General features: G+C 40.4%; 3 protein-coding genes across 5 annotated transcripts; 1 reads left to right on the top strand and 2 right to left on the bottom strand.

Moving 5' to 3' along the window:
- The first annotated feature begins 1,364 nt into the window (after nt 1-1,364).
- zar1l (zygote arrest 1-like) lies at nt 1,365-3,793 on the top strand. The gene is made up of 4 exons (XM_054626448.1): nt 1,365-2,117; nt 2,893-2,985; nt 3,101-3,175; nt 3,304-3,793. The coding sequence occupies exons 1-4, from the start codon at nt 1,494-1,496 to the stop codon at nt 3,445-3,447; spliced, it is 936 nt and encodes a 311-aa protein (XP_054482423.1). The 5' UTR covers nt 1,365-1,493; the 3' UTR covers nt 3,448-3,793.
- Nucleotides 3,794-3,944: 151 nt separating this feature from the next.
- Nucleotides 3,945-61,980, bottom strand: fryb (furry homolog b (Drosophila)). 3 transcript variants are annotated; one of them, XM_054625185.1, is made up of 65 exons: nt 53,615-53,688; nt 41,385-41,578; nt 40,492-40,545; nt 40,156-40,295; nt 39,483-39,573; nt 38,626-38,705; nt 38,312-38,392; nt 36,393-36,561; nt 35,721-35,813; nt 35,283-35,381; nt 33,148-33,249; nt 32,011-32,114; nt 31,519-31,627; nt 30,973-31,059; nt 29,758-29,929; nt 29,539-29,671; nt 29,226-29,333; nt 28,867-28,993; nt 28,488-28,601; nt 28,011-28,175; nt 27,646-27,732; nt 27,270-27,529; nt 26,913-27,102; nt 26,102-26,226; nt 25,359-25,416; nt 24,902-24,993; nt 24,651-24,823; nt 24,326-24,486; nt 24,119-24,229; nt 23,729-23,883; nt 23,501-23,600; nt 23,201-23,372; nt 22,737-22,987; nt 22,499-22,645; nt 22,071-22,239; nt 21,855-21,945; nt 21,639-21,712; nt 20,175-20,325; nt 19,017-19,120; nt 17,980-18,071; nt 17,744-17,837; nt 17,319-17,538; nt 16,990-17,111; nt 16,541-16,728; nt 16,334-16,428; nt 15,991-16,189; nt 15,660-15,881; nt 15,076-15,274; nt 14,872-14,969; nt 14,527-14,697; nt 14,064-14,204; nt 13,752-13,937; nt 13,476-13,640; nt 12,948-13,022; nt 12,470-12,640; nt 11,635-11,829; nt 11,361-11,498; nt 11,035-11,249; nt 10,046-10,250; nt 9,731-9,880; nt 9,482-9,580; nt 9,285-9,368; nt 8,601-8,711; nt 7,496-7,731; nt 3,945-6,760 (listed from the first exon to the last, which is right to left on the bottom strand). In XM_054625185.1, exons 1-65 carry the CDS (start codon nt 53,670-53,672, stop codon nt 6,502-6,504), a joined length of 9,081 nt encoding a protein of 3,026 aa, XP_054481160.1. In that variant the 5' UTR covers nt 53,673-53,688; the 3' UTR covers nt 3,945-6,501. The 3 variants fall into 3 exon arrangements, with proteins under 3 accessions (XP_054481160.1, XP_054481159.1, XP_054481158.1); XM_054625184.1 differs by lacking the exons at nt 3,945-6,760; nt 7,496-7,731; nt 8,601-8,711; ... (6 more) ...; nt 11,635-11,829; nt 53,615-53,688 and adding an exon at nt 61,879-61,980 and having other exon boundaries at nt 12,390-12,640; nt 16,990-17,141; XM_054625183.1 differs by lacking the exons at nt 3,945-6,760; nt 7,496-7,731; nt 8,601-8,711; ... (5 more) ...; nt 11,361-11,498; nt 11,635-11,829 and having other exon boundaries at nt 12,390-12,640; nt 16,990-17,141; nt 53,615-53,861.
- Nucleotides 61,981-65,181: 3,201 nt separating this feature from the next.
- Nucleotides 65,182-106,041, bottom strand: rxfp2a (relaxin family peptide receptor 2a). The gene is given in 21 exon segments (XM_054626180.1): nt 65,182-65,447; nt 65,613-65,831; nt 67,200-67,368; nt 68,514-68,609; nt 70,203-70,348; nt 72,640-72,869; nt 73,050-73,121; nt 73,323-73,394; nt 74,926-75,000; nt 75,754-75,825; nt 76,145-76,216; nt 76,394-76,468; nt 79,509-79,580; nt 81,260-81,331; nt 82,238-82,309; nt 84,182-84,253; nt 89,060-89,165; nt 89,493-89,576; nt 99,739-99,844; nt 99,846-99,883; nt 105,957-106,041. Coding segments are annotated over 21 exon segments (2,271 nt in total).
- Between the last annotated feature and the right edge of the window lie 22,165 nt (nt 106,042-128,206).

The raw sequence follows: 128,206 nt of genomic DNA on the forward strand, positions 1-128,206 counted from the left end.
TTAAAATCAGCATTAAAAGCTACACACTAAAAACTTAAAACACACAGCATTAGTCAGACATTAAAAGCAGTTTTGAAGAGGTGAGTTTTGATTTCTGATTTGAACATTGATTTTACAATGCAGTCAAATCGTTAAGGCTGCAAAATAAGGAGCATTCGCTCTAAATTGAAACATGTAGGCCCTTCCAGCAGCACTTGAATGCGGCAACAGGCTGTTTCAAATTAGCATTTCTTTTTTTTACGGTAATGATCTCATAAATGAGACACGCTCACAATAAACATAACGCCCTCATTAGGGTAATATTCATGTTTCTTCCGAATAGACTTTTGTTAACTGCTTTTCAGTGGTGCTATTCATATCACAAAGGCTTCCATGTCTATTAAAGGATATTTTAACAAATCAGTGTGCGTCTATTTATGCAGCCTTTTCTCAGTTATTGCTAGGGAGCCTTTCATTTCCCCCTTTCCATTCACTGCTAACCTATTCATTAATATGCCACGTTTCCATGTAAGAACATCTGTTCCTCTTGTTACCTATGTGCATATACTTTGATTACACTTGTCATTGCTAAATATCCTGCGAAATCCACATTTTAAGTCACTAAAAATGCCTTTTCAAACTGGTTTACAGAAAATACAACTAAAAGGAATAGATGTCTAAAAGATCAGCAGCGTGCCTCATATTTCTCTGGGTCTCTGGCCCATATAGATAGATAGATATTCCTTTATTGATCCCCATGGGGGGAATTCGGGTGTTGCAGCAGCTCAAGTACAGAGTAAACAGATTAAGATAATAAATAAAAGATATTATACAATAAAATAAAATAAAAATAAACAATATGAACTATAGGGGGAGCTCCAATATATAATCTTTCAGATTTGCACCCCTAAAAATCCAAGCCACTATACTGCAGGTGCAGAACATGATAGATACATTCAGAGTTAACCAGAGAGTGATATGGGTGAAAGGAAAGCTTGAAAGCATGTTGTCACATTCTGTTAGAAGTAGGCCACTAAAGATTAGTGAGCACATGGCCTGTGGACTTTTAAGATAAAATAAGATAATCCTTTATTTTGCTGTCGAATGAGATTTTAACTAAATTACAGTGGATCATTTTAGGATGACCAAACATACATTGCGATTAAATAACACAGACCATAACTGTGAACATGTGAAGACAATAATTTGAATTAAATCCAAGTGCAATTACAATTAAAAACACGATTGTATCTTAACATTTAGGACATTACATTAATGAACATTAATTATTTAAGATGAACAACAGATTGTTTTTGCAGTTTATGGTTGATCATGTTCTTCCAGAATATAGGCATATACCATTTTTAAAACCCATCTGATTATTTCTGTATATGGCGGCTCAATTGGAGGACGCACAGCCCTTGTTCTCAATCAACCAATTAGTTGACTACCGCAAGAAGGCAACTGCTTAAATCCGAGCAGGAACAACTCAGAACCGGTTTCATGGCTCCAGGATGGAGGGGTTCCTGTCCACGTTTCCACCGTACAATGTGTGCGCTGGCCCGGCTCAGGACGGCGGCTGGGGGAAGAGAGAGGGCCGCTTCCTGATGCCCCAGGGCCTGAACTACCTGGAGCTCTGCAAGGCCATCCTGTCCCAGGTCAACCCCAGTTTACCCACTCTACTCAGGAGGGCCAACACCAAAGAGTGTGGCGTTCAAGTTAACGCCAAAGTGGATAAAGTCGTGCAGTGCTCGCTGGGTCCCAAGACGCTGTTCTGCCTGGAGGGGGACCGGGACCGGGACCGGGACCGGGACCACCACGGGTCCGGTAAGTCGCCCTCGAAGAGCCCGCAGCTCAGCAAACCGGACGGGAAGGCGCTCTACAGCACGCCGCCGCCGCCGCTCAGCACACTGCGCTTCCTGAGGCCCGTGTCCATCTACTCTCCGGTGTTTGACCGCAGGATCTTCGGGAAGAAAGTCGAGGATGAGGAGGAGGGAAGCAAAGGAGAAGGTGAAGCTGAAGCAGCCGGAAAAACTGAGTCTGACAAGGAGGAAGACACGGGTCACGGTGGAGAGGAGCCGGGGCAGGACTTCAAGACAACGCAACACAGGTCTTCTTTGAAGGGGTCAAACTTTCAGGTGGGTTTCTCTGATAGGAAACCCTAATGAGTTACACATTTATATAAAACATACATATGTTACACACACATTATAATTTCACATCACACACATGGGCACACACTCCTTTACACACACACACACACACACACACACACACTTCCACTTTGATGACTACTCATTTTCAGCTAGGAACATTGTTAAGACCATTAATAAGATAAATTCTTCATCAAACTTTCTGTATGTCGTTTACAGTCATTTTAAACATAGGCCAAGAAAGTGTGTGGTGTGTGTGTATATATTAACATGGAAATTAACAGCATAGAAGCACAAAACTGAAATGATTTGGAGGCTAGGCTTGATAGAAGGACCCTCTAAAGGACATATAGTGCACAAGATCGGGTAATAAAGACTCCCCTTAAGTACCTATCATGTTGGTTCATTCTGTGCTTTAGAAAATACAAGGTAAGGCTTCTTTTTATAGCACCTTTCAGCAAGGCAATTCAAAGTGTTTTTAAATGAGACCCAAAAAAGATTAAGTAAAGATGTAAAAGAAATGGGTCAATACAAAATTGTGAATGTGGTAAAATAGATCAAAATAATCAAAAATTGAAAAACATACTGAATCATACTTGTGGAAGTGCAAGTAATGCATGGATAGATTTCCTAAAAAGGCAAAGTCACACAGCAGTTAATACACGATGTGCCCTCTTTTCCCAGTTTGTGATTGAGTATTGGTTCTGATTCTATAAGTTTGGGACTTTAATTCATAATATTAATTTGTCTTTATTTTTAGTTCCTGGAGCAGAGGTATGGCTTTTTCCACTGCAAAAAGTGCAACATCCGGTGGGAGAGTGCTTATGTGTGGTGCATCTCTGGAACCAGTAAGGTAAGTGAATTTGTTGATCACTGCAATCTACGGTTTAGCATGCACACATTAAGGTTTGGCAAAATCTGCATTTATAATAGTAATTAAGATGAATTCCTTTTTTTCTTTTGGTCAGGTGTACTACAAGCAGCTCTGCCGGAAGTGTCAGGTAGGGTTTAACCCCTACAGAGTGGAATCCATCCTGTGTAAGGTACAGTAATACATTTTTTATTTTTATTTTTTATAAACAGTTTCTAAAAACTTGATCATCACTCCTCTGACTGCTCGCTCTTCCCTTTCTCCTTCCAGTCACTAACACTCTCCTCCCCTCTGCATCAGGGCTGCTCTCAGACTTGCTGCAGCTGTGAGAAGAAGCAGAGGCACATTAACATGAAGAGGCCTCACCGCCAGGACCTCTGTTGTCGCTGCAAGGGCATGAGGCTGTCCTGTGACGCCACCTACAGCTTCAAATACATTGTCTGAGCTGCCTTGCATCTAGTACCTGTACGTGTCACTAAAAAAAAAAAAAAAGTTGCCTCCAGTAACAGACAGAGGAGATTCATATATTCTCCTGCCAGCGAGTAGATGAATCTCTGTCTTGGTTGTTAATTTGATGCAACTTCTCTCTTTGTTTCCCTTCATCAGTCCTAGAGCTTAACTTAAACATGAAAACTATTTTTGTAAAGAGAAATGAAATTTATGAAATAAAAGAATTCTAGATATTGAATTTGCACCCATTCATTTAAAACCTTTATCTTTATACCCTGGCACAATCTTATTATATCTCTAAAAGCTCAGTTTGGTTTGACTCATGAAGCTTGAATGCACGCAACTTTAAGTATAATACCCTGAACAAAAAAAATACTGAGTGTTGAGCCCAAAGATTTTCAGTACTGTAGTGTCAAGAGACTATGTTAAAATGCATATGCAATCTTAAAAAAAGTTAAAAGTGAAATGCAGAAGAGATTACTTTGATATGTCTTTACTTTGACACAGACTTGTACAGAGCATCAACTCAAGAACAACTTCACAAAGGCTGTAAAAGTATTTACAAGGTGGAAAAAAACCCAACTACAGTCTTCATCTAAAAAGCTTTAAAAATGTGCAATTTCTTGTTCGGCATGCACACACACACACACGTTCTCCACACACAGGAAAGAAAAAACCCAAAACATACCCGCATGAGCTTAAAGCTCCCTTTTGTACCTCATACAAACATATCTTTCAGATAAAATATGATTTTTGTTAATAAATATTTTCAAACACTCCATACAGTACACAGAAGAGTCATGCATGGCAGTTTGATTTGAGAGAACAAACATCAATAAAAAAAACCTAAGTCAAATGAGTGTTGCTGATCAGATATAAATAGGAAAAAGATATTTGTACAGCAAATAGAGAGGAGGAGGGGGGGGGGGGGACAAGGAGTCACGAAAAGGGGTGACGACAGGAAGTGTTGGACTTCAGTAGTAGCACAGGGTTTTGTTTTGAACGCCAGCGATGAGTGCTGAATGTCAGCATTTCCCTTACGTGTAAGGTAACTACAAACCACACACAAACATATGCTACAATGGTTGTGCGCCCATAACTATTAATATTATACAGAGACAAAATATGTGAGTGTGTACATGCACCGTCCTCCGAGCATGTGAACACAAAAGGTCAACAGTGTAGGACAGTGAGAGAAATATACAGTGTGTACACTCTAATGATGCTACAACTTGCCACAGAGGAGTGCACAGATAATGGCATGATTAGTGTACCAATGTTTACAACAGTAGTCAGGAGACAAGCTGGTTCACCGATAAAGAATATAAACAGAGCAACGGCAGCACGAGGAGAAAGGCGTGAATATTCTGCTTCTGCTCTTTTGTTGATCAGTCTTTCAGTCAGTCTGGAGAGGTCAGACTTTTAGGGAGCAAAAGGGGACACTAGTTCGGTGGAAAGCTTTCATCTGGGCCATGCATTGCACAATTTCTCAAAACAGTAGACACAAGAGAAAAAAGCTATTCCAGTTTTCTGCTTCTTCTTCTTCTCCTCCTTAGTGAAAGTGACAGCCTTTTTCCTCTCACAGTAACAAAGAAATCCCCAGAAACATAACCTCCTTTCTGTAACATTTCAAAAACTAATACCAAAATTCCATTTAGTGCAATAGCGAAAACTCTACCAGCAATGTGCCACGGGAAGTTTCCTCACTCTCTCTGGCAATACTAACACCGAACAACATCCTTTCAGACGGAGGCAGTCAATCAAGTTCAATCAGGTCCGTCAAGTTCCTCTGGGAACAAAGTAAGAACTCAAAGGTCCGCAGGTACAGAATAGATTTAGTGCTGAAAGATGACCCTAAAGCAGGACTCAAACTGGGAGCACGTCAATCAATCTTACAACATGTAGCCGTAAAGCCAAGTTAGCGCTCGGATAGAATCACATCAGGTCGTCTTCATCAGCAGGCAGCAGTCTTTAGTATCTAGTCAGTTCAGTGATCCCATTATGTCTGGGACATGATTCAATGTTCTTAAAGTGTATAATCTGAAAGTATCTCTGAGATTTCATCGTTGCTTCAGGGATTGTTGGTTTCAGTCAGGATTCATAGAAGAGTCTGAGCTCTTTAGGTCCTCTTTCGTGGTACGTTTACGTCTTATGTCTGGACGTCTGACGGTTCAGCATTCAGGAGCCCCCCTACTTTCAATAGGGGCAGGGCGGCGTGCCCCACCTTCCCAAGGTAGCGAGATAAAGGCGTGGCAGCTCCACCGAGGGAACAACAGCAACCCCATGCGGCAGCCTCTCCTGGGTCGGTGGGGCAGGGAGGAGGGGGAGGAGGGAGAAGGGATGAAGATGGAGCAGGGCCGTGGGTTAACACTGTGTCATGGCCCGGGTGTACAACTGGGGATGGACTTAAGTGTTTGTATGGAGAGCGGGGGAAATGGGGGAGATGTGAACCCCGAGGGGGATCAGGAAGTGGGTTTGTGTCCGAGCGTGTGAGCAAGGTGGGTTCTGAGGCTACGGTCGGGAGCACGCTGGATGTACGAGATGATATCAGCCGTTTGCTTCTGTGTGTATGTAACAGTGGCGAACTGTGTGACGAATGTCCTCTGAAAGGATAATAAAGGTTAGTGTTCTCATCGAGGTAACTCCTCCTTGGCTCTTGTGTGTGCGGCATTGTAGAATGTGGTTGGCCTGGTGTGTTTGAGCAGCTGTGCGGTGAGAACAGGTCTGGGGGTTTAGGAAAATCACATAATGAGGTATCAGAGGCAGCAGTGGACGCGCATGAGGAGAGCAGAGAAATGTTTGGGTGGTGATCTAAATATGGTTCTGGCGCTGTGCAGGACGGTAGGCAGGTATCTGTCTGTTGCTGTGCAGGCGGGGCAGCAGATACACGGGAGGAGGGAGGGGCCATGTATGTGGGTGCTGGGCCTCCTCCGCAAGAGAAGGCTGAGACGAGAAGGGATGTGGAGATGGTTTCGGAAGCGTCAATGGTTGCAGCGACGGGGAAGGTAAGGGCGGGGAAGGAGGGGGTGGGGGGCTCCTGAGCTCCTGTCAGAGGCTGGTCCCGGAAGCGCTGGAGTCGGGGAGGTAGGTTGTGACCACCCGGTAACCCTGGGCGCGGCGGATCATCTCGCGGATCTCCCCGTTGAGCTCCAGCAGCTTGGAGCAGATCAGGCTGAGGTCCTGGCGGGAACCGACCAGGGCGATGGTGCCCGTCTGGCCCAGCGTCTGGTGGCGAAAGTAGACGTTGAGCAGTGTCTGGACCCCGCTCTCTGAGCCGCCGCCGAACACGCCGCAGGGCCACTTCCTCCTGCAAAACGAGATTAAAAAAAAGAAGGCGTTATAGGTGGATTTTAAGTGAGCAGAGTGCTATGTGTGCAAGTAAAGAAAATACTATATTTTGTGTATGCACATATGACAGCATGTTCGGGTCATTTTCTTGATGACGGCTTCTGCCTTTTGTAGTGGAGAGCAAAAAGAGGTGGTGAGGTCATGTTGATGTACAGTACCAGTCAAAAGTTTGGACAAACCTTCTCATTCAATGGTTTTTCTTTATTTTTTATTTTTTTCTACATTGTAAATTAATATTGAAGACATCCAAACTATGAAGGAACACATATGGAATTATGTGGTAAACAAACAAATGCTCAACAAACCAGAATTATGTATTTTAGAATCTTCAAAGTAGTTGAATGAGAAGGTGTGTCCAAACTTTTGACTGGTACTGTATGTTGGGCATGTTGGGTTTTTGATTCGTTTTCCATTACAGCAGTCAGTGTTGCAGCTTTATAAAGCAACACTTAAACACATAATGTATCCAATAATTTATCATACTACTGAATACATGAGATGGACTTGCCCTCAGATGCCCTGCTACTACTGCAAACACTTCAAAAGCATTAGTTTCAAAACAGTTCATCACTACACTTCGGTATACTTCTAAATTATGTTTCAGGATATATCTATTTTAACACAAACTCCTGGTCGTTGATGTCATCTGGCTGCAGTCATCTAGTGTAAGAGCTTTGACAGAATTGCCACTCACCTGCACTCCTGGATGTAGCGCACAGCTTTGGTGAACTCATGGTTCTTAAGGCACTCCAGTATGGCCTGCACGGCCTCCTCCGAGGTGGGGAAGCTGGGCACAACCATGGCTGCCACCTGGGTGGCGTGCGCATGAGTGTGGGCCAAGTGTTTGTGTTCCAGGTCGCTGGCTACAGCCGCCTCAGCCACCTGCAGGCTGGTCTTCAGATCAGTGAGCTCTCGAGACATGTTCAGGAGCTAGGACGTGGGAAGGAAACAGATCGGGGTTGAGTGTGAGAGCTTTTAAGTCATCTCAGAAGGAATGTTTATATCATTTGAATCGCTCAAGATTCACTTTAGGAGCCAGCAAAAAAGGGTTTTCTTCAGGTCAACAGCATTTAAAAACCTGAAGTAAAAAAATGATTTAAAATACATTTTGGAAGATCTAACTATCTTGTAATGTAGCCATGTCACGGTGAACTGACGGTGGGATCAGTTGATCTGGCCGGACCTGATATAATTCATTTCACTGACAGTGAGTTTGGCAATAAGGGACACCTGTTGGCCGCTGGTTTTATTTTGAGCTTCGTCTCCTCTGTGAAGGCTGGCACACACTGTGTAATAAACTGAACACTGCGCTAATGTGAGTAAATTGAGTTCAGCTGTATGCAGGTCCATGCCGTCATCTGTATTGGCAATAAGAGCAGAATTGCTCTTACGATGCTCCTTCTTTGTTGGATCTTTCTTATGATTATTATGTTTACTTTGATGTAGCAATGGGTGCCAATAGACCGTCTATTCGACAATTGAGTGGATACTTTATGTGTCTTGTATTCTGTTAATCTAACGTTGCACATCTGTCTGTGTGTTTTAGAGCTCTTTGAGCCTTTTTGTACGATGGTAGTGGGGGAAATCCGGCCGGGATTCTGCTGTTTATTTAAGCATAATTTTCTTATTTGTTTGTTTGTTTTCTGAGGAATAGTTGTGTGGGGTTAATCATGTTTTAGTTTTGTTTACAGCAGGTGAGCCACTGCCTTGGTGTCTTTTTATTTTCTTTGTTGCTAACCCTAACCCTGAACAGTGTATAGACTATAAATTCTGTCTTTATGAGCTAGGATTTGGCTCACCTCAGGCACAGAGCTGATAGCATGAACTTGACCAATGAGCGAGCAGTAGGACTGGAACAGTAGAAGAAGCTGGAAATGCAGCTTGTAGAGCCTCTGACAAAGCTCCAATTGCTAGAAGACATTAGAGAAGAACCAGGTCAGTTTCATCAGTAGCAAAGATCACGCAGACACAATATCACCACATATACATCCATATGCAAAGGAATACAAACACATAACAACATGACTAGCAGATTGTCTGATTGGCAAAGAATGTAAAGCAGTTTATCAAGAGGTAGTGAAGTGAAGAAACTTGTAAGAGAACTTACTGCAAGAGACTCCATTTGCTATACAGCGAGAGAGCATGTTAGGGCATCAGAGTGAGGTGAGAGGAAGACAAAGCATCAATCAAACACATGCACAGCGAAGTATAAACCATGACTATTCAGTTAGCTACCAAGAATTAGTAAAGAATACATAAAACCCAGCAGCTTTACATTTTATGTGACTGCTTGGTGGCTGGGGGAAAAAAAGACAAGAAACTACTGTAGCTAACACACTGCAAACATGCAAAGAGAGCAGAAATCTCAGTGTGACAAAGAGGCAAAGAGAATTAGAATTACAGAACACAGATGCTGAAGTTACCCGTATGTTGAGCGTGTTTGCCTGTAAAACCTAGATAACATGTAAACAAGTTGCCTGTACCTTCTCCTCTGAGTCTCCAGGCTGGCATGTAACCACGCTGTCACCGGGGCACCTGGGAAATGTGTCCTTACAGTTCCTCAGCCACTGAAGTAAAAAAAAATAAATGATGAGAGATGGTGAATATTTTGTTTAGTTCGTCATACATGAAAAAAAACAAAAAAACCAGATTTAAAAATAACGTGTAGATGTTAGGTTACCGATAGAGCAGCGTCCTCTTTGGTGTTGTAGGTGTCCAGGTACTCCTGAAGCTCCAGTGCACTGAACTTCATTTTCTCGAGGAGACCGTATGACATGATCTGGAAAGACCAAACAAATGAGTTCAGAGCATTAGACTGGCATGCCAAATTCAACACAAATCCCATTTCCTACTGTTTACACACCACCATATGCTGATCCAATCAACACGCTGTTATCAACGGCTAGTCAATTATGTCTGCAATACTCACCGTGTCGGCGTCAATGTAGATTGTGGGACAATCTGAGCATGTGGTCAGCATCTGAGACGACCTGAGGAACTTTGATCCAATGCCCCTCAAACCCTCTCCAAGGTAAGTTGCAACATCAGTGGTCAGGAGGCAGAATTTTCCCTGGATATTCTGGGAAAGAAAAGAAAGTTCGATGTTGTACAGCTTCACATACATGCATGTAAATTCTACTGGATGTGAGAGTTAGCTTGAAGAGAAAAAAGAGAATCATAGTTACTAACAGGGACAAAAATATGCATGAACGAATAATTCCAACTAATCCTTCCTGGGATTTACCGTAAAGAGAGATGAGAAGACTTGAAAAGTGTGAACGGCACAGGATCCATCTGAGTCGGTCACCAGCTGGTTGATGTGAAAACGCCACGCCTCCTCGGCGTCGTCACACACTGTGGGTTGGAAGGCTGCCAAGATGGCGGAGAAAAATGGAGAGGGGGGAGGAGGAAAACCGAGGTCTTCCAAGTCATCTACATCATCGCGTAAGCTGTCGCCATGGAAATGGGAAAGATAGGGGGGTACAAAGAAAAAAAGGTTTTGATACCTTCCCCCCATAAAAGGTTTTCTATCAAAGTCAAGTGCCCAACTAGCTCATGGAATTATATGAGTTGGATAATGCGATTGCCTCTGTTCAAGTAGCATTTTCTCTAAAAATGATTAGTGTTTTTCAAAGCTAGCCTAATGTACAGGTAAAAGGGGCATAGAAAGGGCCAGGATTAATAGAAATCAACAGAAGGAATTATATAAAAGGAATTATTAAATATTAGAGAAAATACCTGGAAAATCAGTATAATAAATGCCAAACACAAACTGCGGCAACAAAGAAAAAACAATGATCATATACTGAATCTTACTAAAAGGGATATAACATGTACAGCTTGTAGGGGTTGAGACATACTACCCACATATATCGCAGTGTTTTCATTCAGTGATTTAGTTACTTACACAAGGTTTAAAGTCTATTTTTAATGAAGTGTTTTTATTTTTACTGGAGGGTTGCGTATATGAAAATGCAAATAAAAATATGTTCTCTGAGAAAAGTATTTACATCTCACTTCATTGTGAATGACAGCATGTAATAAATGACCTGATCTGTCCCAACGCTATGTGCTCAAGCATTCTTGTTTGTGACAGATTAAAATCAGTGCTTAGACTGCAGCTTAACCGAGGTTTAGTCCCAATGTCAGTCAATCTGCCAGTTGATAAAAAGTTCCAGTGAAACAATATTCCATATTGTTTCCTGTTCTTTTACTCCTGTCTGTCACATTCACCTGGGCAGACAGTTGGGGTCTAGAAAGTCCAGCGGTGGTTGGCAGTAGTCTGCGTTGAGGGTGTGGTCCAGACTGGGCAGAGGATCCATAGGTTGCCCCGGCAACTCCAGGGTGAGACTCTCGCCGCAGTCTGAGCCGTGAGGGAGCTCGTTGGTGCTCAGCGATAGTTCGTCGTCCTGGGCCTGAGTGTCTTCATCCTCCCCACACACCCTCCCCTGAGGAGAAAAAACATATACATTTTTTCAGGAGATAACAAATGCATCTGTATTTATACACAAGTGCATATGTTTATGTGTATGTGTATGTTTATGTATATTAGTCCTCACATGTAGAACCCCGTGATAATCATGGAGTGCTCCCTGTCCAGGTGTGGTAGCATTGAGGGATAGTGGGTCGACAGATGTGTCGTAAGAAGTAGACAGAGAATCAGAGTGATTGGTTTCCTCCGATGGAGAAGGGTTCGTCTGGAACAGGAAGGCAAACAAGGGATATCTATCATTTTTATTGACTTATTCTGTCAAATCCAGTCATTGCAATAACAGACAATAAAGTTTCAGTGGATTTAGATGTGGCATTGTTTCAAAAGTTAAAGCTACACACAAGCTGAGAGTGAGAGAGGCTCTGGCTGGTTGAAGACTCCTCTTCCTCTGAGGACTCGTCTGAGTCGTGGGGGTCCTCGTGACCCAGACTGGGGGTGCTGCCTGAGTGCTGGCTCTCCTCCAACATGTCACCCAGCTCTGTGCTGTCCAGAGAACGCCGGCGCACGCCCCAATTAAAGTTGTCGACGGTCTCGCCCTGGATTAAACACACACACACATACACATTGGAAGACAAGGGCAGAGGCGATGGTAGCAGTGAATTTCACTGCTGTGAGGAGAACATTTTGATGAAAACATGAATAGTTGCTGTCTAAGAGCGTCTGATGAAAAGCAAAAGCTGCAAAAATGTTATTCATGGCATGAAAATATGCTGGAAAGGCTGTCCGCAATCAATATAGCCACAATATAATTAATCTCCGTTATGGCCAATAGCAATAAGGTCAGAAATGTAGTCCTGCAACCAAGCTGTGAGAGCAAAATGAAGCAGAAGCATCCTTTGTTTTTTCAGTGGGAAACAACAGAGCCAGCAACACCACAGCACTGATTAAAGCTAATGTAAGTGCTCAGTGTGAGAGACCTTACCTGGAGCTCCTAGGCAGCGAGGGGAAGAGAGAGAGACACAGAGTTAGACAGAGAGAGAGACAAGGAGGAGGGACAGAGAAATACATTTCAAATGTAAAAGAAAGACAGACAGATAAAATGAAACACGTATCAAAAGGTAAAAGGGAAGGAAAGAGACAGATACTTTACTATCTACAGTTATAATCAAATGACATGTCTAGCACTCATAGGGACTCAAAGTGTGTCTGTAAAATACAGTAAAATATAAATTTCACCTCTCCGTCCTCCAGCTCCACATCCAGGAAGTCAAAGTCTCGGAAGACCCTGAACTGCTGCTCGCTGGCGGTGTCGTCTAGAGTGTCATCTCTGGTTCCGCCCTCCTCTGATGACACGCCACTCTCCCGTACCTCCATCATGTCCAAGTCGCCACACGATGAGAAGATGACCTGGCAAGAAGGAACAAAAAGGTATTAACACTCGTCAAAGACTTCTGGTGAAGCTTACATATATACAACAACTTTCTTATAAAATACATTCATATATGGAAAGATATATTCATTTATTTTATAAGAAAGGAATAATTATTTACCTTTGCTAAGATAAATAATTCAAAAGACTGACTTTTAAAACAGAATACAGAGAACACAATTTGCCTAAAACAAAAGTAACTTCCGCCCATTTTAGTTTTTTTTTTTACAGTGTTAACAAGTCAACAGTACAGGTTTTGTAAACAAGACATGGGAGGCAGCTTACAGATGGGTTCTTGGTGAGTCCAACTTCTTGTCCACATAGAGACAAAACATTCACCAGCTTCTCTCTGGTTCTTTTCTGTATGAAGGAGACAGACAGAAATAAAGGGTAATAATCAAAGAGGGAATAGGCATAAACTCTTCTCTTTCTTGGGTTGTTCATTGTTGAATGCCTCAGATGTTTAAAAATCAATAAATCAGTTGAGCCCAATGTTTTCCATGACTTTAGCATTTACATTTATACAAAGTCTAGTATGGTTTGCTTGTGCTATTAAACTAAGGCAAGCATAAACAGAGAAAGAAAACAAATGGTGTGAGCCAACATGTCATTGGATAAACAGTAACAAGTAGTGGCAATTCTTTTTTTGCAGTTGTATATTACAATTGACTGTTTCTAAACAAGTGTTAAAATATTAAGCAGCATTGAGGTGCCAAATCCAAACAGTTAGAGTTACGCAAAGAAATGGACATAAACAAGACCGATCTGAAAATGTTGATGTGGTGATACCATAATGTAGGTGTCTAACTCTACCTGAGAGGACTGCGGTCGCCTCCAGCTGACGGGCACCAGGATAGTGTTGGAGTTGGATCCAGAGGAGGTGGAGGAAGTACTCCGGGTCACAGCCATGGCTCTGGCCTTCCCCTCTCTACCCCCTGAACCCTGAAGCTCATCGAACCGACGCCCAATCACTGGAGTCTGTAAAGAAAACAGTAAAGTGGGCTCTCGTGAAAATGCTTGAGGGGTTTGAATCTCACAAACACACATCTAGTCCTCTTTTTTTCTCTGACACTTTTGTAGTTTCTTCACCTCAGAGATGTCAAAGGTGAAGTCCAGTGTTTTCCCAGGCAGAGCCTTGGCTGATCCGTCCCACACCCTGCTGACCTCCAGGTTGGACAGGTCACCCTGCGAGTGACCGTACACCGGATGAACTAGGCTGGCAGAGCGTGACACCACCAACTTCAAGATGTTTAAGGCATCCTTCCAGTGCACGGTCTATGGAAACACAAACACAGTATAGAGTATTAAAGAGACAGCAGTGCACACTTTCTATTACGCAAGAAAACACAGAGAAGTAGTGGAAAACGGATTTGTTTAACACAAAGTACTGTAAGGAGTTACCTGCACAAACTTCTCAATGGTCTTGGTGACATCAGCGTTAAACTGTTTCACATGTACAGCAGTCAGGTCCATGTGGCTGAGCAGGCAGTAAATGATCTGGAGGAGAGACTGTTGCATGCTGGGAAGGCCCTTATCTAGCAGCTGAGAGATGAAGAGAGACATTTAGTGATTAACAAAGCATGCAACCACTCAATTCATCTCGCTTAGCGGCAAAGACTAAAGGCATCTGGTCAATGCAGATAACTGAAAAGTTTAAACTTTCAGTAAACTATCAACGTGACTCCATTCTGCACCACACTCAAGAAACAGATCACTTGGTAGCTGTCCTAACTTCACAAACACTGACAACTTTCGATCCTAAAATGCAATGAGTTAAATACATGTAGTGTACCCTTGCAGCCACACTAGGAGAAATCTAACCGTGTAAAAATAAGGTATGCAATGCATGTTTATTAGCAGTTACCTCAGCCATATAGGTGACCATGTTGAGCGTGATTTCGGAGAAAGCCTCGTGGAGGTAGCGGCAAACCACGCTGACCCAGGAGAAAGGGTCCCGTGTGTAAGAACGCGTCTTATAGAGAGTCATCACATGGGCCAAATGAGACAGCTTTGTGTTCTTTTCCACCAAACACACCTGGGAGGGCGGAGAGGGAGAGTTTCTTTTTTAGCTTCTGTGCATGTTTATTCCTCTGGTCTTTTTTTAGACAATCTTGCTTTAACACTTTAAAAAAGCCTAATTTAAGCTAAAGGAAACGGAAGTAAAACCAATGAAATTTAAGTAAGGCTCAAGTAAAGAATTGCATCATACCTGTGCGATCCTCTCAGCACTCTCCTTACAAAACTGAGTTGGATGGCCAAAGTGCAGCACCAGGTGAGGCAGCAGACAAAGCACATTCAGAGGGAAACCTGCACAGGGAGAAGAGGTTAAACATCAGACACCATCCATTATAAATTTAAACTATAGACATGTTTGTTTTTAGCTAATAAAATATCACAGCATGAGTATACATACCTATAGACTGAGAGCTGTCAACAACAGGCACGCGGGAGACTGGCGTGAGCTGGCAGAAGAGCTGTAAGGTGAGGTCAGAGGTGGCCTGGGACGTAAAACCTTTCAACAGAAGCTGCTGAATCCCAGAGAACCCGCTCCACCTCAGCTGAGCCTGCAGCTTCTCGAGGCGTTCGCGGTTTTCCGCTCTGTCTAAGGGCACCTGGGGAAAAAAGTTTTTCGGTTTAACTGAAACTGGAAGTTGATTGTATTATCTAGTTTCCTCCATAAATGCATTCTGACAACCTGATGCGTTTGTATTTTTTCTTAGCGAGTTGCTTTTCCTTCTGCACAGAACTGATAGCTAGGAAACACTTTATATTTATGAGAGAAAAATATCCCCCATAAATATAATAAACAGTGCAATTTTAAGCCATACTAGCAAGCACATGAGGTTCTTAGGATGGCTGGTCCACTTGGTAGTAAGGAGCAGCACAGCCTTCAGCCATTGCTTGCACTCTTCTGCTTCTAGTCTTACCTCCGTCCGAACTTATGCTACTACAATTAAATATTTCCCGCTTAAGAGCAGTAAATTTCATCTCATCTACCTTTGACAGCAACTTGTGAACGAGGCGTAGTGACATCTGATATTCAAACTCAAAGTCTGACTCCATGAGGGACACCGCCACCCAGAAGACTGTGGCAAGTATTGTTGAAGGATGGGAAACATGGGCAGGATCCGACAGAACGCTGGGATCGATGCGATTGGTTGATGATGTGCAGGACCCGGGGGTTCTTCCTGTTCGGGCGAGGCCATGACTGTTGCAGGCCTGTAGATTGGAAATTATATATAACACTGATATTAGTAAAATGCACTGTGTTCAACAGGTCTACTCCAGCATAAAGGTGTCACAGTAAACAACAGTCTTCCTCTCTTGCCTGTATGCGATCCAGAGTTGCACTGCGGGGAGGATCGCTCAACTGGTGGCCGCACTCGCCAAACTTCTTGGGGACGGAGTAGGAGCGCTGGTGGCGTTGGGACGACAGACCGACAAAACCCGGGCCGGGGAAGTTCAGCTGACCTGTGCTCTTTCTGTTCATCAGTTTTTCACTAGTCACGAAGTCTGGTGAGGACGTCCTGTAAATCAAAAAATGAATATATCTGAATATGATTTCAGATGTTGAGTAGTGTGTCCTTGTGTCAAATCACAAGGAAATGAGTTATTGCAACATAAAGGCTGGCTGAACTTGTATTTTTCACTCATAAAGAGCAGAGGCCTACCTGGTTAGAGCTGCCATAAGGTCGCTGTTTTTCAGACACTCTGCTAGATTCACCACCACTGACTCCAGCGTCAGCAGCACCTCCATCACATAGCCCTGAAAAAACACCAGCATGCATTCTCATTTACAGAGTAAAGATGGTGTGAAGTGCTGCGGTAGTTCTCTCATATACTGTCATTAAACCCGACAGTCTCTCGCTGTAGCTCACCTGCACCTCGTCCCCGTGTTCTCCCACCACCTCAACGAGGCGCGAGACCAAATCAGAGACGGCGTGGTTGTTGATTGGCTGTTTGAGGGCTCTGAAGATTTGGAAAGAGCGCCCAGCGTAGTGACGCGAGGAGCTGCACAGAGCCGTCTGTAGAGCGACATCGCTCAGCTCATGCTCCAGGTGGAAGTCTGTAGAAATGGATTGGTACAAAGACACATTTAGATACACCCATGCAGGTTTGTTTCGAGATAAGAGCTAAGATCAGGAGACTCTATTTGCTTCTGGACTTTAACATTAATTTTGTGCCAATGTGATTTTGCATTAAGTGAGAAGGCTTTAAATAAATCATCTTGTAATGGAATATGGATTTTCAGAAATGCTACATGTGGGCCCTGATATTTCTGTTATTTAGTGAAAGACATTTGACATTATTGTGAGCAGTTCCTCACCTGACTTTGACTCCTTAAAGACAGAGACGACGTGGCGTAGGAAGTTGGAGAGCTGCTCCGTGCTCTTGGAGTTGGGGTTCTTTGGCGTGATGTCCTCATGCACCCACAGCGGCCCAAACGCTCTGAGCAACAACAACACAGTACTCCAGGCACTGTATACCCACCACCAGTAGCACCACATACACGTTACACAAGCACTTAAGTGTGTGCGTAGGGCACACAGAGTGCATTACAATGAGACACAGATGCACTTTGCTACCACACCTGCTCGAACGTTTGTTTACCAAACGGTCTAGAATTTCACAAACCGTGACTGTAGGTGTGTGTACCTGGTGGAGAGGAACTCGATGAGTTTGTTCGTCTTCTCTTCAGTTTCGTTGGTCGCATCCTCGAGGTCCTCCAGGTCATCGGGTGTTACGAGGGGCAAATTTCCTACACTGCCCGCAGTGCTGCCTCCACCAAGACTGGCAGAGGAAGAGTTGGAGGTGGAGCTGAGGCCGGAGTCCGCCACTGGAGACGCCTGCCACTCTCGCAGGAAGTCAGGTGTATCTAAGTGAACACGATGATAGAGTACACAGAGTACACCATTAATATATTGCCCTGCAGCTTTATAATATTGTTATGCACTGCACTGTTTCAACACATTTTATTGATTCTCTCAAGTGAAAACTAATCAAACCATCATTTCTATACATCTGTAAATGTCACAGGATTACTAAATGTGTGTATGCATGTGGAATATTTTTCTACTTACGAGTCTGCTGGTACTCTGTGTGGTAGCTGGACTTAATGGTGAGGGTCTTGTTGTCACTTATCTCCCTCGTCAGCATCAGAACTGAGGCTATTACCTGGAAACACAAAAAGAGGAAGACTCTTCAGTGGCTGTTAAAATTCATTTTTGACCAAAGACATTTTTCATTGCCACTTTATGCAATGCTAGTTCAGGCTAAAATAGCATCATAACAACAGGTAGGAGGATCCCACTCTGACCTGGAAGTTGTTGTTGCAGGAGAGAGCAATAAGGAGGTGGAGAAGGAGACGTTTACTGTGTTCATAGACCTCCGGTCTGTAGTGGTCCAGACCTGCCAATAAAAAACACATCCAGTCAGACAACCATGATTAAGATTACTATAATATACTATACTATATTATACTATAACAGACAGGTTTAGGTATGTACAAAGAAAGAGAAATCCACAGCAAAATAACTAAATGCCTGTTTTATTCATTAACTTGTATATTGCTAGATACTGTTACTCTGTCCAGATGTGTTGGTGTACAATTTCTTAAAAGGGCCACTTGTATAAGGGCTTTATTGGTTACCATGACAACATTTCTCCCAATACACTGCCAGTATTAACATATGAAACATTACAAGATGATTTCTTAGACAACGTCAAGAACACAGTGGCACAGATCGGATGATAACTTGAGTGTTAGAATGCTGAATATGCGTAATAATACATTTCTGCACAGCTGACAGGGGAGGTATGCACATGTCTTGGTGAGAAATGCCGGCCCAGGGGAACGCGTCTGTGTCTTTGATGACGCAGGAGAACGGTCTGTCCTGAAATGCATGTTTGTGACGGATGGAGATAAACCCTCACACTATCACATGGTGATCTTAGTGGACGTCACAGAAAATGCCTACACACCTCAAAGTTATTTTTGTGTGTCTTTGTTCGTGTGTAGACCTTTTGGGCAGGCCAGTAAATGATGACTTTCAATAATCTCTTGTTAGTTCAAGTTCCTCCTTAAGTCCACCTCATGTCCCCTCATTGGGAGGTAAGAGTGAGAACGGCTGGAGAACTTCATATAGTTGGCCAGCCAGCTAGTCCAGTTTTACACACAGGAAAATGACACTCTCCAAAATTGATGTGGTCAGAATATGCATGACACTTAGGCTGTTTTCTTATACTTTCTTCTTTTTCTTCTTTTTTTAAGATGAATCACCTAAAGGCTAGCCTAGTTCCAAGAGAAAGATAAATCATATCTGAGTTATATATGTCTGTGTTGTGTACGCCTACCCAAGAAGAGGGCATGTAGTAGCAGGGGCAGGTGTAAAGCCCAGTCTTCTCTCACGCTGTGGTCCACCACCATTTCCGTCATGAAGATCACTGCGATGTTACACCTGAGAACCAACACACACAGATCCAGTGAGTGCATAAAATATCAACAATGCTTGTTCCCATGGACTGTGGGGTGGTGTACTGAGGAATGTGATTATTGAAGGCTTGAGTTCAAGCACATGTGACATCAGTTAGTACAAAAGTCTTCTTCTGTGACAAGTATCCTAAAGATTTAGCCCCGACAACAGAATAAAGAGTCAATAGGTAATGATTTGTCCTTCAATCAAATTAAGGCTGCAACTAATTCATAATCAATTAATCGTTTTGGTCTATAAAGTCTTTGTCAATAAAGGTTGTGTCTTCAGGTTGGTTGTTGAGCAGTCTGAACCAGTGATCTTTCTTTAATAAAAGGTGACTTAAATCAAAACATAGTCATATCAATAAAGAAAAAAGCTCAAGACAACTACAATCAATAGAAAACTAGTATTGGTTTTTCCTCTTAAATGTACTTCGGTCATAAAGTGGATCTCTGTTAGTAAGTTAAGGAATGTGCTTTTGGCATCTTGACTCGGATTGTGCAAATAAGTGATTTCCACGTTTTTTTAGGCAGGTGTATCTCACTATATCCCTCAGTGCATATCATAATGCAAGTCTTATTCCAGAAACTGCTTTTGTGTGTATATTGCTGCTGGAATTGACGCTTCTCTCTAACGATAATTAATATGACAAACTGCACATACAGAAACTGTATAATGCCTGATTTATTATTAATGTAATAAATCTAGCGTGAAAGTCATCATCACTAATGACTTTTGAGGTGTTGAGAGAGATGGAGAAGATAGATTAGTAAATCCCTTCTTATATTCATTCTCTGCATAGCAGAGACAGAGCAGTCTGGCTGGCTTTCGTTCTGTGCTGGGATTTATCAGACCATCTGTGAGAGGAGGTGTAACTAGTCTGTGTGAGAAAATACCTTTCTTCGCAGAGTCTGCTGACACGTTGTTGCAAGGAACATTGCTGTTCAAACATAAATTTAAGTTTTCTGCATGGAATTTTTTCAGGTTGTTTCAGAGCGGATTGTCTGTTTAGTGTGCGTTTATGTTTGTTTGTGCATACCTATGCAGTGGTCCTCTGGGTGTGATGGTTTCTGGGAGGTAGTCAACCAGAGGAGCCCAGCAGCCTCCGTTAATAGGCATGGGTAACGGCTGAGGATGGTTGGTTTCCAGGACACCCAGTATCCAACCAGCATATGGTGGGATTGGGTCGGCTACAAAAACAGACCAATCACAATATGTAGTTCATTTATCTCACATCTCATATACACAAGGCTCTCTCTCTCTTAACTTTAATGACCTTCAAGAACAAAAAAGTTCTCACATGTAAATATCACAGCAGTGACAAACAGCTAATGTGACATTTGCGGTTTGCCTAAAGCAGCTCATTCAAAACGTGTGGAATTCCAAACATGAGCTAAATTGCAGTCCAGGTATTTCAACAACAAAGTGGTACTTCAGCATGTTTGCAGGTTTTGGTACTTAAAGTTATAATTACCCTATTTAGCCTATTTTTTAGGCTAAACATATTCTGTTTTAAAAAGTACATATATAGAATTTAAACTATTTAAAAGGTACATGATTGAAATGAGATATGAAAGTACTTGTGGTTCAATGAAAGTCTCTGTTATGTACCTATATACATTTTATGATTATTATTTAGCTTTAATGATTTTTAAGCACATTTTTTTTGATACCAACCTTCAATGAATGTGAAACTACAGGCGCATAATTAAACTTACCAGCTGCAAGAAAATCTCACCAGCACCCCTTAAGCTCACCATCTCATTTAATTTATCTGTACAAAACTAAAAATGACAATTTGCCATTTTACGGAAGTTGCTTGGCAGCCAGCAGAGACTACATGAACATATGGTCCCAGTCAAGAAATAGACTGACACATCACCTAAGGGACATCAGTTCATTTTCAGCAAGAAATCAGAATGTATTTCCAAAAAGCTGAACCTTTTTAAAAAGTAAAACATATGTTCTGAGGAAGATTTTTTCCTCTTTAACTGCTTGGCAACCTGTACTTGACCTGTTACAGCTCTGCTTGGTCACATGAGTACTACCAGCAGCAGAGTCATGCCTCGAAGCCTCACAACACAGACGCTTGCTAAAGATAGACTGGGCACCATCAGTGTAGTTGAGGTTAAATCTGTGTATCTGTGTCAAAGTGGACAGTGTTGGGCTTTGGCTTGTGTCCAAACAACATGTTTTATATATAACTACAACATAAACAACAAAGATTTAATGCAGAGAATAAGACACACAGGTTTTAGCTTGGCCACACCAGAATAGCTGTGTTTATTCCGTCTGTATGGAGGGAATTAGTGACAATTAGAACAAAAGTCTTATGTTAAAGTGGTGAACATAATGGACTTACACGAAGACTCCATGTCCCTAAGCGTTTTCCAAATAACAGACAGCTGTGAGTCCCCTTGGGCTGTGTGTGTCGGTGTGAGTACACATTATTAAAATAAAGCAAGTTTGTGCATTCATTCTCATGAGAACCAAAACAACTTACTCTTTTCATCCTCGTAGGAGCCCCCGGAGCTGTTGCTGTAGCGAGACTCCAGTCTGTTGTGAGCCCTGGCCATGCTGAGATAAGTGCATGAAATTAAAAGTTTAAAATACAGAATTTGATAAATGTACGTCCAGTTTTGTGATGCTGCCATGTTTGGCATATTTTATATACTTGCACAAGCCTCTTGAGAAACTATTGCATGTAGTTAATACTTACCGCTCTTCACTCTCTCTGACCAGCTTATTCTCATCTATGTCGGTCAGGTTCTCCTGACCAGCCACCACAGTGTTACTGCTGGACGTGGTGCCTGAACATAACACATTTCAGAGAAAATATTCAGTCAATCATCCATCACATAAAAAGTAGTCAAGTTCAAACTGAAAGCAATGTGGAGATAAATATAGAGAACATGATAGGACCGTCTCCTCTTACCCGTCTGTGAGGTGGAGCCTTTGTTGCTGGCAGCGAAGCGATAGAACGGAGGGTTGTCACAGTGCAAGACCACAGGGTTGACTGGGTCGGTCTGTTGCAGCTCAAACAGGAGCTCCTCCATAGTCTGGATGGTGTTGTTGCGACACAGGTAGATCACCACCTTCTTTATCTAAAACAGATACAGATATACAGTATTAATTGCTTTTTCTCACATTATCTCCCATTTTGTTACAGTATTTGTTATAATCAATCAAATGTAATACACAACCTAGTACCAGTTATTTGTGGCAATAATTTACATTTCCTTATATTTTACATCATTTTTACAAATAAATCACTTTAAAACTGGGAGTTTTAACAGGGGCCACTCCAGTTTTTTATATGGGGCTTTCTTTAGCAGGGTGTCGGTGTTTACAGACTGCACTTACAAAAGGCAACAGCGTGGTATCACTGCTGACTCCACACAGGCTGATGAGGAACTGCAGGGTGATCCGCAGGTTGTTGCTCCACCTCTCGTTGGACACCAGAGCGTTCCAGGCATTCTCGATCTCTGGGCCAGGAACCTCGTCTCCGTACTGATTATGTGTGAAGAGAAAAAAATTCCAGTTGAGAGGCATGAGATTTCACTGGAAAATGCAGAGTTATTTCACAAACATAGCTTCTTACCTTAGCAGTCATGAACATGAGGTTATTGAGCACCAGCGACGTCGCCTGCAAGGAGCCCCAGCCGTTGCCTCGTAGACTGGGGGACATGCCCTGCCCCTGACCGCGTGGTTCTTCCTCCGGTGTGCAGGGGCTTGAAGCCGGGGGGAGGAGCCCCGTGTCCACTAGCTCAATGTTACTGAGCCAGGGTAGCAGGTAGGATAACATTATCTGTCTGCCGTTGGGGTGGGTGGTTGAGAAACGCTGGCTCACCTCTGGACGGGCAAAAACACGTCAGATGAATAAATGTTAGACGTGCCTAAGGGAAGCTGAGCATTCTTTAAATGTGTTCAATAACAGCAGAGGGACACTCTCCGGTTCAAAGGTATTGTGCTGTTTTGGAGGTATTCCTACCTGCTTCTGGATTTAATGGTTACACTACATGCAAACATTCAGCATATCCCACTGTAATGTACACATTCACATACCTGAGAAAAGAGGCAGCGTGAGCTCTGGGTACATGCTGGCTAGCTGGATGGAGAGTTGCGACAGGTTGACGCTGTACAGCGGAGGCAGAGGACCGTGTGTTCCATACAAAATATTCCCAGGCTTCTGCTCCACCATTCGCTTGGAGTACGCACACAGCTTAGACTCCAGCACCTGCAGACATATTATTTATCTTTTACATTCATAATGAATTGCAGGTTATGGCTTTATGCTTGATGCTGGAATTGAAAAATAAACACGAGAGCTGTGTTTATGTACCCTTTATGTATGTGTGTATGTACCTGCATCAGCTGCATTGAGATCTCGTAGATTTCCCTGCTGGTGTCTGAGGCCTTGAACAACACCAGATTGAGCAAGGTCACAAGATCACATGGGTAATTCCTGGCAAAGTAAGGAGGAAGAGTCATTAGTTGCTGGTTACTTACTTAATGGATATAGACTACCTACCCTCCTACATGGGGGCGTAACAGGCAGATTCTAACGATTGTAACAAATGCATAATTTCCCACCTGTTGCCACAGACAGTGGCGATGGCCTTGAAGCAACCAGATGCTAGCTGGTAAGACCCAGTGAAGCAGCGGTCCACGGCCCAGTTGAACAGATTGATCTGGTCTGGGTTTAGTTCTAAGAGCAGGATGACCACCTCACACCCCAGACGGTGCACCTAGGAATCACAGATGTTATTATGGAGAGGTACTAAACCACAGGTATAGGAAATGACACTATAAGGAACAGACTTGAGGAAAACTTTGACTTGAATAATAACAAGTTTGGTTAAGCGATAATAGCTTCAACTTTTGTATGATCATGATAATCATACTCTTTAAGGTGTAATGAAAATAATTCAACAACACATAGAAAACTCCTGTGCAAACAGTTCAAGGCAACAGTTGACCTACCCGTAGGTCATGGCAGGCCAAGATGTTGTCAAGCCATTTGTAGAGATAGCCGTCAGTAGAGAGACCCACATTGTCAAACACTGGACCGCAACACAGAACTGCTGACATGGCCTAAGAGACAAAAGTTAAATTGAGTGAACACTGAAGTTTCTGTAAGAAAATGACGGAATAACTCCTGCTGGGTTTGGGATGTTGGGGAATCCTTACCTTGAGAGCACAGTACTGGTAGCGAGTGATCTGGTGGTTGCGGTCACTGTAACGATCGAGGGGAGTGAACATGACACTGAAGGGTCCAGCCCATTGGCTGAAGAGAATGAAGAGATGGTGTCTCAGAGACTGTTGAGGGAAAAGAAAGCGCCTGTGGTGGACTGCACAGATGTGAGGGTGAGAGAAAGAGAGGGACAAGGAGGGTCAATAAAGAAGACGGATGAAAATGCTGATAGATAAAAACACTGCAAGAGCCAAGGCTACAACATCTACTACTACTGAAAGATCAATGTATGGTGACATAAAAAGTAATGCAGTGATTTACCAGGAACACACTGGATGAGATTAGCCACCATCCCGCTGAAATGAGCTCTGATATCTTTAAGCACGTCCAGCTCCTTCTCATTCTCAGCCTCCAGAAGCATCCGGGTTAGATCCACATACTCAAGGAACAAGGCACCCAGAGCCAGGGAATCACGCTCCAGTGCTCCATTAGTGCTGAAGGGGAGGAGAATCTAATTTTACTTGTGCAACAGCAGGCAAGAAATCACACTCTAGATTAAATGTGTGTGCTACCTGTCACTGATAACTCCTGCGTTAGCCAGCAGTTCAAAGATCCTCAGCAACTGCAGCCTGAGAAGATCCCTCCTCTCTCTGCGCCTCTTGTTCTGAAAGCACAGACAGGTTCTCCAATTACTGCTAAATGTATGTTTATATACGTATGTTGTTTTGTGTATACCGGATTCTTGAAAGTAAAAAAACCCCACTGAATTTTACATTAGCGTCCATTTTCATAAATAATACATTAGTGACCTATGGAGAACATCTCTAACAGATATGAGCGTTCACTCTGTGAACAACGTAGAAGATAACTTGGACACTCTTGTTAACTGTGGTCTATAAAAAAAAGTATAACCCTGGTTTAACATTACATTTCATGAAGAGTAGGATTTCACAATTTTCTGTCTGGAATCAATAAAGTTAATCTGATCCTCTCTCAGCGTGTTTCTCTCTCACTGTGTTTGTGTGTTACCTCAGGCCTACGTTCCAGTGCTTCCTTCATCAGTGGATGGAGTTCTTCGACTAGCTCCCTATAAACAGGATCAGAGAGGGCAAAAATCAATTGATTGCCTCATTGCTAAATGCGAGTGATCAAATCTCCCTTCCTTGGAGATGGAGGACGGCCTGATTTGAGGAAACAGACTGGTTTGTAACAGATATCTATCTTGTGCAACCCAAATGTTGCATGCCCTAAAAACCACTAATCCCCAGCAGTCATGTTAGACAAATTTGTCTCGGGAGACATTAATCCCTAGACAACAATGAACGCCCTTTTGGCAAATATTTTAGATTAAAAATAGATCTCTTTAAAACTGAAATACCTCCCTTTCACAGTGGAACCTTTGTCCTTTGAAAAAATTTAATAAATCTTTGTCCCTCTAAAGATTCTCTTCTACATCAGTGACACTTTAGTTTTTTTCTTCTGAATGTCAGAGAGGCATGCAGATCAGTTATGAAGAGAATGTAAGGGCAGATGGCATTCAGTTACAGAAGAAGGCAGTGTGCAAAGATTTATGTAATAGAAAAGGGTTAAATCTGGCACGTCATCCATTTTAAACAGTTTATCATTGTTGAACATTTGAGCATTAAATCAGAAATGTGTTTTACAAATTATTTGACATCTTAGAAGGTAAAACACTATCTAGCACTGATCAGAATGATGCAAGCTTTGTGTGTATTGTCGGTGCACATTTTTCAATAATCCTGTTCCAGTACCTGAAGACCAGAGCGTTTGTGCATCCGAACCCCAGCACCAGAGACTCTGTGATCTCCAAACTCTCTGCTCTCATCAGCGGAACAAGCTGTTTCAAAAGCCAGGCTACTGAGGGAGTGCCTATCACCTGAGCAATAAAAAGAAATACACAAACATTGATCAGGCAACATTGACAACCTAAAACGCATCAAAATGTATAAAAAATAAACCTCGTCAAATACAGACGCTTGGTCAGAGGCTCAAAGCTTCAAACTATGACGCTTTAGGTTCCCCTAGAGTCATTTTTCTATGTGTCAGGGACACTGTGTGAGTTTCTACTCATTACATGTATCGTGTCTTCGCAAAAATGAACCTTTCCCACTAAAACAAAACCTTACTTTACAAAACCTTACTAAAAGAGCATATTTGACGTTAACTTTTCTGTCACGTGACTAACAAGTGACTTGAGTCACGTGACCAACAATGCTAACTACTGACATGAAGAACGACTTCTTGTAGTTTTGTTTGGGACACGAACAGCAGTCTCCTGAACCAAATTCCTATGTTTGTTGTTGCTTTTCTTTGGTATATATCATTATAATTTAATGTATTTGGATTTTGGTCTGCAAAACAAGACATCTGTGTTCCGGGAAACTGTGATGGACATATTTTCAGTGTTTTTGGACATTTTAGAATAATAACTGGCAGAATGATTTATAACAATAATAAAAGTTAATTGCAGGCCTCTTTTCCCTGACTATGAGAGAAATTCCAAAGCTTTTCACGACATGGAAATAAACAAATAATCCGTACATTTCCAGCACAAACACCCACCTTGTTGTCGTAAGTGACACTGCCGTCTGGCGTGGTGGCCGTGATCTCTGGTGTGGAGGCTCTGAGGTGACCCGGGGACATGATGCTGGGCTTAGCCACACCGAGACACAGGATCAGGTAGTTACGCCACAGAGAGATGTAGCTGTCACTGGAGCCTGCCGTGCTGGTCTTCTTGGCATTCACTGGACTGCTGCAGAAAGACAGAAGGAGAACAGGCAGGTGGTCATGTATTTTAATCTCCCATACATATGGATCATTCGTCGAATGAGATGTGTGATCATTCTATGGTCACAGACTGTTGTTAAAGTAACAGTTAAATGTCTAAAAAGTATAATATAATAATGTGTGTTCTCGTACTTGGGGTCAACCAGTGGCAGTAGCAGCTGTAGCCGTGTGAAAGCGTAGGGCCAGGCGTATCCCAGGGCGATGGGGCAGTGTTTGGGCAGGTGCTCCTGCCTCAAGAAGATGTGCAGACAGAGCACCCATGGGTCCTTCACACACTGGGCAAAGATCCAGACGTGGCTGGGGCTCTTCACGTCGTAGGAACTGCTCACCAGTCGAGCCGTCCACTCCACCAGCCACTGGAGGTCCACATGGTGGTTGAGAGGCAAGGTAGACTGAGGGAGGGGAGGGGAGGCATTTTAAAGAATGATACATAGTGATATGAATAACTTATTTGATGTACTAATGTCTACTAATGTCACTGATACATGCTTGACATAAACATACTTACAGAGTCAGAGACAGCCACATGAACAAAGCTGTCCATTACAGCGGGGCTCAGCTGGTCCATGACCTCTATCATGGGTTTGTCGTCGTCCTGCAGGGAGAGACATTTATAGAATCAGCTATTTTTAAAACAGTGTCACACAATGTGTAAGAATACATGTGACGCGTACGCTGCATATCTAATTACAGCTACGGCTCTCCTTCCATCATTTTCTCCCTCTTTGGTAGAAACTTGCCACCATCTGCGTGATACATGTTGGTAATATCTGTCTTTGTAATGTATATTTCTCATTTTAAATCTATAGAGACGTTTCAAATGTCCGAGAAGCTTCTGAATTGTTCTCCACTATGTGAGCTTCCTGTACTCACATCAGCATGTCCCAGAGCTGTGAAGAGGCAGCGTATTTCTCTTAACACACCGACAGCCAGCTTCCTCGTGCTGATCTGACACGAGCAGAGGAGCAGCAGGGCCAGGCCCTCCACTGCATGGAGCACCGAGCAGTGAGGGCTCCGCTCCGGCAGTCTGGGGCTGGACTGATGGAGAAAGAAGACAAAGAGGGAGAGTAAGTAAACAGTACAAATATTACTGTAAATCACCTTTTTGGACCAGTTATTAAACCCATAGTTAAGGCAGTTGACACTTTACATGGGTCAAATTGACATACTTAAGAACTGCAACCTGCTTTCAGCTCATCAATGTCATTTAGTCAAGAGCTACATCATTGGACCAATATATTTCAAAACAAGGAAAATACAAACAACCAGTAATCTCTGAGATTTTGATGACGTGATGGATGAACAAATATCCCAAATATCTCTGTAAAGTAGTTGTTTTAAACTACAAACCTCAACTCCACCTCGAGTCTTCCCCTGGAGCTGCAGCGCTAACCTCCACTGAGTGAGCAGCTGGAGAAGGAGCTTCACTGAGGCATCCTGCAGACCCTGGTGGGTGTCTTGAACCTGGAATCGTTTGGAGAGAGACAGTTACAGAAGGGCCGCCAATGTCATGTTAGCATATGTTGTTAATCAGGAAAATGCCTTTTGAATCACTCTTGTTGTGTTTTTCCTGTTACTCCTGAAGGGCCTCCGTTGGCACAGAAGATCATTTTACGAGTCTCAGCCAAGTATAAACTTAAACTATGGAGACAGATTTTCTGTATTTTCTGTAAACGGCTGTTTATCAATCAACGTAAAGGAAGTATAACAATTGCAAGTTCAGTTATACCTCGCGCAAAAGGAAATGTGTGTAACCAAACAGGACATCCTCCCTCCAGTCTGAGAAATCGAGTAACAGGCTCTGCAGGGAATTCTGGGAAATAAGACGAAGCTCATCGTCCATGTGCACAGTAAGTCTGAGGGATGGATGACAAGACATAAACAGAATTGAACGAACAAGATCTTGGTGTACGACCTCATTGACAGAAAGAGAAACCATAAGGGTTCCAACAAAAATTAATTTAAAAAAAAACTGATCACCGATAACTCAACAATGAAGACCTGAAATAAACATATGTGTTTTGTATATAATTAGCATGTAATGACATGTTAACCGGCCAAACATTATATCTCCTGTCTCTAACTCACCGTGAGAGCAGGTCAATGAGCTCAGGTTTGGACATGGCATCAGGAAGGATACGAGGAATGGCAGCCACACATGTCCTGAACAGGTCGATTTTAGGCTTCCTCTCTCCACTGTCAAAAATAGGCAAGCAGGTAGGTCATGTTTGAAAATATTTAACTATGTATAAGATATTTGCATTGTGCCAAAAGCTCAGTCTTAAATAGCGTAATTTCAAATGCTATACATTTATTATCTGTGCATCATTTAACTACATTATGAGAATAACCCTCAACACTAAAAGGCTGAAATAAAACACTGCCCTTTGCAGTTACGTACGTGATCATGTCCTCTGGTTCTTTGTTGAGCATCTGGACGCTGGTGAGCATCATACAGCGACCCACCTCCTTGTCCAAGTGTCTCAGGATGTTATCCAGAGCCTTCCGCACCTGGGAGTAGTACAAGGACATGCCTGTGTAGGACAGGAAGAGACAGTGCCTGGAGTTAGAGGCTACACTCATATCACACTGTCTTGAATGCCTACAGGCACACACAGACCTATAAGTTTGGCTTCCTCTTCAGTAAGTGTCTTGCTGAGATAAGTTTTCTTCTTCTTCAGAGAGTTTCCAGAGGGCAGAGTGGCTCCCGTGTTGGGCATAGGAGGCTCTCCGTCCTTCTGTTGCAGAGCATCTGCTATCACCAGGAACGCCCGGAGACCGATGTTCATACGCTGGAACACAGATAAAGCACAGCATCCTCACTACGGGCCAGAGAGGCTGTTTATCAAGAGCAATGGCTACATTTGTGAGCAGGGACTGAGTCAACGCACATCACCAGGCAGCTCTTACACTTTGACATGAAAAACTGATGCTGGAAGACACCAACAGAATTTTTACTACTGTGTATGAATAAAATTATAGACTTGTAAAGCCCTCTGAGGCAAATTTGTAATTTGTGATTCTGGGCTATACAAAATAAACTTAATTGAATTGAAATTATTTGGGGCGATACCTTTTTTTCAAACATTCAATAATTCAGTTCCTCTCAAAGGATTGTTGTTTTACTTATAGGTGATCTAACAGTGTCTGTCATTTACAACTGCAACATGTACTATATTTAACAATTGTTTATTACTTGTAATCTAAAAATCCTGATGTCTTACTGAAATTGTAAATATTTGGCAATTATCCAAAACATACTCACTGCATTGGTGAGTGTTAATAATGTATTTTATGTGGTTAAAAGAGTACTCAGAGGAAGACTGATGCATCAGAACCAGAGATATCATCATTTTTACTTCCTTGTCAAACCCTGGCCCCTTCATCTAAAACAACGGTTGGCTGCCAATAGTTTGGTTGGAGATTCTGTAGCGGTATGCTAGTTGAGGCTAATGTAGCCTCGAGCCGCTAGCCCCAAACTGAGATGAGGAGATGATTACAGAGGTCTGGTTAGCTCACTTCTTTCCAACTCTTCCAGATTTATTTAATTTGGGTTAATATTCATCTCCAAGTAAAATCAGTTCCCCTTTAAACTGCATTGATTCTTATGATTTATTTCAACTCATATGACCAGAATCCTCTAAAACATTACATATGATCAACCCCAAGTGCATCTCTTTACTTCAGAGAGCATACCGTTCTTTACCTTCCCAGCTGACTGAGGAATACAAATAAAACTGGAATGCTCATCCTTGTAACATGGCCCACTGGAAACAATGCTGATCAGTGTGCGATTGTGTGCACATGATTGAATGTCTGTGTGGGCTCTCTTTACCTCTGGGTTGAGACTGAAGGCTTTGGCAGGTTTCCCAACACTCAGCAGATCAAATATGATCTCCTTCATGGCGAAGTCTAGTCTCTCCTGAACAGAGGACAAAGAAACTGGTGTTACAAGATTTCAGAGTTAATGTGGTGTGAGGCAGCAAGAGCCCATCTACTGTGTGTCACGAACAGGACATTTGTATTACACAACTGTTTATAAAAAAAGGACTAGGCAATGTATGGATATAATAAATCTTATTTATTCATATGTAGTATTTACAATAAATGTCATATATGCAGTTTGGTAATCGTGTATTACCAGAGCAACCAAATAAGTTTTATTTTCTAAAGTTTCTGCAACTGTCAGCTAAGAATTTATGATTAACCAGGGTTTCTGTTTCTTCGTGATAGCAGAAAGAAGCACAGAACAGAATAACTCATGGAAGTTGGCAGATTGTTGGCTCCACACTTAACCAAACAAACACCACTTCATTTCTCATGGCCTAAAGCAGAGCGTACCAACTTTGTGTGTGAGAGTATGCGCAAGAGTGATACACACCTGTGCAATAAACTGGATAATCTTGACAAAAATATTCAGAGGCATGTCTCTGGGCACAACGCTCCGACTCCCTTTGGGGAACAGAGTGGAGGTGATGGACGTCAGACGACTGGGGGGAAGAAGGAGAGACAAGTAATGTTAGAGACAGACAGAGAGGGAGGGGAAGTGTTGAGGCATAAGTCACATACCTCAGCAAAATCATTACATATTTCTCTTTTTAACGATAACAAATCATTTCAACATCACTTTAAAGAAACAGGCATCCTTTCCAAACTAAACAAACAACACCACAAAAATGCCGTGCATTTGCTAAACATCACAAAAGAAAAAGCATAAACAGAGCTGGCGTTTTCTTTCTACGCCCATTTGTTCATGATAACTATAAGTAGGTATGACAACATAGTTACCAATTACTTTTTAAAGCTAAACAGAAGTTATATTTTAAATCTTGTTTATTATTATTATCATTAGGACCTGACATGTTGATGTTACCTCTGTGTTCCAGTGTTGCTCTCGCACTTTATCCGGATCATGTAGACCCACAGCAGTCGGTAGAGCGATTCTAGAGCCACACGTGCCATCTTGGGATCTCTATTCTGCATTCAGACAAAGATTTATCGTGTTTCACCAGGTGCAGTATTTCACAAAACTTGCATCTTACAAAAATGTTTCACAGGGATTACTCTCAGCCAAAAAGACTAGCATACCTCACATATTGTACCTCACTAGAGCTCGGTATCACAAACTGATTGCCCAATCTATTCTATACCGATTCACAAGGTCCCCATTTGATTCAAGAGATTCTCAGTGAACTAATGCTATAATTGTGCAAGAAACCCTTTAACCCAGTGCTTTATCAAAAAAACAACAACAACGAGAGCAGATGGAACAACTTGTAAAACGCCACGTGCAAGCTTTGCTGCTGGCAGTTCTACTGTGCAATCCACATGTTTACAAAAATATGTCAAACTGATTGATATAAGAGCAGCCCAATGTGTTGCAGCAGCGAGTGAGTGTTTGAGCCACAGAGAGAGATGTTGAGGTGCCCAGAGCAGATCAGCTGTTGTTTGCGATCAAAGCAGAGAAGAAAGTGTCACACCGCCTTTAGTGGAGCAGCTCTCTGGATTTTTTGATTCCACAGAGGTTCGCTTGTTTTCACTTATCCACTTGAAAAGGCCTAGATTAAAAGACCGATCTTGGGATTTTAAGACTCAATATCAGATCAATTTTAATATATATATTCTTTTAAACCAGCCCTATACCTTACCTACACGTGATTTACGATCATATATAGTGATGTAACAGTGTGATCCAGTGTGGTCATTAATCAAACATCAAGTGTTAATAAGCCCCCATCAATCACTATGTTCTTAACCTGTAGTGTTTCCCTTAAGGCAATACATACTGATGCTTGATTTTATAGTTGAAGCGGTATTATGTCGTGCTGGTGCAGCAGTGTGAAGTTCAATGTCGTGTGCATGTATTCCTTGTCAAACCTTCTCCATTGGCAGAAAGGTATTGCACTGGCTGCATCGGTTTGGTGTGTGAACACTAAACACACGGCTTGCAATCTCTATAAACCTCCTACGGTAATTCCTGCATTTGCATGGTACAGAGAGAAAGGCTGACCTTGAGGTTTGAGAGGCAGTTGTTGAGGAAAATGTGCCAGCGGCTGAGGAAGAACTGCTTCTGACTGACACACAGCAGGCAGGTCACCAGAGGATACAGAGCCTGGGGTGGAGAGAGAAGACAGATGGGAGACATTTGCATCAGGCACTTCACAATCAAAGTTCATTCATTGAATGTAAATATAAAATAAAGGATTCAGGCTGTGTTCCTCACCAGTTTCCTACATGCATGCAAATTGCAGTATATTACTTTAAAACTGCTTTAGGATGTTGAAGCTTTTAACGAAATCATTCATTAAAAACGACTGGGAATCATTTATTGTAAACTGAAATCTAATTTCGGAGCTCTTCCTTTATCATCTAAAAACAATGGGCAATTACATTATTTCAGATTACGCTTTTCACAATCATATTGCCTCATTAAACAGTTGTTTTCCTCATCAATCATCTATGTCTTCCTCTCTGGAATAAAACATTTATTTATCTATGCTTTATATTGCCACTATGTTTCCGTCATTTATTTATCTATGCTTTATATTGCCACTATGTTTCTGTCCGTCCGTCCGTTTAATTTATTTACGGACTTGGAATTATGAACACATTTGTTTTTTTCTCCATTTCATTAAAAATGTAAATCAACAACAGTTTGAACAATACCATTACAGGTTTATAGAAATCTCAACACAAGGTTGACATATAAGAATGTGAACATGGTGTCGAGTCTGTTCAATCATCTGGAAAGGGCATGTAGACAGATCATTGTTAAACATGACAAGCCTTCAATGACCTGTGTGAGTCCAGGTACACCCTTGTCATGAATGGTTATGGAAATGCTAAGTTCAAGGAGTGCATCATTTACCTGTCGCTCCTTATCTAAGTTGGTATTTGTTATCTGTCTCCCTCCCATTTCAGTGTCCCCTCCCTCTCTCTCTCTCTCTCAGGTTCTAAGAATGCACCACATTACTGTAATTCCTATCATATTTGTCCGTTCTGCTCTGACATGGCAAGTTATTGTTTGTTTGTGTGCATGGATGCTTGTGCTCTGTTCGTTTAGAAAACGTTTGTGTGCAGAAAGGTGTGTCGAGCCTTGAATGCACAGTTTGCTCTGAGTATTTAGAGAATCTAAAGAAGAAAACATGCATAACGGCAGAGGAACCTGTCACAGCAGGAGGTAACCGAGTACATATTACAAATAACACATTAACAGCAACCACTTATAATTCAACACATTTTATCTGTCTCTCAAATGGCTGTGGAATACAACCCCAACGTGGGGCAACATTTAGGAGAAAGCATTGCTCAGCCGCACAAAAGAAAAAAAAATACCACCGTATAAAAACATTTAAAATGAACTACTTTCAAGTATCTTCCACAAATGTGTGTTTGTATCTTGAAACAAGAAAGATTAAAGCAAGTTACTGCACTAAAATAATTACTGCATAACCATCGTATGCTTCCACCAACTGGTCAAGTTGCAGTTTACGTCCATATGTGTCCAAATATCATTATTTTATCCGATTAGGTTACTATGTAAAAGTGTCATTGTTCTCATATATGAACTCTTGAGTCACGTCCAAATTCGAACCAGTTCCTCCTTGGATCCAGGAAGATTGTTTTGAAAAATTTGAACAAAAATTCCCACCAGGCGTTCCTTAGATATCGTGTTCTCGAGAAAGGGACAGACGGACGGACAACCGTAAAACATAATGCCTCTGTCCATGGCTGTCGCCTATGTGAAGGCTCTTTTGTAGAAAAAAAGACTTTGAGAAATAAACTAAAGACAAAAAAGAAATGTATAGGAAAGATTTGTGTTACGCAGGAATAATGTAGTTATAATTTGTTGATCCTGCATCTGAGATTATTCCTGTTCTATCATTTCCTTGGCATTCATGGTTATGGTTAATGCAACGGTTGTTTTGAAGCATGTTTGTTCGTGAGAGACCATTATCTTAATTAAAGAGGTGTACTGCTTCGGGAAGAAATGCATCTGCACACTGCACTTCTGTCTCCTTTCCATGGAAAGATAAAAGCCCACATGTAGAAGAGTTACAGTAAGTGCTTTCACCAATTGCCGTTAATGGAGAGGAAATGAGGAGAGACGAGCAGTGATGAAACAGAATAAAAGGAGAAACTTACCAGAGAGTGTTTCTTCCTTGAGGACAGGTCCAGTGTGGTGTCGTGCAAACTTTCGACAAAGTTTCGTAGACACGGCACGTTCACCTCGTTCTTCACAGTCTGGGAGGAGGATGAATAACGGAAAAGTTAGTCTGGAGAAATGTTTTTGCCAGACCCTAACACTACTTGATGCATACAGACAGATAAGACACATTACATATTCAAACTTAAAACTTGTCTTATTATTCTCATTACTCTCTTAGGATTATTCACTATTCAATCTATTTTGACATAAACACTATATATAAAGACCAGTTGATATACTGTACAGTATAAAGATAGACATACTTTTTATTTTAAAAGACAAACAATATCTTCAGTGTGACTCTGGCTTTAAATGAATCCAAAAAAGCAAAAGTGCACTGAGGAGCTCTCAGCAGTAAGATGAAATGCACTTACAGCGGCTACAGGTACAAGTATCTCCACAAAGAGTCCGGCTAATGAGTGTTTAATGTCTTTATCCTTCACTTCCAAGAAATACTGCGCACACTCCTAAGGAAAGAAAGACAGTAAGAGACAGTTATAGAAACAATGTATGTACTTGATAGATAATGCCGTGAATGCAAGGTCAGCGGTTCTAACCACTGTATCGCTACGGGTGAAGAAAATGAGAAACATTCTCACCACTGCAATTACAAAGGGACAATAAAAAAGGCACATAAGATAAGATAAGATAAGATAAGATAAGATAAGATAAGATAAGATAAGATAATCCTTTATTAGTCCCGCAGCGGGGGAAATTTGCAGGCTTACAGCAGCATAGAGTATTATAAATAAGCAATAAAAAACAGTAGAAAATCAACAATAACTGAAATATTATATTTACAGACAGAAAAAACTATTTTAACTATTATTGCACAGTGACACATAACCCATAATTACTTTAGAGGAACCTCTTGATAGTCAGGATAGGATAGCTCCTTGATAGCACTTAACTGCTTCCGGAGATGATTGTGTGCAGAGAAAGAGCATGTCTGTCTGGTAAAACACTCTCCGAGATTCTTAAACCAGAGCCTTTTTTTAATTTGTTGGCATGTAAAAATCAGGTATGGGATGAAATGATTTCTCTACCTGCATGAACTGGAAGGAGGCTTCGAAGTCTTCCACAGGGTACATTTTGATGCGGAAGAACTTGAGTCCCATGATGAGGCTGATGGTGGACTGGATGACGTAGGGGCTCTGCTCCTTCTGTCTCAGCTCCTTCAGCTCGGAGATGAACTTCTTCCTCACTGCTGGGAACCTGTCGACGAAATGGCAACCAGATGTGAACATGTGTTGCTTTCTTTGGAGTGTTGGTAAATGTTTTCATACCCAGGTCTCAGGTAAGTGGTGTTATGGTTAGTTGAATAACCATACAACAAAGAAACAGCTTTTTTTCATGTGTGTTTATTTGCTAATATTAAACTAAACTGTGATTCTTGTATTTTTTTTGCATGTGCAGAAAGCTGTGTGAGCTTGTGTGTGTGTGTAAGTATCCAACATCCAAATAGATTTTACCAACAGTGCTCAGCAGGCCTATATTTAGAATGGCATCTGGACGGGTGATGTGGAGGGAATGTGTATGTGTGTGCGTGCACTAATTCTTTGGGCGTCTGCATTTTTTTTCTGCGCGTGCTTTTGCATGCTTCACAGGGGTAGCCACAGCAGTTAAGTAAGTGGAACAGTCATCGGCCTTCTGTTTATTGCTGACTGTTTAAATAAGATACGCATAAACACTGTGATCCTTAAACCAAGCTGGAAAAACACACACATAATGCCAAGTGTAAAGTATGAGCCCGGATTGTTTATTGTCAGAGTCAGTGTGTGCTCAACCTTATAATAATAACACTGAACTGGGTGTTAGAAATCATGTAGGAAGCTTAATAAAGTGGAAAACCCACCATCCACACAGTTGACAATCTGTATTTGCTGAACCAGATTACAGTATTGACTTTGATTCACCAATAGGTCGATGACTCTGTGTGTCTGTATGTGTGTGTTAGTGTGTGTACTTGTTCATCTCTCTTTTTCGAGGACCGATTTGAGTTTTAGAGCTCCAAAGTAGGGGCCATTTTTGGAAAGTGACGATATTTTGGCTTGTCCTCCCTCCTACAAAGGGCTGTTTGACTTGTTTTTTATGGTACACTTACTCAGACTGGTTAGACTTGGGTTAAGTACAGGGTAAGGGTTGGGGGTTAGGCATTTAGTCGTGACGGTTAAGGTTAGGGGCTAGGGGCTAGGGAGCGAATCATGTCAATGAGATAGAAAGTACATGTATATTTGTGTGTGTGTGCGTGTGTGTGCGTGTGACAGCAGTGACTGAGCCGCCCGGTGAACCTCCTCCATCACAGTAATAACCTCCTGGAAAATTGGAACAGTGCTCATCTCTCATCACAACATTACACAGCCGGAGGACAATCATCTGGAGTGTCATTATCCTCAGTTGCCATCAGACATCCCCACACACACACACACACACACACACACACACACACACACAATTTAACAACACACACAAACAGACTACTAGCACAAGATCGGGCACAAGATTTGTTTCTTTCCCTCACTTGTACTCAAGACAGACAGAAAGCATTTGTTATTTCTGTTTCCACTGAAAAGGGGGTCAAGAGGAGGACAGGTAGCTACTGTAACTACATTATCACCTGGATCACAGATCTGCCTTCACTGTGAGACAAATGTCCTTCTAATAAATAAAGCCACATATAAAACTGAATTGTAGATACTTAAGTGATAGCCACACATCTCTTTAACATTTGAGGCCAATTGTAGCATCTTAAATAACTGTAAATTCATTTACTGTAACACTCTACATCCTCATTAGCTTTAGGATATTAAATTAAATTCAGATATTACTGATTTTATTAAATTACCTCAACAAATTAACAACAAACAATCGGAAAAACTTAATGTTGATGCTCTGGATAAACCAACATTGACCTTGCTAGCACTCATTAACACACAAGCAGTATAAAGAGTCATTTGCACAGTACCTGGACTGAGCTACAACTCCCACTACTTCAGCGTAGAGGTCAGCCACTATGTGCATGTTGCCTGTGTTGGGTCCCAGATACCTAAGAAGTGAACAAAAAACACATTTATATTATGGTATGTAGTGCTGTGCAGACTGTGATAACAATACACACATTAGCTTTATTTGTAAGATCTGTGCATATAGTTAATGCAGGTTGATGTCAGCAGCGCATGTAAAAATGTTGCACTTGGTCAGAGAGTGAAGATAGTATTACACTGAAATTCAATGCATTCTAGAAAAACAATGTGTGTTTCTATACGTGGTCATTCTTACCCTTCTTTGTATTTGAAGTGCTTGAACGTCAGGTTAATGACTTCTTGGATGAGTCCATCCAAAAGAGGATGGAGGGGGATCTGGATTGAGAGAAAAAGTTTATTATTATTTTATTCTGAATTCGGTCTTTAAACTTGATGTATCTGAACATTTAATTGAATTGGTGTGCAATATATATATATATATATATATATATATATAATATATATTCTTGACTTGATCAAGAATATGCAAACAACTTTTTATATTTAGGTTAATTTAGATACAGTTTAACATGAATTGGGTGAGAAATACTGACAGCAATATCAAGTAAGTTGTTAAAGGGAAAATTTGCCACGTCTTATTTGGATATCCAATTTCTTCGGTCGTATATTCGAATTAAATATGTCTGAATATCCGAGGCGGTCAAAATGTATCGTCGTCCATAACATCCACTGCACTCGTTTTTTGTGACGGCTCTTTTGCAATGGAACTTACAACAGGTTTAGGAAGTTCTGTTTTTGAGTGTCCCTCAGGCTACCCAGAGGTGGAGACTAGAAATCCAAGTTGAAATACAACTTGCAATGTGTACTCAGCTTTCTCGGTCAATACAGCAGGTACTGAGGAATTTAATTCTTCAACTGACTACATGTTCCATCAACCGTGATTGGCCGTCCACATACATTTTCCCTTTTAATCAAAGACGAATGCGTTGAATATCCAAAATCGTTTCCTGATATATAGAACTTAACCAGTGCAGCTTAGTTTCCAGTGATTGAAATACTGTTTGACATCAGACTTTGCTATTTTACAAGTAAACCCATTTATGGTAATAAGTATGACGAGACATGTTGTTTACGCTGTTAGTTGAGACTCACCTGCTTCAAAACTTCTATAAGCACTAGAGAAAAGATGAAGTCTATTGCCAGATCTCTCCGCTCCAATAAGTAGTCTTTCTGTTGCTCATCACTGAAACGGACAAACGGAAACAAAGAAACAGTTTGTTTTTACACTCAGTGTAACAGTGTTGATCCTTTACTGGGTGCACTCCTGTTCTTGCCTTTGTATTCAACACACATGAGAATCTGCTTTTATTAATTTTCCGATAATAAATTAATTGAAGGCACCATCTTGTTGACTATGTTGCTGTGTGTTTAATTAGTTACTCAGTGTGCTTGATATTTTTAAATAAGCTTCTGCTGTTTACTTATATATTTAGTTCAATGGCAGTATTGTTTTAATTTAGACGTTTTTCTGCCGTTTGTGTGGGAGGGCTATATTCAGTAAGTATAGTGTTGCTTGTTTTTTCTAAAAGTAAAGTAAGTTAAAAAAATATATATATATGAGCCAGGTTGGATACATTTTATATATCATAAGAATATATTGAAATAGTCCTGTCCATCTGACATGGTGGTTTGTTGTGTTTTTTTTGTTTGTTGACCATGCATCTTTTGTTTGTGTAATGTAGGCATCCAAATCTACTCCAACCTCTCAGGTAGGTGCAGAGAAGAGTGTTACAATCAAGTGTATTTGCGGTTTGTGTCGTCTCACTTTTTTGACTTGGTGTTGGCCCTGGGTCGATATTCATGGGACTCGTCTTCCAGGCCGTTCTGCCTCTTGTACCAGTCGAACAGAGTTCTCAGGATAGACGGCAAGCAGTACTCTGCTAGAGAACTCATACTGCTGATCAACTGCATGGAAAGAAGGAGCAGGGGCAGGTGAAGGTGAGTGAGAGAGAGAGAGAGAGAGAGAGAGAGGAGAGGGTGAGAGGAGAGAGTGAGAGGTTAATCCCACTCTCAAAATAAAACAGTGCTGCGGCTAAATGTGGATGACAGAGGGAAAAAAGGGTGAGGACAGGTAGAATGTGTCCATGTCATCTAAACACACCTGGTCAAACTGTGGGTCCTCTCCTCTCTGCAGAGATTTGTTAAGTGGCTTCTCCTGTGAGATAAGAACAGACCGAAGGACAAACATCAATGTGGGAGAAGACGAGAACAGGTAGACATTTTATCATGAAACTTTGTAATCAGAACTAGGGCTGAAGCTATCGCTGATTTAAGTAATTGAGTATTGTACATAGCACATTTAGTGCCATATCATATTCTGGGTTTTAAAGAAAACATTTTATGAAATGCAAAAACTAATATTTAAAAAAAAAAAAAAAAGATAAATTATGAATAATTTCAAATTAGTTTAAAAACGTCGTTTCAGCTAAATGTAAACGTGAATGTGATTATCGGCTAAGTGACTAAAACAAGCCCAGGCCATATTTCACTACTTAGTATCAAACTAGAAGCTGAGGCACTAACCTTGTTATGTTCCCTATATGAAACATATCAGGTGTTCAGCATTAAGTGCCATAAACATAAACAAACCCTGAGATAGAGGGACAAACCTCTTCACACCACTATACGAGATTGTGCTCAGACATTTTTATTTGATTTTCAAACTATAATAATACAAAATAAACCCTAATTGAACCCAAAGAAGAAGTTTCTGGTACACTTCAGTCGTTGTGACAAAAAGGTAAAATGAGAGACTAAGAGGTTGGGTTACAGTACGTCATACATATTTGGTTACTTATGCAGGCTTCTATGTGAATCCGAGACAACCACATGCCATACCATAACTCTGTTTTTATCAAATCCCACCACAATCTATAAATGTTCATTTTAAAATAAATTGGGGGCATAATGAGACTAAAATGTGTGTGTTCCATAAAGATGGAGCAGAAACCTTCCTTTTCCTTCTTCCTGAGATACAGATGCAAAGTCACTCACCAGCGGTTCGGCCATGATGATGCGAATCTTGCGTTCGGAGAGCAAGGTGAAGTTGGCAAACAAGCTTTTTAGGACGAACTCGCCCGGCTTACTCTCAGGGTCCACGTTGACGGGCGCCATGACGACAGGACCCTTCCTCTCTCCCAAGGTTCCACTGACTGGCGGGAGGGGTGGCTTCAGTCCCACTGGAGAGGCTAGGGAGAGTCAGGACAGGTCAGTTAGTCCAAGACAGGGGTTTTCAAAGTCTGACACACAAGGCAGACACTGTTATTACTGTTTGTCTTACTTCTATTTGGGGCATAGATTTTGGAACCAGAGTTCCCATAATTCCGAGGTTTGTTGGGATGCAATAAAAGTCAAATATTTAAGCCATCATTTTAGCCTTTATTTGTTTACATTTTGGCAAACTGGCACCATTAAATATGCCAAATTATGTAATGGCAGTTCCTGTTTGCTATGTACCCATGGATGTACAGGCAACTTTCATTGGAGTGCTTTCATACTGAGAAAACTAAAAACGGGATGAATCTCAGGTTCTGCATCCACGAGGGGAGCATCTTTTTTTGAATGATTACTAAGCGGATTTATAAATGGTTTTTTTCAAAACGGACACTGGAGATGATATCCTCAGAAAGTGGGTGTCACACTCAATCTAAGAACATGTGTATCTGTCTGTTATGACTCTGAGCAGGGCTACAATTTTTTAGGTAAAGGGTTTTAAAGAACCATAATTGCCTCCATGAGCTATGTGTCACAGCAACTTCTGAAGCTCCAGTATACAAACTGCCAAACTACTGTTTTCTTCACCAGAGAACCTTCCTTCACTATGCAGCTGAGACACTGACCCTGATGCTCGTTCTCCAGCCTCTTGTCTTAATAAACCTCATAGTTTGATGAACAAACAGAATTTGTCCACATCAGAAAATCTATTTATCATGTCTTTCTGTGAAGATAAAACTCCTCAGTCATGACTTATTTGTGTTGAGTTTGACAGGCAACACTTTCCAGGCACACAGACCGAACTGACACACACACACACACACACACAGACACACAGACACACACACACACACACAGACACACAGACACACACACACACACACACACACACACACACACACACACACACACACACACACACACACACACACACACACACAGACTTGCTAGGCAGTCCATGTTTTCATTCCTCCCTTCTGATTACATCATTAGGGAGACTGGGCACTATCAATTCTTGCAAGCGGTAATGTTAAAACAGAAGGGAAAGATAGATAGGGAGTGGCTATAGTCCAATAGGGTGAGAGTGAGAGACAGACGACTGAAGGACAGAGAGAGATATATAGAGAGGGCATTTCCTGTCATGCGTCTCTAGGAATATTGACATGCCCTTAAAATAGGAAATGGCGTTGGTGACTATACAGTATAAGAGCGTAAGCAAGACATTGTGGAAATTGTGATCAACTATGGATTATGAATAATCGTACCTCAACCAATACAGTTTACTAAAATATAAAACCGCCTGCGACAGAAGTGAACAAGAAGGTTACTTGTATGACTAGAGTGCAGGTTTGATTCCCTGAACATGCTGAGAAGAACAGGGTGCATAAAACATTTCTCTCCATAACGTGAAACAACGCGTTTCCCAGAGCTGGCTAGAGTTTGTGAGTTAACAGTGTCCGTGTCAGGTCAAACTGACCTTTCATGACCATGTGACCTAACCTCACTGTAGAGGTGATATGTAAACACTCATTTCCAGACAGAACAGGCCCCCCAGGCCTCAGAGACGGTGACCTGTATGTGTGAAAGCTGAGCACTCAAATGAGGCAAACATGCGTTTGCCTTTGGATTCCCCCCACGCACGCTTACCAAGGCCCTTGATGAAGCTGATGACACTAGCCCTACTCCATCTAGTTGGCACTTCCATGATGCAGACAGTGGGTGGACGTGGGTAAAATGTGCTGGAACTGGGATGGAGGAGGGATGGAGGAGGGTAGGAAGTTGAGGAGGGATAGCGGCGTCTACAAGGTGTAAAATACAGCTCCCATGATAGACAAGTAAAATAAATTCCTTGCGGAGTGATTAGCGGCACAGGAGAGGGTCGTCTTTAATATCCAACTATTCCACCATGCCAGTAAATGCAGACATCAGAATAATGTCTGGCTTTGGCTCTAGGCAGGTTCAACCAAAGCTTAACGTGTGAAGCTCCATCCTTTTAGAAAATGATAGGCAGGTAAAGTGAGAGACGTGCACTCGGGGCGACAAAGAAAACGCTCATGACAGCTGTATTCCACATTCAATCCAAATGAAACAGGAAGATATGCCGTATCCACGGACCGGGAGACCCATCGGCAGGTTGAAATTTCCCAAGTGAAGAAGACTTGACGCCTCAAAGCTGCAAGTGTTGCAATCAAGGAAGAAGAGATGACGCCAAAGTGTCTTCTCAAAATAGCAGAAGAGACGACCAACTCCGTCATGAGTGAACTCCAACGGATTAACACTACCAACACGGATTGAGAAATATTCCACCGCGCTGCTTCAGCAGAGGCTTGGGTAGATCAGACGCTGCGGCGGGCCCCATGCTTGAGAACTCCATGAGCCTGAGGACTATCTATCCGTTTCAACTTTCGCTTCTGCTGCGACTCCGGCCCGCCATCACTTCGCCGTACGACAGCTCCCGGGACCTTGGAATCCTTGCATTGGAAAGTTGTGTTGAAATGAAGTGCTTCTTCTTTGCGAGTGGTTTTGTGGCCGTCCTTTAGTTGTCAGTAGCAGTTAAGTAAAGTCTGCTCCTTGTGGAGATCTGACCAGAGGAGTTGGGTTGGAATTTCAACACTGCCCCGAGAGAGAGGCGAGGGGAGGAGGGAGGCGCTATATTTAGACCACTGGAGGTCACTCTCTTACATACCCACCACTCCCACTGACCCCTGCTCATATACTAGTGTGTACACACACACACACACACACACACACACACACACACACACACACACACACACACACACACACACACACACACACACACACACACACACACACACACACACACACACACACACACACACACACTTACACTCACACTTTCTGAGGCAGACAGTGACAAATCAGGAAAACTATGTAATGTAATTAAACTAGAAAGCAAATGGCGCCGATCTAATTCAGTGAATACAAGGTTGACTCTAATAGAGATAATCCGGTAAGGCGTCTATGTGACATGAATTTAAGACGCGTGTGTCTGTGCGTGTGTCTGTGCGAGACTTGAGGAGAGGAAATGAGAGTAGGAAGACTTAACGTGTCCGATTGAGCTGTCGATATAGCACACCGGCGCACTTCCCCGGACCCTCGTAGACATTTGTGTGACTCAGCATTTTAAGAGATTAATCAGCAGAAACCTGCCACGTCTAGTCAATACGATTCTACCTTTTTATAATTACATTGTACATCCTAAAAGGTTTATTTAATAGGCCAAGATGCCAAATAGACAGATGAGAAAGAAGCAGTTAGACAGCGGAGATAGAGAGGATGTAGGAGATCTGCAACGATTAGTCCATTAATCAACGTACAGAAAATGTATCAGCAACAATTCGGATAAAAAAACTAATTTTCCCTTGTTCCAGCTCTCAATCAAAGGGTTTGATTATTTTCTTTGTCATACACTCAGTAGGGATGTAGGAATATATGGTTATACTTAAATATCTAAATATTGTATTATGATGCTGTGTGGAGTAAAAAAAAACACTATCATGTTTTCATAATTAGTAATACAAACTTGTATTTTGAATTTAAATAAAGTTCTATGCATATGGCTTTTTGTTCTTTATAGATGACAATTTCCCTTTTTTTTTTGCAATATTTCGCCTTGTTCACAGTATTGCAAGCTATTGAACTGTAACCCCTGTATTATCACATGTATCATATCGCTGGTTTATTTCCAATACACAATTTAAACAAATGTAAAATAAATAATTTGGGGTCTTGGACTGTTTGGACTATCAACTTGGTCTTTGGAAAGTTGTAACTGTCATTTGTCACTATTTTCTGACGTTTTCCAGTCAAAAAGCATTAACAAAATCAAAAATAATCTGGAGATTAATTGATAGCGTAAATACTTGTTATAGTATTGTTATCTAGATTGAGGTTAACCTTCATCCATCACATCATACCGACAAACAAGTATACAGAAGTGATGAATCATGACTAACATGTGTTAACAGATGTACACCACCTGACTCATCATACAGAGGTTGAAATCCAGACCCCATGATTTTCACTTGGGTTGGTAAGCATCGTAACAAGTTTTCTTGGCTTGTAAAAAAGACAAATCAATCTTGTACAGCCTGAACAGTTTGTTCGCAGTGCAATGAGTCATTTTAAAAAGCACAGCCAATTACCACAAACGCTGACAAGACCTAACCTGTATGTTGTCAGAAAAATACTCACTGTATTTGGTTAATGTATTCTAGCATTTCCATTGTGTTACTGTAGGTCCTTTAGTCGGCTAGTTATGGCAGCTTTAAACACAACAAAGATAAACGTAGACGCTTGAATCACAAGTATATTCAAATATGCAATGTAAGCATAAAACATACAGCTAAAAATAAAAGTAATATTATATATGTAAACAAACCCTTAAGAGCATCATAGAAGAAGAATAACTTAACAGTTACAAAACCAGGTTTCCATTTTGAAAATAAGGGGGGGTGATCCTTTTGTTTTCCATTTGGATTAAGGGCTGTTCTTGAACCAGTTAGCTTGTCTCAAGTGTGTGTGTGTGTGTGTGTGTGTGTGTGTGTGTGTGTGTGTGTGTGTGTGTGTGTGTGTGTGTGTGTGTGTGTGTGTGTGTGTGTGTGTGTGTGTGTGTGTAACATAGTTGATACAGGCATAGACAAGATTATTTCAGTACGGCTGGCACGAGATGGAACAAGTTCAACTTGATGAGGTCAGCTATTTATCTAGCGATTTCACTTGATAACACTCGTGCTTGAAACACAACCCTGACTTGGACTTAAAGGGCCTGTTTTTTGCCTTTCAAGCCTTCTGACTTCCCTCATCATCGTGACCTTGGGGCAGACAAACCTAGGCAACTGAATAATAGGTCCTATAGGCGAAAGAAGATGCACCTTAAATGAGGAACCACATACACCATCTCATTGTGGTTCCTGCGATTCCATTTTTTAATACGTCACATAAATGGCTGGGGAGGGGGGGCGTCAACACATCCCCAGCAATTCCTCTGTAATCCTTACACCAGCATAACCCCTGCTGACAGTAACCTTCAGCACACCCCTAATATATGAGCTGCACACGGCTGCCCTGCTCACCACATACACACACCAAAACATTTGTATGGCGTCTGATGAAGAGGGACACGTAACACACAAATACCATTAAGCAAACAGAGCACATTGAAAGATGTCTGTAACCTTTAAACTTCTCACGGTAAGGTCCCCAAACATATGCATACATGCACAAATGTAAGCTAACAAAAGCAGTATCCAAGTCGATGTATACAAATCACAATGACAGGAAACCTGCTGGTTGACAAAACATTCCAAAGGTAAACTACAGGCTGCGTGGTCATGACTATATTAGAGACCCAGTGGTAAGACAGCTGTGTTTTTTAGTGACTGTAATGACGCAGGTTCATGAGCCTACAGCTGAAAGTGGGGAAAGTACAGCATGTCCAGTTGGCGACAGTCAGGGATGATGTTGCTGGGCATTCATCCCCGACCGCCTCAGCGTGACATACAGTAGCTCTACTCTCTGTTTGGTAAACACTGTCTCACTGACTGGAGAACTGATTAAGATGACGACTATTTCTGACTGTCAAAAGCACATGTAGGAAGGTTGACAGAATGATAAAACAATGTAAACATGAACTGCGTATTTGACTTTTAGTGCCGGGCGCGAAGATTATAAGAAAGTCAGAGACTGACTTCTTCTTTTGCTGAGTAATATGCTGTATAATTTATAGAGAAAAAACTGCTGAGGAGCCAGATTCACACTCAACTAAACCCTGGAGCAGTTTCCTCTCGCTCAACCCCTTGTCTTCCATTATTCCATTACGTAACATCGCCAGATATTGACAGTGTGGATCACGCTGCATGCTGCCTGTTTTTCAGTCTCATCCACTTCTAACGCAGATTAACAAAACAAAATACGCGTAGTGTGTACACTGCAGGATCTACGGACTACTAGTCGTCTGATACGAGGGCAGACCGCATCACGCATTTGTTTTGCAAACCGGCATCAACAACTGTGATGTGGAAGCTGTACTCACTCCCTCCTAAGGACTTGAGCAGAGACTTGATGCTGATGTCAAAGAAGCCTGAATCCTGCTGGCTGGTCGCCATGGCTGCAGAGGCTATGTCGCCACGGTGACAGACAGCAGAGGGAGGACAGGACGGCAGGATGAGGCGTTGCGGTCAGAGCAAGTGAGAGAAAGAGGAGTGCGCTTCCGAGAGAGAAAGACTGGGAGAGAGGGATGCGGGTGGGCAGCCAGCGATGCGGATGTTGCGGCTGTCTGCTGCTGAGTGTGTGTGCCTCTGTGCGCGTGTGCATAAAACAGAGTGTGTGTGTGTGTGTGTGTGTGTGTGTGTGTGTGTGTGTGTGTGTGTGTGTGTGTGTGTGTGTGTGTGTGTGTGTGTGTGTGTGTGTGTGTGTGTGTGTGTCAAAGAGAAAGAAAAAGAGAACGGCAATCAGCCTCGCCTGCGCTGTGTTGCTATCTTGCTGGCTAACACTCCCCATCCCCTCTCTGTTTTGCTCTCTCAGGACAGTGATACCCAGATGTTGGTAGACGCCAGCAGCCAATCCTCTTAGAGGAAAGATGGAGAGAGAGAGGGAGGGAAGGAGGGAGGGAGGGAGGGAATAACATACAGTAGATGCTACTGAACAGGGGGGAATGTGGAAAGCAGTGAGGGACAATGAGGAGACAGTGAGATGAGGGATACTGGAGTAATTAAGATGAGAGAAACAAAAGGACAGAAATCCAAGGTTTCCTGATCACTGTTGTGCTGTTCTGATTAGCAATTACTGTTGACCAATGAGAGCCAAGAGAAGCAGTGATTGGCAGTCATTACCAACGAATAGTCAGTGATAATAACAATAGCGTCACTGCCCCAGATGAGTCTGACTCCACACTGCACATACAGTATATTCTGAGTATGACGTGCGTGCATCATGCAAACAGTACTACTTTTAGTTGATTCTTTAGTGGGGTTATTGTCCCACAATGCAATGCAAAATAAATTGTCTTTAGTACAAAAATAAGAGTCCATCATTTTTCGTCTAACTGAAGCGGTCTCATTTTCTTACGTTTTTTTCTGTGATTTCTGTGTCCAAAATCATTCCTTATTCACTATATTGTGCACAATAAGATATTTTTGTAGTTGAAGGGGTGATTTCCACCGGGGATGGAGGGGACATGTGTTTACATGACCACTACTTATGTATTCCCAGCCACATTAAACCTCCCAAAACCCTTCCCCCACCACTTACCCAAACATAAAACGAAGCTAATTGGTGAAACAGACGGTCCCCAGGTGGAAGTTATGAATTCCCAATGGAAGCATGTCTGTTGCAGTTCATTGTGTTTTACTATTTACACTGTGATACTGGATGTTTTTTATTAGAACTATTAGTTTTTTATTAGAACTGTCCAACACAAAGAAAAGCCCTTTGCATGTGTAAGGGAATGAAAAACGTACAAATTTAAGTCACTGCGGTTTGTGACTCTCACAGAACTTAAACATGGATTTGCTGCCGTTTGTCCTTCACAAATCAAGACAGACCAATGTCAATATTTGGGAATCTAAAACAAATCAGATTTATAATTGTAGCTCTAACAAGTACATTTGCTTTACACAATCAAAAGAGGTAGGTGAGGATTAGTCAGGTGATGAAATGTCAGCAGTGACACAATGTAGGGTGGTGCTGCTTGCACAGTAAATTACCTTGTCTGTGTTATTTGCAGTCATTTCTTTACAGTGTAAAAGTTTGGCAAGCAGCTCAGCTAAATCAACTGATTGTCTACATTAATGTTTTGTGTTCACTTCAGGTGAAATGATTCATGACACTGGCTGATCTCGCAAATATAGTTTTAGCCTAAGAAATCTAATTGAAACGAAACATCTGCTGTTAGGCTATATATCTGATCTGGGCTTGAGAGATTTAGTGAGTAAAACATGTAGCATGGGCTTGCTCGATAAACATCCCATAACTTACCATTTTAACTGGTTTACCACCACACCCACTTTTAATTTGTTAATAGCCTCCTAAGTAACTATCCGGGACAACACCAACGTTTACCAGCACTTTGCTTGCAGCTAATTTTAACCTCCCACTCTACTGCTGTGGTTACATTCTTGACAAATCATTTAAAGAGCTTAAGCATTGTTTCTCACATTAGACAATGGTGAGCAGAAATAAATGATCTCCCTTCACCTTGAACAGTCACATATTCACTCGGCTGTCCTAACAATTGTCTGCCATAGCAGAAATGTATGACGGCTATCATGGCAATGGGGATATGGTTGGGTGACTATGAGTGGAAGTACAAGTGGATAATTAGGGTCATCATTTAATTCCCTGGATGAACTGCGGAAGTGCCACAGGACATGTGAGCGGATGAGGGAGGGAGAACAGAGGCAGGGGGAGGAGAGCAAACGAGAGTGAGGAGAGGAGTAGAAAGTACATAAGATAAAGTATCATGCAAAGCGTTGGCTCACAGGAGAGCTAGCGAGCACAGGATGGCCTGGTTCACATTAACAGACAATTAAAGTCTAATCTCAAAGGAGGAGAAATATAGCAGAGAACCACTGCAGACCTATTCCTGTCTGAAACTTCTGCTTACTCCATTACAGTCCGGGGCCAATCAGTATCACCAAATAACAAACGTATGCCTCGCCGTTAACCTGTTTACTCAATTAAGATAATACAGCCAAGTTGACAATGACAGAAAAGTAAACCAAATCTGACTTTCAGAATGTTCCCCTGCAAGCAGCTGCACTCAAAGATGGTTACTAAATACTATTTGAGCGAGGCAGTCCGTTCTTTGTTACCTCAAACCACTGAAACCCTCATCTCTTCTTACTGAAGAGAAAGTATGAACACGTCAGAGGTTTACCGTTTGTTGAGCCTATTTCTCACATTTGCCATTGGGTTAAAAAGCTACGTCTGCCAGCTTTGGGACTATTGGAGGTTTTAGTTGTTATGCATGGGCAAACTAAACATGATGACATAGGTCAATTTTTTGTGTGAGCTGGGAAGCTGCAGACGAGGAAGAGTAACAGCAATTTATTTTTTTGCAGGATTAAATAGGGAAGTGGAGAGAAGTAGAATATAAAAAGTGTTTGTTGGTGCAACTTATCTTCTCATCTATTCAAACTCATGAGCTACAAAGGGAATAGGGACTTTTTTGCCACAGAGTGACACATTTATTCAGCTTACAAATAAAAATCAAAGACATAAAGACACACACACACACATCCTGATAGAGGTCCTAGGATTCTTCACATTCTGAGCAGGGGCCTGGGCATGCCAGCTGTTGGAATGTGACTCTTCCACACACACACACACACACACACACACACACACACACACACACACACACACACACCCAGCCTTTCTGGATATGCACTGAACACTAGCTGGTGTCCCGATCCAAGTTTTTCTCTTTGCCTCGACCCTGATACCAGTCCTTAAAAATGATTATCTGCTGATACTAGGTCTGATCCTATTATTATTTTGACAAAACATTGATTCCATATGTAAGCGACACATCTGAATTCGGCTCATCCTATTTTACATAAGCAACTTATACAAATAGTGCAGACCCTAATTCAAATTTATGAAGCAGATCAAGTTGAATTATTAATATGATATGAATTCAAGTTTCAGCTGGGAGAATGGGACTCTTGAAACTGACATAACGGGGTCAGCTGGAGAGAGGAGGTATCACTCTGTTGCAGTTGTTTGAACTACAAAAACACACTCACAGAGGTACAATGACGTATCAAAGTAATGTGTCTTGTACCACATAAACAATCTAGTACAGACATCAGCTTGCAGAGAGAAAACAAAAACAACAGCCAAGCTTCGTTTTGGCCCGACATCAACTCACACAAGTAATTATCGTTGACAGCTGAAAGGACCTGCGATGATGAGAAACATCCGGCCGATGATGTTTGTCTGTTCAACTGGCGAAAGCAGAGCCCGAAACCCAAAAGATAGTCCGTTTACAATCACACCCGACAAAGCTAAGCAGCAGATCTTCACACAGCAGATGCTGGAACTAGGGAATGTTTAGTGTCCAAAAGGTTATTTTAATAATCAATCGATTATCTAAAGAGTTGCAACCACATAAACAGCAGTCCATCTGTTAAACAAGACAACAACACTGAACTGTTAGGACATGTGCTTGTGGGTGTTAACTGGTCCATCCCCACACAGCAGATGAGTATTCCCAAACACACACACACTCACACTCACACACACACACACACACAAAACCACAGAGGGACTGTTTGAGGGTGACAGTTCACACAGCGGTGTCTCCTTGACACAGCTGGGCTGATCAAATAGATAACTCTTGTGAAGGATGTGTATATGTGTGTGTGTGTGTGTGTGTGTGTGTGTGTGTGTGTGTGTGTGTGTGTGTGTGTGTGTGTGTGTGTCAGTAGTTTTCATACCATGCATACCTGTCTCCCCAACATCAAAGTCACACACATTATCACAGCACAGAAACCCCATAAAATTCAATTTACTGCATTTATTGTGTCAACAATTTGAATTTTATGATCTATGTGCTCATTTATTGAGAAGTTATTTTCTCCTGAAAAACATGTTTGTGCAGGTGGTATTTAGTTTCACAGGAATCACCTCACTCCATTCCTCCCCTTTCACTGTACACCCTCTTCTCTCTCTTCTTTCGCTGTTCATCCAAATCCCACAAACAAATGTGTTGTCAGATACAAAATGAGTTCCTTTCTCATCTCTCGGACAATCTAAAGACACATTTAGTCTTTCCTTACTCTTTTTCAACATTATCGATTGTAATGTTGGGTGACATAGGAATATAAGATTATTCTGTCGTTACTGTTACTTTGGTTCAATTTGGATAAAGGCATCAGCTAAGCTAAAATATGTTAAAAAAGTACTTTGGGGCCTCCTTATGATTTTACCTGGCTGTGCCTTTCCAGGAATAAACAGAAACACTGCATCAGTTTGTACACTGACGGATCAGCGGATACTATTGTCATTTCTAAGGCTAGACAAGGACGGAAAACAGATCAGCAGATCATGCTGCAACTAAAAGAATACATATTCAGGCACAAATAGGTTTTCAACTGCAAAATGTTATTTCAGGAGTGCATAGTTTGGGGACTTAACATGGGGAGAAATACTACTAAAACTGAGGTAATACTGTCTCAAAATACTCTGTAACACAAGCTTCTTATGCCATTCAATGGTACTTCGTTTAATGCTAGGTTTACTAATGTCGGAGCCTACAGTTATTCCTTTTACATACATAAGATATTTCAATGTAAACTGCAGTAATATGACCATTCATTTTAACCGTATGCAACTGGCTCTTGTCTACTCTGACTGACTACTTAAGGTCTTGTCATTCTCCCACATAAGGTGGTTGGACATGAAATTTCCAGGTAAGATGAGAAAGTGGTTTGGGAAAAACAAAATACTGTGTAACACTGTTTAAAAAATGTGAGGCCAGAACCACATAGGCATGTTTTGCCCCCCCCCCCTTTACAATTAGGATTAGTGGAGCAGTTTCGTGCTGTTTTCTCAAAACAGAGAAGGTATCATTTTTCACAGGGTCTACAGAAACCACAACAAAGACACTTGTCAAGTCAAGTCCTCAGTTCACAGCATAGAGGCACTTTGTTATGGCGTACACGGAGAGACGGGGGGGTAGTAACAGGTAGTAAGAGATCTAAAAACTTTTACAAATCCCAGGTTGGATAAAAAAAAAAAAACAGCCCAAATTCCAGTTGGGGGGTTGGGGACCATTACTTCAGCTGGATGTTTGACCAGCCTGTCCACCTTTTCCAGCACGAGAAAACCCCTCAGGTCATTCACATTCAAACAAACCAGGATTATTGCTAAAATCAAATTGTTGTACGTCTCTGACTCCCATAGGCTAATTGTTTTCTCCTCTTGTCGCGTTCACTCTTAAAAGCAAACCCTCAAATGATTGCAAGCTTGTCTGCACCTACCTTCGAAGATTGTGGTCCTCTTTCTGTACCTGGGCTGGATCTTGGTGAACCTCCCCATGAAGGCACTGGGGTCATACATGTCCAACGACAGGGAGGCAATACGCTCCATAACTATCCCATCTTGGCCTTGGCTCTGGTTGTCCAGATCCTGGTCCTGACCTTGGCTCAGAGAGTGGCCGTTGCAGTGGTCTGAAGTGCTGCTTTCAGCCCCGAGACTTGCGGTGCTTCCTACATCTTCTAGAGACATGTCTCCACAGACCGCAGGAGCTCGACCCACCCCTGGTTGTGTATTGCCAAAAACCTGGCCCTCCTCAGAATTCGCAAGGAGCCACTACATGATGGTTCTACAGTAGACTCAGCAGGAAATAACACAGAGAAACATTGTTCCAGAAAAGCAACTATTTTTTTTTTAAAAAAGGGAAAAAAAGAAAAAAGATTTAAAAGACTGTTCAAGCGCTCTTAAAAATCCCTGTTTTTGTTTTCTTCAGGTCCTTTTTTTGTCCGTTGGTATCCGATTTCTTCTCACGAGGATTTCTTGTCTCCGTGACGAGCTCATTCAATCCAGAGCCGGTGAGCTCATTGCCTTGTTGCTTCAGATACACAGCTCTCCTGAGAGTTCAGGTTCTGCCCTCCAGAGTTTCTTACTCTTGCTTAAGAAAAAATAAAATATCTCTGTGTCTTCTTTTTGTTTTCAAGAGGCAATTTTTACTCTCTGTGAAGGTTCAGCTGTCATCACCTTATGCCATGTTTTTCTCACCTGATCTTTGTTTCTCTCCCTCCCTCCCTCTCTCTCTCTCTCCGCTCTGAGTCTCTGAGGCACAGCTGTGAGTCTCTGCTCTCAGGTGGTGAAGAAGGGAGGGATCCAATTCCAAGAACGCACCTTGATTGGGTGGTTTGGGAAGTTTGGGTGGTTCTCTTATCCCCTCTCCCTCTCACCGTCTTCTTTCTACTTTTTTCTCTCTCTGTGGGGGTTTTCCCAACCACCTCCCCTCCTGTCACTACCGACTGTTTGAGAAACGAGGAAATAGTTTTTGTCTCGCCCACACACCTGAGCTAGTAAAGAAGTATAGAATCTGCATGCATCTGCTTGATTCAAACAGCCAACACATGGCATGTGGAAGTGAGTAAGCGTTAGTCTCTGCCCTCACTGGTTGAGGCTGTTTAGCCAGTTACAGTAAGCTCAATGTGTTAATGGTGTAGGATTACTCAGGGCGGACACACCCCTTTACAGAAGGGGGAAACAAAGCCAAACACAAACAGGAAGAACCCTGAACACACAGAAAGGCAGACAGTGTTTTGTGAAAGTCCTGATTAGCAGATGTATTTCAAACACAAACTTGAGCAGTTTGAAATCTGCCCTCACATATTTAAATACACATCTGTTTAACAAAGGAGCTGGTTTTGAAAAAAAAAACCACACACAAAAACACTCACAAAGTAAAACTGAAGAAGTTATTCTTGATGACACAAAACCAAAATTGCTTCTCTGCTGCTGCTTATCTACAAAAAACAATCTTACAGGAAGTACAGTGAACTGTTTTGGTCTGGCCCTAATTACATGCGGTCCTGTAGTGCTGGAAAATATTCACCCTCAAGAAGATATCTACTTTCTCCCTTTTAAAACCTGTTTTGCTAAACCAAAAACAGAAAAAAATAAAGTCTGTTGTAACATCTTCCAGATAAAGTTTACTCCGGGAAGTAAAGAGAGGCCATTTTATACGCAGTAGAGGCACTAAACCAGTATAAATTCATCCAAGGTGAATATTCTGAATTAGCAATTGTCAATCACATTTTTGTTCCTGCTGTATCTAACGCTCTCCTTCTCTGTAGGTAGGCTGGTTAGTGTCTCTCAGGAGACACCTACCCTGAGGTGACTTCCTGCTGTTTATGCCATTATTGTCATGACATCAGCTCCATTAAGTGCCTCACCCGAGAGCTCATGTGTGTCAGACATGAAAACAACAAATCTTTCAGATCCTCTTTGAAAAGGAACGCCACACAAGTTGGAGTAATTGTAATGAACAGCGTGACGGTGAGTCTGTGTGCAGCACAGACGAATATGTCAGCCAACAGCCTTAAAACATCACGTCTTAAAAATCTTACTCTACTTTTCTTAAAACAAGTGAATAAATGATTTTTATTCCTGGCTTTAAAAGAAAAATCACCTTCACTCAGGAAATCCTTGATGCACATAAAACTTTTACATTTTTATAAGAACTTGATGGTTTCACATTGATGGCAGATAACATCCATTTTTTTTACCAGTTGCTACAGCAACCATCTGGCACGGAAATAGTTAAGAGTGGCAAACACGCTAAGGGAGGCACTGTGCCAAAGTCAGTTAGAGAGGCGTGTCACCCCCTAGGGGAGTACAACAGCCAAATATTAAGACAGACACACTCACTTTTACACACACGCGCATACACAAACAGGAGATTGCTTTTTTTCTCCTTTCATTAACTGACAACTCTGACCAACCAATGAAAATAAAAAACACACAGGTTACCCAATCATCGTCAGGAATGTGTTGGCAAACAAGAAGAAGAGTGCTGGGGTGGCGGCGACGGTTGTGACACGAGACCGTGGTAATGACAAAATATTCAAACCACATATTTTAATCATTTTTTCTACTACTGAATATTATAAACTACAATAATCTGATGGAAAATGTAACACACATATTTTTACTGGTGCTCGTTGCACTCTTGCTGGATGATAATAGACTCCTGGGTTCTCTGACAAGCTTCTGGGGTTTGCCACTCTTTTTGTTTGTTTGACCTGATTATTCAGTTGTGTTTATATTCAGTGGGTCAAATACTGAAAATCTCACTCTTCATACACCGAGGGTAATCCCATGTATACTTCCCTTTGCGCTCCTTTTAACTCTGTATTGTAGTCTCTTGATTGTTTTTACATGGGTGTATGAGTGGACAGTTGCAAACACTGATCTGAGATACGCTAGGTTCATTAATGACAAAATTCAAATACGTATCACATATTTTACATATCTGTAAAATAACATAGTAAGTCTAATAAATCATCTAAAATAAATACTTTTATTATCTTACCCTTTTTTTTTTTGTTTAGTCAGCAGATATAAATCAGCCTGAATGTGAATTTTGAGCTAAGCATCGCCCTTCTACCAGCTGTACAGACATGCTTTGGTTGACTGGGGGAAACAATCGCACCCAAACAGGCACACACACGCACACGCACACACACACACACACACACACACAAACCGCAGACTGAAAATCTGGATAAACAGCAACAGTATCTTAATAACTATGATTTCTCTGCAGCCTCAGGGCCCATTCAGTCTTGCACGTCTTTCTTTGTCTGCTCCTTTTTTACTCAGCACTTTACACAAACCCCAACTTTTCCTCCCATCACATCGGTCACTATTCTATCATATCTGATGGTCTCCTGGTTTCTGGCTTTGGAGCTGGACCTAGGAAAAGGTTGATGTGACAAAGACTCATTGGTGCCAACCGGCCTGAAATATAAAACTATTTCCTCTCCCACGCAGAAATGGTTTAAGTCAAAAGGAGACCACAAGGAATGTGCCATTGATTAACTTGTTATACAGCATTAGTTTGTGTTTTAAATGACCTGTTGAAAAGTTACCAACTTTGTGTTATTCCTTTTGGGTGGTGGAGCTACCTGAGGGTTCACATTTGGGTCATAAATTGTGCGTAGTAAATTGTGCTTTTGCAAAAATCGTTTCCTTGAGAATACATTACTCTGCACAAGATGCTAGAAGCAGACACCACACACCTTTTTCGACTATGTGTCTTGTTCTTTTGTCTTCCTTTAACACTCGGAAGCAACCTCACCCCACGATCCACCTCTTCTCTGATGACCATCCCTCCACTTATCTTTTAAATTGCACCCTCGGAGACCTCTGCTACAACGAGAAACCTTTTATTTCTCCTGTCACTCAAATATGCTATCAGGTTAACACAGTTGCCCAGATTGTCTCGGATGCTGAAGAAACCCGGTCTAACAGGAGAACTGAGGGCATAAACAAGTTTACTTTTGGCTTATGCACTTCAGCAAGACTCCAGATCAGGGGTTTACTGGGATGAATGGTAAAATGAATGACAGGGGTGCCTGACCGCAAGAATCAATCTGTTCATAACAAACAATGCAGCTTTGTATAAGAAACATTCTTGTTCTACTGACAGTTGCAGCCTGAGATTTATTCTGAGTCCATGTGATTTAGTACACATGTTGAGTACTTGTCAACACCAGCACGGATAAATACATGAAGACTATTTTTAATGGGACATATTGGTGGCATGTAAGTAGCAGTGTTTTTAACATTCAGTATGTATTATAATTGATGTTTACGATAATATAAATACATACAAGTAAATCGCCAGTGTACTGGCATTAAATTGATTGACAGGTTCGCTCAGGGTGCAGCACACATAGAGAAAGTTAGACTTTTACTTTGCTTTCACTTCTCTTTGCACTGATTTATTTTACTATTTTGCAACGTCCCTCTTGACATGATTTGAGAATATGGAGGCCATCCTTGACTCGAGATCATCATAAGAAGGTACCGGGACAGCAGCAGCCGGGTTATTACACTGAACTGACATTTTATTTAGACTTCTCTTGAATCTCTGAACAAAATGGAGATGATTGTGGACGGCAATTCAGAGGTCTGGAACCAGGCTCGGGCAGCAGTATCAGGTAAAAAACATAATCTTAGCATATGTCATCTTATAAACTGGAATGTATGAAGTTTAAATTATTGCCATATATACTATTGATATATACTATTGACTATATATTATTGAAATACTATCATGATTGGTAGTCATAGTACAACTGCTACAACTATGATTGCTGCCGCTGCTGATACAACTGATCACAGTCAACATCAAGCCTCCACACTGGCTCTACAATGGTGCCCCCTTGAGCCCATTACTGAAATAATAATTCTGCTTACGCAACTAGTCACATTTCTGATTCAGGTCATTCTTGAAGAGCCCTTCAGAGACTCAATTTGACACTATGTTTGTTTTTAGACTCTACTGTTCCTTTGTAAGGAAAATCATCTTGGGGAGAGAAAAAGGCAGCTCAGAGGAGATAACAGAGATTAAGTACATTCAAGTTTGAGGTTCAATTTTGTTCTTTTTTTGTCTAGACTGAAGGTCTAGTTTAAAAACTCAGAGAGCAAATAAAAACCTGTCAATCCTTGTAGGAAGGAGGGGGGATATGCACTCCCACATTTAATAATACATGCACAATTATTAGCCCTAGATATGTGCACATGCAAACAGACAGTAAAGTATGCCCCTCAGCCTTTCTGTATATATATAGAGCTGCGTTAAGCAACACTATCTCTGGGGTCTTTAATGTGCAGACTAATGCATCTACAAACAGCCTCAGAGCTTTCAAACCTAACAGCAGTAAAACAACATTCCCCGACCAATTATCGGACGCTCTTAAATAAAATCCTAAATCAAACACACCAAAACACACAAGACAGATTAATTAATTCTCAACCAAACGTCTTGTTACATCAACACAAGGCTCAACCAGGCTTATCTGGTTATTCAAAGCGTAGGAGTTATTCTGTTAGCAATATTCAGGAGATGAGCTCGACCATAAAACAAGCGCTAATCTCCTTCACAACAGCACAGGAGGCAAAGTCAGATAGGGAGTGTCACGGTGAGGAATGCAAGTGTGTACCGATGTCTCTGTATATGTGTGGACTTGTGTGGGCCTGGCAGAAACACCAGCTTACGTAAGCCAGTGGGAGTGAGGTGCCGCCAGGTATCTATGGAAACGTTCACAGCGAGGAAAGATAATTCATCAGCCGAGACTGAGCTTCACCAGTGAGTAGGAGTCAATGGAGGTCAAACACAGTTTCAGTAACATCAGTAGAGTGATCTAAGTGATCAAGTGGTCTGCACACATCACACTGAGCAGCAGAGCTAAAATAGTGCACTGTGTCACTGGGAAACAATTAGACCATGAGCTTAAACTGTGACATACACCAACAACATATATCAAACTGTTTAACCACAGCGTTACTGTTTTGAGCCAAAGATGTTTGTCACAATATCTTACTCCCTCCCTTTCTTACCCTGTTTCTTGTCAATCTCTACTGTCAACTAAGCACTAAAGAAAAATGCCATGCATTTAAAACATAAATTAACTCTAGTAGGTATTGTGGCCATGTCATCCAGGATTAGATGGTTGGCTTTCCATAGAGAATAGAAGACTGGCACTGCTGCAACCACACTGAACCGTCATCAATTAACTTCCAAAGTAGGGGGTAGGGGGGATTGCATATTAAATACAACAGTTTTAGTATGCCCATGTGGTGGGCAATAAATCCAGATGTATTTCTGTCACCGAGGTCGAGTAAGGTTTTAAAGAATCCACTGGACTGGTACAGTATTAATGTACAACTGGAGACATTTCACTATCCATCTATAGTCTATTTTATTCTAATGTCTGACATCAAGTGCACAGACAGCAATGTATATCTTGAGGAAGCTCAAACATTTCTACATATTACACAGACCAATGGTCTGCACCAGGCATTAAAGCTGGGACAGTTCTTAATGCATAGTGCCAATGATTTTAAAATGTTTCATTTACATGATTATATGGGTTCAGAAAACTCTCTAACCCTTTAGACCAAATATTAAGTGAAAATACAAAATGCATGGTGGTTGATATGAAACTAATATCTATCCTTGTTCTTCCTGGAAAAATGGCATTTGAAAGGTTTTGACACAAAAGTCACATTTTAAACTAATATCTAAGTAGTTTCTTATCTATTTTTTCCCCCTAATATGATGTTATTGAAAACCTTCCCAACATACATGTGATTAGAAAATATTACTACATCTAAATCAGAAGAAAATCCTCACATTTTTTAAAAACGCTTTAGCATTATGTGGCTCCACTGAACTATTGCTTCTAGTTAATCCCTATACCTTAAAACAACCAGTGACAACTATGATAATACTTCATGGCAGTACCTCAACTTTGAAGATGATGAAAAGAAATAGGCTAGTGTAGAGGAGAGACAGCCTTAGCTAGGTCTTTCGTAAATTGAGGACAGATATGGTAGTGGGCAGTAGCGTCACAGAAGCACAGCGTTGTGACACACATGACATGATGTCTGTGTGTGTTTCTCAGTCCAGACACAGAACAATGGAGTTAACTGGGTCGCCGTTGACGACTAGCTGTGACAAACAGCTGGAGAGATGGAGAGGGAGATGATTGCGTTAGGAGGGGAGGGAGGGAGGGTGAATAATAAGGAGGAATTGGCTTTAAAATAGGAGATTGAACAGATCAGGCTGTGGAGGAAATCTAGGAAAAGGGAAGAAGTATGATCATCCTGATGCCCACTGAGACGTATGCGGCTTTCCAGCGTGGCACAATGTCAACCCAGTCCAAAAAATATACACATAAATCAATATGATTCAGTTTTGCCACATAGCAAGAAATGAAGCAGGCCACAATAGGGGTGGGTCCTGCTATCTGGCTGTATATGAGTGCATGTAAATAATACATGCTGTGACACTGGCTTTCTCTCACTAAATATTCACACTGACTCCTGAGCATCACAGCTGCTGAATAACAAAGTGCACAGCTACTCAGGAACATAACCCCATTTAAGTTTGCACAATTTGAAGTCTGTGTGTTAATCCATAAAGCCATAACTAGTGTAATCACCTCCACAATGAGGAGAAGCATCTCCTCAGTGGGGGGGGATCAGACATTATAGTATTTGACATTCATTTAGGTTATGTTACACCACGAGGTCTTATGTGTTGTGTTCAAGCCCCCTCAAAAAAAAGGTATTTGTTAGCAGCTAGCAATGGTGACCTGCTTGGTTGTAAGCTAACGTTACCTAGCTGGCAGCTAACATGAATGTAGCATTATCTTGTGTGTGTGTGTTTACAACCACACCGTCTCCTTTAACGACACACACTGTTGCTTTGGCTCCCCGAGGAGCACCGCGGCATTGTTCGCTGTGCCTGCCAAGGAGACGTGAAGCATGTTTAAGGTTTATCACGTTGTATTTGGCACATCGTACAGGGTGTCGACCACTTTAACCAGCTATGCCTGTAGCTAACCCGGTGACGTTAGCCAACGAGCTAGTTGAAGCCCCGGTGGTAGTTGTATCGATGCTTAATCGAGACATCGCTCGGCTGCCTTTGTGGTCAACTCAGCCCCGTTAAACACCACTAGACACAGCCGTAATGTGACATTAAACTCAACAATACCTTTTCTGCGTCGTCCTTGGCGACTACGGGATCATTTCTTGGCACGGATTCTTTGTTTATGTGATTTATTGGCCTGTTTTCATCAATCCGTCTCGTCTCTCTCCTCCGGGAGTCGTGCCGCCCCGGCTGACAGCGCTGCTGCTCGGGATGACAGAGCCCCGCCCCTAGCAACCAATTGGATGCCGAGGTTCTGGAAACGGAGGCAAGGCACGTTTCCTATTGGCCGGCGGCGGTGTCCATCAACGTGTCGCTAGGGGTGCAACATGGTTCAAGGGCAGGACACCTGCCACGGAAGGATGCTGAGCGGAGCAGGTGCGGTCAAATCAAGTGATGAAAGGGGCTGTAAGAAAGAAAAGACAGGATAACAGACGCGTTTACCACAGGCAGCTCCACGAACAGATGGCGGGATGAATTAGTCAGATTTTTCTTTGAGAATGCATTTGTGCTCATGTGTTTATTCTAAATATATATATAAAAAAAGAGGCTTGGTCACACATCTAAACCACCACTTTATTTCATTTTTTTTTTTTTTTTTTTGATTAAATTCCACATATTTTTCATACTGTAAATCTCCTACTTGGTTTGAGCATATGGGTGTTTTCTAGAACCTATGTTTCAAAAGTGTTCAAATGTATCAAACCAATAAGTTATGTGATGTTGCTCCTTAATATAAAATAAAATAATTTTATGTTGTATTCCATACTTCAGTCATCTATTTAGCAATGTAAAGATTTAACTTGGTTAGGTTTTGATAGCTCATGGGAAATAGTAGTAGTTTTGAGTGAAAATAAAATAACAAGTTTTATCTTGAGTAATATGACAGCCAGCTAAATTATTTCTGTCCTCTACAGTAGATTTGATATTTAGTTTGGATTATCAATAGAAGCGCCTGCTATCATGTTTAGGCTTTAAAAAAAAAAACACAAGATGAAAAGAACAGGGGAGTGGGTCAGTGCTTCAGCTCTCTATTGGGTGCATTTATTGAGATTTATAATCTTAGAAACAGAATTGCTTGTTCAGCACATCTTATTCTGAACATTGCGTGTGTGTTTGTGTGTGCATGCTGGTGTTTTATTAGTCAGCTTGTTCCATTCTTGCGGTGTTCCTTTTAGGTGACATGTAGCATTAATGGATAGCTTATATCTCACACAAATAGGCCAAAATGTTTTAGTGTACCTCAAGTTTGTTCTTGTTTTTTTATTAATTCAGTCAAAGGGCGATCATGTGCGGAAACCAATAAACACAAAGTCATCAACCTGACTCCGACAGACACAATACATAACATACATTGAGAAAACAGTCTCCTGTACCAAATATTATACAACAAAAATACACAGCATAAGAGGAAATGATTGTCCTTATTCCATGAGAGCGGGTTCCACTGCTCTGCATACTACTATAGAAATCTGTACATCTGTATAACATTTCTTGTCCTGTTTCTCTTTCACCATTATCTGGTAGTCGATGATTGCCACTGAACCAAAGCAACTCTAAAAAGGCAACAAAAACAACAGTATATTACACAGTTTATCAGTATAAAAAGTATAAATAGAGACACGAATTTAAGACCAGGTGACGTCTCACAAGCCCAGTGACAACAAATCTGAATTTAACAAAGTCCTCACGTATGGATTAGTTAATAACGTAGCACGCTTTAGTCACGCAATCAGGAGGTTGGAACAATAAAAGTATGATTTAATGGAACTAAGATGCTGCGGCATATTGGTTCAGGTTTACAAATAGTCAGAGCACATAGTGTACTGTATTCTATTTTTCTTTGTATTTGTATTTTAATTTGCTATGGACACCCCATGAGTTGTATCCTTAATACAGTTTCAATTGGATTGTACATGCAGATGGATTGTACAAAATGTCCTGTCACAATGTCAGATTGCACTCCGTACATCAGAACAACATAAAACACATGTCAAAAATAGGTATCAGTTTACATTCAGCGGGGAACAGGAAGCTGCTGCTACACATAACTGATGCACGACATTTACTGATTGTCGATAGTTAAGTCTCTCGGGCTCATGTTTTTCTCCCATTGCCTGGTTTCTCTCATAATTTTTTTTTTCATTTTCATTGCTTGTACATGTTATTATAATCCTGCCTTAATTCAATAAAATTCACATTGGCAAATACGTTTTCCCCTTTGACAAAATTCGAATGCAAAAGTCCAGTTTACGTTGTCATTGTCAAAACATGCATTCAGTGTAAAATTATTTTAAATGTCTTTGTTCTTAGTTATATCAATATTTGTGTTTAAAATGCTAATTTAATGTGCTATGTGAACAATTAATTTGGAGAATGGTTTCATGAATTAAATATAATTTGTTGCATTGATTTCACAATTTCGCATGCTATTCTGTATAATCAGGAAAACTAATCAAGCAATAAAGCCAACAACTGATGGAGCAAGAGACATTAACAGAAAGAAAAAATTAGACAGAGAGAGGAAGCAGAGAGCAGAATAAATGTCATGGATTATGTGGATAGCATAATTACCTTAAATTGTTTGCTTATTTGAATCTTAATTGTTTAATTGTCGTTATTAAGAAGCCATGTGCTGCAAAATGGCCTTTGCATTTGCATTTTAACTGGTAGATAAATGAAAAACGTTTTTTATTAGTTTTTGTGGACATTCACGGAAAACAAATACAACTGCCGATTTGCAATTTCATTGTATTATGACAGCATTATAATTCCATAAACCATGTTTGAGTTCACGCAGTCCCAGACTCATTCCTTGTTTTTGTTCAGACCATTTGTCCTTGAACCTCTTTTTCAGCTCAACTTCTGATGAGTGTTTCATCTGGGACTCAGTGAGTTTCATCCTTAAAACATTTTTACTCCGTAGAAATTTTTACTCCCTAGAAAGTCTGTAAGATAAGAGAGATATTTGACTGTGTGTCTCCAAGCTCTCTCTCTCCTGCTCCACCTCGATAATTTGACCAAGGGGTCACTAAAGTAGATGTATTCTGGATTTAAGACATTTTAAGTCCATGCTGATGGTCCTCAGGGTGCTAGTGAGATGTATCGTATATTCTGGTTTTCATCTTCTCATCCATCTTCTTTGTTATTCGTATCTTCGCTGAACCCCAAAGTGCTGTCTCTGTGTGTAAACAGTTTATTTTTTACAGATGTGGAGTACGTCAGAGCTTGTTATTGTTAATGTTGTTCCACTGGAAAGCCAGTTTTAATAAAGCAGTGCCACTACCCTGTAGGAGCGTAAAGATATGACCAGCAAGGGGCCTCTTAACCAGCAGGTTTACAAGGCGGCAGGAAAGTTCCTGCCTTGCCTCAGGCGTAGCGCGGATCTGCGCTGGTCATTGACAGCCGCTTGAGATAGGCTGGTGGCTGGTAGCAAGGAGGCCGCTGTGTCTCAGTGAAGATTGTGGAGGAGGTGAGGCTTTTGCGGTCTTTCTTCAAGGTGTGTCTTCTCTGCCAACGACAGAGTAAGACCTCCACCTGCTCTCTGAAGAAGCTGGTGGTCAAGGTGTACAGGATGGGGTTCAAGGCGCTGTTGATGGGAAGGATGAAGATGACCACCCAGCTGGAGATGGTGCCTAAAGGAAAACAGGAGCAAAGTCGTCCACAAATATAAGCAGTCAGTGCCTGTGGATGTTTTTATTATGCTAATCCATGAGTAAAGGGTTCAAACAGTGGAACACTGATGTGTGGCAGATGTTAAAGTAATGCAAACATGATCTTAAACACAAAATGATTCATACCGGGTATCTCCACCTCCAATAGTGAGAGGATTTTCACCAAAAATATTGGAATCCAGCAGAGGGCATCAGAGAACACTATGAAGAAGAATCTGTTGGCCACAGCCACATCTCTGTGAAGTCTGCTCCTCAGGTCTGTGGCGTTGATGCCAGTTTTATAGATGGAGTAGAACATGCTGGAGTAGGAGAAGGCGATCACCAGGAACGCCACCAGGTTTAGACCTAAAGAAATGCACATGCTATTCACACACATAAATGCAGTGGAGGATATTCAGATCTTTAACTTCAATAAAAGTACTAATATATTAATGTAAAAACCATTCAAAGATGAAAGTATCCGGATCTTCTGTATTATGGGGCCCAGAGCAAGCGCGCTGGCATTTCAGTAAAACCTCACTTCCCATCCCTCGGTCCAGCAGAGTGTAACCTTTTTCTTCGGGCTCATTCACATGAACTGAGGCAGAAAAATAACTCTGGATTCATTAAATAGTGGATTTTACAATTTTAAGGGCCTAATGATTAAAAAAATTCATGTGCTCATACTAAGAAGTTTACTTAAAAAAAATGTATAGCATCCCATGAAGGACCCGGAAACTGAAATATCGAATAAAACGGATAAAACTGAAATACTGAAGCAAAGTAGAATAAAATGAATTAAAGACCTGAGTTAATCTACCTATTTACTCTCCACCAATGCATACATGTGCATACGACTTCCTCAAACTCCACTCCAAATTTCACACACACACACACACACACACACACACACACACACACACACACACACACACACACACACACACACACACACACACACACACACACACACACACACACACACACACACACACACACACTAAACTATGGCACCTCATGAATTAATTCACATGATTCTTATTTAACTGCCAAGTGATCATTCAGCACCGTTGCCAGACTTCAACTGGTCCTCGATGAGAACAATGAGTAATAAGAGCCCAGACTAATCTTTCATTGCTGATGGAGCCATGGTGTTTGCTGTGTAATAGCTAAATCTAACATGAAATGCCATTTACTGTTTGTCAGTTGGTTGGTACACAGTGACAATGTGTAACAACGGACCTCATGCAGGAACATTATCTTGAATGTCTCAAATATGTTCTCTGCTCTCACTCAGTTGCTGAATGATAAATCCCACTTGATCATAAATTGGAGGTGTTTGGGGTTAGTTTATTATTGACGTAAGGAGCCCTAAACAGTATATAAGGGCTTGTGTACATACATCCTTACAAAAATAATAACAATATAGAAAAATGTAGTTTCCATGTCTCCATGATGAGCAAGAGTATTGCTCATTGGATATAAAGCTCAGTATTTTATCTCAGTGTTTATTGCATTGAATCACTATAAAGTATTATTTTTTGTTATCTTTGGGGCAAGAATGTTTTATTAGTTTCATTGGTTGGTCAGAATTGAGACTAAAGGTTTGTGCCAAACAACAACAAAAAAAAAAGGTGCTACCAAGTTTTTAATTAATTGCTCAAATCAGCATTAACTGTAATGAGTTTAGGTGAGAAAAATATATAAAAATACTTTTTTTTTTCTTCAATTTACCCAGAAAAATCCCTGTTGAATATCCTTTGGCAGTGGGTTTTTCTTGCCTGTCAGAGTGCAGGGGAAAGCAGACCCCATTACGTCCATAGTAGTTTCCAAACACATCCTCATTCATCAGGGGCACAGCAGCAATAATGAACCCAAGGAGCCAGATAGAGGCCAGGACCACCTTGCAGCAGAAGGATAAACATGCTGTTAGGATTTCTAACAGAGTGCACTTTAAAGTCCACAATTAAAAAACAATCAAGCAAATGAATGCATCATTAGATTTCTGCACTTTCACTGTAGCTGAATTGATGACAAGTCAATTTAGGCTCATCATCTAGACTCTCTGAGAAAGAAAACAATATTCAGCAGACCCTCTTTTAATCAGACTTACATCAAGGAGGAAAAAGCATTATTAGCAAATGGTTATACAGTCACATTAGGCTGAAAATGCTCTGCTCTTTGAGGGAGCTCTCAAGGTATCCCCATAACAGATAAATATTACATTGATCTTAGTTAAAGTAATAATAAGGAAATATAGCACATGAAGAGGAGGCTGAGTTAGTATTTCAGCAGAGTAATGCTGAGAAATGTTTAAATGGCAACACTGCGGTTCTAGTCAGCTGACGGCCACACAGTTGTGAGTGAGGCAGTGATTGAGAAGCATCAATGAAAAAACTATATCATCATTCTGTTGTTGTTGTTGTTGTTGTTGTTATTTCCTTTACTTTTTTAATCTTTAGATTTGTAATCTTTATGTCTTTATTAAGTTTTTCAACACAACAGTTGAATAAGTTAAGCTGAACTTTGGTGAACCTAGAAGTAGGCAAAAGTGGCAAAAAGTAACAGCTATTTTGTGGAGAATCTTCTTTAATCTTTTAATCTCAATCTTGATAAAATATTCTTAATTAGGTGTTTTGACACACACACAAGGTGCGTCAACTGAATGTATCAATGTCTAAATTGTAATTATTGCAGTGTCATTTACACTGAGGTTCACAGTCTAAAATTAAAGCTGGCGTTGGGAACACCCCAAAACTGAAAAGTTGTACCTCTATGCATTGGACATGCTTTCCTGGAGCTCTACTAGGCTGCTATTGATCTGTTCTGCTGTATAATTAGTCTATTTCTAAACATAGCTACAGCAAAGGCCATGGAGGGCTTCAGACAAAGTGCACTGGCTGAGGGCTAAGCAGAATACTTCATAGCTCTCTATAATAGCTCGTTCTTTTAAAAAAGAACCTAATACATGATACATGATAATATTACACACCACACTGTGAAATGTGAGGACACTTATTTCAGGGTTAGTAGTATAAAGTAGCTCACCACCGTCTGAAGTTTGCCTGGGCGAAGGTTGCTGAAGGGGAAGACAATGACCAGGAACTTCTCCAGAGTCAGGTAGGTCAGAAGGAGAACAGACACCTGAGGGGAAAACATTCACTTTAACTCTCAAAGGAACGTGATTTAATTCATAAACCCCTTGCAGTAACATTTCCGAAGACCATTTTCCAAAGCATACCATAAACTTGTAAACTGACTTGAGGAATGCTTAAAACACAGATGAATATTAATAACATAATAAATAACATCAATTTGCTTAAATGTTGTCAGAGATTTGCAATGTGTGCTGATGCAGTTTTGAGCAAGGGCTTATTGAAAACTCCTCCTTGTTTGTGCATTCAAGTTCTTTCGTTAAAGCCAAATGAGACTTGAGAGTCAGCCCCTGAAAGTAATTACTTCATTACAAAATGAACTTTACCCCTTTGAACAACCTTCATGTTTGTTTACTGCTCATCTTCTTTAATTTTCCAACAACTTTGCTTGGGAATTCAAATTTGATTTAGCATTTATGTGTAGTAAACATGATTTATAGTCCGTATGGGCGATGATATGCAAAACCATTGGTACAATTCATTAACCCTTGCTCAGTAGAATCTATTTTCTGTTCGCAGATATCCTCAACACTCTGAACAACATCAGAGGTTAGTTAAGGACGCACAGATCCAATCAGATATCAACCACATGTGACTGATCCAGATTAAAAGGGGCCTTGTGGAGTTTTCTGACAAAAATCGAGTTGGAATTGATAGTTTCTCACCAAAACACACTGATGTGTTCTTAAAGTCTTTCCATATAAAACATTTGTAATCACTTGATCCACATTCCTGTTGTTGGTTTCACAGTATTTTGTTGATCATAGTTGGTGGCAGTAATGTGCAAAGAATTGTTTCAACTAAAGCAAACATGGACCATTCACAATTTAAAATATGAAAGCATCTCTATAGAAAATCTTATATGCAAAAGATATTCAAGGATACATTGACGCTCACATCTTTGTGTCTGTGCAAACAGGGGACAGCTTATAAAAACATTGCTCCATAGCTCTGTGGGCACAACAACTCCACAGGGTACCTTTCAAATAAAGTTTTCCTCATCATTGTCATTATAAATCCCATATTCACTGTTTCCTCTATCATAGGCATCCGCCAACTTGCCTCATGTCTCATTACATAAAAATCATTCCTTTGTGGTCAACGCAGTGAAGTTCATAGATTCTACATTTGGTAAAAAGACAGAACTGGTGTCAGGTCATCAGATAAATTGAATTTAGGTATTGGAGTCTGTATGGTGGAAGAAAATCTGCTTGACGGCTCTTAAAGTGTCACTCCACGTAGGTATAAAGCATGAGCAGAAACGGATGAAAATCAAATTGTCCCTCGGGCAAACTATAATCGGAGTCTACATGCAGTGGATGCAGTATGATAAAAAGGCTGATGCAGCAACGGCGGTGGCTGATATGGGATCAGGGAAAAAGCAGCATCAGCAGAATAAGAGTGAGTCGGTGGAATCGGCAGCATAGAATATAGATACTGTATTTATAAATATATATATATATATATATATATGTATATATTTAAATTGAAGCCTCCAAAAAGAGGACTTGAGCTTGAGTCCTTAAACAGCACAGGTTCACCTTCACACAGCAGATAAGCTTGTGTAGCCATAATAAGTTACCTCTGAGGAGAGCATGGCCAGGAATCCAATGGTTCGACACTCGACACTCTCCATCCAGAGCAGGGCGTTACGATTGTACTGCCCGCGGAATTTCACATCAAAAACTCCAACGAAAAACAGGTACACCCCCATGAGGCAGTCTGCACCTGAACGATAAGAGACGGTTACAAACATGAGACCATTTACAGAGAGAGGTGCTCTGTGTGGGTTTGTTAGAGGAGTCTATCTGTCTGCCTCACTAAAAGACACCAACATTATTTCTACCCTCCAGGACAGGCAAGATTAATCACTTGCATGGGATACACATGTGTGTGGATGTCTCTGTGTGCAGGTGGGTGAGAGACTAAGTGAGTTACTGGGTTCATTAAGACACAATGACTCGATGCTTCAATGTCTTTTTACAAACAACATGGATGAAAATAAGAAATAAGGATAACAAGAAAAAACATGTCAAGTCCTTTTTTTCCTCATAAATGTGAGAGAGCAAAGATAAGAGCGTGACGTCTGGGAGATGAGGCGTAGTGGAGAGCAAGGTAGTTCTCCAATCAGAGGATCGGTGGTTCGATACCCGGGTTCGGCAGTCGATGTGTCCTTGGGCAAGACACTTAACCCCAAGTTGCTCCTGAAGGCTTGCCATCGGTGTGGACTGGATGTTGCATGAATGTTAGTTAGAGTCTGATGGTGGCACCTTGCATGGTAGCCCTGTCATCAGTGTGTGAATGAGTGAATGATATGTAACATACTACTGATTGTAAGTCGCTTTGGATAAAAGCGTCTGCTAAATGACTGTAATGTAATGTAATGTAATGAAAAAAAATGCAGAGGGAAGAGGGGGGAGAGAAGCAACTGGCACAGAGAGTAAAACTGACTGAGAATACAAAACTGAGACAAAGGAGAGAGGAAACAAATGGTGCTCGACAAGGGAGAGGTAATGTTAGTGAAAGGCAGTGTGTGAACTTTTTAGAGAAGCTCTCCTAAAAGCACTTCCATCCCTATTAAATATTTGAAGATATATGTCTTTTGAAGTGGTTGTCATTGAAATGTGGGTTCTTCTTGCTGAATTTTTGAAACTTATCTTGATACAGCCTTGTTAAAGCTGAATTTGTGGGTATTTTTTATGTTTGATCTTACCCAAGATATTAAAAATGTATATCACCCAGGGTCCTTGTACAACAGTGCACTTTCATAATATGCTTAAGCAAACCTAAAGATATTTGCATTTACTTTAGACGTAACATCCCTCAATTTTATTTATAACGTGTGTTACTCCAGGTTTTTTCAAATTGATATAATGATGTAGATGAGATGTGGGTTAGCTGTTTATATAAACAGAGCTAACTCACATCTCCCCCTCTGCATTTTATTGTACTCTTCTCGATAACACTAAGAGGATTCACTGTGACAACAGATGTCTCTGGATAAAAAACACAGAAAATCTAAATTGACTACATGCAAACCGGAACTATAAAGATCAAGATCACAGCCTTCATCTCAAAGAACATATTAAGGATTACTCTGCTGCTAAACATTGATGAGTAATATATCAATTCCTGCGTTCACCACTGCTAAAGCTCACAACCTCAAAGCCTCACAAAGGCTCCTATTTAATGCAAATTGTCTTGTCTTGTCTTGATTTGATATACATACGTAAGATTTCACGGGATCTTGATCACATGTAGAATTTAATTCAATTTGTTAATTCAGGATGTTCTACTTACATCATTACATATTCAATCTTGCCCCAGAAACAGCTGATCCATTTGACTTGATTTTTACTGCACACTGTGAGCAGCTCAGTCTGGTGCCTGTGTGGCAAATCATTTGTGCAGTAATGTGACCACTGCTTACAAAGCCAGGCCTAGATGTCCTCAAGTCACCTATTCTGTTTTTTCAGGCTGGATTATTGCAATGTTACAGTAACCCAAAGGAACTTGCAAGGCAATTTACATACAAACGTGGAAAATTTGGCACCAGGCTGGACAACATCCCTTTTATTCCCCTACAAACTCCATTAGATCCATGCTACAGTTTTAGTTACTGAAGGGTGAATACGACCTACCGGTGTTCATTACTCTAGATCAGCTTTCCTTTTCATTCCAAAGTATTTGCCTCAAGACCTGATTAAAAGTCTGAACTGCGATTATGTTTTCATCTCATCATTTGCAATAAAAATGAGAGATGTGAGCAGTGATTAGGAGGTCTGGACCCAGGCTACTTGACTCTATCACCTTATCTAAACAACAGTTTGAAGATTCACTTTTATAGATAGGCTTTTTTAGTGTCATCCCTGGGATTTTTTTAATTCAACATCTGTTTACTTTCTAGCGCTGTTGTTGTTAGGATAAGGTTAACCTTGCATGCACTTGCCAGATGATACATTTGTATTTCTGTATTTGAAAATAGCATGCCTTAACAGACAAAGGTTATGTTTACTCACAGCAGAGGACCTTGATGCAGGCAGCATGCAGGTTGTTCTCTGCTCGGATCAGTGACCTCATGCCGATGACAAAGAGGTTACCGAAGCAGGTAATAAAAGCCATGACCCAGACAGACACCCGCAGCACCGTGTTAGCCAGCAGGTCCTCAAAGGACGAGATGCCATCTGTGTTGGGCTTACAGGACCTGACATGAGGCGCATAGGAGCAGTACTGGAACGTTGTAAAGTAGCTGGCGGAGAGAAGGAGCAAATAAAAATAAAAGGCGGTAGCATAATAAACAAGCGAGAGAGACAGAGTGAGACAAGCAATGAAGCATTAAGGGGAACAAAAAGATAGAGAGACATCACTTTGGGATATTCGGTGATGACTAGATGTAAGGTTGGTGAAACTTGTGTAAGATTGTACGCACATGTGGGAGAGGTTCTTCATAGGCAGGAACATCTTAGTCTGAATGTCTGGGATCTCTATCCCCTCCAGCGCCCTACAAAAAAACACAGCATATTTCAGCACTGAACAGTCAGCAGCAAAAAGTTTCTGTGTGTGTGTATGTGTGTGTGTGTGCGTGTTTCTGTGTGTGTGTGTGTGTGTATGTGTGTGTGTGTGTGTGTGTGTGTGTGTGTGTGTGTGTGTGTGTGTGTGTGTGTGTGTGTGTGTGTGTGTGTGTGTGTGTGTGTGTACTTACAGAGACTGAAGATGTGTCAGGTGGTTGAAGTGGCTGTGGTGAATCTGGAGAAGGGGATTGTGGGAAATATTTCTACAACAAGGAACAGATTATAATGAAGTCAGTAAAGCCTGCCGGGGTGATATGTAATGTGTGGCTGAATGACAGTTAAATGCTCCATACAGAATGCATTATGTACTTATACCTGTATATTAACCTACAATAAAAATGCAAAGTGCTTCCATTATTTTCGAGTACAAAAACCTTCTGTTATGTTGTTTGCAAGAAGGCATTGCTGCATTTGTCTTTGTGTTATGTATTTCCTGTCTATTCCTCGTGTTTCTTTATGAATTCACAACTGACTATTTTTTTAGTGAGAGCACTTATACTTCATTATTATATAGTGCATGCATGGCAATAGCAAAGCCAAAGCCTTTTAAGCAGGGTTTGTCTGTGTTTTATTTTTTCTTCTTCTCCAGTTTGGCTACAGATGAAGGACAAGGACAAAGAGTTAAATGCAGAAGTGCCGGTATTTCTTTCTGGTGAGTACCTGACCACCCTGAGCACTGAGTACTGCTGTTTCTGTTGAAATGAAAAAAATGTGTGAACGTATTCTGGGTAGTAGCCTACATTACATGACATGCAATTTTTCTTTGGCATCTATAAAATTGCTGCACAGCCTGACCATGTTCCTCGGGCCGTGGTATGTAATAACATTATTGATGGCTGCAGGTGAGCCACTTCCCAGGTCCTTGTTAACATGCTGGCTCACTGGTAAGGCATACAGGAAACTCATGGAACAGGTCAAAAAATGTCTGAAGTGAAAAACTATATTCACATTAAAATGTAAATCTTATGTGATGTTTTTCCAAACAACAAAGCTAACAAAGCAGCTACTTGAAGGTTTTTTGACACATTTCGTGCTGAAGTGCCCAAATAATTTATAAAAGGTGGAAATGTCCTTCACAGACAGCCAATTCATCCACTTTGTTGTCCCGAGTATTGTTTTTTAATACAAGATAGACACGATTTTCATCTGTTTGGAATATCTGTTCATGGCTGCTCATACCTTTCACCAGTGATGGAAGAAGCATTCAGATCCTTAAGCAAAAGTTGCAATACCACACTGTAAAAACTCTCAAGTGAAGGTCCTGCATTGAAATTAAAATAACGTTAGAAAATGTACTTTGAACTTAGTGAGTAACTAAGTTTTTTGTTCTTAGTTACATGCCACCATTGACTTAAACATGCTAAAATGATCTTTTGTATCATTGTTTATGGAGCGTGTAGAACTTGCACACAGCCGGACTCAGTATACAATCCTGGTTCTGACCATAAAATGGAAAAAATGTTGTCCTCATTTCTTCATGCCAGACATGTCCCTGCAGGGCAATTTTTATTGGGGTTTCAAACTACTATAACATCTCTGAAAGCAAGCTCCACCACAAGACGAAAACTTTATATTTTCTCTGAAACTAACTTTAATTTTCTGAGTTTCTCAGATTTTCTTATCTGTGGGAGGCATTAACGGTAAAATGAGATTTAATATGCCATAATCCCCCCTCTATAATCCTGACATAAAGACGCACTGCTCTCTGCGAATGCAACACAATCAGGTACTCACAGTTTAAGGAGGGACTTGGAGAGGCTGTTAAATGTGTTTTTGGGCAACTCCTTTATCCTGTTGCTGGAAAGATTCCTAGACACAGCGAAAGACAGAAAATAGAAAATAAAAAAGGAGATGCCAATTCCTTAGTCAAAAGCAAATTGAGAAACTTATATTCATTGTTTACGCATTCATTTCCAAACATTGATTGTGGAAAGTACTGACCAAGGTACCAACCCATGTTTACAGGCAATTAACAAGAGCCTTTTTTTTTAAATAACTACTGTAGCTGAGGATTAAATTAATAAATGCCCAACAATTGAAATAATTTCAGTATTTCTTTCCAAAATTTTGATTTGCAAGGATTATTCAAAACATCTAGAAAATAAGTATCAGCAGAACAAAACTACATGGTTTCCTACACTGCTTTCATTGACTTTCCATCCATTACCTTAATTATAAGAAATCACCAATACCCAGGTTTTATAGACCTTTATGGGGATTCTTGTATGATTGCTGATCCATTACTTATCTACTATTTAGATTCATTTAAAAGGTATTTTGACTTGTCTTTTCCGTCTAAACCATGTATTGGGTTTGCGTTTTATGCAATTCTGTGATGTTATATTTCTCCTCTTATGGTTAATTAATCTTTATTGCCACAGGCTCAGAATCTTAACTTTTTTTTCATTATTGGGTCTTGTGAAAGAAAAGTGTACTGCTGGCAAATTTATTTAATTTGGGAAATAAAAAAATCCTTCAGCCTTAAGAAACCGCATCTGATACAAACTGAATTAATTATGTGAGCAGAATGATAGAGATAAAAACAAATTGGCTGGTACTCACAGTTCAGCCAGTTTCCATAGAGACTGGAACGTGTTTTCGGGAATACTTCTGATCCTGTTGTCCATGAGTAATCTGAAGACAGAGCTGCTGTCAGAAATTATGTGCAAAGGTTTTTTTTCAATTTCATTTGTTGCAGTATCTGAACATTGGGTTCCCAACTATCACAATGCACAAAATCGCTGAATAAATGTCTAGTATGGCGTGGATTTTTTATTGTAGCTTCACTCAGGAAACATATTCATATGTGTCAGTCAACAGAGGGGAATGCACCTAATTTGGAGTTTATATTTTGGGAAACTTCGAAAGCTTCTTAAATTGAATGGAAACATGTGTCTGACTCTACACTCTTAAAAGGGATTGTGTTTCAATCATTTTGAAGTGGGATACTCACAGAACTTCAAGCTTGCTGCAGGACTTCAAAAAAGAGTGGTTGAGCATTTGAATCTGGTTTCCCTCAAGATCCCTATTAGCAGAAATAAAACGTGTAACGTAACCCTCCTGTCATCGCTGTCTACCAACTGTGTTTACGTACGCACACAAGCGCAAACACACACACAGCTAATTGTCTGGTCAATTATTTAGAGCACAGATATTCGCTAAATCCCCCCCACACACAAGCACACGGTCACAGCAGACTCACAGCCAGTCCAAGGCAGGCATGTGCTGGCAGAAGCTCGGGTGTGGAAGCTGCTGCAGTGAGGTGCCCACCATGGATCTGACGATGAGAAGGAAAACATGTTATTGCAAATAAGAGATTCAACTCACACACTGCAGGAGTTTCCAGTGCCACAAAAACATCTGTGTGGCTGACCTCACTGAATGAACATCTTGCACTAATGTCTACTCCTTGTAACTTTAAACGCTAATGCTGCAAATATAAATAAATAAATAAATCACTGATATTGAACCACTGTCACAGCCTGAGCCAAGACCTGCTCATCAAACGATTTACAAGAACTTCCCGGTTTCCCGTTTCCTGGTAAGGTGCTACAACTCTTTTCTTGCAGATTCATGAAGGGTCAGTGAATCACTCTCACTCTGGACCCTCCCAAGGGGGAACGTTACCTTGTCACTACCAGGAGCTATTGACCACAATACACTGAGGCCACTGCTTTGAGACTTAAAGTCTGTTTCAGTTATTTATCCATCTAGTTTTTTTATTTAATTCTTTTGTGTTTGAAACCATTCTGTCAAGCAGAAAAGGCATAACCTGTTGTTTTTAATTGTGCTCTATAAATATATTTGACATGACTTTATTTACTGGTCACGAGGACATTTTGGTCTCTCTGTCCCTTCAGATTCTCTTGTCAGTTCTACTCACCCAAAAAACCCTCCCACACAAAAACCTGCAGAGCGAAACGACCCAGAAGTGTTGAACAATGACAAGAGCTTGTTGAATTCTCTAACTGCTCAAGAAAAATGTTTTCATTTTTTCCTTTCTTATCTCCTTCAGCATTGGACTATCATTTATGAAAGCAAAGAAGATAATGACGTTCAACAATCCATTTGCGACAGCACTACAGCACTACAGCAGAAATACCATTCACTGTCGCATAATTAGGTAGCCTTGTGCAAGTGCAGTCGGATTGTCTTGCACTGTTGTTATAAATATGTTGTTATATATATATACTGGTCCTTGACCTCATGACCTTGTCCAAGGAGATGTAGGAAAAGTGGTTAGGAAAATACATGGGATGAATTTATTTGACTAATCGAAGGCAGACCTCATGCCTTTTTCTGTTTAAAACCAGCCTTTTTCACACACTCATTGCCAGTTCATTTAAATTGCTGTGTGCTTCTTGTCTGTCAATTTATTTTAAAGTTGGCAGCCCCTCAGCAAACCATTTCATTCAAAAAGTAAAAACTGACCAAATGTCGACTGTTATTTTTTGCAAAGCCCACATCTGCTCTTAGTTTTGTTTTTGTTGGTCATAAATTGAACTCTAAATCTTTGTTTAAGTTCTCTGGAGCATGCTAACAATTACACTGTAATGGGCCATCTTATCCCAGGTAATGTAAGAGTATCTGCAAGTATACTGAAATTAACAAAACTGTTTGCCTGGAAGGTAGGAAATCAGTCTTAAAGCCTTTGCTTTGAAAAATAGCAAGCATTAAACACAAGTATATGATATGTAGTTCATGGAGTAAAACATCAAACCCCTCTCATACAGTCTTTAAGCTAACTGGAGTTAAATACACAGTAAAAGTCAGTTTTCAGATTTAAAGCAGCCATTGATATTTCTGGTGGCAACACTTCAGACACATTTTGTAACAGATGAAACAGAGAATAGGGACAAGGGACTCCACAGATAAATGGAGAAACCAAAAGAGGGACATATATGTTCACCTCTGACTAAGAGCAACTCCCAAAAGGTACAAATGCTGTTTGAAGAGGCAGACGGAGTGCATTTCTAAAAGGTTTATCCTTTGAGTGTAAACATTACACAGGACATTTATTGAAATGGATACCAGTTAAACCTTGGATAGAAAAGAAAAAAAAGAGTGCCATTGAGTCAAGTGGAAAGATGAACTGTGAGTTTGACAGGTGTGAAGCAGAGGGCAGCATCGAGGGATTCTTTCAGTGAACAAAGACTGTGGGAACAATATTGTATTCTCGCCATTCTAAAAAGAACAATACCGATGGTTGATCCAAGCCAAGTCAGTGAAGCAGACTGGATGGAGAGATGGGAATCTGTGACAGTGACGAGAGATGAGAGAACAAAAGGTAAAGGCAGAGACAGAAAAGAGACTGTGAGGATGGCTCTCTGTCCTAGATGCCTGCAGACTTTCTTGCCAGTCCTGATCACCTGACATAACCTCCCACATACACATCTGGGCTGCGGTTAGTTTTTGCGCAGGAAGGTACCTCACAGTGTGAAATTACCCTGAAGTATCGTGTCATGTTAGGAGCTGTTTGAATTCTCTAAATGCCAAGGACAGATGATCCATTGCTTCCTTTCTTATCTCCTTTAACACTGGACCATCCTTCATAAGTGTAAAGGAGATATTGTGTCCATAAATTCATTTTTATTGCCATGTGGTTCTTGTCTGTGTTTCCTATTGTCTGTAACCTGCTGAATATTATTACCACCGGCCTGTTTGAACCTCTGCCTAATTGGATGTCATTGCCTGCTCCTCATTCGATTTGTTTGCCTGTTGTGATTGCTTTCCTGGTGTTGTTCCATGCCTGTCGCACAGTAAGCCTTGACCTGATAAATCCTTGGAATTTAACAGTCAGTCTGCATTTGGATCTTATCACCATTATCCTTCACAAACCAGCAGTGAAAACTTCTGAAATTAACTAAATTAAATTGCCAAGAGTGATTAATACTTTGACACTGATTGTAAGACTCCACTGACTCCCTTAATTCTTTACCGCCGTCAAAATAAAAAGACACGACTGAGCATGAAATTAGGTGTGTATTCATAGATTACGACTAAGCAGACATTTGATCAAATGAAAGCTCTTGATTCTCCTCTGGTGGAAAATGAGACCCGCCGGATCGCCGACATTAATGTCTTTAATAGGCATGCATCTTTAATTTCCCATATTGAGTTCTTTCAGTTTAGCAATTATTCTCAAAGAGTAGGCGTTTGTTTTATATACTGTACATACAAAGATGTACTGTTCATGCAGAAATGATATCCCATGCATTTCTCATTTCTCATACTCAGTAAATGTTGGAATCACTTTGAGAGTAGAAATCAGTCAACACTAAAAGAGAAGATTTTAAAGAGAACACCATGCAACTCACAGGTACTTGAGAGACAGGAGCCCGATGAAAGCATCCTGGGACAAGATGCTTAGCGGGTTATGATCCAACATCCTGAAACAAAGAAAGATTGTTATTTATTGTTATCAAAAGAATAATTCAACATTTTGGGAAATACGCTTAATTGCCTTCTTACAAAGAATCAGACAAGATGATCAATACCACACTCATTTCTGTACGCTAAATATGCATACAGAAGGGTTTTACCTCAGAGCAAAAAGACAGGAAACAGACAGGAAAAGACTAGCCTGGTTCTGTCAGAAGGTTAAAGAAATCTTCCTACCAGCACCTCTAAGTTTGCCTAATGAAGCACATTGTATCCGATTAGTGTAATACAGGCTCTAGCTTAACATTTAGCATATAGACATGAGAGTGGCATAAACATAACCCCCCGGCAAGACTTGAACTTCTCAAAATGTCAAACTACTTTAAGTATTACAGTAATGTCTGACAATGACAAAACACCACACATGCTCTATCCCGACATGCTCACTGGAGACCTACACTGCATCATAACTATGTGTTTTCTTCTGTAGCCGGGCGCTAAGTGTCTCCGCTTAGTGGACCTCACAGAAATCTTTCAATACCAAGACCTGATGCAATGAATTCAGAAGACTTATAGTCTGCTACTGGCCTATAACAAATGATGCAGTTTGAACCATGAACCAGTTAGAAGATAATCCACTTCCATAAAAGTTCTGAGCATTTCTATTCCCTCTCAACATGTTGATGGCGATCAGGCAGCTCCTAGCTAACAATCCTATCAGTGCAAACAGTGCAAACTATGACAAACGTGCTGACAGAGCTAACAGTGTTTTACATTATCAGCTGTAACCCCCATATGAGAGCAGTGCAGAAAAGCGGCCATGACCTAGCCAGTGGGACACGCTCACATGCACTAAAAGCGTGCACGATGGCCTGGCTATGTCAACAAAGCAAGAAGACACTCAGATAACTACAAACAGAGGGAGAGGGACTTCATTCTATACTCAGGTAGACATTACTGAACTATATATCTTTAAAAAAGCAAATAGTTGTTTGATGCTTTATTAATGTTCAGTATGTTAAATACAGCTCCTTTCAACTCTAAACATCATAAGAATAACAAGAATTCTTTGTTGTTTCATGGTGACTCAAATTTGTTTTCACAGGGAAAATAAGACACACAGCTGTACAAAATGTGGTATAAATAAAAACAAGTCTCCAAAAAGCTCTCCGTGCTGCAACCCAGAGGATTTCAAGCACAAAAGGGAATTTGTTTTCAGGACCCTAAACCACTAATAAAAATCTAAAAAGACATTCCAGATGCCTAGGGGGATACCCATGCATGGGTAAATCCAGACTTTTATAAAACCAGGCAACACAAAACAGAGCATGACTACCCCATACAGACACATGATGACTGACAACTAAAGTGTTTGAATTGATTGTATATTACACAGTGTCCCTCCATCCACATTAATATACATTACATTACATTACAGTCATTTAGCAGATGCTTTTATCCAAAGCGACTTACAATAAGTGTATTCAACATAGGTATTCAAGAGAACTATACGATATAAAACCACAGCTTAGTACACAACGAAATAACTTTCTCATGGTTAGGTGAATGTGTGTGTGTGTGTGTGTGTGTGTGTGTGTGTGTGTGTGTGTGTGTGTGTGTGTGTGTGTGTGTGTGTGTGTGTGTGTGTGTGTGTGTGTGTGTGTGTGTGTGTGTGTGTTTAACTCACAGCCACTCTAATTGCTGGAGATCCCTAAACACACCAGGACTAAGGGAAGATATCAAGTTCTCACTGAGAAACCTGAGAGACAGAGTGAGAAGCAGAGAAGGAAAGGTTGATCTTCAAATGTACTTTCTCTGACTCTCAAATGTAATATAACATTTCAAGCAATAATTGCTTTTGAAAAAAAGTTTCTCAAATGTGAGGATTTGCTGCTAGTCGTTGTCAAACATCTTACAAACTGAATATCTTTGGGTTTTGATCAGATAAAACAAGTTGTGATGACCATTCTTTTGACATTTCAAAGACTAAATGACTATAAAAACTTAAAAAATAACCAGGAGATAAATTGATAATGAATAACATATTGCCAACCCTAGTACACAGTTACAGATTACAACATAAAACCTGTATATACTTACTCAAGAAACCTGGTTTTGCATTTGTAGTTATAGACAGCAGAAGTAGATTTGAGTTCATTTAAACTTTACTTGAAAGGCCTGGCTTCCTCCTGACATTGACCTTATGGCTTTCCTTTGCTGTGTTTGCTATCTCACATTTGCACAGTGTAATAGAAGTCAGTCTGGAGGCAAATAACTAACAAAGCAAATGCCATCAGTATAAACAGGGAACAGTGGAAGATTGTCACCCCATGAATTTAAAGTGTTTGAAAGAGTTTAAATGTTAACTATTCTAGCCAGAGTTCAGAGTTTCATACATTTTTCACTTTTTAGTTGTTCTGTGAAGCTCCTTGAATTGCAACCTTTATTTTTAAAAAAGCTTATTGAGTTGATAAATACAACAAACAAAACAAATAAATGTATTATTTCCTGCCCTTTTCTTCTTCATTTGACACCTGATATAAGAGTTGTACTCATTAAAGATACATACAAAGGTAGGTAAAAATGTGAACGGGAAGGCAAATAAAATCTACTTAGATATTTTAGAAGAGATTACTGTCATTATTGAAGTGAGCAGGATACTTACAACCTCTTTAAACTGTGCAGGCCGCTAAAGGCATGTTTGGATATGAACTGGAGGCTGTTGTTTTGCAGAAAACTGGGAACAGAGAGAGAGAAAAACATCAGAAACTCTACGGCTCATGCATGTTAACACCATCCACACGCACAAATGTATTGACTGGACTAGAATATAAAAGTAATTAGCTAGAGTAAAATCACTATCATCTGCTGCACTATCATCCATTTCCCTTTGGACACTTCTGTAAGAATTACAGGATAATACTCTCATCGACACAGAGGACGGTCAACTGCAGGGAGCAATTTTTTGCTCAGATGCTAATTATGACCCTTACAAACACAGTAATAACGAGCCAGCAATAACTGACCTTCGATCTGTCATTAAAGTTTAGAAATGTGTATCTGTCTGTGAACTTTTAAGACAGTGAATATGTTTGTGAGGATGTGTGTTTCCTACCAATTAGATTCTGAAATTGAGACCAACTTGATGAAAACTATCATTATATGTCAATGCACATTGCAAGACAGAAGGACAAACCCCTCAGATCTAGAGATACAGGACACGAGAGAGTGATGTGTGCTTGCATTGTGCTAACCATTTCTCCACTTTTGGTCAAAAAACAACTGAAACAAAAAGGAAGCTTCAATGCTTACGGTTTACCATTTCAGCCTCATTACTAAACAAATAAGTGACTTAATTTCTTGTTAACCTATGTTGTGCATCGCTCTAACTTGTTATGGATCTTGATGAACAACAATGCCAGTTTGCGAGTGTAGTACAATGTATGGGAAATCAAATCTAATCGTATTTAGCTAGACAGTTATAGAAATGTCCAATGTCTTTTGTCCATTCTTGCACCTTTTTAGTATTCATCAGCAATAAAAGACGCCATTCCAAATTCCTAACAAGGCTTTAGTTCTTCAGAAACACTTACTTCCTCACCAACGTCTTAAACTGATACAGCATATTGTTAAACACTCTGTATCAGTCACTTATGATATGTGTTTGAAGTCACAGTCTTTGTAACTTCAAAGTTGTGTGGGTGAAGTTAAAATGTATGACTTAAATTAAGCAGCAACTTGATTGGCATCTGAATCCATATACAGGATAATATCACATTTGAAAGCAGGATGATACGACAGGATGAATAAAAAAAAAATTCCGATGTGTTTCTGTTGGTTCGATTTCTGAGGCTTTGGCTTTCTATTTCTGGTAATTAATTATTATGCTAAATGTCTTTATGTTATTGTTGGCGAGGGTCTAGTTTTGCAGTTCGCTTGAGCTAACTTAAGCATTTGTCATGATGATTTATGAGGCCTGTCTTCATGTGTTTTCAAGAGTAACATGATACAACTCACAAAGGTATAAATGGCACCAGAGATGAACCAGAGGTAATAATACTGTCTGTGGCTCTCAGACAGTTGTCAACACAATCACAATGTGCATTTATGAAACATAATCTTAAGTGATTTATTTGAGTAACCAGTAAATAAAACTTGGAGACGCCAGAGAGTCATAACAGTCCCTCTGGTTGCCTCATTATCAGTTAACAAGATTTACATTATTTACTAAGACTTTGTCTCACATAATATTATCAATGCAATATAACATACTTGATTCAATTTAATGACACCAGCTAAAAAAAGTTTGAAAGAAAACTACTGAATAATTAATAAAGAATTAGGGTTAGGGTTATATATTTAAGCCTGGCTTTCTTTTTCAGTATTTGCTAAATAGGGCTGCCCTTTGCTCAATCAATCATTCATTCATGTTTCCTTTCTCTTGTAAGACTGATGTTTTCCTTACACCTACCATAAAATCTCATCTAACACATTCTGAGGACGTAGCCACATTTACAGTGTTTCCACACTAAATGCAGAAACAAAAATAATGAGTTAACCAACCAAAAGAACCTAGTGTGAGGATGTGGAAAGCAGGGAAATTACTCACAGTCTCTCGAGGGAAGAGTATTCTGAAAAAACTAAATCAGACAACACTCGGATCTCATTGCTCCTCAGCGACCTGTAACGACACAACACCAGTTTCAGACAAACAGAGTGAAGATACACTTAAATAGAGACAAGCAGGAAGAGAGAGGACGAAGCGTCTGAAGCATTATGAGCTATGTAGCAGTAACATAAAAACCTAACTGCTCCCATTTTATTCACAAATTGCTTTTAAAGAGCTGGTGTCACATTCCCACAGAATAGAATAACCATTTGCTAGAGTAAAGACTTGAAAAGGTTCACTTTTATGTATCTGAAAAGGTTAGCACAGGGAGAGGGACATAAAATGGGAGAGCATAAATTGATAAACTATCCACCCACACGTCCGTCCACACACACACACACACACACACACACACACACACACACACACACACACACACACACACACACACACACACACACACACACACACACACACACACACACACACACACACACACGACTGGCGCCTGATATCTCAAGAGAAGCAAAGGTCTTCAGAATTGTTTCTTTAATTACAATTCAAATGAACAGTTTTTTGAATCCCCAGTAAGACTGAACTTGTTTGTGTCGCCTTTCATTTGCACAATACAAAGTAGGGCAACAAAGCTGAGGAAACTAAATCAATGCCTTTGGAATGGCTCATAAATAAAAATAAATATTACTGTATCTTTAAATATAAGTTATGTGGCTTGATGATCAAAAGTGATGTTCCTGCTGAGAAGGTAATGAAATGTTTTATTCTGACATATAGCTCGGTGGTGAACCAGACTTTGTTTTAAACACATTCAAACCTTCGGGTTAAGCAGGAAAGATGCGAAAGGCAGAGACGATACAATAAGCTGGAAATGGGGAGACAACATTCTTAATAGGACTACAGATATATTTAGAACGGTTTAAAACTTTTTAAAGGTCAAGATCATCATCTCTCCATTGACTGTATTCACAGGTAGTGAAATCATCTTATATCAGCTGCCTCTGTGTCTACATTTTAAAGTTCAGATTTAGATTTTTTGATTACTTTTACACTTGTGTTTTACAAATCAGAATGCCACGGCTTGGACTTAAGACCTATAAAATCCACTGTTTTAAGGGAAGTAAGATATAATGGCAGCGTTCACTGTGCAAAGGGTAATTTTCTTAACTGCTAACTCAAGAAGGATCAAGTTCAATAAGGGACAGAAAACCGATCCCTACTGACAACCAAGTATCAAAGAAGATTTAATGAAGAGAGATAAAATCCCACGCAGAGAGCTGCCGGGTTGTGATGCGTTTTCTCAAAACAGGAAATTCAAACAGACTCTGTTGCTGAAGGCCAGACTAAGTTCAGCCAAATGACGCAAGAGCCATTATCCACAGCCATAAAAAGGTTATATATTATAAAAGCAGAGAGGAACCTTTTTGGAGCCCATGGAAGTCGGTTGTCTATGTGTTTTCTTCTGATCAAGAGATAATATTAAAGTTGAAAAAGGTTGGAACTTTTTAATTACTAATGCAGCTTTTTTTTTTTATGTATTATAGATATCAAAATCTAAACCCCACAAGTTTAAGCAGGTTTTGTGAAGATGAAATGAAAATAATATGTTGACATCAATTAACTGCTGTAAATCAACAATGAGAACTTCATATATTCAGCGCTGTCATCCTCATCCACTTATACTAAAACAGCGATTTTATATTGCACTGTTGGGGAATTGTGAATCTAATAGAATTGTTGAAATCGATGCAGCACGGGCTGAGATATCCTGACTTTTAAAATTGATCCTCCCCAAACTCAAGCATGACGTCTCGCTGGCTTTCAGAGTAGACAAATCCCTCTCTAGAGACACAAGATGCCTAAACTGATGTTGATGTGGAAAATCTGTATAGTGATGGTAAAACTATACAAAGTGCTTCATGTCCGCATCCACTGAGAACAAAAGACAGTTAGACTCAATTAAATTTCTCACCAACTAAGAAAGAGCCAAATAACAGAAAAAAGGGTATCCACAGGAATTAGATTTAGCATCAAACAAATAAATGTTACTCAAACAGAAGTAATTTGCATACAGCATGTGAGAAAGTAACTGTAATTAAGAGTGTAAACTACAACACTTACATCTGATGTATGTATACAGTATATCTGATCTAATCTTGCTGGGCAGTGCGTAAAACTATGTGTGTGCAATCATTGCAAAGGACCTTTTGTGTTTCGATGTCAGACAATCAGGTGGTGGTTCCTACGATCCCAAATTGTGCTCTGGGCATGTGGTGGGCTTGGTCACAGTTCAGTTTAAAATCAAAATCGAAATTGGCCAGACAGTGCCTTAAAAGTTAAACCTTAGAATTGATTCTGTGCTTACTGGAGCTTGAAAACTGATTCTGGTCAAGAGAAGAACATTTTAATTATTTTTTATCAGAATATAAAAACTGCCCATATAAAAGCAAAGAAAAACATGAAAAATGACCTGTTTCTTACACCCAACAATCCCAGAAAAAATAAAACTGAGGAAGAGGTTCGCATAATTAAGCCTTGAGATTCATATTAATGAGAACATGCAAATGTGAACAATGGCAATATCCAAATGCCAATTAGAAAAAAAAGTGATATATCATACAAAGGTCAGGAGTGTGATGATAATTAAAATGCATGACATCTGGAAGAAAGAACAAAACTAAATGCCCCTAAAAATCCTAATATTAGCTTGTGATTGTTTAAGTCGCCATCAGTTACATCTTTGTTGTGGTCGACTCTAGAAGACCAAACAAAGTCTGGAGAATTTGTTAGTGAGCTCTGGCGGTACAGGCTGATTAATAGCACAGAGAGAACAGGAGGCTGACTGAGATGCGGTTTAATAATAAAAGAATAAAGAGTTATAAGCCTATGCGGTGCTTTCAGATTAGGCAAACTTCGGGAGAGACTTCCGAGCTTTTGTCCAAAGTGTACCGGAGGACACAAAGGCAACTAACTTTATTAGGACAGATGTGACACCATAAACAGTAGTCCTCTAATGAAGATGGAAGTTTCAGAGGATATACAGAAATAAAGGGCTTTAGGTCATTTTAAGGACGATGACTCCACCTCAGACGTCTATATTTAATCAGGAGAACCAGGCTGGCTTCATTAAATGAGGCATAATCATCAGGTTCTAGCTCTCAATTTGAGGAAATTAATGAACCTATAATTAACTTAACTGTTCAAAACCAACACTGTTTTAGAGAGCTGACATTTAGAAGCCCAATTATAGGTAATTTAAAAGTATTTCTATTGGTTCTGAGGCAACAGAGCAATCAATAGAGTGAGGCTTCTTAGTGAGAGACCAAATTGAAAAGGATATTAATCAGGGATGCTATTCTAGTCAGTGTCTGATCAATGATTATTTAAATTTAAAAGTGGCGCCACTTCTTTTTATTCAGGGAGCTCTCTTTACTCAGAGGAAAAGAGAAACGCCAGAGGCTGCTGCTGGAAAACTATACTCACTAAATAAAAGAGATAAATGAGTCGATGAATTAATTAAACAACAATAGGGAATTAGTGGTGTAACAAAATATATAAATAAATAGATTACTGCTGGACTAAACCAAATAAGCCTGTAAATATTCATAAAACTGGCAACCAAAATAAGCTAATTAGCATTTTTTTGATGAAAGGAGAGAAGAAGTTTAAATTAATAGTTTGACATCGCAGTAGCATAACATAACAACTGGAAGCTGAGGGGAAAAAATTTAGCCTGCGGTCTCTTTTTCACAGCAGACAGACATTTTGGCTCGTCATAGCGTGAGAAGCACTGGTGTAACTGATAGCAAAGAGGAAAACTGCCTTCTATTTAGGAGAGCTAAAGATTGAGGAGAGGCATGCTGGCTCACTGGTTTTCAAACCACATACTTCTTCTGTCATAACTTTGCACATTGAACTTTGACCCTCTTGCTCATACATCTGCTGCACAGAGAATTGTGGGTCAGAACAGCAAAAAGGCATGCTGGCTTACACACTACAAAATGCAACCGGATGTAGGAGAACATCCTGGTATTTCTGGTATACCGCATTTGACATATTATGTATTGGGACATACTAAATATTTTTCTGGCATATACTACATAGTATGGTAGTATGGATATTGAAATGCAGAAAATGTCTGCCATGGAAAAAGTCTTTAAGCACTTTGGATCTTGTTTAATCAGAACCCAAAATCAGGTCAACATTGACCAGCAGAGTGTCTGATTTTATTTACTGACTCCACTGGGGGAAAAAAAGTAAGTATACTTATTTCAGCAGATAAACACAGACAAGACCAGGGATGTAAAGAGCAAAGATGGTGACAAAACAGTTTTTTCTGTGTTTCTTGTGGGATCTTGTGATATCGAAAGAAGCCAGCTGCCGTGTTAGTGAAGCCAAGGCAGGGAATCAAAAGAGCGATCAAAAATAAGGAGGATGGTTGAAAATGCTAAATGCTCTGAATTCAAATATAGCGGGGATGAAAGTCCAACAAAGGGCAGCGAAAATCATTTCAAGGACAGCCATGGTAATTGGTTTGTGCTTTTTTTTCCTTCTGTTCAGCAAGACCCTTTATACTTAAATCATTGATTAACTTCATATAATTAACCACTTACAGTTATCATCGTTGATTTTGAACTTGATCTGTGTTTATTTTGATTTATCTGCCAACAGGATTCAATATTCTGTCCATCAATGCCTCTACATCTACCAGAACAGAAAGAACATCCTCTAACCTATAATAGCTTCTTTAAGAAACGAGGACCGTGAAGACTTCTCACTTTGAACTCAAACTGGTAGTCACAAAGATAGAAGCACACACAAACACACAAGCACACACAGTAATTACAATCAGGGGACACTTACAGAAAGGTAACATTTGGAGAGAGAAGTGGAACATCCTGCAGGTTGACCTCCACACACTCCACATCTGTCTCTATGCAGTCACAACTCTCAGGGTACTCCTGCAAGACTACACAGCATTCATGAATTCTCACTTTAGAGGCTTATAACAGAATACAAATAATTGATAGAAGTAGTCCTTTGGGACACAATATGAACCATTTAGTGGCCATCAAGGTTACATTAACGATTATTTTCCATTATTGAAGAACTGTTGAAATAAATAAAAAAAGTCACAATTTCCCGGAACCCAACAGTGATTATATTTATGATGATCCTCACATTTCAAAAGCATTATGTGATGATTCTCATCACATTAATGTCTGAACACACAAATATACTGTGCATGCTTAAAGTAAATAGTACATAGACACAAATACTATATACACACACTTACAACACTCATTCTTTTGGGACTGGTCCATATCATTGGCATCTTGTAGTGTTTGGCCAAATAAGTCAGCCCATCCGATGTTGTCCCCTGCAAAACCAGACAGGGAACAAATATTATCTGTACAACATAGAAATACGTGAAATGACCACGACCTATTAACAGCACAATGTCGAAAATGACATGCAACCACTTAGTTTGATTAGAAATGTTGCTGAATGTACTTATCTATCATGTTGTTGCATGAGGCTATTGATATGTCGCCTGTAAAACAGATTTACTATACTTGTACTTTTGACTAAGCAGCTGTCGTATGTAATCACACCACGGTCAGGCCAGAGCTTGTGTTGTACTGGAATGACTGGTACGCTAATGAGTGTGAATAACTCAAAATGAAGCGTTCACCACATCACCAGTTTGCGGGACCTTTATGCCTGTAACCTTGAAATCTAACAACAGCCATGAACTGAACCACACACTCATGTTTTAATTTAACAAAAAGGGATTATAATTAATCTAACCATTATCTTCAACTGCCTTTCCTGTTCAGGGTCACGGGACAGAGGGGTGGAGGTGTGTGTGTGTGTGGAGGTTTAGCATAAATCACTAAACCTCTTTGAGGCTCAATATATACATATAACATTTCTATTTCTTGTCTTTAAATGCTGACATTAGTTGTTTAAATGGGCTGACCCCCCCCCACACACATCCGGCTGGTGAAGCCGATCCCAGCTGTCACTGGGCCAAGGCGAAAGGCAGGGTTCACCCTGGACAAATAGGGGGACTACTTTGTTTAATATGGTGCAATTTAGACAGTTGTTTACTTCACTTCGCTGGAATCAACACAAGCTGATAAACAACCAGAAGCAGGATCAAACCAGAGTGTATTTCAGCATTGTTTCCGGACTTGGGTGTGTTTATATCCCCTGAGTCAGACTGCGTTTTCACAGTTTGTGACTTGATACCAACTAACAATACCAATAACATTAACCCAAGAGAAATACCTCTGCTTATTAAAGCTAGGATTTTCTTTATAATTGCTTAGTTATTAATTAGTCATTCAAGGTACTTTTTTAAATATCTAGCTGTAAGAGACCCTTAAAGTCGTCCCCCAGGCGGTTAAAGGGAAAGTCTGCCCCTGGTATTTTTTCCTGTGCTAGAGTTGAATTCACTGACCTTGAGAAGGCATGACTTGGGTGTGTGATTAACAGGTGTATTGCCCTTGGCCGGAGAAAGTGCTGCGTTGAGTGTGAAGGTGTGTGTATGAAGGTTTTTTGAGAAAGCCGCAAGCAGCAACACCACAGGCCAAGAATTCAAATCCTTCTGAAGAGGCATTTTTGAACTGGAACTGCACTTGTTACAACAAAAATATCACAATAATCGGAGCCGATTAGAGCTGTCAAACATGCTGTCTCTGATGGAAAGCCAGCACATTCTGTGTGCACACCAACCCCAGCTTACAGTCACTTACTACTCAAAGCCTCCCTGGTGCTGTAAGTGAACACAGATAAGAAATAGCTTGAAGAGTCACTGCTGATGTTATGGAGTAATATTTTTCTTTTCTTATAAAAAACAATTTTATTCTCTGTCATTCTCGAAAAATAATCCATCTGACTATACATTTTGTGTCATAGTTCATATCTAATCATAAATATCAACTATGCAAGTGCCATTTATCATTAAATGTGCCAAGAGTTGTATAAGCATCGCTATTACAGCTCAGTGCTGATGTAATATTATGTTTTGACAGATCATTAGGTCCTGCAGTGGAGATCAGCCAGGGCTGTCATAAATCTACCGAGTTCTCTCATGCGGGAGACCATTCTCTAACCATCTCCTGAACGTTTCCTGCTGTGCACGCTGTGTCATATATTTATTAATTCAATCACTCTTTAAGCTTCACTTTCAATTACATCTCCAGATTGAAATGTTGCCATGTTGCTGTTTCCACAGCTGTTGTTTGAGGAACTTGCTGGCCTGTAGTAGAGCAGCACACCCCTCCTCAACAGCTTATCATAAATGTCAGCTAGGAACTCTAGTATAACAGCAATAATATACTCAAGTTCGAATTATACCTTCTGATATAAACACTGATCTACTCTATGCCACAATTCAATCCAGCACGTATAAAAGAAGCTATGGCATTCCCTGTGTGCCTCACTGTTTAAATAAACCTTAGACTTTCTTTGAACCATTCTTTGTCCATTGCTCATCGAAAACCTGGTCCGCAACTTTTCATTCTAACAGACAGGGTTGTTCACTCCAGCTTTCAGAGCATGCTGTAGTGCATGACAGCATCCGGAGGATTAAACGTAACAATCTATAAAAGACTAAATAATCACACTTAGATCTACACCTGTGACTAAAATATAAGAGCTCCGTTATCTCACTGGAGGGAGCTTGGATTAAAGAACAACTAATATGCAGGTGTGTCACTTAACCAGACGACAGGGAGGGCCACACACTGAGCAAACTGCTTTTATCCAAAACATTCATCTACAGGAAACTCCCCTGTGATTTATGCAGATGTTGCCAGAATCAAACAGGCATTCAATTAAAAAATATTGGTGACTCCAGAAATACAAATGCATGCTTTGATACTTTCAAGCTGTATGCTGAGCTCTGATAAAAATGTTCATGAACAGATGGACCACAGGCAGAGTTCAAGCATCTGCCCCTTTGGCCTCTGCCTAGGTAAGTGCCCTTTATGCAAAACATTTTATTCTATTTTTCATTTTTTTCAGTTATAAATTGAGTTTTTACATTTGGCCCATGGCATCAATTTTCAATTAAAAGTGTGTTATAATGCCCGACAACTGCATTTGAGTTCTTAATCAGCATGACACAGCCAGCCAACACAGTTAATGCACGCAATTTGAGCGCCCTGCGGAGCATCACCGAGAGCGCAATTAAGCCCCTCCCACAACCGAGATGAAAACAATTCATTGATCTCCATTACTTTGTAGTGCCTCAAGGTGTCTCCTTGTCACCTTCGTCTCCTAACAAACAGAAAAGTATCTATGAGCTGCTGTTTGGTGGGAAGCACTACCAACAGGAAATAGAACCAAGAACTGTTTTGAACTATTGTACTTTTGTGTCAATCATTATGTATGATATTCACACTGTATATATTTTAGGTGGGTGTTGGAAGGAGAGAAAGCATAGCAGCTGTGCTTAAAGTGGATTTGAGAAATAACAGCCTGAGGAGGTGTCCCAGGAAGACTCCCAGTGTTATGTGTGGAGAGGAGAGGAAAATAGAATAGAGGAAAAAGAGTAGGGGAAAAGAGAGCAGAGGAAAGGAGAGTAGAGTAGAGGAAAAGAGATGAGAGGAAAAGAGATGAGAGGAAAGGAGAGGAGAGGAGAGGAAAAGAGAGGACTGTCACCTTGTTGGTTTCGGTCCTTTTGCGCAAAAGCTTTATAAATATACAAAGATAAATTTCTCTTTGTTGGTCTCCCTTATTTGGTCAAACTTCCACCACAAACTTGGCAATGAGGATGGGATGCGACGACTGATCTGGACTCCGTTGGAACAACAGAAAAGAACACTGAATAAAAGATTCCCCCTTGGGTGAGACGCTCAGACTGTGTGGTGTTTAACTGGACTTCCAAGGTTAAACAGAAGCACTTAAGGGGTAGACAGACGTGTCTTAGTTAACTAACAGGGTAGTGAGGACTAGAGAATGGGAATCTTTGCAAAGTAAACAACGTAAATGCTCGGAGCCTGAACCAAAAGATCCAAATAAATTATGAAAGAAAAATATCCTGGCAGTTGTAGGCAGTTTGGTGTGTGGGTGGAACTGGGATTACCAGAAGAAGGCAGTTTGAGTAACAGACAATTAACACATCTGAAGGAGAGACTAGGTAGAAGGGGATTTGCACCCTTTAAGGCAGATTGGAAAGTGTATGCAATGTGGAAGGATGAATGTCAGAGAAGAGAAACACGGCAATTAAAAGGTCAGAATAAAAAAGAGGAGAAAGGAAAGAAAGAACAAAAATCACAAACACATTACATTACAGTCATTTAGCAGACGCTTTTATCCAAAGCGACTTACAGGAAGTGTATTCAACATAGGTATTCAAGAGAACTACTAGTCACCAGAAGTCATAAGTGCATCTCCTTTCTTAAACAAGCATCTAAAAGCATAAGCCAGAGCAAAAGTATAGTGCAGAGGCAAGTTACTACGAAAACAATAATTGCAACAAATTAATACGAATACAATAAGTGCTACAAACTAATACGAATACAATAACTGCAACGAACTGGTACGAATACAATAAGTGCAACAAACTAATACGAATGCAATAAGTGCTACGAGGAAGGCTCAGGGTAGTACTTCATGAAGAGGTGAGTTTTCAGCCTGCGCCGAAAGATGGGCAGTGACTCTAAGAAAAAAGCTGTGACCGGGTCGATCGGCCGCAGGGACCTCTGAGCGACGGGGCAACCAATCGCCCCGAGGCAGCAGAGCGAAGTGGTCGGGCGGGGGTGTAGGGCTTGACCATGGCCTGGAGATAGGAAGGAGCTGTTCCTTTCACTGCCCTGTAGGCTAGCACCAGAGTCTTAAACTGGATGCGAGCTCTTACAGGGAGCCAGTGTAGAGAACGGAGAAGGGAAGTTGTGTGGGAGAACTTGGGGCGATTGAACACCAGACGAGCTGCAGCTTTCTGGACAAGCTCCAGAGGTCTGATGGCCGACGCCGGGGCTCCGGCAGGTAGTGAGTTGCAGTAGTCCAGGCGGGAGATGACCAGAGCCTGGATGAGCACCTGCGCCGTCTCGTCAGTGAGGAAGGGGCGAATCCTCCTGATGTTGTAGAGGAGGAATCTGCAGGAGCGTGTGACCGATGCAATGTTTGCTGAGAACGACAGTTGGTCGTCCAGGGTCACACCCAGATTCCTCACAGTCCGAGTTGGCGTCACCACGGCATCATCAATGGTGATGGACATATTGGAAATATTAACCAACAATTTCCTCTTCTGTCCGCTCTTCTGTCCGAGCTGAACCCTGGGAAAGTGCATCCTGATCTGGACTCCGCTCCACCGCCACCATACAACTCAGCTGCACCACAGCCAGTACATTACATTACATTACATTACAGTCATTTAGCAGACGCTTTTATCCAAAGCGACTTACAGGAAGTCTATTCAACATAGGTATTCAAGAGAACTGCTAGTCACCAGAAGTCATAAGTGCATCTCCTTTCTTAAATAAGCATCTAAAAGCATAAACCAGAGCAAAAGTATAGTGCAGAGGCAAATTACTACGAAAACAATAATTGCAACAGACTAATACGAATACAATAAGTGCAACAAACTAATACGAATACAATAAGTGCTACGAGGAAGGCTCAGGGTAGTACTTCATGAAGAGGTGAGTTTTCAGCCTGCGCCGAAAGATGGGTAGCGACTCAGCTGTCCTGACGTCAGTGGGGAGTTCATTCCACCACTGTGGGGCCAGGACAGAAAAAAGCTGTGACCGGGTCGATCGGCCGCAGGGACCTCTGAGCGACGGGGCAACCTCTCGGATATGGATATTGGTCCATCGCCCTTGGACAGAAGCAGACCTAATTGATGCCGTCGCTCACCGGCCCCGGCCAGAAAAGAATTCCACTTACTGGGTAAAATAATTTGAACATTTTTGCAGAGACTATAAGCCAACCATGAGGGAAGTAGACAGGGTACTGCAAAAGAACTTTGGGACTCATTATCACAAAATAATGTCACTGAAGCCAGAATGCCTCTGCGTCTGAAAAGTTCCACATGGGATGATGATGCCAACTGAGAATACCGAGATTCAATTACAGCACTCTGCACAGTGGTCCAGGCCGCATTCCCAGTTCCACAAGATATGACCGCTCTGGAACTGATGAATCAGGGCTTAGACTGGAAATCCTGCAGCTTAGCAGATATTTTGCAACATGCTGAGCTCTCAGTACCAACAGCACCGACACCTTCGCCTCCAACAGCTACCGCACCACCGCCGGAGATGGCTCCACTACATCAGGCAGAGGCCAGCGACGGGGGACCGGCAGACAACACCAGGAGCAGGGCAAAACTGGAGAGCCAACAAAAGGAGGAGAGAGTCTGGCACGACACCAGGCCCCCTCTGACAGAACCCTGCAATGAACTGCTGTTCCCAATGCGAGAGGTAGCGGGACCCGAAGGCGTGATATTGGTCCATCGCCCTTGGACAGAGGCAGACCTAATCGATGCCGTCACTCACCTGCCCCGGCCAGAAAAGAATTCCACTCAGTGGGTAAAAGAATTTGAACATTTTTGCAGAGACTATAAGCCAACCATGAGGGAAGTACACAGGGTACTGCAAAAGAACTTTGGGACTCATTATCACAAAATAATTTCACTGAAGCCAGAATGCCTCTGCGTCTGAAAAGTTCCACATGGGATGATGATGCCAACTGAGAATACCGAGACTCAATTAAAGCACTCTGCACAGCGGTCCAGGCCGCATTCCCAGTTCCACAAGATATGACCGCTCTGGAACTGATGAATCAGGGCTTAGACTGGAAATCCTGCAGTTTAGCAGATATTTTGCAACATGCTGAGCATAAAGACGTTCAAAACGTCAGGACACACTAAAGAAGAAAGAGAAAAAGGACATTGGGCGAATGAGTGCCCCCACCCCAGAAAATTGACAGCCCATGGCAAAATAACATGGACCCCAGAAGCACAAAAGGCCTTTGTAGATTTGAACACTTGGCTTACCAAATTCAAATAAGCCATTTGTACAGTTTCTTGATCAAAAGGGTGGATATGCCAGAAAACTTTCATGACTGTGTGCAGGTTCTGGAGGAGGAGTGTTCGCCAAGGGTTGATCTGTCAGACACACCTCTCCCAAGTGCTGACCTTGAGTTGTTTGTGGATGGTTCTGCATCGAGAGACAAAACAGGCGTCAATCAAACAGGTTTTGCTGTTGTCACTCTACACGCAATTGTAGCATCGGGGCAAATTACCATCTCATTTTTCAGCACAAGATGCAGAGCTTGTAGCACTCACCGAAGCATGCAAACACGCTGAGGGCAGAGCAGCAAACATCTACACAGACTCTTGTTATGCGTTTGGAGTGGTTCATGACTTTGGTGCCCTTTGGCGACACAGAGGTTTCCTCACCTCCTCTGGAAAACCTGTAGGTAATCACTACCTTGTTTCTGATCTTTTGAATGCTATAATGTTGCCAGCAAAAGTATCTGTGATGAAATGTGATGCTCACACTAACAACTCTGACCCTGTCTCAGTAGGAAACGCTTCTGCAGATGCAGCTGCAAAGGATGCAGCCTGACATTAACCCATGTGCTGATCTCTTACCATCCACAGAGTGGCGGTGCTGTCGAAAGAGAGAATGGCACCATAAAAGCAAAACTCAGCAAATGTTGTGAGGAAACTGGTTTAACGTGGATAAAAGCACTTCCTCTTGTGCTTTTCCACATGCGCACGTGAATCAGAAACAAACATGGTTTGAGTCCATTTGAGGTAGTTTATGGGAGGCCTCCCAATATAGGGCTTAGACCAGGGACTACTTCTTTAGACTCTAAACTGTATGATGACAACATGTTGAATTACTGTATAAGTCTCTCAGCCTCCCTTTCAGCTCTCCATTCACAGGTGAAAGCCGTACTGCCCACGCCAGCTGACACGCCACAACACAACTTCAAGCCTGGTGACTGGGTGATGATCAAAGACTTCAGGAGAAAACACTGGAAGCAGCGGCGGTTTCAAGGTCCGTTCCAGGTCCTCCTGATCACCCAAACCGTAAAGGTTGCTGGTAAAATCCCTTGGATCCACGCCAGCCACTGCAAGCGCGTCCCGGAACCCGACGACTTCCAACCATCTGCTGGAACAGGTGGAAAGTAGCGTGCCAAGCTACCAACGAACGCATCGGAGACCGTGTTGTGAGCCAATCACCTCACTTATTTTGTGTGGCTGGGGAGAGAGAGGAGGGTAGTAACCCGAGTTTCTCAAACTGCAAGAAGGTCACGCATAAATAAGTGTGGTAGGAGGTTAACTCGCGCGTCAAAGATGGCGCCACCACAAGGACCTCCATGGCATCCATTCAGACACCCAGGATTTTGTAGCCTGCGCGGTACAATGTGTTTCCTTCTTACCCTGACTGTACAGAGGCTTGATAATGCGTGCTATAGATAAATCTGTCTCACATCAAATGACCTTGATACAGGTGATAGAAGAAAGCAGGCGTGACCGTGCTGATGCTACTATCCATACATGGCGACGTGAATGGTCTAATGTTACGGAAGAATCGGTGTATGTGAACGTAGATTAACATTTGATATTTCGTATCTTTTGTTGTTGCTCAAAGATGCCTATGTCTAATTTTTTTTTAAGAGATGTCTTCCCTCACGGGACTGATGACGTGTTATCTTAAATCTTAACGACTTGACATCACTGACGCTTAATTACATGTGAGTTGTGTAAACTTGTACGGCATATATTACTCTGATTAATATTGTTACTGTTTTACTAATGTTTATTACAACATTTAATATGTCACTGATAGTCATGATCTAATACTTTTTTATCTTTTTCATCTACTACTTAAGTGATCATGTATGATCAAAAAGGGGGAGATGTAGAGGAAACATTATCATTTAATGTATGACCCATTAAGAATGACTCTCTGTATTATACTGTTTTTATGGCCTGGCATGACCGGCTCCCATATCCGCTTGAACCCCTGATGTCTGGTTTTCTTTCCGCTTTGAACTGTACTTGCTTTTTAATGAACTGTCCTTATTAAATACAATGCTTGATTTGTATACCACACTGAGTGCCAGATGATGGAAGATTGAAATATAGCCTAGCCTGTCCATTAACTGTTTGATGTGTGTCTAAGACAAGAGTGTGCCTTCATTTGGGAAATTCCCTGTTCATTAACTAATGATGTCTCCCTGTTTCTATATTAAGTATGTCTATCCCTTCATTGAATGAAACTATTGACTCTTTGTTCTTATGCATATAAAACCCTGGTGAAGATGTACTCGGTACCGATTCCTCGGCAGTCAGTAGCTGACTGTCACTTTGTTGGTTTCGGTCCTTTTGCGCAAAAGCTTTATAAATATACAAAGATAAATTTCTCTTTGTTGGTCTCCCTTATTCGGTCAAACTTCCACCACAGAAGCCCGTCATCTTTTTTCTTTTTATTTTCTTTTTATGTGTTGCATACATCACATGAAGTATTGCTTTTAAAGTGTGGTCGCATCAAAGTGACTTTTTTATGCTCTGGCTCAAACTATTTAATGAAATCTTTTATCAAACATTACCAAAATGAAACAGTCTTTGCTTTTCAAACTTAAGGCATGTGGAGTATTATGATCGGTTACTGTTGCCTTTCAAATCTCAGAAGAAAGGGAACTGGCATTTCTGATTAATACTGAGCCAAGTGAAAATCTGAAACTTTTTCCTTTGCTGCTTGGCTGAATCTAGCAAGACACATTGCCTATTGTGAGCACATGCTGACTTGATAATTAAAGCATACTGACAACTTTGATTAATAAACAAGCATGTCATCCTCAATTCTTAATCTTGTTAAACATTTAAGATGCAGGGCAGTCTCGGTTCAGAAACCAGGACCACATAAATATGCATAAATAAAAGGTATACTGAGTCCTTGGCTGCTTCATCATGGGATTTAATGTAGTCCCCCTTTGGATTAGAATGACTCCAGTTTTTATAATAAACTGCCACAGCCATCTTGTTCCGCTGTGAATGGAGGGAAGCACGCCAGCTGTCAAAGTTTTCTTCAATTAAGGCCGTAAAAAATCTGGCTTTGACAATATGACTATATGCACAGCTGTATCCAAAGCTTGATGCAGGCTGGTAGCCAGTAGCAGCAATTACATTTCCATTTAGTGGCCCAGCAACTTTCAATGTTACTGCTTTCATTTTTTTAACTACGCTCCAGTCTCCTGCCAGGTCTTGACTGTGAACGTTTACCTGTCCAGTTTAATCGACAGTTAAAAAAAAAAAACATGAGCTGAGACTCAAAACGTGTTTGAAGCGACAATTATACTTTAAACCTTAATCCTTTGCCCTCCAGTGTTTAGTGAGTGATTTCTACTTTTGTTGCCATAATGAATAAGGCAAGTATAAAGTGCTGTCTGAAGGACTTGTTGCAGATCTCTCTGTCTTTCACTTGTGTAGATGCACAAAATTAAACTTGCCCATATTGTGAAGACGTGAATTTGTCAAATGAAGCTGCTATGACTTTATAAAAACACACACTTACCACAGCGCCGCTCGTCAGCTCCATTGGGGCAGTCTTTGTGTCCGTTACACTGCAAAGCCTGTGGGAGGCACTCACTTATGTTCCCACAAGGGAACTGGCCGAGGGGGACATCTGGCATCTACTTCCAGCCTGTTGGCCAGCAGCGCTGAGGGAGAGATGCAGGAAAGAGTAAACCGTTTTTTAAATGAGCACCAAATTGGAGCCGTCAAAGACGTTTTTCTCCTGTTAGAAATATCAGGGGAAAAAGCCTGCTACATTATCGGACAAATGTTAATTATATTTTGCAAGTAAAAGCAGGCAGTTGTGATTGAAGGATTTGAAGACATGCGTAGATGCGCATCAACTCTCACTTTAGAGATGCTCATAGCAGCAGGTATTTAATAAATTCAGAAAATAAAACGCTGTTTTGGCAAAACCTGGATTGCATTCAATTGCAAGATGAGAGAGATATTATTGGTGATGTTCATCAATCTAACTTGTTACTGACTCTGCATTCATTGCATTTAAAGTTATATCTTTATAAACATTTAGATTACTAAAGCCCCTCAAACTGTTTCTTTTGCGACTTCTTTGCGACTCAAACCTCCCTCCTTTGAGTACAGTTTAAGTCCCACAGCCTACACAGCCCATCTCTCCCAAACAGATGGGAAAATTACCCGCGGTCAATTTTTCATTTCATTAGTTAAGCTTGTTTGATGTACCTAGCCCCCTTCAATGCAGATAATCCATCAGAGCTGTCACCAGAAGTCCAACTAAAGTGACTCATTCCTTCTTGAAACCAAGACGTTGTGCCTTTTTTTTCTCTTACTGTACGATTTATTTTACCTCTGTGCCCCCATTAAACCCATGACTCATATTTTGATGCATGCAAAGCTTGTAAACGAGTGTGACTGAACAGATAATTAATTCATCTCAAAGTAATTAAAGGTTTCATTTCATAAACTGTCGTATAGCACAGCTTTGCTATTTAAGACCAAAATACGAGTTAGTCAGCCGGCTCCTAAGCTGTCATAAAGACTTATTTAGGGTGACTTATTTACTGCAGCCTGTCATGTCCTTGGCCTGAAAAGCAAGCCTGAAATTACTGCCTGCCAGCTAAATAAAGGCACTACTCACATCTGGTATACTGCACGTGCAGTATTTCTCCCTTCTTACTGACGCCCAATAAAACGTACCTAAATTAGCTCTTTATTGTACCTGTTATACTGTATATAATCAGCAAACAATATTGTGTTGAAAATTAGCTGTTTTTATGATATCACGTAGTGAAATAAAAGGTTTAGATGCTGATATGAAACAGGAACATGAAGCTTATACAATTTTAAATGTTGTTGTTTGACATGTTTAAGTTGTTTTTAATATCTTCGTACCCTATGACCTGGTTATTTGACTGGACTTTGATTATTATAATTCTTTGTAATGTGATATTAGGAATGAAAAGCTGATTCACATTGTAATTCAGAGTATTATATAATCTCGAAGAAGTACTCATACTGTCACGTCTTCTCTTTTTATAAATTCCAACCTCTGGGTGGAAAATGCGAATCTGTTAGAAAATCTGTATCTACAAACTTGCCCTACAAGGCACAAACATTTCAAGAAATCCCACTAAACCGCATCCAAATCAAGACCAATAAGGACCACTGTTCAGTTGTAGAGGAATCCCCAGGAAGAGGGATAAAGAAAAGCAAACACAGGTAACATGTTAACAGGTGAGTGAACAGCTCTATCAGGAATGGCTACAACTGAGACTGCTGATTAATCAACACCAGGTGTTCAGGAAAGGCCGGCTCACTGAGGGCACCTGGTGAACAGGTGAGGAATACACACCCCATTTTGTTTGTTGCAGTTGTATACATGTTTAAATTCACGTTTCATGAGGCAATTTTGGTAGTAGTTAATTTTTTCTCATGTCCTTTGGGAACAATTTTGTATTTCATTGAGGATTTCAGAGGTGGTCATTAAATAATAATTTCTTAAATATCACTTAATTATGCAATTTAATTTCTGCCAAAAGGTGAAGATTACACATAACCAGTGAAATCAGTAGCATAATAAGATTTAAATGAGTCATCCATTTTCAAACTGTGGCAACATCTGCGCTTTCAGTATTAAAAACAAGGATTACGGTTTTATCTAATCAACACTAAAAACGAAGAGGACGCTTACTTAACAATTAGAGAGGTTATAAAGCAAGGCTTCACCTCCGCAAACCCATAACTTTTGAATTAATTGAGAAAGCGTGAAAGAGATTTGAGAGGGCTCTTGTTCGTCCAGCAGTGCTGGCATCATGGTGAGGAAGAAAAACCCGACTGTCATGTGTGGAAGAGTAAACATATAATAGGGGGTTCGGGAGACACAAAGTGTGAATGCCAAAAATCTATTAAAACAATATTTAAAGTAAGCAATGTTCCGCCTTTCATGTTTTGTCTCTGATATATGTCACCTCAGTGGTTATTACAGTAACTACTGTAATGGGTTGCCAGTAATACACAGCCAATGTTCCCCTGAACACAAAGTCCTCATGAAATTTCAAAAGGCTACTGTGAGTTGTTCAAAGCAGGTCTCTAATAAGTTGCAACATCTAAATGAAACGACATTTTCTATGTCTTGTGACTCGTGTCATTTTTTCTCAGTCTCTTCCCTCCGCGACTCCCTTCAGTCTTTGTGTTATTCTTTATACATTCTAACACACTCATTTGGAGTAACCCAGCAAAAAATAACAGTAATAACAGTAATAATAGATCTATTGGCACAGCGATCACAGTCGCATTGCATTCACAGTGTCACCTTTTAATCTAGTCGCATAAACACACACTCACATTTAGAACCATGGAGATTTGAGATGAGCCTGCAGGACTATAAAGCTATAATAAGAGAGATGAAATCAGACACACCGGGGAAGTACGCTGAGGCTCTGCACTGCAGAATAAAGAAACAAGTGTGGTGTTGGGTGAATCTAGGTGAAGAGTTTCCCTCCTCTGAAACATAAAATATGTTCAAAAACAGTGTCACTTTTTCAGTTAACTTCTGTTGGCTGTTGAGAAATGATTATTGTTTATCTTCTAAAAAACTAAATGGTAGTATAGAGTGCATGCACAAACACAAACTACATCAATTATTTCCTTGTAGAATTGAACAAACCCATTAATATTAAGGCATTTTAAGACTATACTTGGCAACTTTATTTTATTAAGTGTCTATTTAGGCATTTGGTTGTGATTAAAAGTACAATGCAAATATACTTTACAGAGAATTAGACAACATGCTGGATTTGAAATTAAACACAGAGTACAAGGTTAAAGTGTTCAGTTTGAATAATAGGGCTGAACTGAGTCAGCACATCACTTCTTTAATCAATGTTATATTTCAAACCCAATGTGCTGGTATTAATTAATATGTTTTTTATTATTAGCTGTGTCATTAAGAGCAGCTGTACTGAACAGATAAAACAAAGCATGGTGTTCATAAAAAGATAAATTCGGTAACTCTAGGGAAGAAACACATGCTATATGAAAATGGATTAAAACATCTGAACAAAATACACCTCAGCAAACACTGTTTGCCCAAGATGAAAAATGGCCTTTCACTCTATGAACAGACTGAAAAAATAAAAACGTGCGAGAACTATTCCGCCTCAGGATCTGGTCTCATTAATATATACCAAGCTTGCAATTTTTGTTGCCGTACTATCAATTAACACAACTTTAAGCTTAGTTTAATAAAGTTTCTAAAGAAAGAAATCTATGTTTAGAAAAATGAATTAATTAATCTACAAAATCTTAAAATACTACTGTTGGTTTATTACAGCCAGAAGCTGAATTGTATTTCTATTTAAGATCTAAAGGTACTCTGTGGAGGTTTTGATCAATTGTAGCACTTTGGAGCTGGGTTTTACAAGTGAGACCTTGATTCATTTGTATCCTGTATGAGGACACACATGTATGAAGTTTCACACTATTCTGCTGATTGCCAAAAGGTGAAGTAATGTGCCCACAACAGCAGGGATAAGACTGCTTACGGGAAAACATGGATGTAAACGGTGCCAGATTGATATACTTCTCAAAAAATGCTTTGCAAATATTTAACGAGAAAGGGATGCACTCAACCCATTTGTTAGACCTCAAGGACACATTACACACCATCTGTTTTAGTGAGACAACCTGAATGTACTAATGAACTCTTGTTTGTGTACATTAAAACTCAACAATGCACCTTAAAAATCCACTGGAACTTAGTGTTTGATATTACTAATCATCTTATTTTAGCAAGCAGGTGGTTAAATGTGTTAAATGTAAAAACATCAGAAAAAAACCACAAAGAAAACAGCAACTATTGAAGGATAAAAAGATGTTGCTACTTGTGATGACAATTACTGAACAGCTTCCCTTCTGCAACCTGCTTAAAGTTATTTAGTGGGTTTGTCACATGCTTTATATTTATTTATTTTCCTTTTTTACAAACAAATATAAACTGAAAACAACCAAAGGAAATATGACATATATTAAAAACATCTGGCAAAGCTCCCCTACTCTAGACAATGGTATAAAATACAAGAAGCAGACCCAGTTTGACACAGCACCTCTCCCAGACACAGGGAATCTTCACACATGAAGACTAAAGCCGTGAAATGACAAAAAAAAGATTACATCACGCCAGCCTCCGTGGCCCTCCAGTCTGAAAGATGCTTGCACCACATCTGGGTGCTCACCACAGCTGTATCTATTCAGTGACCAATGGGACAAATAGATGTGTTGTACTGAATATCTTTGGAGAGTACAGGCGACAATCAGAGAACCTCTAATTTATTATTGATGGTTGACCGAATTCTGATTCTCGGTCCACGGTGTCAGCTCCTCTGGAAACTCTGCTCAAGTCTCAGAAATGGAAATTGCTTGTTAGTGCGCCAACTGCCCTCTTCTCCCTAAAGACGGAAAAGACTTGATCTGACAGATGCCAGCGATCATCTGTGTAATTTGCTGTTATCTGACAGGAATTACACTGTCCGAATACTTTATCCTCAATGTCTAGGGAATGAATGCCAAAAGTCTAAATTTCTTCCTAATTTCTATTCCTCCACAAATCCCAGAAAATGTCATATAATTTTGATCGTTTCTGACTGTTCCTGACTGTTCCTGACTGTTCCTGAGGTAATGAGATGCAGTGAAACACTGTATTGTTTACTGTAGCGTGTTTGTTCCAAAGTCTCTACAGTCTGAATTGAACTGCTGATGCCTGTCTTAAAGATTTTGCTCTGTTACTTTTTTATTTCCCTTTAGGTGATTTGTTTGTAGCTTCTTTTTTAATAATCTTTATAGTCCTTGAATGTTCATTGTAACTGTTAAGTGGTATTAAAAAGCAATAAACCCATTAATATCAACTGGCACATTGAACAAAATCAAATACATGTGTGTAGTGTTCATTTTTGCATCCCGTTGTGCCAGCTATCACAAGTTATTTCACAGTTTGGAACCAAACAACGGCATCATGTGTGTCCTGACATACATAAAACATTTTGACACAATAGGAGATCTGAAGATGAGTCACAGACTCAGACTGGGAGGTGGAGGGAGTATGAGTTGGCATGAATGAATGAGACATGAATTGGATATTGAATTGTCTGATATTTAACAGCTCAGCCCCCCACCGTAACCCCCCCTCATTACAAAATTTGACTGAGATGTGACAGTTTACTAGATAACAAAGAAATCTTTGTATAATGCTACATTTACTATTTAATATATCCTGAACATGTTCAAACCCTGTGAGTACAGTGGCCAATCGTGCAGACTATGTCATGCCCTTTTCCGTTCCATCTGCGCAGCAGTGCGGACAATTCCCCTAAGAAATACGATTTATATCCAAATCAAATAACTACAGGCCTTATTTGGTGTTTAAAAACCCGTTTTTATTGCCCTTGGGGGACAGATGAGTATTTTTAAACATAACAAACCCACAGCTTAATGTGAAGATAACTGTGATACAATATGTTCTGCAGAACTGTCTCTTAAATTGTGGATGTCAGTGTTCATTCACAAAAAGCAACCTGAACAACTTGTGATGAAAGCAAATGTAACAGGAAATTACAACAATAAAAAGGCTAAGACACAGCCTGTAAATATGACATAATATGACACATACTACAAATAGGACTCCAGTGGTGCAACATTGCTAATGTCACATAATGTCATAATGTCATGTAACCCGTTTTTCTTTACCTCTGATCTCAGTGTGGGTCAGGTGGATCAGCAGAATGATGACAGGTACGTCCATCCTGAGGCTCAGAAGTTTCCCTGCGCTCATGTCTCTCAGGCTGGAACGCTTCAGACCGGTTAACGATAGGTGTGGAAGAAGAACTACCACCAGTTCACAGATAAGTCAGCCGAAGTCCCAGTCAGTCCAAATGTCAGAGCATGCAAAAAAAAAAAAAAAAAAAAAAAAAAAAAAAAAAAAAAAAAAAAAAAAAGCCTAACTAAGCCCTTGGGTGAAGCTGGGTGGTGCACAGAAACAGCGACATCATCTCCTCCATGCTGTCCAGCCGGAGCTTTTCTGAAGACTCCGTGAGCGACATAGTCCCTCTCTCTCTCTCTCTCTCTCTCTCTCTCTCTCTCGCTTTCAAGCATGCACCCAGTCACAAGCACAAATTGGCACTATTCCGCGGTGCGCAAACGCTTCCACCACCTCACCTCACCCCCCCCCCTCTCTCTTTTTTTTTTTTTTTAAAAAAAACATTTCTTCATTCTTGGTGTCATTTTTATCCCCCCCCCCCCCCCCCCCCCCCCCCCCCCCCCCCCCCATGTGCACAGATTGTAAAGCCCTCTGAGGCATTTGTGATTCTGGGCTATACAAAATAAACTGAATTGAAATTGAATTGAATTATTTATGTGACACACCTGCAGAGGCGTCACTTGCCCCCGAGCAGCACAAAAGTGTGAAAATGTGGATGTTCAGCAGCCATGTTACAGCTCGGGGCTTCACATGAGTTGAGTGAGTGGAGCTGATGGCAGCAGGGGTTTCACTGTGATTTATGTCTGTTGCACTTCCCAATTTAAGAGCAACTTGTTTGGTTTTCCTTCACCTTTCGTTTGGCAAATAAAGGACCAGAACTGATAAAGCAGAAATTGCCTTGGCTAATTCCACCTATTAATAATGACTTTATTGTGATTTTAAAAAGCTGCTAGGCCCTTTTCTTTTTAAGTCCCAACATTTTCCCTACTACACTTTTTTGCTTATTTGGAAAATAAAATGAGAGGATTGATCACACTGACATTTTAGGCCTTTACCCATTGGTGACATTAGGTTTAGCTTACTGTAAAGCCAGGGAGCAGGAGGGAAGCAGCTAGCCTGGCAAAAAGGAAAAGAAAAATATAACCTCTATACCGAAGTGTAAAAAAAAAAAAAAAATTGTCACCGTCAAGTTGCCAGGCAACCAGCTTAGACTTCAAGAAGTAAATTCATCTGGCCAAGAAACATGTCCTTACTTAAACCACTCTGGTTTAAGTAAGGACTAAACAAGCGTGATATAACGTGCTAATTAGTTAGGTTAGGGGGGCTGTTTCCCCTCTGTTTCCTGTCTAAAAAGCTTGCAAGAGTTGAGCTCTATTGGGTATAAACAGAGACATTTCTCTTTTAAATACTTGTACCCATTCATGTCATCGACATAATATATTAAATGTCACTGACGCACGCTTGTAATCAAAGGGCTTGTTACATTTTCCTCTTCATTTCATTTGGATATTTTATTTTCAATGTTAATGAAAGTTTCATTTCCGTATTTCAATCAGTTTAATGACCATTTGGATGGTAAAATATGCAGATAGGGCTGAGTTCAACAGAGGAGAGTGTTGAACTAGTCAATGGGTCATCCAGAGGAGCAGGGAGGGCGTTTTTTTTCTAACAAAAGGTTTCATGCACTCTCTGACAAAATAGGATACAAAGCAGCAGCCTGGAAGCAAGAGCAGCATGATTAAACTCATTATAAACATTGAGCACGTTTCAGTGCTGCTCTTTGATTATACATGGAGGGCCAGAGTTGTCGCTGGCATTTGTGGTATCCTGACAACATCCAATTATGAATCGCATTATTAACGCAACATGCCCATTTTTACATACTCAGTGAACTGTGACATGGCTTGTCAGCTGCCAGGAGAGAGCAGCTCTTGTATTGGTTGGCAACAAAGAGTTAAAAATCTTTCTTTTCATCTTAGTTTTGTTAGCTTAAACGTCCCTTTAATTCTCCTCTACCTCTATTTGGTGTTATCTGGGAATGGATCACAAGCTCTGTCTTTCTTTATCAACAGTGGACATTAATAAATATTGATTTACTGGGAATAGCAAATGGCTATTTCATTTTAATGTAGCCCTTGGACATATGTTACACAGATCACCAAATAAAGAATATGAGATTAAAATACAAACAGTTAAAGAATTAGGCAATACATATAAGAAAAGGGAATATTAATGTAAGCAAAGATATCACAAGTGATGCTGTGTTTGTCCTTTTTCTACAACCCTGGATTGAAACAAAGACCATTTTATTTGGAATATATATTTTCAAAGCTTCTTCTAAGATGGTCCCAGTGAGGGGCAAAACGATATCAGGACATTTCATTTTTTAAAGTGTGATTTTTTTGTTTTAGACTCAAAGAATCCTTATACTTATACCTTATAAATCCATTATGGGATGATGAGAAACCATCTCCACTTTCTGTAATTTCATAAGAAAAACATCATCCGCGGAGGCTTTGCATTTCTGGAATACATTTTGTTGTTTCAGCAGATAACAGGACAGCTAACTCTCCACCAAACGCGAGTAGTGACATTGAATTAGATTTCCATTGTCTTTTCCATTATTTAAATTACAGCTGCTGTATTAATGCAAAACAGAGTCACAAGAAAGGCAATATGTAGAGGGAGAAAATAACCCTGAAAGAAAGCCTCAAACTTACTTCTTAGGTGATCATGTGTATGTGATCAAGAAGTTAAATTAGCCAGATGCAGCATTTACATATCATGTTCCTTGTGGACAGTTTGTTGTTGTTGTTTTTTAATCTCAGCATTGGGCCTGGATATGGAAATGTACCCCATGACATCTGTGATCTCACACATTTTGCTACAGTTCAAATTATGCATTATATTTGATCATGCAATTCAAAGGGCGATTGCTTTGCAAATTAATCCATGACAGGTTTTTTGGCCACTTGGTGGCATTGGAATAAGCTCCGAGCACAACACGTTATCGTCTTCTAAATTTTATAGTGCAAGTGTGTCTGCAAACAGTTACCTATTAACACAAAAAGCAGACAAACAGAGCAACATTAATTTGGAGTTGGGTTTGTTTTTAGCTTTGTATTTGTTTCCAGTAACTCCTGAGGGAAGTATCTGGCTCTTTAACAGCGAAATGTTTTTCTTTGTCCGCCAGGTTGTTTTCTCCAAAAACAGTTATCTGCTACAGCTGGAAATGGAAATTATAATGAGTTGTGAGAGTGGACCACAACAGTAAAATGTGGGCTGTAAAAAAAACATAAGAATAAGCTAAAATATTCTAAGCTGAGTTAAACCTTTCTATTAAAGCAAGGTGTTCACTGTTAAGATAAAGAACATTGATTAGCACAGCTTTTCAACCTAATGAGTCATAAACTTTGACTTCAAAGATGTTTGTATATATATATATATATATATATATATATATATATATATATATATATAGCCTGTTTCTCACCTGTGGCTTTCATCAATATATCAAATGAAAAGGTTAATATACAGCGGGTAAAATAAGTATTGAACAAGTCACCATTTTTCTCAGTAAATATATTTCTAAAGGTGTTATTTACATGAAATGTTCACCAGATGTCGGTAACAACCCAAGTAATCCATACATAAAAGGAAAACCAAAGAAATAAGTTCAGAAATGAAGTTTAGTGTAATAAAATGGAATGACACAGGGAAAAAGTATTGAACGCATGAAGAAAGGGAGGTGCAAAAAGTCATGGAAAGCCAAGACGCCAGTTGAAATGTCAACATGTCAATAGCACCTTTAGAAATATATTTACTGAGAAAAATGGTGACATGTTCAATACTTATTTTACCCGCTGTATATGTGTACTGGATGAAGCAATGTATACTGATATCTGAGCAGAGAGCAACATAAAAATGAAGGCGAACTAAACGGAATTAGTTTGCACTGACTAGCCTGAAAGCACAAATCCACTCCAAGACAAACTTGATCTTATCTTACAAGAAACTTCCCTTATCCTTGTCATCCCCCCTATACAAACAAACATAAAGGCTCACCCATCAATCCCTCTTCTTAGTTACATCTCCTCAATACACGAGTTAGATGTTTTGGTTTAGGTTAATCTGTTCAAATGTAGCCCACCATTGTCTCAAAGAACACAACACATAGAGCTACACATCGAAAAGGGTTTATCAGTATTTCAATGCAAATTTAATCCAAATGGAAAGCAGTGCTTTGTGTAGGGGATTTAATGTGAGCTCGGGACTCCACTCTTGCCAAGGACGCTCACGTCTGTAGAAAAAGTACTTCTCAAATATTAGATTTAATCAGTTATGCTGCATTAGTTTGTACATCCTTTCATTTTTTGACCACTATGTCCTTAATTTTAAGTGTCTCTGTTGAACTTGCTATGCGTTACACACCTCTGCATGCAGGTGAAGGTTTAGCAATGATTAGCGATGAAGGAGATGGTTTGAAGTGAAGGAATTGGCTGTTGATGGTGAAGGGGAAGAGGGGGAATGAGAAGCGGCAGGCAGAGGAGGCAGAAATGAATACAAGTTACAAGAAAACTATTCTTTAAGATTCCACAGCTGAGAGTAGCTGACACTGTAGCTGAGTAAATGTTATAGGGGCGTAGAGCGGGAGAAGAGCCGGAGTTGATATGCAGGAGAGGCGGTGAGCAGATTGTAGCCAGGTGTCCAGTGAGCCTAAGCGGCGCGAGTGATGTGCCGATTGCTGACAGGTGTGCTGGTAGGAAGAGTCCAGGTGATTGGCAGGACGGAAACGTTACCCCCACACACACACACACGCACAGAGACAGACAGAGTGAAACACATGGGGCCGTGACAATGTCAGAAACAGTTGGTTTAATTCACTCATTAGAAATCCCCTTTGCATTTGACAGCTGAGAGGCAATAAAGAGACCAGAGAAACCACAAAAGGTCCTGGTTGTCCTCTCAGAATAAAAAGAGGGAGATAAAACAACCAAATGAACTTTTACCAGGCATCAGCCCTCACCATCTGCAGTGCAGGCCTATTACATTTGGAAGAATGTATTTGCACACACACACACACACACACACACACACACACACACACACACACACACACACACACACACACACACACACACACACACACACACACACACACACACACACACACACACACACACACACACACACACACTAAAGTGGCTTATTTCCCTCATAGCATCACAAAGGTGTTTAAAGATAAAAAAAAAAGCTTATGTTTATTTTATTCATGAGGAGTTTGTGGGTAGCTGGGAGGGCAAACCATTTAGCTTTCAGTTAAGGGACACAGTTGCATTAATCAACATTTTTGAACTGCATAGAGTTGAAAACAGAAACTATCTCTCTTATTCATCATCATGATTCAATAATTCCTTTCATCCTTTTGGTGTTTTATTGTTACTCGTACAAAAACAATTCATTGTCAAGTTATTTTATCTGTATACGCAAATAAGAGTGGGTATTAACGATTAAAAAAATAACCATTTATCCATAAAAAAACATAAATCATTTACAATATGCTTGTTTTATTATGGTTTTCATCCATAAGCTACTATGTATTTATTATTTTGTTCCTTCAGCACTAGTCAGTTAATAAAATGAATTGAATCTACACTTATATCACTCTTCTTGGCCTATTTATCTTTCAACAGCTTGTTTTATTTATTATCTTCTTGGTATTTTCTCATTTTTAGATCAGTGGGATCAGTGTCTGCCCTCACCACAAACGAACACACCAAACTCATAAAATAATTGGGAAACTGGCATTGCAGTGACTAAAATAAGATATATAGGAAATAGATAAATCACTAAGCATGTATTCACACTTGTTTGAAACTGTTATTTGGAAACAGGCGCTGTTTGTTTGGGGATTTATGAACACAGCAATCACTTTTGGATGCAGCATGAAACAAAGGTTGAGCTCTGGAGCCGTTCATTTCATTTTAAATTACTTGTGCAGTGAACAAAGTGGGGGTTTGCTGTCAGAAAGCTATGGACTCTACCATCCGTAACAACTGTCAAGTGCATTGCCTGATGGAGAGATGGATGAAAAATAGCTCATGATGAAATCACGACAAGACTTAAAATAATCTTAATAATCTAATCAAGTTTACCTGGTGCGAAACATACAATTGTCGTGAGAGTGTGTGGCGGTATGCGACCGTCAGAGCCCGTCTCCAATGGCGAACTCTTTAAGTGGCATGTCTTCTAATAAGATGCATCAAAATTGGTTTATTTACCACATAAACGCAATCTACTTTTATATATTTGATCTTTAAAACGGTGTAAAATCAAGATAGCTTTGATACATTTGCAAAATTATTCTAGTTTATTTTTTCTTTCAAACACATGCTATAAATTTTTATTTTGTTTACTTATTTGGGATATGGGAAAAAAACAGGTTCTCAGCATAACTTATCATTGTCTAAAAAAAACAACATAAATACAGGTCAAAGTGTTACATTAACAACTCTCTCTCTCTCACTCACACACACACACACACACACACACACACACACACACACACACACACACACACACACACACACACACACACACACACACACACACACACACACACACACACACACACAGTCCAGTTTCACTACGCTTGTTGAGAACTTCCACTGACTACATTCCCCCCTCACCTTTGCATTTCATTAATAACTTGTCACTTTGTGTAAAGATCTTTCTTCAAACAGCTGTTCAGTATGGAACATTTGTAGCAGTTTTAATAATTTGTTTGGGCAAACTAGCTCAAAGGAAAAACTTTGACTGATAATGTGACACGAATTTAATGAAACAATTTCCATTAGTTTCAAACTAACATTAAACTTCTACCTGAGAGTTTTGGTTGTCAGAATTAATATTTTGGGGCATTGGGCATTTAATGTATGCAAACAAAATTTGTCTTCTAGTTTAGTCCTATAACTCATCAGATGTTGTTAATATTGTAACTTTGGGTTACAGCAGTTGTTAACACCACGGTATTTAAAAAAAAGAGGCTGCATTGGATAGGGCTGAATTATTTCAGGGACCGCTGAGAGGGTGAAATATAATCCAGGAAGTCTGCTTTCAATAGTTGATCTACAGGTTTGAATACTTATCAGAAGCCAAAACACTGCACAGAGGTTTATACTACCATAAAACAGGATTTTCAACTATACTACAAAAATACTGTGGTGCTCATGTCGGTCTGGACACTGGCTTGCAACAACCTAGTCTAAGAAATGTTTAACTAAGATTCCCTTTGTAGCACATGACCTAGAGATGCAAAATTTTGAAAATCAGATAATTTACATAGCAGCAAACAACTATTTGTTAAGTAAATATATAGTGGAGGAATGGCGTCCTTCCACATAACGAAGAGACTCTCCCTCTCCGTGTGCTGTAACCCGAGCTTCTCTGAGCTTGGTTTTCGTAGCTGGCCCTGTCTACATCAATGGCGCTGAGGTGGAGCTAGTGAACAGTTTTAAGTTCCAGAGAATGAGCATCATCTGACATGGTCATCAAATATCTCCATCTATGAATAGCTGTATTTAAAAATTCCAAGAGGAGAAATAGAAAGTGTCCTGACTGGATACATTACACATTGGCTTGGTGTGTCCACAGCTCAGGACAGGAGGGCTCTACAGCGGGGGATTAAAACCACAAACAACATCATCATTCCATCGATCGAGGGTTAGTGACAATGGTGATAAGCCCAGGATACTAAAAGACACTGCCCCCCCAACAACAGCTGGTTCACCCTGCTGCAGTCTGGCAATAAATACTAAGTATTATGGTCAGCATCACCACTCCATGAAGCAGCTTCTTTTCTCAGGCTGAGACGTAAAAAAAAATAATCTCCACCCTCCACCACAACCCATAGTTTTGCTTTTTATGTGTGCTTCTCTTATGTGGCAAAATGGGACAATGACGATAAATGAAACCTGTAGCCTTGATTTTATGTGAGTCTTTCTATTATGCCCCACTGGCTAGCTCAAGGGGACCGCTCTGCACTGCGCTTATACGGCGGTTATAGCTAATAACGGCGTCCCAACCCAGGGCATCGTCATGGAAGCGTAGCGCCCACTGTTCGGTTCCCCCTCAATAAACACTGTAAGCTCTGTCAGCACTGTTGCCGTTGTTTGCACTGTTAGCTGCGATCAGTGTAGAGGCAATAGATATGCTTTGAGTTCTGTATTGAGCACTTAAAAAACAAGATTCACCTGAATATGAAATATAGCTAACACTAACTGGCTCTTGAGTTACTACACTCTCTGAAACATTAAATCAATTATATCTGTGGCTGAGTCATGCACATTATCCCTGGAGGGCAATGTATCACAGTAGTCTTCACTGTAGGTTCCAGTTGCTGGGAAAAAAGAAGGGATTCTCTCCATTTCTCGATTCCTCACACACACACTTTATTGATTTTATTTGATATAAGTCAAAAGCTTTGCAGTTGAGCGGCCGTTGCAAGATTATATTCACAGCCACTTCAATTCCCAAATAACTTTTCCCTAATGGGTATTTCGACAGAGTTTGTGTTTGTGCCATCCAAAAAGCAAAGAAAGTAATGCCATGTGATTTTCTGCCCCATCTGCTCCGCAACTTAATAAAAAACATAATAAACTCGGAGTGGTAAGAGAAGAAGAGTATTGGCAGAATAATGTGGAGAATGTGCAGATAAATGAATGGGCTGAAAAAAACAAATTGGCCCAGCTGCATTGTCCACTCGGACTCACAGTTTCCATCCAAATTTTGCAAATTAAAACCAAAATTGATGACAGAATTGGAAGAACGCCAGTAAAATCTCAAATGAATTAAAACGATAAGGAAACATGAAAGAAATATTTTTTGAACAATCATATGCCATCAGAATAATTTAAAATATGCTAGAATCACATTAAACATCTACAAAAAACAAACATTCCTTGTCCCCAGAGGATTAATTGTAACAACTTTGGTGATCCCCTGACTGGTGAACCCCACCAACAAGTTGACATTTTTAGTTTTATGTGAAATGAAAACAATTATCAGATGGATTGTCATAGAATTTGGTCAAAACAATCATCTCTCCCTCAGGATGACTTGTAATAACTTTTGTGATCTCCTGCCTTTGTATTCAGCACCACTGTCTCAATTTGTCCAACACTGGAGCATGTTAGTACATTGAGGTTAGCATTTGTTCAAAGGACTGCAGGAGTAACGCCTCACAAAAGAGCTAATGTGGCTGTACACTCTTTTATATGACGCGTACAGTTTTTTTTATTCTATGGTAAAATTGCTTCAGGGTTAAACTTTTTTTGAAGTGCAATGATAATGCTTCATACAGTGTAATACAATGATGTAAATCATTAGATATTGGACAATAAATTTGGAATTTTTAACTACTTGGCTGATGCTTCCAGCTGTTCCTCCTTCTCAGAAGGATTTGTAGTGTGGGATATGTTTTGGCTCAGGACTCACTGTAAGATAATTTAACATTTAATGTGGCTTAGAGTACACGCAGCACCTACTCCTGCAATAAACAAATGGCCTTTGCCAAGTGCACCACCTACATTGACAGTCATATACAGTATATGAAAACTGGGGTTAAACCACAATGTGGTTCATAAACACCACCTGACATTTATCATTCCCATCAAATAACATGTATTCTTTTCCCAGGATTGTGCAGGTGCAGTTTGATGCATTATTATACCAAACTTGGAAAATAGCTGTGAGACAAAAAACAGAGGTGGGACAGCAGAAAAAAGACAGGAGAGAAACAAAGAGAGATACTGTAGACGTATTACATTTGTGCAGCAGACCAGCATTTTATCAGGAACTCTAAGTTCCCTCTCATTCACATCACATCATGAATTAATTAGACAAAGGGGCTTAAGCCTCTGGTCTCGTTTTAAATGTCACAGGCAGGTCAGGCAGAGAGCTCTGAGATTCATTTTAAATAGACATTCTTACTCTCAAACCTCACATTAATTTACCACGTGGAGCAGCAGTAATGCCTCTGTGCATCTGCAGTGTTCATGTCAATTAACTGTTCAATTCTTTGGAGTAATCTCGTTCTACCTCCAACACATTCTCACTCCCAACTAGACAACAAACAACACTTGGTCAGTGCCCCTCTGTCAAACAAACTGTACTATAAAACGAAGCATTATTATTATTATTAGTACATTTTTCTATAGATATAGCTATCGATAATAATAGCAATGAATTCTATTGGCCACAATAATCGTGTAGTGAAAACATGATATCATTCCAACCATGTAGGGCCACTGAACAAGCATTAGACAAGATGGTAGTGAGAATATGTTGTAACGATTCCTCCTAAGAGAAGTGAATTAGGCTCAATATCAGCAGCAATCATTCAGCAAAAATGCCAGACAGTGTTTTCATTTTTTTTTAATATAGCCTTTATTTAACCAGGCGAATCATTAACAACAACGATGGTGGCCTGGCAATTGCAGGTTCTAGCTTATTATAATTATCATTAATATAACAAGCGTTTTTAATTATTTTATTTTAAAAAGAATTACAAAATAATTGGTAGATTAATCATAATGAAAATTGTCATTCACAGTTTACAGTGCTGTATCTTCATATTTTTGTAAACCTTAACAAGCTAACTGAACGGTTGTTAAAGGGGAACTCCACTGCTTTTACACATTGAAGTGTGTGTACAGGTGTTTTAGTTGGACTGCTGTGTTTTTGAAAAGCGTCGTATAAAGGCTTTTGATGATCTTACCAGACATCTTAAACCCGCTCCTCATATGTGTTTTGTGGCTAGCGGCTTGAGGCTACATTAGTCGTTATGAACTAGCATAACACACCCAAATCTCACACTGAAATGTTGGCTGTCAAGTTGCATTTTGGGTAATGTAAGTGGCAGGTTTTGAAGAGGAAGAATGCATTGAATAACAAAGAGTTGGCCCAACCAGCCGACCAACACAGCTGGGAATGAGTGGAGTGATAAATCCAAAGTCAGTTGAGCACACAGTGTTTCAGATAAAAGCTGGATCCTTTTCTTGTTGAGAGGCAACTGAGGAATTTGGGATAAGTTGTGGCCTGTTTGGATAAAGTACTGTACAGCCATAAGGCTTTGTGGTAATTCAACCCCCCTAGACCAAACAACAAAACATTTTATCAGTACTACCGGTGCCGTGACAGTTCTAGCAGAGCTACCAAATCCTGGTGGAGATAGAATTACTTTTCAAGGCTCAAAAACGTTTATTAAGTGCTTTGTTTTTACTTACACCAAATATACCTCATACTGTGAGATCTGTAAGGACCAATTTCCTGGAAAATGAGATAAGATAATTGCAGGTGCTTTCAGATGAGAGGGGCAAACAACCCTTTTAGTGAGTTGCAAAATATCTAAGATTTGCAGTCTAGTATTTTGAGGTGTTAATTAGGCCTTATTCAAAGGATATGAAACAACAGCTTAAGAGCTTGCCAAGGCTTTGAGAAACTGCTCCAGCCTGAAACTACAGTCCATTCTATTCCCTGTGTTCCCACACTGCAAAAATCAGAATGAAAGAAAACGGTTAGTCTGCTCCATCTTTGTGCTATGCAACACAAATTCAGAATTGAAGAAGAAAACCTAAACTTGCTATCCAACTCAATGTAGTCATAACAAAAAACAAGAAATACTCGTCATAGAACATTATTTTTAGTTTTGCCAATAGAGGTGCACTGTTATGTCCGTAGTCTGGATGAATATTGGCGGTTTTGTTTCATAAAAAACTACGGATAGTTCTCACGCATAGGACCTTTTTCAACTCTGTGGTGGCATCAGCCATTTTTTATGCAGTGGCCTGCTGGAGCAGCAGCATCTCAGCAGCCGACAAGAAGAGACTGAACAAGCTTGTCAGGAAGGCCAGCAGTGTGCTGGGGTGTCCATTGGATACGGTGGAGGTGGTGGGAGACAGGAGGATGATGGCCAAGCTGTCATCCCTGATGAACAACACCTCTCACCCCATGCAGGACACCCTGGCAGCTCTGTGCAGCTCCTTCAGCCACCGGCTGCTTCACCCCCGGTGTGTGAAGGAGAGGTACCGCAGGTCCTTCCTTCCTGCTGCTGTCAGGCTGCACAATCAACTCTGCTCCCAGCAGACCACATGACACATGACAATAAAAACATGACAATAAAAACCTGTGCAATACATTACACTGTGCAATAATAGTTAAAATAGTTTTTTCGGTCTGTAAATATTATATTTCAGTTATTGTTGTTTTTCTACTGTTTTTATTGCTTATTTATAATACTTGTTTTTTGTTTTTTTTTTCATTTTTTATTTTATCTTGTCTTTCTTTACTATGTCTCTTGTGTGCACTTTAACTCTATGCTGCTGTAAGCCTGCAAATTTCCCCGCTGCGGGACTAATAAAGGATTATGTTACTCTTACTCTTACTCTTACTATGCTGTTGCTGAGTCAGAACATTTACGCAGTGAACCATCCATCCCTGACATGGGGCCCGGTGTCCATGTACATCCACCCAAAAAATAAGTATAGAGTCTTTGACTGTGACATACAGTTTCTTTTCCTTTTTTTCCTTTTCTTTAATCAGGGATCAGCATAAGAGTGATTAAGTAAGGCAGGAGTAGCCTCTCCCATCAGTTTTCTCTTAATTCCCACTAATCTCTCTGCGGCTGAATGTGTATAAGGTCCACTAACAAATGCAAATTCACCCATTTTACATAATTTACTGGTCAATGTGAATTGTGTGATCTGAAAATCATCTGTCAACTTTGCATTGCCTCGATTAGTTTAAGCATGTGTTTATTTAGTAGTGTGTAAATTCCTAGTAGTCCATAAATCTTTCATTTATAGAGAAACTAATTAGATGTTTTTGTAGACTGAGTAACGGACTCTGTAGAAACCTTCAGATTATGAAACATTAATTCATTACAAGTTCATTGTGCCCCGAGCTACTTGAATGTTAAGTTCTTTTTGATAGCCAAAGTAGAGTGTAGCCATTCTACCACAAATAACATATAAATTGATTAATCAATCATCTACGCTACACTCTACACTGGTATCTCTACATCCTGTGTGAGCTTTTGTGAGATCTATTTCTCTGTGATCCAGAAAATGTATAATATTATTTGTTAATAATCAACTTAACTGTTGAAAGTATTCTGTCTGCAGTGCAGGAGGCAGTGACAAACAACAAGAGGGAGAGCGGGAGGGGGAAGATCACACATAAGGAAGGCAGGACACGTTTCACAGATACTGTGATGATGAGACTCCACGATAGGCGACATGAAAGCAGAGCCGAGGCAGAGTTTTGACAAAGAATTACACACAGCTCCATTGTGGCTCATGGTGCTTCACTACTCCTGGGAACAGTAGATAGCCTAAAAGAGCTCTTTATCTATAAAAATATTAATGTTTGTCCCCTCTTTTTTTATGGCCCGTAAAACTCATATTCTTCAAACTGCTATGTAATAAAGATGATTTTTGTTGACTTTTCTTCACTTTTGGTGTCATGAAAATTTTACTATAAAAGTTATAGATAAACAATAAACTGGACTGGACACACAACACTGATGCCCTCTACAGGAAAGGACAGAGCAGGCTGTTCTTCCTGAGGAGGCTGAGGTCCTTCAATGTGTGCAATAAACTGCTCAAGGCATTCTACCAGTCTGTGGTAGCCAGCGCCCTCTTCTTCGCTGTAGCGTGCTGGGGTGGTGGCATCAGGACTGGAGATGCCAACAAACTCAACAAGCTGGTGAGGAAAGCCAGCTCTGTGGTGGGTCTGGAGATGGACAGTCTGGAGTCAGTGGGTGAGAGGAGGATGAAGGCCAAACTCGGAGCCATCCTGGACAATCCCTCTCACCCTCTCCATGAGGAACTGTGGCAGCTGGGCAGCTCTTTCAGCCATCGGCTGATTCTGCCAAAGAGCAGGACGGAGCGCTTCAGACGCTCATTTGTGCCCACTGCCATCAGACTGTACAACAACAGCGGAGACCACAGTCTGTCATCATGCTGACCAGCCCCCCCCATGTGGATATACTGTACATTTTTTTTTATTTGTATTCTTATTTTTTATTTTATTCTATTTTTATTTTATTGTATAATATGTGTATTTATTATCTGTTTCTGTGTAGTTGAGCTGCTGCAACACCCGAATTTCCCCCATGGGGATCAATAAAGGAATATAATAATAATAGTGCATATTTTTCCATTTTTCATAAGAGGGTAGAAGTTTCTTTGGACTAAGCTTTCTTCCCTCTGGGTGTGTGTTTCCCTTGGCAGTGGTTGACTGACATCTGAGAGCTGCGCTGACAACGTCTGCAGTGCACCACTGACCAGAGCATGTCACTTTATAGCCTGCAAATGTTGACACAAGAAGTTATGTTTCAACAAGCATGCAAGGTGTTGGTTCTGTACCAGCAGTGATTTAAGACACCTGTCCCTCACAACATTATTCATTTGGAGGGACACGCAGTACAGGCTGTGGAGTTGGTATGCTAGTTAACCTAGCTTGCCAACTTTACCACTGACTCCCACCAGACCTGCAGAGCAATGTGCAGCTCCCACACAGTGTTCTTGTCCTGCACTATACAAAGGAGCAGGTTTTGTTGGCCTTAGCGGTCTCTTTCATGGGTCCAGTTGTTGTGACGGTAAGTGATCAGTCTGCCCAAACATACAGCAACAAGTGGCTGCTGTAACTTTAGCTCGCTGTTAACCTTTAATCTGAATCATGACACACAGAGTAACGGAAAAAATGTACAAAGTGCATAAATCACAGATGGGATTGAGAGATTTAGCTGGTTGTGTGGCACTGTGGTGATAACAAACAAGTTTTAGTGTTTGACCACACACATTTTACATTCGTGAAATAACAGTTTATAACTTCTGTCGGTTCTTTCTGTTCAGTCAGAAGCAAACCTTCACAGCCTTTAGTGTAGAGGGCGCCATGGCAGCAGAAAAATATTAAAGCTCAAGTTTTTTTGTTATTGATAATTTACATTTTGACCTTATATATACACAACAACAAACAAAAAGGATATACACTGCATGCCGGTTTTCACAAATCAAAGTCTGTTTAAAGTACTGCACATATTGAACCTTCTAATGGGAGCTTCACAAAGTCTGATAAATTGCCTCAAGCCTCAAGCCAGCGTGAGTTGGGACCAGTTGGATAAAGAAAAACAATCTGGTGGTGTGGAGTTACTGGCCTCAGACACATACAGACTCCAGAGCTTGCAAAGTTCCTTGGACACAATGCAGGAGCTAATCGTACTCATTTTAATGGCGTCAGAGGCAGAAGCACAAAGTTGTTTGTTACAAAGTGGAACTGTTGGGGTTCGAGTTGCATTGTGAATAATCAACGCGCCAGGTTTTGAAAAAGAAGAAGAATTAATTGAATAGAAATGTAACTCTGGTTCAGATTGATTCAGAGAAGAATGTATACTTTTTTAAATATAACTTGCCTGTCATTAATCCACAAGATACTGCCTATTAATCCACAAGACTCTAAGGGGATTGATTATTAGGTCCCCAGAAATATGACACACACACACACACACACACACACACACACACACACACACACACACACACACACACACACACACACACACACACACACACACACACACACACACACACACACACACACACACACACACCGTCTCTTTTTTCATTCTGACTCACACCTTTTACTTAACCACCAGCTTATTTCATGCCAATTGGCATTCTTTCTCCATCTTCACTTCAAAATTTTCAATCTTCACTCGAACTAATTAATTTAATCTGTTTTCCTCCCATAATTATCACTGAGAATGGATTATTAGGTTCCCAAAATATCACACACACACACACACACACACACACACACACACACACACACACACACACACACACACACACACACACACACACACACACACACACACACACACACACACACACACACACACACACACACACCTTCTCTATTCCCTTCTGCCTCACACCTCTTTCTCAACCACCTGCTTCTTTCATACCAATTGGTTCTTTCTCCATCTTTGAAATGTATTATTTATATTTTATTCTTAGTAATTCAAAATTAATCTGTTCTCCCTTTATTCTTACTCTGTTTTCAGTTGGTTATGCCTCTAAGAGTTAAGTTCAATGTGAACCTAAAGATTCATGGCACTGTTGGTGACACTGATGGTTTCACTGGGATGTTAATGCAAATCACACAGAAGTGTAAAATTTCCGTGTCTGGAATTTCCTTCATAAAGCTCACAACACACACTCCTCAAATACAACATAATCCCCCACAACATAATGCAAACCACGTCTAAATTCTGTCATCCAAAAGCTTAGTTTTGTGTAACGGATGAACAGAACTCCAAACATACTTCATTAAGAGATCAGCTCTACATTATACATATCATGGCATACATGACAGAAAAATGACTTTTGTGGATCAATGAAGTGGATTGAGGAGTTAACAGATAAATCTTTGTTGTTCATGTGAGATTCTTTCTTTTCCCTTGCTTAAGAGTAGAATTATACACTGCTTATATTGGACAACAAGGTACAACAAAAAGTTGTATGAAATATAATCTCTATAAAGAATTTTTGATGGCCGACACAATGTTTGATCTCTGATCACTTTGCAAACCTGAGCTAATTATTGCCAAAAGTTTCTGTCAATGAACAACTTAAATTAGTGACGTGCGATTCTTCAGTGAACGGTTTTAATCTTTTTACTGACTGAGGAGTCACAAGTCCTCATTTCCAATAGCTCATTCATTGACTTGGCCCATGTACCTGCTAATAGCCCTGTTGTGAGAAAAACAATCACTTTGGTGATTGTTTTAACTAAGCTCCGAGCTTAAGGTGTGACTGGGGCTGCAAAAATCAATCACTCACTCACAGCAATGCAATGCAACAATCATTAACCGTCCATACATTTTAGTTTGTCCCTTTTTAGTATTTTACAACTGATCAATCATCAAATCCAACAATCTGTGATTAGTGTATAATCAGAGGTTATTTTCTTTACCTATTTTTCTTTTTTTTTACCAGAGTTGGTTTCAGCTTAATGCTGCGCTGTGTTGACCGGTCAGCTGGTCTCATTTGTTACCGCTAAGATTGCTGCTCCACTAACGTTTGTCACTGGGGGAATGACTCGGTGACGCAAGTGATCTGAAAAACTGACTCTCTTTAGTGAGCGACTCATACAAACTTGAGTAAGTAAAAAGAGTCATCCCCCCCACCTCTAAATTAACTCAAACCACACATCTATAAAAGCATAAATCATATTCAAAAGGTGTTTTAACACTCCATAAGGCAAACCTGTGTGGAAAATGTGTGCAGAGCAAATGTCCCCAACAATGCCAGCAAAGAAGTTCAGTTTGGGAAAAAAAATATTCTTTCTCATCTCTAAAAATAAGCTGTACAATGTAGTTGTGGCTTTCACAATGCATCCATAGACCATTGTGTTAGAATATGTGTGTTATTATATTTCTAAAAAGGCAAACGTCGCACTCGGCAGCAAAACTGTTGGATTGAGGTCAAGTGTCTGAGTCGGCCAATTATGGTTTATCTGAAATACTATTGCATTTTTCTTCCTGCTGCAGCATTCATATCTGAGCTGTAAATCACTTGTCCTTTGTTTCATTTGAGAAAACAAAATCTGAACCCAAAAGGGAGACTTTAATATTTACTCTATATTTGTCTGATGAAACACATGATGCAATGTGTAATCTTTACAATAACTTTTAAGAAGATATCTGTCTCAACTTTATATAACTTCAAGTGCCTGTTTCTGAACTGATGAAATAAAAACACAAAATTCTATCAGTTCACAGACAAAAGAACAAACCACGCACTTCAAAATATTTAAGTGATGTGCTTTCTTTTGTGTGTGCAGTTTGTTACAGAATACAAATCTGCACAGTAATCCCAACAAAAAAACGCTAATGAATGTGCATAATTAGCTTGCATATGCTGCCTCTGAATGAACAATCAGAGCATAATGTGTCATCTTTAACCAAGTAAGGATGACAATAATAATTATATGCAACAGATGAGATGCTCAGGGCGGGTTGTACTTGTTCCTCAACCTCGTTTGTTGCCGTTTCTGTTTCAGAGAACAGTGTGTCTTTGACATGACAACATGAGTTTAATGTACTGGTGAAACTTTCCTGACTGACAGAGAAACCCACGATGGAGAGACTGACAAAACAAAATATGTTTGTTGGATGAGAGAAGCAGACAGAGAGAGTAATTAACCGGGAGAGATGATAGCTGAGCTTAATTACCTAGGGGTAACCACAATGGCTCTACAGCTGTAAACCACGTAACCAACCAACGTTAAAGCTTACGCGGATGCTGAACATCTTTCCATTTATCTATTTATCTTGTCGTCGGGGCTGTATAAAACATAAAACATGTCTGATTTTATTATGGGACAAACCTGCAGTGCAGCAATGATTCAGTCTCTATGAACCACAACGAGGCCCACTGATTCAAATTTTACAGCAGTGGAGATGGAGGCCAAGACAGGATGAGACGCCAGACTGAAATCAACAAGCCAACTGTTACCATGTTGTTACAGAACAGATCTTACAAACAAAATAAAGTTCTATACTAATGGAATGGATGCACTTTATTTTGATAATTTAGACAAAAGTTCAATCAAAGCAATGGCCTTGTGCATAAAGCCAGATCCATAAAGAAACAGTTTTACGAGTTTAGTGTGGAAGAACTTCAGCCAGGTCTCAAAAGAGGGGAGGCTGTTAAAGCTAAATGTTATTGCCAGTGGTTTTTTGTTCAACTCTCAAATGTGGGAATGTTTCTGAGTGTCTTCAAACGTTTTGGCTGTGAAGCAAATAAATTACAGCTTGAGAGATGGAAACTCTTCTCTTTGAAATGTTATGCAGTAAAAGCAGCAGATGACCATCATTGATATACGCTTACGGCTTAGAAAGCTGTCAGATAAAGAAATGATTTGAGCGGGAATATTTCTCTAATGCTTAGCAATGTTTTGCTCAGGTTGCAGCACAAATTCAAGCTTCGAACTCAGGCAGCGATGCTGCAGTTGTGGTGTTGTGTTTGCCTGAATCTGAGCACAAAGTGAGCAGATTAAGTTTCTCTTTCTCTCTTTTCTCTTTCAAACTGCTCCCGTCTACTGTTCCTTGTTGCTGGTGACCTGTTTAGGAAAAACAATGCTGAAAAGGAAGTGCCTGGTGAAAACGTGAGCGTGACCTCCTATCTTCTGTGTGACACAAGCCCAGAAAAGACAGTCCTGTTTTAAAGCCAACATACTCCACATCCATGTGCTTGACACCTGATTTCTAATGAGCCAACAGGACCTCACAAAACGATGACACCAACATGTGAGGAAACATGCCACAAAAGCCGTTCAGCCAATTAGACTGAAATATCAACCCCTCAACCATGAGGGAAGCACAATTAGCATCGCAAATAGTCGCCAGAGAGAGATGAGAGCAGAAATTAGCAGAATGACATTGTACAGAGGAATTAACTATCAGTAGCCAGCAGTGTCAGCAGCCATATTGCCAAGGACACAAACTCAGAAAGACATAAGTTCACCACAAGCAGAAAACACTTGGTAAAAAGAAGTGAATTAGCAATCGCTATAAAACCAGAGTAGCAGGTAGTGTGGTGGGAGGTGGGAGTGTGATTTTTTTTTTTCCTCCACAAAGCCTTCTGCATCAGCACAGGTGTTTCAACATTGATACAGCAGAGTAGCAAATGAGCAGCACAGCAGCAACATAGTAGAGCCAAAGCACAAGTTTAAACAGACCGCCGTGTTGCAAAGGTTGCATTGAATAAATATTGCAGCAAATGGGGAAACGTGAGTGAAGCAGTACACTCCAGTTGTCCGTCTGAACAAACTTGCAGGCATATTTTCTAAAGACAAGGTGGAACATTGAGTTTCTTGTTGAATCACTTAAAAGGAAAAATCTATGACAGCAAACTGGTTCAGTTCTCCATTATCCTGTGATTTAGTCAACATTACATTACATTACAGTCATTTAGCAGACGCTTTTATCCAAAGCGACTTACAGGAAGTGTATTCAACATCATTTCTCATTCATTCATTTATTTTATGAGATCGAACAGCACGATAGCACCTATGTTCTCATGAGTGTTTGTCCACATCCAGGTCTGCATAGCCCCCCCGTCTGCTATTTTCCTTGTGTGTGTCCGTTTGTTTATCTCTTGGACTGAGCCGCTCCATCTGTATGACATTAACATGCTGCTTCCTCCTTTGTCTCAGCGCTATATCTGAATGCCATTTGAACCCTCTTTGGTCTCAGTTTTGTGTCCACAAAAAAGAGAAAGTGCCAGGAAAAGCTAATATCAGTGCCTTGTTTTCATTCAGGCCGGCCAAGGAGAGCAGACGGATCAGCAAGAGTGAAATGCTTCAGATGTAACACCAACACTGACTAAGTGCTCAGAAAAATCAGCTTTGCTCCCATCTGTTTTCCCTCATATCATATCAATGGTACAAAGAAAAAACCTAAATAGTGGCTTCTTTGAACCTGGATTAGCTGATCTTAGATACAGTGATAACAGACCTGGACCACCTCTTTTTTTCAGGCTTCTCAGAAACGCTCTGAGGGGATTTCTTCAAATTTGGCACAACGTCTATTTGGACTCAATGTTTAATTGATTAGATCTTTTGACATCTTTGACAATAACTCAAGCATTCATATGCTAATAATGCAACCCAGGCCATGGCAGGTTGTGAATAGTCCTGAAATTTAAATCTATTATTCGTGTACAAGTACACGGGTTTCCCTTTGTTTTCTTTGGTCACTCAGCACAAAGAAAAAATACCAAATAGAAATCAATTAGGATCATTTTTCATTGTGGAGACACAGATTAAAAGCATCCAACTGACTATGCAACTGTCATAGCTGCTGATGTTGCATTGAATATAGCAAAAGACCATTTATAGTGGGCCGGATGTGTCAAACAAACACAGGATTTTCAACCAAGGTGGTTCTCAACCGGTGGTTGAGACTTCTTGTTTCTAAGTATGTTTTGTTGTCTAAACTTAACCGTACAAACTTATTTTAAGCCCAACCATCATGTTTTTCCTAAACCTAACTAAGTGGTTTTGTTGCGTTTGGTTGTCCTGACTGACTGAAAAACATGGGCACTCACAAAAGACCTCCAATTGAAATACATTAGTTTTAAAGTCGTGCTGAGCAAAACGTTGTGTCCATGTACAAAAATCAATAGATTCAAATTTTGTGGCTATTTCATAAACTGTGTTGAGACTGTGTTGAATTACAATAATTTCACACAAATGTCTAAAAGGATAAAATGATGAAGCGATGACAATTTGGACGGAAAAGGATGTAAACTCCAACATGACTGGTTGGTGGAGACATACAGCTGCGTTAAATCTAGTTTTATGTAGCTTGCTAAAGGAAATCGAATAACACAACAGGCTCTGCAGCCAAAGACAAACAATGCGATCCCTCAGAAGTAGGGCAGTTATACAATTGTCATGGACACTGATTATAAATGAAAAAAAGAGTTTGTAGTGCTGACACTCAGACTCACAGTTAGTAGAGGTTGTTATACATACCTATTTTAGGACAATGCTGCAGGAAGGTGACCCCAACATACAGGTCAGCCAGCTGAAATCACATGTATTCCTTTCTGCTGTCAAAAATAAGTGATTGTGTAGTAAATGTATTCAAAGACTGGGGCAATTTTGCAAATTAATGCAAAATTAAGTGGAACCATCATGAAACCCAAAAATATTAAATATTAAAGTCTCCCTTTTGGGTTCGGATTTTTTTTTCTCAAATGAAACAAAGGACAAGTGATTTACAGCTCAGATATGAATGCTGCAGCAGGAAGAAAAATGCAATAGTATTTCAGATAAACCATAATTGGCCGACTCAGGCACTTGACCTCAATCCAACTGAGTGTGTGCTTCACTTGCTAAAGACCAAACTAAAGTAAATAAGAGAAGACGACTGCCATACAAGCCTGGCACAGTTTTACCAGGGAAGCATCTGCTGATGTCCTGACCAAAACATTTTTTTGGTGTAAACAAGTTTTTGGCTTCCACCATTGTCTGCCTATCATTATACAAACAGCAGTTTGTCTGTTAATAAACATCAAAAGCTTTTAGCACTGTAAAAAAAGAAAAACATAATTTGAAACAAGCTTGTTTCACACTGATGTTCACAAGTATTACAAATGGGTTCTCA

Source organism: Anoplopoma fimbria, chromosome 24, assembly GCF_027596085.1.
Source record: "Anoplopoma fimbria isolate UVic2021 breed Golden Eagle Sablefish chromosome 24, Afim_UVic_2022, whole genome shotgun sequence".
NCBI classification, from domain to species: Eukaryota; Metazoa; Chordata; class Actinopteri; order Perciformes; family Anoplopomatidae; genus Anoplopoma; species Anoplopoma fimbria.

Bases quoted from the DNA above. Each gene is read 5' to 3' on its own strand.
- zar1l (XM_054626448.1), top strand. From the start codon at position 1,494: ATGGAGGGGTTCCTGTCCACGTTTCCACCGTACAATGTGTGCGCTGGC. The intron at 2,118-2,892 runs GTGGGTTTCTCT...CTTTATTTTTAG, and splicing joins TGAAGGGGTCAAACTTTCAG to TTCCTGGAGCAGAGGTATGG. The intron at 2,986-3,100 runs GTAAGTGAATTT...TCTTTTGGTCAG, and splicing joins GCATCTCTGGAACCAGTAAG to GTGTACTACAAGCAGCTCTG.
- fryb (XM_054625185.1), bottom strand. From the start codon at position 53,672: ATGGGGAGGTTCACCAAGATCCAGCCCAGGTACAGAAAGAGGACCACA. The intron at 16,729-16,989 runs GTGAGGAACTGC...CCATTTCTACAG, and splicing joins CTTTAAGGAGTCAAAGTCAG to ACTTCCACCTGGAGCATGAG. The intron at 13,641-13,751 runs GTGAAGAAACTA...TTTTCTTTACAG, and splicing joins TCACCTTTGACATCTCTGAG to ACTCCAGTGATTGGGCGTCG.